General features: G+C 40.0%; 3 protein-coding genes and 1 pseudogene across 3 annotated transcripts; 1 reads left to right on the top strand and 3 right to left on the bottom strand.

Annotated features, from left to right (window-relative positions):
- The first annotated feature begins 8585 nt into the window (after window positions 1–8585).
- Window positions 8586–85528, top strand: LOC108260538 (serine/threonine-protein kinase MARK1). The gene is made up of 18 exons (XM_017460917.3): window positions 8586–8972; window positions 28537–28722; window positions 40846–40899; window positions 64027–64075; window positions 64360–64425; window positions 66215–66285; window positions 72177–72233; window positions 72403–72639; window positions 72975–73094; window positions 73191–73290; window positions 74839–74951; window positions 76266–76422; window positions 76863–77035; window positions 77766–77854; window positions 78497–78652; window positions 78844–79095; window positions 80849–80893; window positions 80974–85528. The coding sequence occupies exons 1-18, from the start codon at window positions 8922–8924 to the stop codon at window positions 81314–81316; spliced, it is 2319 nt and encodes a 772-aa protein (XP_017316406.2). The 5' UTR covers window positions 8586–8921; the 3' UTR covers window positions 81317–85528.
- An 818-nt stretch (window positions 85529–86346) lies between these two features.
- Window positions 86347–99980, bottom strand: lgi1a (leucine-rich, glioma inactivated 1a). The gene is made up of 8 exons (XM_017460928.3): window positions 98889–99980; window positions 98501–98572; window positions 94734–94805; window positions 94578–94649; window positions 91362–91433; window positions 91104–91273; window positions 90841–91005; window positions 86347–87848 (listed from the first exon to the last, which is right to left on the bottom strand). Exons 1-8 carry the CDS (start codon window positions 99077–99079, stop codon window positions 87031–87033), a joined length of 1632 nt encoding a protein of 543 aa, XP_017316417.1. The 5' UTR covers window positions 99080–99980; the 3' UTR covers window positions 86347–87030.
- Window positions 99981–106785: 6805 nt separating this feature from the next.
- Window positions 106786–108281, bottom strand: LOC108260699 (free fatty acid receptor 4-like). Its single transcript, XM_047152417.2, has 3 exons — window positions 107731–108281; window positions 107511–107642; window positions 106786–107136 (listed from the first exon to the last, which is right to left on the bottom strand). The coding sequence occupies exons 1-3, from the start codon at window positions 108265–108267 to the stop codon at window positions 106786–106788; spliced, it is 1020 nt and encodes a 339-aa protein (XP_047008373.1). The 5' UTR covers window positions 108268–108281.
- A 3606-nt stretch (window positions 108282–111887) lies between these two features.
- LOC128629395 (centrosomal protein of 55 kDa-like) lies at window positions 111888–118671 on the bottom strand (annotated as a pseudogene).
- Window positions 118672–125369: the final 6698 nt, after the last annotated feature.

Genomic DNA, 125369 nt, shown 5'->3' with positions numbered 1-125369 from the left:
TGTAGACTTCCTTTCATCCCTATCACTCGTTTGCTTGTTTAAAGAACACTATTGAAAATGTGCTCTTTTCTGAAAAGAATGATGCTAATAACTCACCTGGAAAACAGTTTGATGCAGCACTTTAGATTTTTCACTCTCCTAACCGCTAAACTCACAAGTGATTATTTACTTTAGTCATAATGTGTTTTTCAGGCACGGCTACCTGGCACTGTAATAGTAGGATCACTTTATTCTTGATTAAATACCACCCTTGTCCTCACTCTCACGTATCTTGCCTTCCAAAGATGTTCGGCATACCAGCGGGTTTTATTGACTTGTCGGAGCAAACAGAATGAGCAAGCTCTGCCTTGTAAAGCACACTTTGCCCACATTCAACAACTGCTATTAAGCAGTCTGGGTGGAGTGAGGGGTATAATGGGTCTGCTTAGTTTGTATTATCATCTGCCTTTTCTGTTCAAGTGGAAGTTAGTATGGTAGCAAAATAAGGCCTGGTATAGTTAACTCTAGAATTACTGGCACCCTTCACGAGAATGGGTCAAACGTTATTATATCATTTATTTACACTTTACTTTTTACACTCACACAGCTAACTAAATTATATATATATATATATATATATATATATATATATATATATATATATATATATATATATATATTGTGCCCTCCACTACTCCACTAATATTGGCACCCTTGATAAATATGAGCAAAGAAGGCTGTGAAAAATTCTCTTTATTGTTTAACCTTTTGTTTAAAAGAAATTCACAAAAAATACTCTGCTCTCATGGATATCAAACAATTGCAAACAAGTATAGAGATTTAACTCTAATTGTTTAATTAACCATTTAGGAATTACAGCCATTCAGTTCCTTCATTTTCACAGGCTCAAAAGTAATTGTACAGTTGACTGATAAGCAGTTTCATGTCCAGGTATGACCTGTTTTCTCCTTTTTTCATGACAAATTATGAAGGTAAAAGGTCTGGAGTTCATTCCAAGTGTTGAATTGACCTTTTGGGAGCTGTTGATGGGAACTCTCAATATGAAGTCCAAAGAGGTGTCGATACAAGTGAAGGAAGCCATCATTAAGTTGACAAAACAAAACTAAAAAAAAATCATATAACAGAACCTTTAGGAGTGGCCAAATCAACAATCCAAAACCAAGTCAAGAACACTCTTTAGGAGATAGGTGTATCAGTGTCGAAGTCTACAATCAAGAGATGCCTTCATGAATGTAAATACAGATTGCATACATCAAGATGCGAACCACTGATAACACTCTAGAACATAAAGGCCAAATAAATAAATAAATAAATAAATAAACCTAAGAAATGCCTACTGATATAAGTAGCAGGATGAATTCTGAAGCATATTGAGTTTTACCTTCTGCTCAGATTTAGTCAAATGCTGCAAAACAGACAGGACTGCACTTCACAGTACAGATAGATAATGACCCAAAACATATGACGAAAGCAATCCAATAGGTCCTTAAGGCAAAGAAACTAAATGTTGTTAAATGTCTGATGACCTCATCCAATTTGATGCTTTTCACTTACAAAAGACAAAACTGAAGGCAGAAAGACCTACCAACAAGCAGCAACTGAAGGCGTTTGCAGTAAAAGCCTGGCAAAGCATCTCAAGGGAGGAAACTCTGCATTTGATGATATCCATGGGTTCCAGATTTCATTTGCATCCAAGTCTTAAAAATAATCCTTATATTTATGATTATGTTAGTTTGTCCAATTACTTTTGAGCCTGTGAAAATGGAGGGACTCTGAAAAATGGCTGGAATTCCTAAATGGTTAAAGCAATATTTTTTGTTAAACCCCTTGAATTAAAGACACTTCTTTACACTTCAACCACATCTTCATTGCTTCATTTCAAATCCATTGTGGAGGTGTAAAGAATAATAAAAAAATTATGAAAACTGGGTCATTGTCCAAATACTTATGGACCTGAGTGTACAGATATATTAGTCTATACTAAACTGAAATTAAAATATTGTCAGTGAATTTATCACTGAAGTCAATGTGAAAGCAAAATACTGGACATCAGAACTGTGAACCAAACTGACTTCAGTGAGCTGCAGCAAAGAAACCGTTAACAGCTAGGCCCTTCCAGTGTAATAATTCTGTCATGACAGGCAAACATGAGGAAATACGGAATTATTAAACAGCATAAACTTGCCCTCCACTGCATTTTACAAGAAATGTTACATTTACATCTCATCAGGGTGGCTCCTCTCCTAAGAGAGCTGTATTAAGGATCAAGCTTGTTGTGTGCCAGGAGCAATACAGTGGGTCTGATGGTGAACAGCCAGTTAAAACAAGAGCAAACGTTCTGTAAGCAGAGTGGAAGAGCTGTAAGTTGCTGATTAAGGCTAAAATGTAATGAACTAATCGGGAGAAGCCCTAACCAAAAAGCACTACACACTACAGACAGGTTCTGGACACTACAGAGGTGCTGTTTTAAATCAAATAAACATGATTTTTGTGCTGCACAGCCATGATTTCAAGCTAGAAATACCACAAAATAGAATATTATTTTTTAGATAAAAAATATTCTATAACAATCTGAATTACACGTGGATGATATATCAGTCTGTAGCCTAGTGTCAGTGGTGTCTATTAAAATCTCATTGGATTTATGAACTTCGTGATCTTATACAGTAGAAATACATGCTCATATTATTTACAGATATTTGCATGTAATATTAACTTAAATAGTGCAAGAAAACATGGAAATAAATGCTCCATTATGCGCCTAATGCATGCTGCAATGTTTTGGTGTAGAATGAGTATAGCTTTCATGAAAATACTGTATTACATCTAATGCAATATATGAACCCAACTAAACCAACAAACATAACCATTTGCTAGCAGCTGTTTATCCCATACACAGTCCAGCGCCTTGTGCACACCAAATATACAGTGGTGCTCGAAAGTTTGTGAACCTTTTTATCCATCTTCTACCGCTTACTCCTTCTTCAGGGTTGCGGGGGAACCTGGAACCAATCCCAGGAAGCATCGGGCACAAGGCAGGGTACACCCTGGACAGGGTGCCAATCCATCGCAGGGCACAATCACATACACAATCACACACCCATTCATAAACTACGGACACTTTAGACACGCCAATCAGCCTACCATGCATGTCTTTGGACTGGGGGAGGAAACCCCCACAGCATGGGGAGAACATGCAAACTCTGCACACACACATGGCCCCGGCAGGAATCGAACCCCGGTCCCTGGAGGTGTGAGGCGAACGTGCTAACCACTAAGCCTATTATTATTATTATTATTATTATTATTATTATTATTATTATTATTATTATTATTATTATTAAGCCTACTAAAACTATTATACTTGGTCATTTATTTATTGAGAAAAATTATCCAATATTACATATCTGTGAGTGGCAAACGTATGTGAACCTCTATGATTAACAGTTCATTTGAAGGTGAAATTAGAGTCATATGATTTCAATCAATGGGATGACAATCAGGTGTGAGTGAGCGCCTTGTTTTATGTAAACAGGGATTTATCAAAGTCTGATCTTTACAACACATGTTTGTGGAAGTGTATCATGGCATGAACATAGGAGATTTCTGAGGACCTCAGAAAAAGAGTAGCTGATGCTCATCAAGCTGGAAAAAGTTACAAAACCATCTCTAAAGAGTTTGGACTCCACCAATCAGTCAGACAGATTATCTAGAAATGGAGGAAATTCAGGACCATTGTTACCCTCCCCAGGAGTGATCTAACCAAAAAAAGATCACTCCAAGAGCAAGACGTGTAATAGTCCACGAGGTCACAAAGAAACCCAGGGTAAGTTCTAAGCAACTAAAGGCCTCTCTCACATTGGTTAATGTTAACCATCAGGAGAACACTGAAGGACAATGGCACGGTTGAGAAAGCCACTGCTCTCCAAAAAGAAGATCTCTGCCTGTCTGCAGTTTGCTATAGTTTTGTGGATGGATGAGAATGAAATACAACTTTTTGATTTAAATTAAAAGCATTATGTTTGGAAAAAGTAAAACACTGCATTCCAGCATAAGAACCTTATCCCATCGGTGAAACATGGTGGTGGTAATATCCTGGTTTGGGCCTGTTTTTGGGCCAGGACGACTTGCAGTCATTGATGGAGCAATGAATTCTGAATTATATCAGCGAATTCTAAAGGAAAATGTCAGGACATCTGTTCATGAACTGAATCTCAAGAGAAAGCTGGTCATGCAGCAAGACAACGATCCTAAACACATAAGTCATTCTACCAAAGAATTGTTAAAGAAGAATAAAAGTTAATGTTTTGGAATGGCCAAATCAAAGTCCTGACCTTTGGATGGGATCCTGCCTCATAACTCATAAGTTGCTCTAGATAAAAACATCTGCCAGCTGAATAAAGGTCAATGTAAATGATTGTGAAATATTACTTGTGATCAAAACAACATTCACAATCGTAAAACACACTGCTTAATCAAACCACACTGATAGTTACACTTCAAACTTTTCGGATTCAGTATCAGCTTTGATTTGATTGGGGTCACTACAAATGATTTGACACTTCAGTTTCTTTACATATGTTCTGATGTAATCAGTGGGTTATATTTCCATTTTGTGTAATCTTTGGAATACATACTTTTCAGCTAGTATTTTGCCTCACAGTAAATAGTCCTGCTCAAGTCAGGGTTGTCACGAGTGAAAAGGGGGATACTATTAAAACACACCCCTGTATGAAGCAATACAATGTTTCATGCAGCACCATGCAAACCAAATCTGTGCTAACATTGGTATATTGTTGTGACATGCACAAAACAGGGTTCATTAAGAGATTTGCTCTGGTTTTGTGAAAATGAGTCATACAGAATGAGTATAGAAGCAGAAGATGAGTTCTGAACATGCAGAATGTTGTTTACCCCGTGCAGACTGGGTGCTATCTACCACATCAAGGAGTGATCCAAGCAGATCAGATGCAGAATTCCAGCAATGTTCATCTCTCTGCCAAGCTTCAGTGGATTATTGGGTTTGTTTGGTTTTTTTTCTTTCTTTCTTTTCAGTTTTGCCATTATCCCTCTTTACCTAGCAAACAGTTTTTCTGATTTGCAATAATAAAAGACACTAAAAACTACTAAGCAATGAAAGCCCTGAAATAAGCAATTAATTTAGTACAATTTTTTTTTTTTTTTTTTTTACATTTTTTTTAAAATAAACCCTCTCAATTGTTCTATCTCAAACCATATTTCACCATCTTCTTTCTTTTATTGTTGTAGGTCACTAAATATAATTCTCGGTCCAATAACCTAACTCTTGAAAGCTTTCTTTAACTAAAATGCGTAATTCCTGTTACCCTTCAGATTATTATCTATGGACTGCTCCGAAGAGCCTTGTTCACGCAAATAAAAACACAACACTGCCATCTGGTGGGCAAAGTTAAGTTATTTTATCATTAAAAATCTGCTTGAGGTTAATATTTAAGGGTCTAGTTCTATATTGAATTGAATATATATATATATATATATATATATATATATATATATATATATATATATATATATATATATATATAAACATTCATTAATGAAACAAAGTCATAATTTGGTGTGACAAAAAAAAAGTAGTCTCAGGTAGAATTAGTGCAGTTTTATAAGGAAATGGGCTGTAAGTTTTATTGAGTATCTTGAAGAATCAGACACGGTTCTTCTGGAGACTTTGACTGGCGCACTTACTTCTTATTTTTGCAGCAAAATCCAACAGCCTTCATTGTGGTTTTTGTCTGAAAAGTGTCTCTTACGTAATACGTTGCTTTCTTTACTGACATACAAACATTTTTCTGTAACATTTAATTTTCTGCTGGAAAACTAATGTTTGGGAATCAAATGTTTTTTTGGACTGACTTTATAATGTAGAAGTCATAAAATGAAAATCTATAACAAAGTTTGTATTAAAAAAAAATTGGGTACCTAAAACTTTTGCACAGTACTTTATATATACTCTAGAGACCGCTGTGTGAAAATCCCAGGAGATCAGCAGTTATAGAAACACACAAACCCATCTGGCATCAACAATCATGCCACTGTCAAAATCACTGAGATCACATTTTCCCACCATTCTGATGGTTGATGTGAACATAACCCGAAGCTGCTGGCCCATATCTGCAGGATTTTGCCATTTTCACTTAATTTTTATATGTTGTAATTTCACACTGAGGGTGGAAGAAGTTCTCACATGATTCATCTTTGTTAAAAATTTTTGTCACATCACAAAAACCTGCCATTTTAACAGAGGTGTTTAACAGGGGTGTGTTTTTATTTTATTATTAATTTTTTTATCCACTGACCCTCTCAACATGCACAAGGCTCTGCTTCTGACCTACTGCATAAACTCAGTCAAAGATCGAAACTTTTAATTTGACCAATAAATGCTTTGAAACCACACAATGAGTGTAAATGGCACCATGTTATCTCATAACCAGTTGTCACTGGTTGAGCTGCCTGTAGAGCTGGCTCAGCCAATGTAGTAACATGAATAAATTCAGATATTACCAAACACAAATGGAAGGACAAACCATGAGCCCCAATCCATGGTACAGTACCAACATATCCTAACCAGAAAAAATGTTAACGTGCTTCCTCTTGCGCTTAACTCAATCTAAAAATGCAGAATTTATGAACTCAGTAAGATGGTGTTTGAAAAAAAAAAAAACGGTACTGAAGTCAAAAGGAGGCAACATCTCAGTGATCTCATTGAAAGGATGTCTCATTGAAAGGAGTTGTATTATAATTATTAATATGTGTCCCTATGTTCCTACTTTACTTATTTACCACCCATGCTGCCTGGACTGTTTAATTTTGAGGCACTCCTTTGTTTGACTGTAATAGGGCACTTATCTACCTACTGTATATGTAGTTCAATAACCATTCAATGTATTTAAAATTAGAACTTATCTAGCTGAGTAGCTCATTAAGTACATTAGGAGAGTAGGAATGATCAAGATTCCAAGAGTCTACTGATGGTTGGAGTTAGAAACACTGCCATACTAGAAGAAATCCTGTTCTAGTCTACAACAAACTTGACACTGGGCAGAGTGGAAAATGAAAATTATGTACACCTCCATGACACACACTCTGAAGATCTGATATCCAACAGAACATCATTAAATGTTAAATTTCATTGCCTTAAAATGCCATAATTGTCCATGAAAATCAAAGGAATATTTAAAGTTTGCTGCAGAAATGGGCCATCTAAGTCCAAGACTTCACAGACTAGAGAACCTTAATACACAACTCACATAGTAAATTGCAAAAGGTTGAGATTGGAAACAGTAGTGGAAATCTAATTGAATTCATTTGTCAGTGATGGTCCCAACTGGGGGCACACGATGGCTTAGTGGTTAGCATGTTTGCCTCACACCTCCAGGGTTGGGGGTTTGATTCCCATCGTGGCCCTGTGTGTGCAGATTTTGCATGTTTGCATGCTCTCCCCGTGCTGTGGGGGTTTCCTCTGGGTACTCCGGTTTCCTCCCCCAGTCCAAAGACATGAATGGTAGGCTGATTGGCATGTCCAAAGTGTCCGTAGTGTATGAATGGGTGTGTGAGTGTGTATGTGATTGTGTTCCCTGCAACGGATTGGCACCCTGTCCAGGGTACCCTGTCTTCCTGGGCTAGACTCCAGGTTTCCCCATGACCCTGAAAAGGATAAAGCGGTTGAAGATGGATGGATGGTCCCAACTGGATTCAGAGTAGCCTAAATACTATGTCAATTCTTTCAATTCAATTCAGGAAACAAGCTTGAGAGGAACCCGACAAAAGTAACAAAAAATTGTGTTACTATAAAACATATAATGAAGTAAAATAACTACTTTAGTAAGAAATTGGTCATTTAACTCATTAACTCATTAACTCTTTTTTTTCCTTGCTAGATCAACTTGTTATACATGTTGCAGAACAAACCCATGGTAATTAGTTGTAATCAGTCATCTTCAACTGATCTTTTGCAGTTGCAGCTGCAAAACTTTGGAATAATTGCCTTTACATATTCGGCAGGCCCAGACACTTTCTGCTTTTCAATCTAGTCTTAAAACTCATTTTTACTCTTTGGCGTTTAACTCATTATGAGAGCTGTTTTTTTTTTTCTTTCTTTAATGATTTTGTTCTTGTTTTATGTTTTGTTGTATGTGTTTACTGTTTTATTCTGATTATGTTTGTACAGCACATTGGTAAACACTTTGTTTAAGTGCTCTATAAATAAACTTTTACTTTATATGCAGGATTATTATTATTATTATTATTGTTGTTGTTGTTGTTGTTTTATTTTATAAAACAGAATTTTTATGTAAAAAATACTAACTGTCACATGTTGATATTGTTAAGCCCTGTTTGGACTGGATTTGTTGTACATGAGGAGGTGAGGTTGTTATGGAACTATTATCTGAATTCACGTGATGCACCTGTTTTAACCTCCAACACCATGCGTTGGGAGGCGCAAGCGCGCCGAGTGGAAACAGGAGTGCCTGCAGCGATATCATACTTCCGGTAGGTGGCAGAAGTCCACATCTGAATCTCCCTATTGATAACATGGAGCCCTGAGTGAGTGTTGATGCCTTTACTTCAACACAGGGAGTCTATGTAGGGAGCACGGATACATTTGGTATACAGCTCACGCGCTCTCGCATCCATCCGGTTGGCCGCTGCACGCACATGAGCCAAGAAGACTGATGGAGTAACAGCGGAGCATCTTCATTCACACCAGCTGGTTTTCTTCATGAACACCTCCATTCTGGATATTGGACTTCCGGAAGTTGGTTTGGATGTGGCTATGGGTTTTTGTTATGGTAGCGCGCGAGCCGTGTGACAGGCCGTTAGAGATGTAGGGTCCAGCGGGGACTGAAATACGCGTTAGCTCGAGCCGGCCTCAAAACCCAAACATGTCTATCCGGATGCCTTTACCCACTGTAAACGAGCGAGAGACTGAAAATGTAAGTATTGAGGAACATATGTGAAGAAATCTTTCCTGTTTTCCGGTGTGTTTGGGATGTTTATGCGCGTTATTAGAAGATACAGTACACAGAGAGAGCCTTTGCTGTGTCACCGCTGACATGCACTTTTCCTGAACAAAACACAAACATGATGATACCCACCAGTCCTTTGTAGCATATTTGGTCTAAGTGTCATAATGTTGGCTTGACAAAGCCAACATATTGTTCTGCGTTGTTTATAAATTGTTATTCTAGTTAAACAGTTAATAAGGCATTAGTGTTATGTGATATTCGTGGTCCACCTGAGATCACACCTGAACTGCAGGTGCCACTTCATTCCTGTTCAGATGTTGTTAATGAGGTGCTTCCTTCATTGTTCTGGAATTAACGCATCTTACACTGTAAAACTTACAGCCCTTAATGAACCTGTTCAGATGACTCTCTTCTCGGATGTCCCATATCGACGTCGTTGTTCGAGAACAAACGTTGTGTGTCACTTCATTAGCTCTGGTCCTAGAGGTTCACGCTACAGGTGTCATAAAGGAAATTGTCCTATTTTTCCATTGTCCGTTGTCCTATTTTTCAGTTCACTTCCCTTTTATTTGTAGAGTTTTACAGACATCTAGATCCCTAATGAGCAACTCGGCAGCAAGGAAAAAATCCCTGAGACGACATGAGGGGGGAAGAACCTTGAGAGAACCGGACACAATAGAGAACTCTTTATCTTCTGGGTGACACCGGATTGTGGGATTATAAATCATTACTCTTCTTCTACTGCATACTATATAGTCAACAGTACTGTGGATTAAAAACAGTATTTAACAGTACTGAGGATGTTTACATTACAGTTACAGCATATGACAGACGCCCTTATCCAGAGTGACTTACATTTATCTCATTTATGCAACAGAACAGTTGAGGGCCTTACTCAAGGGCCCAGCAGTGACAGCATTGCGATTTGAACTCACAACCTTCTGATCATTAGTCCAACTTCTTATCACAGATCTACCACTGCCAATGTTTAGTATAGCTAGCAGTTCTTTGTTAAAAGTCTACAGTATCTAGGTGAAATTAGACACTGACGAAATGGTGGGACTTGGGCATGAACTGTTTTTGGGAAGTGCAATTACTGTTCCCTTAACAATGTTACTGGTTAGGAAAACCGCTAGAAAAAACAGCTTCCTACAGTAAAAAGCATTGTTCTCAGTAGTTGATCAAAACGATATAGAAATACTATCTTCTCAGATGAGCTCTTTAAAAAGTAGGCTTTCATATACCTTGAAATTCTAGGAGCACATTTAAAACAACAGCTAGATATAATGTCACCTAAACTAGTATAGCATAACATTAACCGATTTACCAATCTGGAATGAGTTTCCCCAAAGTATCAGCACGTTAAGATCATTTTAACTAGAGAGGAGCATGGTGTGATGCTTGCTCTAACATTTATCAGTCTTAATTTCAACAGTGCTTTTGGGAAATATGTCAAAATCCCAAATATCCAATACTAAGATCCAGTACAAATCAAATTAGGTACATCTCTACATCTCTGTTTTCAGTCATATTGATAAATGACAAAAAATAATAACGTGACATCTAACATATAAATAATACCAGATAGCAGATAGTTCAGGGCCAAACATGGATGAGCATAGACACACCAGAGTTACTTATGGCAAAAAAAAAAGGCACTTATGGTGTTGTGGGTCAACCTTGCGTAAGCTTCACCCTCACCAATCAAAATGCAGATTCAATTCAGTTTTATTTGTATAGCACTTTTAAAAATGGACAGTGGCACAAATGCCTGTTGTATTTATCGAACGCAATGCAAACTGTTGTCCGTGGTCATGTACACTGAGTATCTACTCGGTCGTAGAACCACAGTTACATATGGAATCATCCTTTCTACGTCCTTCATTGCAGACCACCAGGATAGTTTTCTTCTGAACTAGTGGAGGTCATATATCAAAGTCATCATAAGGGTGTGTAACACTACCCGATGGCACCCCTTTCCAGACAATAACACACAGCACACAGCACTCTGCTGTAGTACAGATACCATACTGAGAATGAAAATCACTCAAGTGTTGATAGTGCTCCATACTGAGGGTGAGAATCACTTGTGTTGATACTGCTCCCTATTGAGGATGAGAATCACTCAAATGCTCAAGTAGTAATACTGTTCTAAGCATGATTGCTTGTTAAGTATTCATCCTTTACCCAGTGGGCTAACCTGGGACCATTGTTTTGCATGAAGCGCTCAGTGGTAAAGCCCAGTCTGTCCCTGTTGTGGAGACAGTGCTGCACATGCATTTTTAGGGGAGATCCAGGAAGAGGAGATCCAGAGTCTAGCAAATATATCTTGCATTTCTAGAGCTTGTTTGCTTGACCTCAATTTTGTCAACCATTTTGTCATGGTTTGTGCTGGATAGCTATTGTTCTATTGTATCATTTTTTGCTTCTGAACAGTTGTGGTTGGTTTTATCTCATATATTACTGATAGATCTCAGTTTATCACCATTGGGAAGTTTAAACCTTCCACTGACACTGTTTCTTATGGTGTTTCCCAGGGATCAGTCCTTGGCGCCCTTCTCCTTATTTACATGTTGCCTACAATGGTCTTCATTCACAGTTACAGTTATGTTGTTGATACTCAGATTTATGTTAGCACCCAAACTACCTCCATCTTGCCACTCCCTATCCCATTATCATGTATTCGTGAACTTTCTAAAACTGAATCCCAGCAAAATTGAAGTTCTACTCATTAGCCCAAAATCCACTGTATCACACATAAATAACTTTTCACTTGACCTTAATGGGGTGACTATGAATCCTACTGTAAGACCAATGCAGAAACTCCATCTTTATTGGAATTCCTAAAATAAAAATAAAAAACCCTGCATCCACTACAATACATTCAAAACTCTGCAGCTAGAATTTTCTCTCATTTTAAAAAAAAATCCTCTCATCACCCAAGTCCTGGCAACACTGGCTACCTGTTTCACCGTGCATCCAGTTTAAAGTCCTTCAACTTACAAATAAAGGCCATACATGGCGCATCTACACTAAATCCAGTTGATTTTTTTTGGTGTGCTTTTTCAGTGAGATGTATGAGAGTGGTAATGTATAAATTAAATGTATTATTATTATTATTATTATTATTATTATTTTTAAACACCACTGTGGTGTTGTCAGTCTGCACTAGTATGTGTGACCCGCCTGGGTGTCCTGAAAATGTTGTAGCATTAGCCACAATTTCTTTAGTTTGGTTCTTTTAAACCTTTGCTGTCATTACAATTTCCCTCTTTGCAGGAAGAAAATATGCACTGGACCAGTGCCTCAAGGAGTGCGCAGATTACAACTGAAACCTGTTTTTGTAACATGCATGACAGGCACTGAGCATGCCGCCAACATAATTCACCAAATCCATTTTTAGTACTAGAGTTGCAATTAATAGAGTCCCAGCCTACATATGGGTGATCTGTGGCCACTTGTAGTTTCATGACTGCATCCATACTTCATGCTCATTGGACAGTCTCCTAACGAGTCAAGTGACCCTTTTCCTGATTAACTTTAGGTAAGTTAATCAGTTGCAAGTACTTCCACTTGCAAGATCAGGACATTTTTCTGGCTCAAAACTTGCTGTTGGGACTGTACCCTAGCATTGCAGGGGCTCTATGGCTCTTCACATACTCTTCATTCTTTGTGAAATCTGGGTGCCAAAGATAACCCAAGTGGAAAGAGATAACACTCCACTGACGTGGAAGCAGAAATTTCGCCTGTATCCCACAGCAATTGAAAGGTAGAAATGCATCTTTCAGATCTGTGGTCACAGCCAAGCCATAATCTAGAATTATGGCCCCTTTTATTTAAATTGAAATTTTCTTGAAAGGAACTTGGCCAAGTTTTTAAAATCTCTATTGCTTGTTGCTGTAATAGCAAGGTCCTGCACTTCTGCCATCAGTATAGTCAGTTGGCATGGGTCCCAGGTTAGTGGTGTTTGGTCAACAGGGAACTGTAAGTTACTACGTATTCCACATCCTGGAAGCGTGGTCATGCTCTTATCTGACAAGCAGCATACATTTTTTTGTTGTTCTAGGTTGCGTGGTGGCACCAAGGTATGTATCCAAGGTATAACTCCATCCATTCGTGCTGTGGTTTCTGAAACCGAGCTTAGTGGGAATAGTGTGTTGGATAGATATGTTTTCATACCACACTGTCTTTTTTCCCCCATTTTTCTTCCCTACTTGGTCACCTGCCAATTCTTCCACCCACTGGCCATCAGGGGTCTAACGGTACACAAAAATGACGGTTCGATATATTTTCCATACAATTGCTTCTTTATTTTCTTTTTTATTAAACAGTGGTTCAGTGAGCAAACTATGGCTCTGTCTTTAAATAAAAAACTCTTTCAATACTTCTTCAACCGGCTGCAACCTACTAATAAAAAAGTCAAATTTCCTTAAATAAAATCAAGACCATTATTCTCTCAATTAAATACAAATATAATAAAATACATATCCATTAAGATATCAACTGTATTAACTGTACTGTATTTGTATTCACATTTGCAGCTTTCAGCTTCACATGGTGATCTGGCTTTGCACTCCACTCAGTTTTTTCCTTGTACCAGTGATGTTCACATTCAGGCGATGTCGTCTCAATTGAGTGAGCAAGTTCGACAAACAGTCAGCTAGATACCCGATTGCCGGCAAATATCTTTCATCCAGTTCACCTGCCTTTCTCCGTCGTCATTGTAGTTAACTGAGAAACCATAATGTTCCCAAACTGGAGACTTTAATGATTGTGGAGGATCCTCAGGTTCTGGTTTAACTGCGTTCACCATAACTACTTGTGCATGCTTAGTTGGGTAGTTGAACCAACAACATCTGGTCTTTTGTGGAAGTTGCTGGGGGAAGCTTGGAGTTTCAAATTAAGTTTGGCGCACTCAGAAGTTCTTCTTGTTCAGTGGTTAAAACAACGCTGCAGTCGTTCAGAACACATGCGTGCCAAACCAAAAGACCTGTACCGAAAATTTTTGGTATGAATGCGTGTACCGTTACACTACGTTACCCTATCTAGCGCTCCGCTTCATACAACAGCTACCACCTGGGGAAGTTGAAGGTTAACACATTCTCCCTCCCAGACAACCAACTGCATCTTTTTCGAACTGTTTCTCTTGCTGCATCACAGGGCAGTGTAACACACTTGGTGGAAAGCTCTAACTGCCCTCCTCCAAATACCTGGGCTCACAAATGCCCACGATTGGCTAGTATAACTGTGATTGACGGAGAGAAAGTACGCCATCCCTCCCACACAGAGCGCACAGCCGTTTGTTCTTTTGGCTCTCAGTATTGTACTCACTCTCCTCATCTCCTGACAGTACTCCTTTTTAACTCAACAACAGATTTAAGAACTTTGGAGATGGCAGCCAAGAGTGCCTAATGGTTGAAAATGTCTATGACAGAAGGAGGTGATAATCTAGTGTCTCCCAGGCCTGGGTGCCAGAGACATGGCAGGATTTACATAAAAGGTTTCGTCGGTCTGTGCCACTACTGAGACCAGTGGTGTCTGTAACGGAGGAGTTGCATGCATGCCTTTTTCTCAGGTTGCAGACTCTGTGTGTTGTTGAGTGTGCATAAGGGCTCTTTAATGCAGTTATACAGTTGTGCTGTGGGATAGCACAGTCACTCTCTTGGGTGACTATACCACTAATTGGGTTAGGCATTCAGTCAGATTCAGTTTCACTAAGGCAGCTTTAGTATCACAGTGCATTTTCTGCTTCTGAGCCACACTACTGCATTACACTCTGAACATCAGACTCAAGGAATACCGAATAACTAGTGTTTGACAACCACTGAAACTTTAGGGTCTGTCTCTGTATGTGAACACACCTGTGCACTTCCTTTGCGCTGTTGCATTGCCACTAACAGCTCTTATGTTTAGCCCATGCCTGCTGCTAGGTCCTCTACTGTGGGCTTTAGCAAAGGCACTCACTTCTCCCCTTCCATGGGGCTGTTTAGCCGAGTCTTCTGCCCATTTCTCTTCCTGCCGATGCAGTATGGCGAAGGAGCTTACTTAACTTTCATCTCAAGTTCTGCAGCCATATCTGTTGCTCACTTCACACAGCATCAGAGGAAGATAATGAATAGCCAGCAATATTTCCCTGGCATTTGAGGAGGCTTGCCATCCTGCTCTGAGCCACCTCTAGAAGAGGTTGATGAAGTAACTACCGCATATTATGACGGTTACACTGCATCTGCAGTGCCCATGCTGCCATACGCTGACAAACATTAGGCCACATGTCTATTCCAGTGACACGAATAACCATGATGGTGGTAGTAATAAGTTAAAACACAAGAATAATTGTCATCCCTGGTGCATGGTGCAACAAAATTAAGCTTGTTAGCAAGACACAAGGGATTAGAGCACCATACTCAACATCTTTGAATCCACTTATTACAATACTCACATGGGGCCATTGTCACAAGGTCATTACTCTGCTTAGGTACTTGGTCAAGGAAAAAAGCAAGCAGGAATACTTGACTAGTTCTGAAGGAAACACCTTAGTGATTTGAACTAAAAGGAAGTAGAAACTATGGTAAGTGTGTTTTAGTAAAAAAAACAACAACATTATTTAGAACTGTCAAGTTTGTTTTTTGTTTGTTTGTTTGTTTGTTTCCCCCCCAAATATACGAACACAAGACCATGCTAAAAGATTAGGCAGTTGTTGTGCTATGAATATTTAATATTTGCACATACATCATAAGGACAAAGCAAGGAGCTGACATACAATTATGCATGCAAACCACACACACACACACTCATCTGGGTGTTCTTGGAGGAAACGGTAAGTTATTTTCATTTTTGGAACTGGTGTTTTATCTGTGCAGCATCAAGGGCTCACCGGAAAAATAAATCCTGCTGAGTCTGTGAAGCTTTCAACCTGTGAGGTCTCGATCAAATAGCAAAGATAAAAGTGAAGAGCCTCAGCTTTCGCTCACTTTTTTTTTGTTGGTGGTAATTCACTGTTTGTGTGTGAGCTCATTTGCCTTCATGGCACCAGTTTACTGAAATTTTGTAAAGATGGGTAGCTACAATAGAGTACAGTAGGACAGACTGAAACAGTCCATTTGTTTTCAATGCTTGCAACTTGCCTGCCTTCTTCCTGTACTAGGTGTTGATCATGATTATCTTAATCATAGTGCAGCCACTCTGTTTACTGTCATATCACAGCAAACCAGTGACTACGTTTCCCAATCCTGCACTGCGGCCTACAAACATGGCCGCCATGGACCGCAATTCACAGAACACTCGCTTTCAATCTAATCACGCACACCGGCATCCGATTCACAGCACAATCACAACCACGATTTAAAAGGACTTGCAATGCAGTCACTCTTTGCAAAGTATTAGGTGTGTTTCCGTTTGCCAAGCCGGTGTTCAGCGTGTTTTGTGTCCTTGTTTTGATCCTGTTCTCGTCCACGCTTCTCGATTCCTGTTTTGCTTGGTTTGTGCCTGTTCGCCTGTTTTTGACCATGCTGTTGTCTCATGATTTGGATTTGTCTGCCTGCCTGTCTTTAATAAAAGCTCTTACCCGCACTTGCATCCGTCCTAACTCCCATTACGTGACACTTATTCTCATTCTTTTCACTCTTTAAAAAAATATCTGATGCAGTGAGGGGAAATAAGTATTCAGACACTTTTGATTTTGTTATTTAATATACTTTTTAGTGCAAATATCACCGTCTTTTGGTTTTGTACTTATAAATGATGAACAAAAAAGTATGTATTTATAACGAAAAACCAAGATATGTTTCAGAAATAAAATTGTTAGGGACACCACAAATGATCAAAATGAGTACTTTGTTGCAAAGCTGTTATGACAATTACAACTTTGAGGCATCTGCGGTAAGAAGTAATTAGGTTTATGCAGCAATGTGGTTCAGTTTTTTTTCCCATTCCTCTTGGCAAACCATCTTCAATTCTCCAAGATTATGAGGATCCCTCTGATGGACTTGCAATTTTAAAATCCTCCATAAATATTGAATAGGTTGGCTAGGCCATGCAAGGTCCTCTTAAGGGATTTTGGCTGTATGTTTGGAGGTGTTGTCTTGTTGAAGTGACCATATTTTCTCCATAGTCAGTTTCTTGGCTGATGAGGTTAAATTCTCCTCTAAAATGTCCTGGAACTAAACTCCATTCATGATTCCTTCGACGACGCAGCCCTACATCATGATGCTTCCACCTGCGTACTTCACTGTGGGTATGGTGTTGTTGGGATCATACTAGAGGTCGACCTATTGATTGGAGTTTCCAGCATCGATAATCGATTGCCGAACTGTTGGTTATTTGCAAAAAAATCCACACTGTTTTCCCCAGTTGCGTGCATGGTGGGTGTGGCTGAGAGGGGTCCGCCGTCATTATACAGTACGAGAGCGGCCTCTAGAGGCGAAATAATCACTGTCAAATTTTGTTGTGTTATTTGAAGTGAATTGTTGAATTTTTATTTGTTATTTGGAGTGTAACTTTTTAGTTCAGTTTGGATGTATACCTTTTATTTACTTTAATATTCATTAATAGGTAATATACTAATATATTATATCTTTATTTCATAAAAAAAAATTGCAGTACATTTTCACAGTACAGTCACTACTGTTTATTTTTGTAATAAATTTCAGCAGTATTTTAGTTCAGCAGATATCGCCCAACCTAGTTATTGGTATCGGTAAAATCCATCGACCTCTAGATCATGCGTGCAATTTGTCTTTTTTCCAAACATGACAAGCTGATAATTTCCAAAGAGCTCTAAAAGTTCTATTTTTGTCTCCTCTGACCAGAGTATATTGTTCAAAAAGAGCTCTGATTTGTCTAAATGCTTTTAGTCATGACTTTCTGTGCTTCTTTTTCTGTGTGAGATGTAGGAATGGAGATGATTGGGGTACAGTTCATTGCTTATTGTTTTTTTTTATTAATTGTTGTTCCTGCTGCTTTCAGGTTGTACTGCAATCTTGTTGAGTGTCTGCTGACTTCTCTCTTACCTTCCTTATAAAAATCGAGATTTTTTTGCAGCATATATTCCTAGAACTTGATTTATTTTTATGTAACACACACAAACATATATATATATATATATATATATATATATATATATATATATATATATATATATATATATATATATATATATATATATACACACACACACACACACGCACCCTTGGTAAATATGAGCAAAGAAGTCAGTGACAAATTCTCTATGTTTAAAATAATTATAATTATTATTATTTATTATACATCTCTAACTATCTATCTATCTATCATTAGGGAAGGCTGCGAAAAATTGTCTTAATTGTTTGACCTTTTGATATTTTAGTGATAAAATTCACAAAACTAATCTTATATATATCAAACAATTGCAAACACAACACAGGTTTATCAAAAAAAATCTTTGTTAAATATAGGTGTGCAACAATTATTGGCACCGCTATGAATTCATATGAGAAAAATATATTTGAAGTATATTTAAAAAATTTTAGGACACATGGGTGACTAGGAACAGAAAATTGTTCAACTAGGACTTCCTGTTTCACAGGGGTATAAATATGATGTAACACATAGGCCAGATTCCTTTAGTCATTCATAACAATGGGTAAGAGCAAGGAATATAGCTGTAATGTTTTTGAGCTTCACAAAATGAGTAGTGGCTATAAGAAAATAACAAGCATTGAAAATGCCCATTTCCACCATCAGGGCAATAATTAAGAAGTTCCAGTCAACTGGAAATGTTATGAACCAACCTGGAATTGGACATGTGTCTATATTGTCTCAATGCACTGGGAAGAAAACAGCAGAAAAAAGAAATTCAGAAGTAAGTTGACATTTAGAGAGGCTCTGAACAGTCTCAGAACAATCTCACCTCTTTGAGCTTTACTGACTGCTTTTTGCAGTTTTCAATAATTGCAGGACATAAAGGTGTATACATACATTGCCCTGCGAAGTTAAAAAAAAATGGAAAAGAAGTAAAGATAGCTCAGGTGTGGACAATTTAAAAATCTATTAATAGACCAACTGGCAATTAATTGAGAAAAGCTGACCATGGTTCAAGTTATGAACTGTGTACTGTCTTTATTTTTTCTTGTTTAATACACTTTAGTACAGTTCAGAAAAGCTACACTACAAGCTCCAACTAATTTTCACATCTTAACCAAATTCCAAATCAAATTACAACCAATAATCAAGTAGTTCTTATAAGGACTTTGGTCTTGTTAGCAGTCAGTAACTACACATGTACAGCACTGCTGTCTCACTGCTGGAAAATATAAGATAAAGATTTTGGGCGAAACACTGAAATGTGAGTGAGAAGTGAGCAGATGGTCCTGCAAAACCTTTGCACAGCATGAACCATCTTCATTACTCCAGCAGCAGAAAACGTAAGCTGTAAAGGCACTAATGACGCAGATAGTCATATGTACAAGATTCAAAGCATCAGTGCTTAAGTATGTACGTAGCCATAACATTAAAACCACTAACAGGTGACATGAATAACATTGATTATCTCGTTACAGTGGTACCTGTCAAGGCGTGGGATATATTATGCAGCAGGTGAACGGTCAGTTCTCGAAACTGATCTGTTAGTAGCAGGAGAAATGGGCGAGCGTTAGGATCTGAGCGACTTTGATAATGGCCAAATGTGATTGCTAGACGACTGGGTCAGAACGGCAAGTCGTGTGGGGTGTTCTCATTATGCAGTGCTTAGTACCTACCAAAAGTGGTCCAAGGAAGGATAAACAGTGAACCAGTGACAGGGTCATGGGTGCTCAAAGCTAATTCATGTGTATGGGGCGCGAAGGCTAGTCCATCTGGTCCAGTCACACAGAAGAGCTACTTTAGTACAAATTGTTGAAAAAGTTGGCTATGTTCGTAAGATGTCAGGACACACAGTGCACATCAGTTGTCAGAGAGCGCCCATACTGACCCCTGTCCACATCTGAAAGCACCTACAATGGGCACGTGAGCATCAGAACTGGACCATAAAAGATTTCCTGCCAATGTCTTGGTGACAAATACCACAGCACACTTACAGAGGTCTTGTGGAGTCCATACCTCGACAATTCAGAACTGTTTTGGAGGCACAAAGGGACATACACAATATTAAGCAGTGTTTATGATCACTGTTTATCCACATCAGGATATCAGAAACAGAACATCTCTCCAACAATATATTGTTTATTCCACCACTGTCTTTTACTTATGTCTTAAGAGTCTTCCAACACTGGCATCATTTTTGCCCCTTTTAACATCTCAGTGATTTGTTGATTGTTAAATGTAAATGTTGTGCCCTGACACCAAAAAGAACACAAAATTACAGGTGGTTTTAGTTGTTTAACTGGAGCTCCTTTGGTTTTAGCAGATTGTTGTGGCTAGTCAGCTCTGCATGTCCACTCTCAAGGAAGCTATTCCACCAGGAGATCATAGACATATTCGTTCATGAGTCATCCAACTAGAAGTGCTGCTGGCTCTTCAGCACAGTAGCGACATCACTGATGAGCTCAGTGGCTCTGGGCATACAGGTGAATTTTTTTTATTTATTTATTTTTTTTTCCCCAGGGTGGATTTGTGTAGCCAAAATATGCTAATACTGCCAAAAATGAATGCAACCTAGTAGGGGCCACTTAGCATGGTGTGAATGAGATCATGCCATCTGGTCACTGTTAGCTTTCATTCGCTGTTGTGATGGTCATGGCATTTATTTATTTTCTGCACTTTCAGAGTCTTAGACCAATGCAGTGGTTAAAGACAATTGAGGCAGAAGAAAACTTGCAGATGAATGCATAGAAAGCTTGAAAAAGACATTGCTGAGAGGAAAATATGGTTTAGAAGTCAACAGAGAAGTGGGTCATGTAGAGCTTTCCTCTATGAGAGTGCATAACATCCCAATCAATAGGACATGAGAAGTAGAGCAGGACAACCATGCGGCCTGATTTTAATCAAAGTTTCACTCATTATTCTTGTCAAAATAAACCATGAAGTAAACAGAGCCAAGTGTGTGCGGATTTAAAGAATGTTAGGCTGTTTAATCAAAAAAATTTATAACTGACGGAACTTTGTCACATGTCTTTGGTAAGCAATGGCAGTAATTCGTCCGCTGGTTAATCAGCTTTCTAAAGCCCTAATTGGATTGGATAAATTTATCAGGGGGACATCGGTAATAAATTTTTACACGTCTCCTCAGTGATAAAACTCGTGAGTTTCTCATGGACTATATTTTCTACAAACCCAGATGTTTGTGTCATGTGGTCACATCTCCATTCCCAACATGACGTCCAAGCAGTTGAAGAGACTGGTGTAGAGGACACCCTGGCTCTTATTAGTTTGGGCAGAATCAAAGTTCCAGCAGCAATTAGTAAATACAATAAATTAATAATAACAAAGTATACAAAAAGCATCCTTTTTTTTTTGTTTGTTTTACAACTCACAAAATGTTTCATATCTGGGAGAGGGTCACGGATGCATGCACTACACGATTAAAGTAAGTAGGAAAGTAACAACAGTCGGGCATCTATTTTTCCCAACGCAAGGTGACACCTGCATAGAAAATCAAGGACATGTGCATCTAAATAGGGCTAAAATGATCAGACCGCTGCTTAGTTTGGCAAAAATAGGAGGTAGTTTAATTTTCTCAGAGGAGGACAGACAAAAACACCAACATGGCTGATCTGGATGGAAATAAAATAACAGAGGAGCACCTGTAAATTAAGAAATTATCCCAGGGCCCCATGTAAAGGTAATCCTGGCTGGTGAAGGAATGATGTACAGTATACCTGATATAACATTAGTGAGAACAGGTACTTACTTAACCTGTGGTATAAGAGAAATAAAACACTTCAGGTGTGCTGTTATAAGAAAATAATCAACTTCAGAATGGTAACAGTAAATTTGTTGGCTGTCAGGCAGAAAATTTCGCTGAGGTAAGGGTTTCAGTGCTGAATGCAGTCTAATTGCACCTGAAAACAGCTGCAAACAGCTTAGCTATCATTTGGCCCTGAGAGATTTAATCAAATTTTTAGTGACTCACTGGAGGACAAACTGGAATCTACAGTGCATCCGGAAAGTATTCACAGCGTTTCACTTTTTCCACACTTTGTTATGTTACAGCCTTATTCCAAAATGGATTCCTAAATTAATTATTTTCCTCAAAATTCTACAAACAATACCTCATAATGACAACGTGAAAGAAGTTTGTTTGAAATCTTTGCAAATTTATTAAAAATAAAAAACAAAAAAAGCACATGTATATAAGTATTCACACCCTTTGCCATGACACTCAAAATTGAGCTCAGGTGCATCCTGTTTCCACTGATCATCCTTGAGATGTTTCTACAACTTGATTGGAGTCCACCTGTGGTAAATTAAGTTGATTGGACATGATTTGGAAAGGCACACACCTGTCTATATAAGGTCCCACAGTTAACAATGCATGTCAGAGCACAAACCAAGCCTTGAAGTCCAAGGAATTGTCTGGAGACCTCCGAGACAGGACTGTATCAAGGCACAGATCTGGGGAAGGGTACAGAAACATTTCTGCAGCATTGAAGCTCCCAGTGAGCACAGTGGCCTCCATCATCCATAAATGGAAGAAGTTTGGAACCACCAGGACTCTTCCTAGAGCTGGCCACCCGGCCTAACTGAGCGATCGGGGGAGAAGCGCCTTAGTCAGGGAGGTGACCAAAAACCCGCTGGTCACTCTGACAGAGCTCCAGCGTGTCTCTGTGGAGAGAGGAGAACCTTCCAGAAGAACAGCCATCTCTGCAGAACTCCATCAATCAGGCCTGTATGGTACAGTGGCCAGACGGAAGCCACTCCTCAATAAAAGGCAAATGACAGCCCGCCTGGAGTTTGCCAAAAGGCACCTGAAGGACTCTCAGACCAAGAAGAAGACAAAGATTGAACTCTTTGGCCTGAATGGTAAGTGTCATGTCTGGAGGAAAACAGGCACCACTCATCACATGGCCAATACCATCCCTACAGTGAAGCATGACGGTGGCAGGATCATGCTGTGGGGATGGGTTTTTTTGGGAGACTAGTCAGGATCAAGGAAAAGATGAATGCAGCAATGTACAGAGACATCCTTGATGAAAACCTGCTCCAGAGCGCTCTGAACCTCAGACTGGGGCGAAGGTTCATCTTCCAACAGGACAACGACCCTAAGCAGACAGCCAAGATAACAAAGGAGTGGCTACAGGACAACTCTGTGAATGTCCTTGAGTGGCCCAGTCAGAGCCCAGACTTGAAACCGATTAAACATCTCTGGAGAGATCTGAAAATGGCTGTGCACCGATGCTCCCCATCCAACCTGATGGAGCTTGAGAGGTCCTGCAAAGAAGAATGGGAGAAACTGCCCAAAAATAGGTGTGCCAAGCTTGTAGCATCATACTCAAAAAGACTTGAGGCTGTAATTGGTGCCAAAGGTGCTTCAACAAAGTACTGAGCAAAGGCTGTGAATACTTATGCACATGTGCTTTTTTGTTTTTTATTTTTAATAAATTTGCAAGGATTTCAAAGAAACTTCTTTCACATTGTCATTATGGGGTATTGTTTGTAGAATTTTGAGGGAAATAATGAATTTAATCCATTTTGGAATAAGGCTGTAACATAACAAAATGTGGAAAAAGTGAAGCACTGTGAATGCTTTCTGGATGCACTATAACTCCATAACAATAAAGTGTGTTAAATACTAACGAGGTGCAATATCCCTTCTGCACTACACAGGCCTGATTCCCCTCTAACCAATCAATAATAAGCCAGGAGAGTGTGTAGAATAAAATCAACACATATTGTATACCCAGCCAGTCATCAGAACCTCAGAAAGTAATAAGAGACTGCTGGACCTACATATCAAAGCAAAACAATATTAAGAAATAAAAGGGGAAAAAAATAAAACTTATTGTTGGAATCCCAAGTGACATTAACAGCCAAAGGGAGGAATAAGAGAAGAAGGAGAAATACCATGAACTAAAAGAGTGCTGGAGAAAATGAAGGTTAACACCAAGGCACCCGGGGCTGTATCACCTGTGTAGACGTGGAAGAGAGAACGTAAAAAAAATCTGAGGAACAGTAAAAGTACTGAACCACCCCCTCAGTCTCTGAACCTGGTATGTTATACGAATGTCTGTTCTACACATAGCAAAAGCCCCAGTGTTGCATTAACAGTCTAAAGTGGTTATATCTCTCCAATTGGACAGCCCTGTTGAATTCTTGATTCTGATTGGACAGCCCTGTTGAATTCTTGATTCTGATTGGACAGAAGGTGTTGATTTATTTGCTATAATAGCATCTCTGATGGTAGTCTTGGCTGTAATTCAAATGGTTTATATTAAGGTGCACATTCCAATTCTCAGGTAATTGTATAAGGCTAATAATAAACAGATTAAAAGATATGCTGTTATTTAACAAAGGAAAACAAACATTAATATGGTGAAGCTTTCTGTAAGGAGATGTTTATTTAATATTTATGGAAGGAGTCTCCAGTGTTACTGGTTTTAGGACTATGGGGTTCTCAGTAACGTGACAGGCTAGGTGTTTTTTTTTTTCTTGTTAAGTTAAAGAGAGGCCGGTGAGAGAACGACTATTCCAAATTTTAACTGTAACTATACACGGTAAAAAACAAACAAAGATCATTCACAAATTAGAATTGCAATTGTTGGCAAATCATTGTGATACAGGAGGAATAAAATATGGTATTATAGGAAAGACATGTTAATATAGAAAAATAATCAAATTTACTGTAGCTCTTCTTTGTATCAGAACACACCACACCACCACGTTGTGAATTACTTTCCTATAACAGCACACACCCCAAGTGTTTTATTCTTTACTTATAATAAGTAGTAGCACAAATTCTTTATAAAAATCATTTTATTGATGATGTTAGTTTCTCAGTACAGTGTCTGTAATGTTTCCTCTACAATAAAACTCTCATCCAGGCAGTTAAATGAACATAATAAGGCACAAACGAGGTTTAAGCACATTTCCTTCCATGCAAACCCAGATATCTGCGTGACACCCGGTGAACACATTGTAATATATATTTGTTTATAGAAAGCAACAATTATTTTGTGGCGTAGGCAAATATAAAGCGGCAGTGTATCTAAAAAAATATATACACAGGTGCATTTAAAAAAATTTGAATATCGAATATATGAATATAAGTTCATTTTTTCCCTGTAATTCAATTCAAAAATTGGAACGTTCATATAATCTAGATTCATTACACATAAAGTGAAATATATATATTTTTTAATATCGATGATTATGGCTTACAGCTCATGGAAATCAAAAATCCAGTGTCTCAAAATATTAGAATAAAGAATTTATAATACAGAAATGTCGACCTTCTGAAAAGTATGTTAATTTATCCACTCAGTACTTGCTCTGGGCTCCTTTTTTTATGAATTACTGCATCGATGTGGCGTGGCATGGAGGCAATCAGCCTGTGGCACTGCTGCGGTGTTCTGGAAGCCCAGGTTGCTTTGATAGCGGTCTTCAGCTCGTCTGTATTGCTGGAGCTGGTGTCTCTCATAGATTCTCTATGGGGTTCTAGTCAAGCGAGTTGGCTGGCCAGTCAAGCACAGTAATACCATGGTCAGCAAACCAGTTACTAGTAGTTTTGTCACTGTGGGCAGGTGCCAAGTCCTGCTAGAAAAGGAAATCAGCATCTCCATAAAGCTTGTCAGCAGATGGAAGGATGAAGTGCTCTAAAATCTCCTGGTAGACGCTGCTGTGACTCTCGACTTGAGAAAACACAGTGGTCCAACACCAGCAGATGACATGGCACCTCAAATCATGGAAGACACAATATGTCGTTTAACTTCTTTATCTTGATTCATTTGTTGTAGTTGCCTAATTTATTGTAATATATTTATTTACTGTAATGAAAACAGCTATTACTAAGAAATGTATCTTTTAAAGATGTTTATTTTTTACAATACAGTGATACTGTCATAAACCTGTTATAACATGCCGAACTTTGCACTTCATTAATGCGCAGTGTAGCATTACAGCGTAACAGGAGTGTGTTGGCGGCCGAGTAACCCGAAACAGATTTTGTTCTCAACGCCAAAGACAGATAGTGCCAGCTGCCCAGGCATTCCTGGTGGCACCGGAGCATCTTATTCGCCTTCTATTCTTGTTCCACCACTAGTTTTCTATAGTTTTTCAGGCTTGTATGATCTAACTTTGGGGAAAAAAAATAACCCAGGAGGGGATTTGATTTAAATTGGCTCTCTATATCTGTCTAAAATAAATAAAAGTGCATCAACTTGAATGAAAACATACAGCAGGGCTACAACAGGTCCAATATATAATGCCACATAAATAACCACATATAATTCACCACATACTGTATAATTCATGAGCAGTTCAGCCTGAACATATCTAATGGCCAAAAGTATGTGGACACCTGACCATTTACACCCACATTTGCATGTTGAACATCCCGTTCCATAAAATGGGAATTAACATGGCGTTGGTCTACCCAGCTATAATAACCTCCACTCTTATAGGAAGGATTTCCACCAGATTTTAGAGCATGGTGGTGGGGATTTGCCCATTCAGCCACAATGAGTTCATGCACTGATGTCGGGCGAGAAGGCCTGGGGTGCAGTCACTGTTCCAGTTCTTCCCAAAGGTGTTTAGAGGGGTTGAGGTCAGAGCTCTGTGCAGGACACTCGAGTTCTTCTACTCCAACCTGGGCAAACAAAGATCCTATAATAACTGTGTGCCTCCAACGTTGGAACCACACATGGGTGTGATGGTCAGGTTTCTACATACTTTTGGCCATGTAGTGTATCATGGCTATTTGGTATATAATGCTATAATTAATTAATAAATCATGATTGCACGCTCCTTTAAAGGAAAATAATCAATGACAGGGTGTGGCGGGCCGTTACCACCCGGAGGTTACTGTCCTGCAGCAGCATACTGAATACCAAAGGAATTTGCCACCGATTCATATTGTGGAAATCAGCATTCTATTAATTATGTAATATCTAATGCAATTCACGTGCATTTTTTGGAGAAATGTTTTTTTTTTTTTTTAAGATAGGGTGGTCTTCTGTTACATTTTGTTTATAATATTAAACCTCTGTTCATCGCAATTTTATTAAACCTCTGTTCGTAGACTTATTTAGTTTTATACAGACATGCCCACTGTTTTGTGTTGTTTTCCGTCATCATTTTTAGTCATTAAAATTTTGTTCAAAATATTCTAAGAATCAAATTTAATCGAAATGTATTGTGTATCGTGAGTGGAATCAAATCATGACCACAGTGTATCTTTACACCCCTATATACTGTAGCATGTAATACTTTTCATCAGTTTACCGTTTCATTTAATGTTGTGGGATGTCCATAAAACATGTCCGTGAGTAATTCCCTCACTTCCTCTTGAAGTTAATAAGACAAAAAAATGCAGCTTGATCCTGAGAAAGCACAAAACAAAAAGTTCTCTATCTCTCTTTTGAAAGCATTCCATTGGCAGAAAACTTAAACCTCTATTTTTACCTCTGACTATTACAAAGTGCTGACACTGGAGACTGCTTCCAAAATGCTAAATAATTCTCTACACGTCAATACTTTTTAAAATCTGATTGTTTTTAGGTTTAGATTATGTAGCTTGTCCACCACATTGTGTAAATTGTTAATATAGAGGCACTAATGTATTAAAATGAGTGCATAAATATTAACCTGTGATTTGCAGCTAAACATACAGTCAGAGCTGCCGTTATTGAAAATGAATCCACACCTTCTGCCCAATCAGAATCGAGAGCAGTTATGAAGTAGTCACGAGGTAGTTACGCTGCCCTGCGATGCAGCGTGAGCAGCATGCTGTGCTGTTTTTATCACGCTGTATAGTACCTGATCATCACTGCAGGTGCTAACGTTGTGCAGTGGTTAGGGTTGAATCCATATTTTTGAAATTCATTTCATATTCATTGTGGTACTCAGATAAAATAGTTGGTTCCCAATCAGTCTTTAAAAATTCGGATCAGTGCACTTCTACTGTCTATACTTCCTCTATTTACTTCATTTACTGCCCAGATATGCCAGGTCTCTCTCCCTGTAGTGTTTTAAATTTGGGCAAGCCAGCACTTGAGCTCTCAGGCGGCCATTATCAGAGATTATTGGAGCCACAGAGCACTTAGTAGCCTTGGCTGCAGTGTACAGGCTCTCAGATTCAGCTTACACACTGTCTCTTTGTGATGCAGTCTAACTCATTTGCGCAGATGTATCGAATAGCACTGCATATTTCTGTCAGGATGGACAACATAAATTGTTATGAGAGTCTCTTTTTAGATTTGAATGCATTCCTAATGTACATTTCTGTCATAAAGCTTTAGTTCCAGAAGAGACATTAAGCCATACTACATGGCATAAGCAATATTATTAATTTTGAGACTTACTATGCAATTACAGTTATCCAGACTGAGAAGCTTGCACAGCACGTTAGAAGTGAGTATGTATAACGATGATGATGGTGCTAACCAAACTGCTTTCTATGCAGCACACATCCCTGGATGGCTTTTCTACCAAATTGGCGAGCCGCCAGAACCTGCCTCGCTGCAGGAACTCACTGAGCTCCAGTGTGGACGAGCATCCGCATATCGGCAACTACCGCCTACACAAGACCATCGGCAAGGGGAACTTCGCCAAGGTCAAACTGGCACGGCATGTGCTCACTGGACGAGAGGTGAGTGTCATGAGAGAGTGGTGCTTACAAGTTATGTTCATGGTGTCAAAGCATTGTCAGATTTCACAATTCATTTTGTTGTCTGTCCACCTGATTTTTGCAACACAAAAGTAAGTAGCAGCTCGTATTCCCTATTTTTGTAAATATCAGTTCCGCGCTTGCTTGTAAATGTAGTAAACTAACAGTAAGCTAGTGCTGTTATACTGTAATAATGCTATTATTAATTTTAGTAGTAGTACTAGTAGTAAAAAATGTCCATTAACTGCAATAACAGTTCCTCACAGTTCCTTTATAGGTTTTTCTGCTTTAACTCAAGTAGAAACATACATAGAAAACCTCTACTTTTATTCAGGTGCAAGATTTTTAGCGTTTTGTTATTTGCTAATTCTGAACTATAGTGTACAGTGAGGGGAAAAAAGTATTTGATCCCCTGCTGATTTTGTACGTTTGCCCACTGACAAAGAAATGATCATTCTATAATTTTAATGGTAGATTTATTTGAACAGTGAGAGACAGAATAACAAAAAAAAAAATCCAGAAAAACGCATGTCAAAAATGTCATAAATTGATTTGCATTTTAATGAGGGAAATATGTATTTGACCCCTCTGCAAAGCATGACTTAGTACTTGGTGGCAAAACCCTTGTTGGCAATCACAGAGGTCAGACGTTTCTTGTAGTTGGCCACCAGGTTTGCACACATCTCAGGAGGGATTTTGTCCCACTCCTCTTTGCAGATCTTCTCCAAGTCATTAAGGTTTCGAGGCTGACGTTTGGCAACTCAAACCTTCAGCTCCCTCCACAGATTTTCTATGGGATTAAGGTCTGGAGACTGGCTAGGCCACTCCAGGACCTTAATGTGCTTCTTCTTGAGCCACTCCTTTGTTGCCTTGGCCGTGTGTTTTGTGGCCTTTGTCATGCTGGAATACCCATCCACGACCCATTTTCAATGCCCTGGCTGAGGGAAGGAGGTTCTCGTCCAAGATTTGACGGTACATGGCCCCGTCCATGGTCCCTTTGATGCGGTGAAGTTGTCCTGTCCCCTTAGCAGAAAAACACCCCAAAGCATAATGTTTCCACCTCCATGTTTGACGGTGGGGATGGTGTTCTTGGGGTCATAGGCAGCATTCTTCCTCTTCCAAACATGGTGAGTTGAGTTGATGCCAAAGAGCTCCATTTTGGTCTCATCTGACCACAACACTTTCACCCAGTTGTCCTCTGAATCATTCAGATGTTCATTGGCAAACTTCAGACGGGCATGTATATGTGCTTTCTTGAGCAGGGGGACCTTGCAGGCACTGCAGGATTTCAGTCCTTCACGGCGTAGTGTGTTACCAATTGTTTTCTTGGTGACTATGGTCCCAGCTGCCTTGAGATCATTGACAAGATCCCCCCGAGTAGTTCTGGGCTGATTCCTCACTGTTCTCATGATCATTGCAACTCCATGAGGTGAGATCTTGCATGGAGCCCCAGGCCGAGGGAGATTGACAGTTCTTTTGTGTTTCTTCATTTGCGAATAATCGCACCAACTGTTGTGACCTTCTCACCAAGCTGCTTGGCAATGGTCTTGTAGCCCATTCCAGACTTGTGTAGGTCTACAATCTTGTCTCTGACATCCTTGCAGAGCTCTTTGGTCTTGGCCATGGTGGAGAGTTTGAAATCTGATTGATTGATTGCTTCTGTGGACAGGTGTCTTTTATACAGGTAACAAACTGAGATTAGGAGCACTCCCTTTAAGAGTGTGCGCCTAATCTCAGCTCGTTACCCGTATAAAAGACACCTGGGAGCCAGAAATCTTTCTTGATTGAGAGGGGGTCAAATACTTATTTCCCTCATTAAAATGCAAATCAATTTATAACATTTTTGACATGCATTTTTCTGGATTTTCTTGTTGTTATTCTGTCTCTCACTGTTCAAATAAATCTACCATTAAAATTATAGACTGATCATTTCTTTGTCAGTGGGCAAACGTACAAAATCAGCAGGGGATCTAATACTTTTTTCCCTCACTGTAGCTGTTTGAGTCTGCAAGCCACTATTATACAGTCCCTCCAGGATTTCGCAATTTTACGATAGCAGAATTTAACACAAAATCAAGCAAACTCCACAATATTTGGAGGAGCTTGCAAGTTTTCAAAATTACCACAGATTTTCTGCAGATTTGGGCCAAGATGCGTCATGTTACACCATCACAACATGCATTCAGCCAAAGCCCAGCCTAAAAGGTCCAAATTTACCAACAAACATCACTGCGAAAGACCATGCAAAACAATTTTGTGCAATTGCATTTTCGCCAATTCAAGTAGTTTACCACAAAAAAGCACAACAGACTCTGCAAGTTCATCACAAAATTAGAAAAATTCCCTCAACAAAATCTGGTTATATACAGACATCTCTAATGTTAGCTTGCTAGTCTCACGGTTATATCAGAGAACGAACAAACTCCTGAAATAACTTAATCCTTAATCCTAAACTGGCAAATCTCAGCAACATTTTAACTTCGTTCACATGCAGTTTAACTTACATTTATGTGTTGATATCCTCTTGTGGAGAAAGGCTTCAAGGGACTTGGTCACAATTTGTAACTGATGAAGCTCAGGGAACATGGCAGGGGACACCCTGGATAGGGTACCCATCGCAAACACAACACATGTCTTTGGACCGGGGGAGGAAACCAGAGTGCCTACAATAAACCCCTGAAACACAGGGAGAACATGAAACCAGAGGCAGAGGAGGGATTCGAACCTCCAACCCCAGAGGTGCAAGGCAAACGTGCTAACCACTAAGCCACAAGCACTGCTTCAACATATTCACTCAAGTTATGGTAGAACCGTATAAACTCTTAAATATAATAAAATTATGAAAGAAAGTGTACAAGAAAGACGTCTGTCTCTGATCACACACCTATTTTATTTACTGATTTTAAATTAAGCCCCTTTCACAAAAACGGGAAGACATTAGCTGAGGCTAATTAGTGTTAGGGTTTTATTCCTGGATTGAACTGGCTTGATAAATACAATGTTCATATACAGTGGTGCTTGAAATTTGTGAAACATTTAGAATTTTCTATATATCTGCATAAATATAACATAAACATCATCAGATTTTCATTTATTTATTGAAGAAAATGATCCAATATTACATATCTGTAAGTGGCAAAAGTATCTGAACCTTTGCTTTGAGTATCTGGTGTGAGCCCCTTGTGCAGCAGTAACTGCAAATAAAAGTTTCTGGTAATTGTTGATCAGTTCTGCACACCGGCTTGGAGGAATTTTAGCCCGTTCCTCACTACAGAACAGCTTCAACTCTGGGATGTTGGTGGGTTTCCTTACATGAACTGCTTACTTCAGGTCCCTCCACAATATTTCTATTGGATTAAGGTCAGGACTTTGAATGAATGAGTCTTTATTGGTCACATACACTACAGCTCAGTGAAATTATTTTCTTCACATACCCCAGCATGTCAGGAAGCTGGGGTCAGAGCGCAGGGTCAGCCATGATACAGTGCCCCTGGAGCAGAGAGGGTTAAGGGCCTTGCTCAAGGGCCCAAAAGTGGCAGTTTGGCAGTGCTGGGGCTTGAACCCCCAACCTTCCGATCAGTAACCCAGAGCCTTAACCACCAATCCACCACTGCTTGGTGACATAAACATCATCAGATGATTCAGATTTTACTTTTGCCACTTACATATCTGTAAGTGGCAAAAGTATCTGAACAGGACTTTGACTTAGCCATTCCAAAACATTAACTTTATTCTTATTTAACCATTCTTTGGTAGAACAACTTGTGTACTTACTTTGTTGTCTTACTGCATGACCCATTTTCTCTAACCCTAACCCTAGATTCAGTTCATGAACAGATGTCCTGACATTTTCCTTTCCTATAATTTGCTGGTATAATTCAGAATTCATTGTTCCATCAGTGATGGTGAGTTATCCTGGTCCAGATGCAGCAAAACAGGCCCAAACCATGATACTACCACCACCATGTTTCACAGATGAGATAAGGTTCTTATGCTGGAATGCAGTGTTTTCCTTTCTCCAAACATAACCCTTCTCATTTAAACCAAAAAGTTGTATTTTGGTCTCATCTATCCACAAATCATTTTTCCAATAGCCTTCTGGCTTGTCCATGTGATCTTTAGCAAACTGAAGAAGGACAGCAATGTTATTTTTTACAGAGTAGTGACTCTGTCCTTGCGACCCTGCCATGCACACCATTGTTATTCAGTGTTTTCCTGATGGTGGACTCATGAACATAACTTTAGCCAATGTGAAAGAGACCTTTAGTTGCTTAGAAGTTACCCTGGGTTCCTTTGTGACCTCACAGACTATTACACGTCTTGCCCTTGGAGTGATTTGTTACTGGTCTTGAATTTCCTCCATTTCTAGACAGTCTGTCTGACTGGATTGGTGGAGTCCAAACTCTTTAGAGATGGTTCTGTGATCTTTTCCAGCTTGATGAGCATCAACAGCTCTTTTTCTCAAAAAAAAAAAAAGGTCCTCAACCATGATACACTTCCACGAACATGTGTTGTGACGATCAGGCTCTGATAGATCCCTGATCTTTAAATAAAACAGGGCACTCACTCTCACCTGATTGTAATCCCATTGACTGAAATCTGAACCTGACTCTAATTTCACCTTCACATTAACTACTAATCCTAGAGGTTCACATGCATTTGCCACTCACAGATATGTAATATTGGATCATTTTCCTCAATAAATAAATGTCTAAGTATAATATTTTTGTTTTGTTTCTTTAATTGGGTTCTCTTTATCTGCTTTTAGTATTTGTGTGAAAATCTGATGATGTTTTAGGTCATATTTATGCAGATATATAGAAAATTCTAAAGGGTTCACAAACTTACAGTGATGGGTATTATGGCTTCTCGTTTCTGTCACGTCTGTTGAAGTTAGGTTCATTAGGAATCTAGAGCATGTCCTTGACGCTTTGTGATGTTAAGTCACCTCATGACTTACCAAGTACATCATTATAGAGAAATGTAATAATGTAGTATTTGCAAAAGGTGGTGGGAAAAAATCCAGGGAATACTTAAAAACCACACTTGTACTTGTTACTTCCCACCACTGTTGTAAACAATGGCTTTTAATGCCTTTAAGGTGTGGGAGGCCTTTTACTTACATCAGTATGCACTAGCATGAGTTTACTGAACTGTTCATGATGTTTATCTCTTTTTGACCTCTCACACGCCCCTAAGATTCATGAATGAATGGGGACGCGTAAATAAAGTGTAATGCCAGGAGCACACACTGCAGAATTTTAAGGTCCACTTATTGCTTTTCGAGGTTCTTAGTAGCTTAGTCAGTTCTAAGGGAATAAACTGACCTTGTTTATTACTGCCACAGAGTACCAACATTTCAAAATTAGAGACGCATGAAGTCTCTACTTCTAAATATTTTAAAACTGAAAGTCCACAGAGTGGAGATTATGGTTGATTAATGAGAATGTGTGTGTGTAATATATATATATATATATATATATATATATATATATATATATATATATATATATATATATATATATATATATATATGTATATATACAGTGGGGGAAAAAAGTATTTGATCCCCTGCTGATTTTGTACGTTTGCCCACTGACAAAGAAATGATCATTCTATAATTTTAATGGTAGATTTATTTGAACAGTGAGAGACAGAATAACAACAAAAAAATCCAGAAAAACGCACGTCAAAAATGTTATAAATTGATTTGCATTTTAATGAGGGAAATAAGTATTTGACCCCTCTGCAAAACATGACTTAGTACTTGGTTTAAAAACCCTTGTTGGCAATCACAGAGGTCAGACGTTTCTTGTAGTTGGCCACCAGGTTTGCACACATCTCAGGAGGGATTTTGTCCCACTCCTCTTTGCAGATCTTCTCCAAATCATTAAGGTTTCGAGGCTGACGTTTGGCAACTCGAACCTTCAGCTCTCTCCACAGATTTTCTATGGGATTTAGGTCTGGAGACTGCCTAGGTCACTCCAGGACCTTAATGTGCTTCTTCTTGAGCCACTCCTTTGTTGACTTGGCCGTGCGTTTTGGGTCATTGTCATGCTGGAATACCCATCCACGACCCATTTTCAATGCCCTGTCTGAGGGAAGGAGGTTTTCACCCAAGATTTGACGGTACATGGCCCCGTCCATCGTCCCTTTGATGCGGTGAAGTTGTCCTGTCCCCTTAGTAGAAAAAAACCCCCAAAGCATAATGTTTCCACCTCCATGTTTGACGGTGGGGATGGTGTTCCAGGGGTCATAGGCAGCATTCCTCCTCCTCCAAACACGGCGAGTTGAGTTGATGCCAAAGAGCTCCATTTTGGTCTCATCTGACCTCAACACTTTCACCCAGTTATCCGCTGAATCATTCAGATGTTCACTGGCAAACTTCAGACGGGCATGTATATGTGCTTTCTTGAGCAGCGGACCTTGCGCGCGCTGCAGGATTTCAGTCCTTCACGGCGTAGTGTGTTACCAATTGTTTTCTTGGTGACTATGGTCCCAGCTGCCTTGAGATCATTGACAAGATCCTCCCGTGTAGTTCTGGGCTGATTCCTCACTGTTCTCATGATCAATGCAACTCCACGAGGTGAGATCTTGCATGGAGCCCCAGGCCGAGGGAGATTGACCAGTTCTTTTGTGCTTCTTCCATTTGTGAATAATCGCACCAACTGTTGTCCCCTTCTCACCAAGCTGCTTGGCAATGGTCTTGTAGCCCATTCCAGACTTGTGTAGGTCTACAGTCTTGTCCCTGACATCCTTGGAGAGCTCTTTGGTCTTGGCCATGGTGGAGAGTTTGGAATCTGATTGATTGATTGCTTCTGTGGACAGGTGTCTTTTATACAGGTAACAAACTGATATTAGGAGCACTCCCTTTAAGAGTGTGCTCCTAATCTCAGCTCGTTACCTGTATAAAAGACACCTGGGAGCCAGAAATCTTTCTGATTGAGAGGGGGTCAAATACTTTTTTCCCTCATTAAAATGCAAATTAATTTATAAAATTTTTGACATGCATTTTTCTGGATTTTTTTGTTGTTATTCTGTCTCTCACTGTTCAAATAAACCTACCATTAAAATTATAGACTGATCATTTCTTTGTCAGTGGGCAAACATACAAAATCAGCAGGGGATCAAATACTTTTTTCCCCCACTGTATATATATATATATATATATATATATATATATATATATATATATATATATATATATATATATATATATATACACACACACAAACACACGCATGTGTATATATACACACACAGTACTGTGCAAGTTTTAGGCACCCTATTTTTTTTAGTATGAACTTTGTTACAGATTTTTATTTCATGACTTCTGCATTATCAGATCAGTACAAAAACACTTTAGATTTCAGAACATTAGTTTTCTAGCACAAAATGAAATGTTACAGAAAAATGTTTGTATATCATTAAAGAGAGCAGAATATTATGTACAGTAAGAGACACTTTTCAGACAAAAAAAACACAATGAAGGCTGCAAAAAAAAATTTTCATTTTGCTGCAAAAATAAGAAGCAAGTGTGATAATCAAAGTCTCCAGAAGAACCGTGTCTGGTTCTGCAAAATGCTCAATAAAGCTTACAGCTCATTTCCTTATAAAACTACACTAATTCTACCTGAGACTACTAATACATTTTTAAAACAAATGGTCATCACGCGAAATATCACCAAATACCAAATATTCGTTTATTTCTGTTTACTGCTCTTTATAGTATTTTTTTAAATGTAGAAACATTTAATTTCATTGTTTGAAGGCAATTGCTCTACAGCATTTATTTCTTTGCATGTGCTTGACTATTGCACAGTACTGTCTGTGTGTGTGTGTGTGTGTGTATATATATATATATATATATATATATATATATTTTTTTTTTTTTTAATAATGTGCAACATATTAGTTCCTGTTCCATTATTTATTGTTAAGTCATACTGCACTTTTCTCTAGAAGTATCAGCACACCCGCACCATGTGTCCCTGCCTCCATGAATAATGCACCACAACGCACATGTTGCCCTTCTGTCCAGTGAAGGTTAAATTATTTACTGCAAAACATATGAACTCAAATGGACACAGACAAACGACTGCACCAGATCAGATTGCACACTGAAACCATGAAAGCAAGCTAAACATTAATTAAAATGTGTGCATTATAAGAAAATAAAAACCCCTTATCAAAAAGGGTTTTTTTTTTTTTTGGTTTTTTTGTGGAACCCTCAGAAATGTAACTGAAGACCTAATGCCCAGTATGGAAGGATGTGTGGCATCAGGGACTCCATGAAATACAAGGAGATTTTAAATGAAAATCTGGCTGCCTCTGCCAGGAAGTTACAACTGGGTCACGGTTGGATCTTCCTGCAGGGCAGTGATCCAAATCAAGTTTTCAAATACACACAAAGATGGTTTAATGAGCTGCTTGCACTCAGGGCTATGACGCATTTCCATTTTTAAAAGGTTCATTTCTAGAGTTTATATCACTCAGTACTGTTTGTCCTTCGTAACTCTATCGAAATTAATGTTTTGCTGTAAAGTATTTAAGTCAGAATATTTTCAAAGACAAATTAAGAAATATCATGAGCATTTCTACGTACTTGTCTGCACAGCTTTAATCTTCCACTGCTTCCCAGCTCAGGGTGATCTCAGGAGACAAAAGCAAACCTATGTCCCGTCACTGTCACCATTTCCACCAATACAGAGGTCTATAGCAGGCAGTTCACACCAAATTATCTTGCATGGGAGAGACCTTTTACATGCTAATAACATCTAATATGTGTTGCTAATATTGACCTTTATAGCATGTGGGTTGTTATGGGAAAAAAAAGACAGCCTGACCTAATAAATTGTCACACATAATAATTTAAAGTGTTTACCTAGAAGCTAACGTCATGGGTGGTATCCATTTTCGACTGAATACATCCCGTTACCATTAGCACAAGCTACTTTGTCCGTGGTAAAGTTAGCTTGGGTGTTCATTTTTGTTAATAGACATGTTCTTACATTCATAGTAGTGTATTTAAGACCAGTTCTTACAGTACATATCTGATGAATGTCTTTGGAGCTCCCGACTGTAAAATACTGCAATTACCAGTGCAGTAAATGAAACTGCAATGGAGGAGCTGTGGTAAATATATAATGCGGAAGTCGTTTCGCAAGTATACCAGAACCACAGAATCAAGCTCCAGTCCTCTGATCTAAACTCCATTGAAAATTTGAACCAAAGAGGAGAGTCCACAAGAGAGGACCTCAGACCGTAAGAGGTTATATTTTGAGGTGGTCTCAGATTCCATTCTCTGTATTCTCCTATCACATCAAGTATTTTAGGAGAAAACTGTGGCATTATGGTCGAATAATTTTGGAGCTGACCGTATTATAGTCTGGGGAGGAAGCAGAGGCTTTAGGTCCAGGGCACCGATTTGTGAGCAGTGAGAGAGGTTGTGATCAAGAGCGGAGTGTGGACATTACTGTAATGAGCTCAGCTTGTTATGAACTGCAGAGAGTATGCGTGCGCCGTCTGCTCACCTACCCACCCGAGAGGAGCTGAAAATAGAAGCCACCTGCGCACATCTTGTCTCTCTCTCCTTTACTTTGTCTTTTTTTCACACACAGCCTCTCATTCTTTCTCTTTCTGTCTCTCTCTCTCTCTCTCTCTCTGACACCCACATTAGACAGAGTTGCTATTGAACAACTCATGACCAACCTGGCATCATTTCTCTATCTCCATATACCATATTGGACAAACATTCACTTGCAGTAAAACTAATGAAATTATTGACAGTAATGGACAATGCTGGAGGCGCACTGATGTCCCAGATGTGAATACTGTCTACAGTAAAGCTTGGTTCTGCAATGAGTAGCTGGAATGCACAGTATTTATCACCATATGCAAGTAGAAGGCCACATTTAAGGCCACTTCGGAGTATACAGCTAAGAGCAAAACTTCTTTTTCCCAACCTTTGTCTTATTTAAAAACATTTCAAATCATTCATTGAGTTTTCTTGATGGAATGATCTGTGATGTTCCTCGATGACAAGAGTTAAGATAATATAACACTTTAATCCCTGTTGCCCCTATACTGGTTGACTTTACTTGGACCACTTTTGGTAGTTACTAACCACTGCATACCGGGAACACCCAGCAAAAACCCATCACACCCGGTGGCTGTGGCTCAGGTGGTAGAGCGGGTTGTCCACTTACCTTAGGTTTGCAAAATGATTACACTAGTAATCACCTGTTTGCTATTTTTTAAATATTATTTTCCTCAAGTGGATCTCTAGACCGTTGCCAGGCTTGAAAACAATGTTCTGAAATGGCCAGCAAAAAATGACCTTAAACTAGATGCAGCACAGAAAGTGTTCATGGTAAATGGTCTGCACTTGTATAGCAGTTTTTTAACCTTAGTGGTTCCAAAGTGCTTTACACTTGTTCTCATTCACCCATTCACACCAATGGTAGCAGAGCTGCCATGAAAGGCGCTAACTTGCCATCGGGAGCAGCTTGGTGTTCAGTGTCTTGCCAAAGGACACTTTGGTATGTGGAGTCATGTGGGCCGGGAATCGAACCGCCAATCCTATGATAAGTGGACAACCTGCTCTACTACCTGAACCACAGCCGCCCCTAGGGTAGTTCATAGGGACGAATGCACAGAATGGTATGAAAAGTGTAACTGGGACTGATTTCTTTCTAGCCCATGATTATTTATTGTGTTTGGTATTCAGAGGAAACACATCGTGAACCCAGATTCAAAATCATGAATTCAGCTGCAGTCCCCTCCAAAACTATTGGAACGTCAAGGCCAATTCATTTGCTTTGTTTTTTACTGTACAAATTATTTGTTTTGCTTCACACTGGAATATGAAAGACGGGCTAGCTGTTGAAGTTATTCGTCCACCCCTGCATTTGACAGTGCCCTCCACTAATATTGGCATCCTTGGTAAATATGAGCAAAGAAGGCTGTGAAAAATCGTCTTTATTGTTTAACCTTTTGATCTTTTGTTAAAAAAAAATCACAAAAATACTCTGCTCTCATGGATATCAAACACTTGCAAACACAACACAGGTTTATCAAAAAAATCTGTTATAGGTGTATATATATATATATATATATATATATATATATATATATATATATATATATATATAAAACTATGATGTTTGCAATTGTTTGATATCCATGAGAGCAGAGTATTTTTGTGAATTTTTTGAACAAATGATCAAAAGTTTAAACAATAAAGACAATTTTTCACTTCATTCTTTGTTCATATTTACTGAGGATGCCAATATTAGTGGAGGGCACTGTATGCCAAATTTCCAGTATCAGTAGGATAATTTGCATTTATAAAATTCTATTATTGATTAGTAATCTCAAAATAACCAAACTATAGCAAATTTTATGAAATTTAGAGGAATTTTACTCATGATCATGATTTCTGTTATTATTTTGAAAAACTCTCCTAGTTTTAGTCACAGAGATAATAAAACATCATAATCGACTTTCTTAGATTGATAATTTCTCACTGTATCACAATAAAACACAGTATTAAAACCTGAATTAGAGAAAGAAAATGTTTGTTTTTTACAGGAGATGATATGTGCAATGGGAGTTGAGTTCATGTAGATGATATATATTAGAGGTACGAAAGAAAAGCCTCTTGCCTACTCAGCGTGGCTCAAGGTGCCTTTCCAGAACCTTCACACTAACTGTCCTTCAGTGGTGAAATTAACCTCCAACCTCAATCCGGACCACAGAATCTGTCACTATCTTCAAAAAACAGCTAAACACCCAACTCTTCTGTGAACACCTAACTAACCCCTAAAATGCCAACCCCACATTATCCCACATTAAAAAAGCTTACTCTGACACTTACACCTGGACTCTGCTCACTTTGCTTTTCTAGAACTTTTCTAGAATTAAAAGATCTTGTATGGTAGCACTATTGTATTGTTCTCTGCATGATATATCGCTTTGCTTGTATTTCCTCATTTGTAAGTCACTTTGGATAAAAGCGTCAGCTAAATGAATAAATGTAAGTGTAGGTACGTAGAGTGTGTAAAATGCCAGTACATAACTGCTATGTAACTTTTTTCCATACAGGTGGCTGTCAAAATAATAGACAAAACCCAGCTGAACCCCACTAGTCTACAAAAGGTAAGGTTTCTTAAAACAGTTCAACCAAAGATTAATGCTTCTTTCTACTCATTAGAAACATCTGCTTAGAATAATAACCATTAAAACCAGTCCTCTCTGATGCATGATCACTTCTCCATGCCCAGCATTTGAAACATCTGAAAATTTGCTTCCTGCGTGACAAAACGGTCAAAAATTCCTCTGTGCTGATTTCGAAGGCTCAGAACGGTCTCCTTGTGTCCCGTCTTTTACATATTTTTCACAGATTGATAATGATGTATTTGCTTTTGTGCATTTTATTCTGCAGTGGCAGTTAGTTTGTTCCAGTGCATCAGGAGAGATCCCTGAGTCCAATATCAGCCTCACTTACATTACTGCCACTTATGTTTCACATTTGCTTATTCATGTTATGCAAATATGGAGGTGCTTCTGTGCCTTATGCTGTTTCTGTGTAGTGACCTACTTGTGTTTTTCACAAACAGTGATTGATCGTGATAATGAGTGATTATAAACAGATAGCACATACTCAGCACGCTAGTGTCACATTTTTGCCAGGACTGATCTCTACTGAAATCCTGAACTACAATTCCCATCAAACCCGCCTTACCAACAAACCACAAGGATGATCACATGACCATGACCATCTCAAGAAGCCTATCCTTGTTCACAGTCCCCTGATTATTAAGGCACCCTGTTCACAGTCACACCCAGTCCTTTAAATAACCCAGACAAATGTTCAGTGCGAATGTTCAGTCACTCATGCTTCTGCCAGTGACGTTACAAATCTTTTCTCTCATCTTCCTCATTTAAAAAAGAAAGTACTGATTATTATCCTTGCCTAGTTTACAAGTTTCCTGATCACCAGACTTTTTATCAGACTGATTATTGTTCCTGATTGCTCTCGACCCACCTGTTAGTCTGCCCTGGTCTTTTGAATAAAACCAACATTAAAACAACTACAATTATCAATATATGACAATGCAATGTTGGTTCATACCAATTCAACACACAGTTTATATCACTGAGTCAGTTGAAGAAGAAGCCTTTGTCACATATATATTATAGCACAATGAAATTTTTTTTTCACATATCCCAGCTTGGTAGGAAGCTGGGGTCAAACATGATACAGCATCCCTGAAGTATTAAAACAGTTTTAAAAGTTACAATTAGAGAGGGGAAAGAGTGCTATAAGTTAAAAATGGAGCAAAAATTACAGAAAAATAATGTGAGACAGGTTTGGAAAGATTTAAATAGGATGTGAAAATAAAGTACGGAGGTACACTGCCTCTGGTGGTCAGACGTGGGTAGATGAACTAAACTTATTTTTTAATATATTTGATAGTGGGTCTAATGATTTCAAACATTCCTCACTAAATGGAATACTGTGGATTTCTTCATCAGATCCATCTCCAGCTCTAAATCCATCTTTTTTCCCCCCACTTGTGAGTATGTTCCTTGGTTTTCTATGTCAGTGGAGCAAGTTAGAAGTGGGTTAAAGAGAATTAAGATTAAGAAGAAACCTGCAGGTCCAGATGGTATCAGTCCTAGAGTTCTTAAAGCCTGTGCTGATCAGTGCTGTGGGGTGGTTCATTATATTTTTAATTTGAGTTTGCGCTTGGAAGGGTACCCGCCTTACAGAAGACATTGTGTGTACCAGTACCTAAGATAACAAACCCTACGGAGTTTTTGCATTACAGACCAATTACTTTAACAACGCAGTTGATGAAGGTCTTTGAGATATTGGTATTAAACCATATTGAGCAGGTGATGTATGCTGCTGTGGATAAACTACAGTTTGCCTGTAAAACTGGTGTTGGGGTTGATGATACAATTATTTATCTCTTACATCAGTAAGTCACTTCGAGACTCCAGGTAACACTGTTAGAATGATGTTCTTTGATTTCTCTAGTGCATTTATTACTATTCAGCCTACACTACTTAGAAGTAAGATAGAAAATTCTGGAGTACATCAGAGTATGGTCAACTGACTATCTCGCTAATAGACCACAGTATGTGAGGATGCATGACTGTGTGTCTCAAGTAGTGAAGTGCAGTACTGGAGTCCCTCAAGGAATGGTTTTGACTTAATTTTTGTTTACTTTTTATACATCAGACTTTCATTACAACTTTGAATCCTGTCACCTTGAGAAATTATCTGACGACTCAGCAATCAGCTGTCTAACAGACCACGATGAGGATGAATGTAGAGCTATTAAAGAGTTTTGTGGACTGGAGTGAGATAAATGGTTTTAGACTAAATGCTAGTAAGGCTAAGGAAATTGTGATTGATTTTAGTAGATATCCTCAGCAAGTTGTACCAGTAAACATAAGAGGGTCTGAAATTGGGATTGTAACAACATTTACGTATACTTCAATAACAAGCTTGATTGGTCTGACAATATGATACAAGTCTAAAAGAAGGGTCAAAGTCGTATTCATTTGTTAAGACGACTGAGATCCTTCGAGGTATGTCCAGTACTAAAGACCTTCTATGATTCTGTAGTATCATCTGTGATCTTGTATGCTGTCACATGTTTGGGAGGGGCATTGTTGGAAAAGGAGAATAACAAATGAAATAAGCTCACACAGAAGGCAAGCTCTGTTGTGGGGAGTGTGTTACCCACTATAGACGAGATTGGGCATGGTAGAATGATTGATAAATTGGTATCTATAAAGAATTATGATTGTCACCCTTTCATGAAACAGTTCGAGCATTAGTGTGTACATTTAGCTCAAGATTAATTCATCCCCGCTGTCACACAGAGTGATTTAGAAAGTCTTTTTTACCAACTGCTGTTAGACTGTACAATCAGTGCTATACAAGATGATGGATTATATTATAGGATAATTTGGTGTATATAATCATAATGCCTTGCAGAACTGATACTGTAAAATTATGGTTGTTGTTGTGAATGTCTTTATATTTATTTTATTATTGTGTATGTGCTGTTGTGACAATATTACTAAAATATAAAATAAAGTTTAATCAATCAATCAATCATGGCCGTACTCAAGGGCCTAACAATGGGAGCTTGAACCCATGACTTTTGGCTCAGTAACCCAGAGCCTTAACTGTTGAGTCACCATTGCTCGTTGTTCACCATGGTTAAGGGCTAATGCTCACCATTAGCTCTATTCAAGGATGAATATACTCTAGTAGACACTTCAGTGGTGTGAATTTTGGAGAGCGTTCTGGATGCAGTGCTCTGTTTACTCACAGTGTTTGTACTTTGTAGTGGAAATTAATTACTTACTCAGTTAGTATATTAGTTTGTAATTAATATTTGAGGTTTGGGTAATCTCTTGCGACTATGGTTTTCCGAGATGAGCTCTCCGGAGCAGCACGGAGCATCGCCATCTTCATCAGCATCCTGGCATTGCATTCATAAACCACAATTAGCGAAAAGGAAGCTCAGCACAAAGGAACCTGTTAACAAAGAATGCTGTTTATTGCCACTGAGTTCACTGTTTTCCATTTCAGAATGTTTCTTCTTTCTCATTGTGTATTTTTGTTCGTTTCTTGAAAAGTTACTTTTGGTACTTTTGGTTACTTTTGTTACTTTTGGCACAAATTTTAATTCCATACTGAGGTCCCCAACAGAACATGCCTGATCCCCAAGTCCTGCTTTCTCATCAAAATAAACATGAGAGCAGTTGGAGAGATGGGGGCAGCTGTCATTGACTGTTACTCCTTGCCAATGATACATGAAAATATTGGCACATCTGTGATAGCTTGCAGACTGAAAAAATCGCATCACTGAACCACTCAAGCATTTCCTTATGTTTCCTTGTTTAAGGTAAACACAATTTATTTGCCTTACAATTATTTTACCAAACTGTCCTGTTTATTTATTGTTTATTTTCTTTATGATTCTATGCTTTTTTCTCCTAATGCACCTGATGCAAGTTATCAGCACCTCATCTGTGCTACAGCAGAGAAAACATGAAACCACTCAAGTCAAGGAGTCTCCAGGGATTGGGCTAGAAACCATTACTCTCGCACGTGAAATCACACGTTGATATTTTGCTAATTGTGTAGTAATCTCTGTGACTATTAATCACATGTATCCCCCATCTCATTGATTCATTGCTCATGCATGTTAATAGAATACATCAGGAGTGTTTCCTTCCCCTTTCATATAATGCTGTGATCTCATAATAATAATTATCTTTTCACATGCCGTTCATCTTTTGTTAATGAATGAGTCTGTGAACATTTTCATTGAAATCGTACTTTAAATAGGAAACAGGAAGTCAGCATGGCTGTGATTGCAGGATTTCAGTGCACTGTGCACAGGTTCTTTTTAAAAGAAAAAAAAAACATTTATTTTTAGAGTAGACACACAACTACAGACCGTGGTAAGCAATATCAGGTGGCGGTTTCTCAACAGCATGGGTGAAATACAGTCTACATTGACGTTTGTGTGATGCGATTGATTTTTTTTCAGTTGTGCAGGGCCTGATATAATATCATACCTCGTTATACCTGCTAATCTCATTGAACATGTGATTCATAGCAAACTGAAGAACATCAGAATGATCTGAGCTGTCTTATCTCCACTTCTAATCTCACATATAAAGTCGCAAATCTTATGAAAGGAATGAGGTGATCTGAAAAGTCAAGGATGTTGCAAACAATTCGTAACGCTGCATAAGACTCAGAAGATATGGCAAGTCAAGGCTCATCATTCTCACTCCAGAATGCCATGTTGTCTGCATGTGAGTCATAGCTGGGCATTCAATATTGTTCTCTCATCTTCTAGGCCCACACTTGTTCATCCTTATCCTACTGTTCTCTGAGTCACGAGAGGCAAGATGAGCTCACGATTGAGTCTCTATAACCACAATAGCTGGTACAGAATTCCAGACTGCTGAATACTTGTCTAAGGCAAATGATATGCTGGTATTGTTCCCCTCCAGGACTTGTCCATCCATCCGGGGCTGGGCGATATATTGATATAATAACGATATCATGATAAATGATTACACGATAGACTTTTCTGAGATATCGTTGGTACGTTGATGTATTTTTTATGTTTTAATAATTACTAATTAAAATGGTACTGAATGGATGCTGTTGATTTTCATGTAATTAAAACAAAAATTCTTTGTCTTTGTAGGCATTAAAGAAAATTATCATTGAAGTCAGTTTAGCGTTTATATTACTACTGTTTTGTGGATAGTTTGTTAGTTAAATTACATATCATGATATGCATCGCTTATTGTAGAAATGTCCTCAAGTATCGTGAGATGATATTTTTGTCATATCACCCAGCCCTATCCATTTTCTGTACTGCTTATCTTACGCAGGGTCTCAGGGGAGCCTGGAGCCTATCCCAAGAGACTCAGGACACATGGTGGGGGACGAGGGGGGGACAATTTGAGAAATGTCTTTGGAAAGTCCCAAAGCACAGACAGAACATGCAAGCTCCATGCACATGGGGCAAATTCAGGATTTGTACCCGCAACCCCAGAGGTGCAAGGCAAATATGCTAACCACTAAGGCACCATGCCCCCCTACAGGGCTTATGATTTGGTTCACGTGCAATGAAAAGAAGAGAGAATGTGAATGAAAGAGTAACATAAGTGTACAAGTCTAATTCTTTTCCTAATAGTAAATAGCAATTTATACACCACATATAGCTGTGTCTCCTCTTCAGACTTCTCTTCAGACTTCTCCTCTTCAGCCACTTATGCCATGATAGCTAAAATGGAGACATCCAGACGGTAATTGCTCCCTTTTCCTTCTGCCCTTGACTCACTTATTGATTTTCTATAACTTAAAACCCAGCAGTCTCTCATGTGCTACATTAAGATCCCTGCATTTCCTTACCAGCTCAGTAAGCAAAATGTGCTAGCATACAACAAAATAACACAAATTACTACAAAATACTTCATAGCTTGCTTGAGTTAGCCACTTTAAAATCCCAGTGACGGTCCCTAAGCAGACATATCTAGCAAACACTCAGCTTTTCGAAAGGCTGCTGAATCATGGCTCATGGATTTACTTTGAGGTTAAAGTGGCAGTTAAATGGGGGTAGGGTTGATATTGAGCTTTCTAGATGTACAAGGGCATAAAGAAGGTGATTTTCACTTTGAGTGAGATGTGTATTGATAGGCCCATTGTGTATAGGATTGATAGTGCTAGTAGTAATATGTCTGTTGAAGAGGTGTTGTGTGGCATTTTTTAAGTGTAATCTTCACACTTTCATTATTTTAGATTATTGTGTTTGGTTGGGGGAAGGGGGTGTTGGGGGTTATGAGGGGTTTGTGGTTAGCACTTTTCCTCGCACCTCCAGGTTTGGGGGTTTGAATCCTGTCTCCACCCTGTGTGTGCGGAGTTTGCACGTTCTCCTCATGCTTTGGGATTTTCCTCCGGGTACTATAGTTTCCTCCCACAGTCCAAAAATATATGTTGTAGGCTGATTGGCATTTCCAAATTGTCCATAGTTTGTGAATGGGTGTGAGATTGTGCCCTGCCATGGGCTCCTCCCATCCCCGTCCAGGGTGTCCCTGCTTTGCGCCCAGAGTTCCCTGGAATAGGCTCTAGCATTCCCTGTGTAGGATAAACATAGGCGTAACCACGCATTCTTTGGGGGGGTTGTGTCCCCACAATGTTGAGGAAATACCAATCTGTCCCCCCCAATATACAGTACAAAATACTTTCTATATGTCCCCCTTTAAGGAACCCTGCGAACGGATTTGTCTTTTCTTCATCTATTCTATTTATTTGTCTATTCCTTTATAATATATTTCCATTTGTTAAGGAAAATAGGTGTGTGCCCCCCCAAATTGTACACTTGGTTGCTCCCATATTCAATGCAAGTTCGTTGATATATTTTAGCAACTCAGTCTGTAAGAAATGGAGACAGCAGCCAAGCATAGAAAGTGCATCAGAACATACGAGGTTTTATTCAGACAGTAAGTAACTAGATACCTAAATATTAGGTAACCTTAGCTTAGTATAGAAGGCATCATACCATGGCTTGGTTTGTTCTTAATGTCAATTAACTTTTGGTATTTGTACACTCACGAAGTAGGCTAGGCTAACGTCAGTTCCAGTTTTTGACCATTAACGTTATACTCACTTGCATATCCTCCTGCCAAGTTCGTTGTGAACCCTCACATTGTGATAGAATGTTACTGTATAAATGTGAGTGAAAGTGAGGAAAGTTGCACAGCATTTCGTTCCTTTACACTACATTTGGGCTAAGGACAACAAAGTGATTTTACAAATATAAGGCTCAGAATAATATGCTGAGATGTGCTATCTTGGCAACGGGAGATATGGAACTAACGTCTGAGTTGTGGCCATATTGTAGTTATCCATTTAGAACTAGTTATGGCAGTTTGCGATATATATTGGTTACATAATAAATGACACCAGTTACACAAACAGAATATTCAGTTTATCAAATTAAAATGATCATCTAAGTGAGTCATTGCTCTTCTGGGAAAATAATGGTACCTGGTCACAATGCAGTTGGACATCTATTGGAAGTCTATTGCGATTTTTTTTTTCATTGATAAAGGAATAATCTGTCATATGTTCAAGTACAGCATTGGTTGTTAACATATTTTGGATATGTAATTTGTACCCATTAGAAGTTATTATATTTGCTACTACTGGAAAATGCATAATTTTATTTGGCAGGTGTGATTTCTTGCATTTTAGCACCATCTAGTGGGTCTTGTTGAAATAGAAAAATATTTGAGTAAATTAACCATTTCTTATGTTGATTGCGTTTTCACTACTGTAAGAGGTGAATCTGAAGTAGCCTGCTTGCATGTGTCTGTAAAGATTCTACATCTTTGAATCACATTCTTAGAAAATTTCCTAAAATGTTTTTCCCTTTGAACACCTTTGCTTGGAAGCATCCGTGGCGAAACTGTATTTACAACATACAGTATCTCACAAAAGTGAGTACACCCCTCACATTTTTGTAAATATTTGATTATATCTTTTCATGTGACAACACTGAAGAAATGACACTTTGCTACAATGTAAAGTAGTGAGTGTACATCTTGTATAACAGTGTAAATTTGCTGTCCCCTCAAAATAACTCAACACACAGCCATCAATGTGTAAACCACTGGCAACAAAAGTGAGTACACCCCTAAGTGAAAATGTCCAAATTGGGCCCAAAGTGTGAATATTTTGTGTGGCCACCATTATTTTCCAACACTGCCTTAACCCTCTTGGGCATAGAGTTCACCAGAGCTTCACAGGTTGCCACTGGAGTACTCTTCCATTCCTCCATGACGACTTCACGGAGCTGGTGGATGTTAGAGACCTTGTGCTCCTCCACCTTCTGTTTGAGGATGCCCCACAGATGCTCAATAGTGTTTAGGCCATCACCTTCACCCTCAGTTTCTTTATCAAGGCAGTGGTTGTCTTGGAGGTGTGTTTGGGGTTGTTATCATGCTGGAATACTGCCCTGCGGCCCAGTTTCCGAAGGGAAGGGATCCTTCTCTGCTTCAGTATGTCACAGTACATGTTGGCATTCATGGTTCCCTCAATGAACTGTAGCTCCCCAGTACCGGCAGCACTCATGCAGCCCCAGACCATGACACTCCCACCACCATGTTTGACTGTAGTCAAGACACACTTGTCTTTGTACTCCTCACCTGGATGCCGCCACACACGCTTGACACCATCTGAACCAAATATGTTTATCTTGGACTCATCAGACCACAGGACATGGTTCCAGTAATCCATGTCCTTAATCTGCTTCTCTTCAGCAAACTGTTTGCAGGCTTTCTTGTGCATCATCTTTAGAAGAGGCTTCCTTCTGGGACGACAGCCATGCAGACCAATTTGATGCTGTGTGCGGCGTATGGTCTGAGCACTGACAGGCTGACCCCCACCCCTTCAACCTCTGCAGCAATGCTGGCAGCACTTATACGTCTATTTCCCAAAGACAACCTCTGGATATGACGCTGAGCACGTGCACTCAACTTCTTTGGTAGACCATGGCGAGGCCTGTTCTGAGTGGAACCTGTCCTGTTAAACCGCTGTATGGTCTTGGCCACCGTGCTGCAGCTCAGTGTCAGGGTCTTGGCAATTTTCTTATAGCCTAGGCCATGTTTATGTAGAGCAATAATTCTTTCTTTGCCATGAGGTGCCATGTTGAACTTCCAGTGACCAGTATGAGTGTGAGAGGGATGACACCAAATATAACACACCTGCTCCCCATTCACACCTGAGACCTTGTAACACTAACAAGTCACATGACAGTGGGGAGGGAAAATGTCTAATTGGGCCCAATTTGAACATTTTCACTCCGGGGTGTACTCACTTTTGTTGCCAGCGGTTTAGACATTAATGGCTGTGTGTTGAGTTATTTTCAGGGTACAGCAAATGTACACTGTTACACAAGCTGTACACTCAGTACTTTACATTATAGCAAAGTGTCATTTCTTCAGTGTTGTCACATGAAAAGATATAATCAAATATTTACAAAAATGTGAGGGGTGTACTCAGTTTTGTGAGATACTGTATATAGTGTTGAATTTGGTTTCATAGGTAGCCATCCTTTCTGAGTTTATTTAAAAGTCATGATTGTGTGTTTAAATTAAGATTTAGCATGTGTGGTTTGCCTGCACACATCTTAGCTTGCCTCTACTTGGTATAGTAGGTTTCATGGTAGGTTATGGAACAGAGAATTCATCTGCCCACAGGACGTCCACAGCACCCTAAAATTTCCCCATGCTGTGGGAGCTTCTATCACTCAGAAATCACGTGAATTCAAACGGTAACTGTAATCCTAAAACTATGTTCTAAATATGCAAATTTTCAGTATCAAACTTTGGATGTTGGGGGCTTGGACCCCCCAATGTCCATACCATGGTTATACCCTTGAGGATAAGCGATATGGAAAATGGATGGATGGGTGGATTTTACACAGGAGCTCTGCAGTTTAACATCAGATTACACTAATTAATTACACAAAGAGAGCTGTACTTTTCTCTCAGTAAACTAGGAGATGAGCCAATCATGCAGATGTTCTGAACTCTCTGACCTTAACTAACAATGCCTGGAAGAACCCCACACCACCATGTAGACAAAAAGCTTACAAACCATGTACAGGATCTCATTGTCAAAGGGTATTGAGAGGGTATCAGGAGAGGGGTACAAAATAATTTCCAAAACATTAGCTGTACCATGGAACACTGTGAAGGCCTTCATCAAAAAGTGGATAAAATGGAGCACCAGAGTGACATTACGGAGAACTGGACAGAACCCTCCAAATCTGAAAAAAGGATAAGAAGAAAACCTTTCAGGGAGGCTGCTGAAAGACCTACAGCAACATTAAAGGACCTGCAGGAATATCTGGCAAGTGCTGGTCACTCCCTGCATGTGAGAACAATCTCTCATATTCTTCACATGTGTGGGCTACGAGGTAGGATGGCCAGACAGAAGCCCTTTCTCACAAAAAAAAAAAAAAATTGATGTGGCAAAATGTGTTATGGTCTGATGAGGTAAATGTAGAACAGTTTGGGCATAATTCTAAAAGATACAGTATGTTTTGCACAAAAGCAAGACAGCAGCATTGTGCTATGGTGCTGCTTCTCTTCAGCTGGGACTGGAATCATGGATTGGGAAGGCTTTCCAGGTGTTACGAAACAGGACTTGGAGACAGGAAGTAAGCGCAGGAGAGCAGTCTTTATTGTGCCACTTTAATAAACACACGAGGAGGCAGGAAACCAGATGTAAACATAAAACTCTAACTCATGCAAAGAGCGTGAAACTTAACTCAAACAGTTCTCCTTTAACTACAAACAAGACAGGAAACAATCCTAGAACAGGAACATCTCATTTAACAAGAGCAGGAACATCTCGTTTAACTATAGCGTGGCATAAGCACTCTTATCTAGGGCATGGCATCAACATTCTTATCTATGACAGGACTTAAACTTTCTTGACTACGACAGGATACAAACACTCAACTACGACAGGGTTTAAACTAAGTAACAGGAAAACAGACAAAGCATGGCAACATCACAACCTGGCACCATTATACATTCCGTTGTCTTCTCTATTAGTTCATTCTCCTCTTTACTTTACTTGGCTTGACGTTACGTTACGTTGCTTTATGGGACGTTACGTTACTTCAACACTTTGATACTTTGTCACTTTAATGCCGTGCCATGTGTGCAGCACCGCGAGGGGTTTAAGTAAACAGTCTCTTGATTGCCGACAGCTGGCGACACTTAACCCAGCTTTAGTGTCCATGCGCACTTCAATCATGTGCACGTGCGCATTCTCAAGCTGCTCATGCATGATGTCACCACAGCGCCATCTGGTGGTACCATATCAGAACCCCACTCCAAAGGTGCCTCTCCCGGAGCGCCAAAAACCCCCTTCCCATGGGGGTCCTGGGCCCCTTTGTAATCTGTCTCTTGATGCATTGGAAAACAAGGCGGCCTCCGCCGGGCAGCAGACAGGCGGAGCACCACCCCCAGTGGGACTGAAGCACAGGGCGACGTCCCCAGCGGGACTGGAACACTGGGCGACGTCCCCAGCGGGACTGGAAGGCTGGGTGACGTCCCCAACGGGACTGGAAGGCTGATTGACTTTCTCTGCGGAGCAAGAAAACAGAGTGACATCCTCATTGCCACAGGCAAACAGAGTACTGTACTCAGTGGGGCAGGCAAACGGAATGCCATACTCAGCAGAGCAGTCAAACAGAGCAGCGTACTCAGCGGTGCAGGAAAGCAGAAAGACGTTCTTTGCGGGACAGGACAACGGGACAGCTTCCTGGGCAGAACAGGACAGCGGGATAGCTTTCTCGGCAGGGTAGGACAGCGGGACAGTTTCCTCGGCAGGACAGGACAGCAGGACAGCTTCTTGGGCAGGGCAGTGGGACAGCCTCCTCAGCAGGACAGGGCAGCGGGACAGCTTCCTCAGCAGAACAGAGCAGCGGGACAGCCTCCTCAGCAGGACAGGACAGCAGGATAGCTTCCTCAGCAGGACAGGACTGTGGAACTGCTTCCTCAGCAGGACAGGACAGTGGAACTGCTTCCTCAGCAGGACAGAGCAGCAGCGGGACAGCTTCCTCAGCAGAACAGGGCAGCGGGACAGCTTCCTCAGCAGCAGAGACCTCCCCGCGGGTCTCTAGCTGGAGCTCCGAGGTCACCAGGTTAACCTCGGGCTGGAGCTCCAGAGCTGAGACCTCCCCGTAGGTCTCAGGCTGGAGCTCTGAGGTCGCTGTGTTGACCTCAGGCGGGAGCTCCAGGGCTGAGACCTCCCCGCAGGTCTCAGGCTGGAGCTCTGAGGCCGCCGTATTGACCTCAGATGGGGGCCCAGGGGTCACCAGGTTAACCTCGGCTGGAGCTCCGAAGCTGAGACCTCCCCGTAGGTCTCGGGCTGGAGCTCTGAGGCCGCCAAGTTGACCTCAGATGGGGGCCCAGAGGTCGCCAGGTTAACCTCGGGCTGGAGCTCTGGGGCTGAGACCTCCCCGCAGGTCTCAAATTGGGGCTCTGAGATCACCTGGTTGACCTCTGACGGGATCCCCAATGCCGCCCTGTTGACCTTGGGTTGGATCTCTTCACGGGATCTCCGGTGTAGTTTTTTATGCTCCCGCCAGCTGCTCTTGAAGCATTCGTTTAAGCAGTAGAGTGCTTCCTGGAGATCCAGCTTTTTGCAGGTACGGCATTGTAGCTTGGTCTCCCTCCGGCAGCCCTCAGACATGCATCTAGACGTCCTCTCCACCACGTCGACCGGAACCTGAAGAGAAGCTGCTGCTTCTGTCAAGTCCAGCCATGCGTAATAGAGGTGGAATGGCCAGTCCTTCTTGTCCATCACTTCTAATCCCTTCTCCAGTACATCTAGGCGGTTTGATTGCCCCAGCTGTGAGAACTCCTTCAGAAAAAGTTCCGAGAACTGGGTGACGTCGTAGAGGGCACTAGACCCTGAACGGGCCAGCTGCTCTACCCAATCCTGGGCCGGGCCATAAAACCAGGATACTAGGAAGCCCAGCCACTGTTTCTTGGTAGGCTTGGGGGGGCGCCAGGCTGGTAAATTACACCTAGCTGTGGAAAAGGAAGAGCAGCGGTTGGTGTCCCCACCCAGGCGTTTCCAGCGGGAGTTCGGCGGCTGTCCTCTGTGGAAACTGCATGGACTTGTACTTGTAGCCAGTAGTCCGAGTGCCTCCCGACAGGTGCTCTCCTGCTACTTCCATGTTTAGGCACGCGGCATTCTGTTACGAAACAGGACTTGGAGACAGGAAGTAAGCGCAGGAGATCAGTTTTTATTGTGCCACTTAAATAAAAACACGAGGAGGCAGGAAACCAGATCTAAACATAAAATTCTAACTCAAGCAAAGAGCATGAAACTTAACTCAAACAGTTCTGATTTAACTATAAACAAGACAGGAAACAATCCTCTAACAATGGCAGGAACACATCTAACTAGAGCATAAACAGTTCATATAACTAGAGTATGAACACTTCATTTAACTAAAGCATGAATATCTCATTTAACCAAAGCATGAACATCTCATTTAATTAGAACAGGAACATCTCATTTAACTAAGGCAGGAACATCTCATTTAACTAAGGCAGGAACATCTCATTTAACTAAGGCAGGAACATTTCATTTAACTAAGGCAGGAACATCTCATTTAACTAAAGCAGGAACCTCTCATTTAACAAGAACAGGAACATCTCATTTAACAAGAACAGAAACATCTCATTTAACCAGAACAGGAACCTCTCATTTAACAAGAGCAGGAACATCTCATTTAACTATAGCGTGGCATAAGCACTCTTATCTAGGGCATGGCATCAACATTCTTATCTATGACAGGACTTAAACTTTCTTGACTACTACAGGATACAAATACTCAACTAGGACAGGGTTTAAACTAAGTAACAGGAAAACAGACAAAGCATGGCAACATCACAACCTGGCACCATTATACATTATAATGTATACATTATACATACGTCTTCTGTTAGTTCATTCTCCTCTTTACTTTACTTGGCTTGACGTTACGTTACGTTGCTTTATGGGACGTTACGTTACTTCAACACTTTGATACTTTGTCACTTTAATGCCGCGCCATATGCGCAACACCACAAGGGGTTTAAGTAAACAGTCTCTTGATTGCCGACAGCTGGCGACACTTAACCCAGCTTTAGTGTCCATGCGCATTTCAATCACGTGCACGTGCGTGTTCTCAAGCTGCTCATGCATGTTGTCGCCACAGCGCCATCTGCCGGCGGTACCGTAACACCAACGCTATTTGGAGCGTGACTATTGGGATATACCCATATACTCATTTAGACACAAGAGCATTAGTGAGGTCAGGCACCGATTTTGGGTGAGGAGGCCTGGTGTGCAGATGGCGTTCCAATTCATCCCAAAGGAGGTCACGCAAACATTGTCTTTATAGAGCTTGCTTTGTACACAGGGACATTGTCATGCTGGACCATTTTTGGGCCTCTTAGTTACAGTGAAGGGAAATTGTAAAACTACAAGCATTCAAGGAAATTCTAGACAATTGTTTGCTTCCAACTTTGTGGCAACAGTTTTGGGAAGAAACACATACAGTATGGACGTGATGGTCAGGTACCCACAAACCTTGGCCATATAATGTATCTGAAAGGTTGGCTAGCCCCATGGGGAAAACAATTTTTTTTTACAAAAAAAAAAGTTGCCAAAGGCTTCCTCTTTGGTTACTGAGCTTAAGGTTAGGTTTACATGTAGGTAAAGGCAGAGCATGAATTAACTTTAATAATACATTAATAGCATAAATAATTATGTCAACGTAAGGTCCTCAGAAGAATTTGTGTGTGTGTGTGTGTGTATGCACAGTCATTTGAAACCGTGGACCTACCATCTGGCCCCTCTGGGCACCATGCATAGCACCTGGCATAAGATCGTTTACCGCAGCACACTAGAGACCTGTGTTAGGGCACCAGCTGGAAAAAGCTTTCACTAACTAAAACGTCTATCTGATGAATTCAAAAAGAAATTAAGCTATGAAGTAATCGCAGGTGACTCGATGAAATAGCCTACTATGTAGTGAATTTTTAGAGTGACCCCGTAATCATCAGACATCTGAGTGTCCACAGCATATGCAGTCATCCATCATAGGCCTGTCACAGTAACTACTTTTGTTGGGCGATATATTGTTCCAGAAATAATTGTGGTAAACAATATTATTGTCATTTTAAGACATTTTATACCACTGATATAATTATAAATTTCAGTTAAATATGGATTTTAAAGATATTATTTCAGCTAGGGAAACTACTAGTGAGCACCATATTTGCAAATCAACAGTCCAGAAGACCGATCAACGTACAAATACAAACCAAACAGCTCCGTGTTATGCAAAGAACAAACCTGGCTGTCAACAAAGTGCATTTATTTTTCAATTAAAGTCCATAAAATCACAAAATTTAAATATTAATCTAGGCTCTCAGGCCAGTTCCAGTGTTAATTTTCCACCCTGTTTTCAGACATAGTTTTTGTCTTCTGACAAAAATATCCTTTAAATTTAGTCAATATTTCGTCATGCCATATTTATTCATTTTCGTCAGTTTTACTCAGATTAATATGGCATTGAATATTAATCAACGGCAAACCATATATTCACACATTTTATACATATTTATATATCAACAGAAACATGTCAAAACTGCTCTTGTTGTGAAAACCTAACAATAACATTGCAATGAGTACACTACTGTAATACAATACTGTGAATTCTTTATGCTTTAGTTATACGTTGTCCGTGTTTTAGTGTCCGTATTCACAACGTGATTTACAGTTCTAACTAGCGCCTTACTTAAGTTCAGCTTCACTTGTGCGTTCACATCATTTTGTGCAGAAACAAGTTGTAATATTAGGTTTATGTTGTGTAGATGTCTGATTAAGCTCATATGTGTATAGGATGCGTTTGGGTGAGTTAATTAACCCGCTAGTAAAGCGCTTCAGTTTACCGCTGTTCATTCACTGTTCAGCTTCTGCTCACGCAGCTTAAAATGGCTCAATCCCCGACATTACTGACTACGACTGGATTATTTGAAACACTACAACTTTTTCTTTCTAGATTTTTCTTCTTCACACAACATAGTTAGTGCATTGTTAATATCTTGCATTTCTTTTTTTTTCAAAAGTATGTTTTAATTAAAATCAGTGTTGGTACTTGGTGTACATCTTAAATTTGATGCACAGTTTTTGCATTCACATTTGCTTTTTATCTTAAATTCGATGAATATTCAAAGTTTGAGTTTTAATTTGACAGCCCTAGAGCAGGTGAGAGGACAGAAGCAGCACAAATGACTAAACTGTTGGTGACATTCATTCAAACGAACAGCAGAAATGATCGAGGTCATGTCCATATATCCGATAAGTCGCTAACGTAATTAGCATAACAGGCCTAGGCCAACGTGCAGCCTAGCAGCTGGTTTTGATCGATTTTAGATGTACCTTTGTTCAGCTGTTTTTGATACACACAGTATGCTTCCCAGCAAGGTGCACACAGAAGAATTAATAACCAGGGTTGCCAAGTTTCAGCCAATTTTCCAGCCCAATTTCATTTCAAAAACCACATAAAAACTTTAAACTAGACACAAAAAATAAGAACATTTGAAAAAGGAGACATTTTCCTTCAGGTTCGCTGTGGCGTGCACGCATTTCTGGTGCACAGACATTATCTACTTACACTTTGCCTTGGTTTGCAGAAATGTATTCGATTGAATTAAGTTCTGTCATTCTCGTACAAAAAATAGCTAATGCCTTGTTTTCCAAATGCTAAATTACTGTAACTGTCACGAATTCAAGGTGGACACCGATGCAAGTGCAGATACTAAAGTTTAATAAAGAACAAAACAAAACACATAAAGACACTATGACCTTGATGCAAAACACTAGGGTAAAAACTAAACATATACTAGATGCTTAAACACAGCAACAAAGACAGCAGCAAAGAAAGACAAACATAAGACCAGGAGTACAGTGCAAACTGTGGCTATATACACATTAGTGCTCATTAACAAGAATGAGATTCAGGTGCAGGTGGTCATGTGACTGTGATGCGGTGAGGTGCAGTGGCTGCTGGGAACTGTTGTTCAGAGTCCCTTCTCTGCTTTACATGACAGTAACCTATAGTAGGGGAAAAAGTATTTTAATGCCTCTTTTTTCTACTCCAAATTCACAAGTAAATTGTTAAAAATGTCGTTTGATGTACTGTTGCATGTATCAGCTATAAAAAGGAGGCATATCCATGTTTTCATTCCCTAGTGGTTTAGGAAATTCAGGGCCAGGCTGCCAATTTGCTGTACTCGGATTCCTCGCTGTGGCTTTAATACTGCATTGAGTAGAGAATAATGATGAAATCCTGTCATAATACACCCCAGTAGCAGGGGGTCAGACGTTACCAGAATAGGAAAATTTCTTATAGAATGATAAAATGTGTGTATTCATGTATGCGTGTATTTGTTATATATGTATTCTTTTTATGTATTTAATGATTTATTATCTATATCAATTATCTACCTCTGTTATCTCTATCTTCACAGTATCCCATGATGAATTATTTTATTATTTACATTTTGGGAAACACAGACAGGTTCTTAGTAATAAAGGTTCCAAATATGAGAAGGCACAAATCAAAACCATTCAAGTAAAAGAAAAAATAAAACTTATTAACTATTATAACCATTATAAAAGTGTAAGTAAACATTTATAGTCATCTATAAATAGGTCCATAAATAAATGTTTCAAATGGTTCTGTTTAATGCTGTCCAAGTTCAGGATGAGTTTATACTAGTGTACTGGATATTAATCTATGTCGTATGATGTAGGTGTATTTGAGCATGGATATTAATCCACGTCGTATGATGTACCTGTATTTGAGTATGGATATTAATCCACGTCGTATGATGTAGGTGTATTTGAGTATGGATATTAATCCACATCGTATGATGTAGGTGTATTTGAGTAGGAATATTAATCCACGTCGTATGATGTAGTTGTATTTGAGTATGGATATTAATCCACGTCGTATGATGTACCTGTGTTTGAGTATGGATATTAATCCATGTCAAACTGATAACCCCTGGTCTAAAAAAAATCAACCATTTGATTCTGCCCCAGAGTAAAATGTTTTAGTCTGTTGTGTTTGGACTCCTGTCTGCGACACCCTGATGTTTGTAAGAATATCATTCTAAAAATACTCTCCTGACTCCCACGGAGCTTTGCATCGCCACAAGCCTTCCTTTTTCCAATGCTTGCCTCCGACATGATGCTGCCTTTAAAACCAGACATGCACTGTGTGACATAAGGCCCTTTTAAATCACAATCAGTGTTACAAATCCAGCTAAATTGGAGCTCCACAGGCCACAGTTAGTATTGTGAGTGTATGAGAGTAGTGATGCCCCAATAATGACACATAATTAACTAACTGGCTAATTGTTTAGCTAACAGCGAAGCTATTTGTTCATCTTCATTTGACAGTAGCATCACTGCAAATTTTAATCGAGAATCCTAAATAGTTCAGCTAGTTTTTGAACTTACTAATGGACAAGCACTATTTTTTCAAATTCTTTAACATAGCAACAGATGGACCACAGTTGCATACTTACAAATGCACCTGTACAGTAAGTCAGGGATGTCCAAGCTTATCCACAAAGAGCTGGAGTGGGTGCAGGTTTTCATTCCAACCAAGCAGAAGCCACACCTGAGTTTATTGAAAGCCATGATCAACTGATTAAACAGGTGGAATCAGGTGTGGCTCCTGCTTAGTTGGGATGAAAACTTGCACCCACACCGGCCCTTAACGGATAAGATTGGACACCCCAGTGGTAGGTGAAAATAACATTGGTGACTGAGGGTATTTGGATACGGAAGGCCATATTCATGAGTTAGCTCAAAAGTGATGTCATTATTTAAGTGGGGAAAGTTCCTCATATGCAGAGTCAGATACTTACTCACTTACTCAAATTTTGTATGTAGTTCAGGCCTCAAAATTTACAGAGGAGTAGTCATCTTCCTGACCTTCTAGGACTGGACCAAAAGATTGAGTGGACTGAAGAAACAGGTTTTTTTCTTTGCTGTCAAATTTACTATAATGTGAACATAAAGTCCAGTATATTGATATTTGAATGAGAAGATGCCATTTAATAAACATATGTTTATTGCTGCATGAATAATCCTAGTTGTAAGTATCACATTAATCACTGCAACTTTTGGTTTACTTTAACAATATGGCTTTCACCCTCATTATTCAGCAGCTTGAAAATAGCACTTGATCCAGCACATCCTATTATTTAGCATTTTATTTTATTTTAGTTAAGTGTGCACTACATGATGTATCCATGTGATGCTAAATTAAGGTAATGAAGCCATAATACTGTATGTGTGCAAGATGTAGGCTTTTTGATGTTTTATAAGTGTACTTCATAGTTTTATTCATAAAAAGTTTGGTCAGTCCATCCAATCCAATCATTCTGTCATGATCATATATTGGTTTGCTTCACACTGTTTTAAAGCATGTAACTGTCTAACTCAGTGGTTTTCAAAGTGGGGGCTGCGACCCCGCTAGGGGGAGCCCGGGGGGCCCTCAACAATTTGGTGTGAAGAATAAATAAATATATATATAATATGCTTTACTCTAACATGTTATTTGTAAGAAGACATATTAAAATCACATTTACTATACCTAACTTTCTAATTGCTAAACAGACAAGACATCAACGTAATTATTAATTTAAAAAAAAAAAAAAAAAAAAAAGGGGTATATATTCAGAAGTCGCCGGTATTTTTAATGTGTTTTAAAGACATCTTGCAAAAGGGGGGCCTCGGTTAAATGTTAATGCCATTTGGGGGGCCTTGCCCTGGAAAAGTTTGGGAACCCCTGGTTTAACTAACTTATTATGTCTTATTATATTACATTATCCACCAATTTTTAGCTTTGTCAGCTGGGTTTCCTCACAACCAAAACGTGGGACTGGGCAGGGCATGGTAGCTTTTACTTAACTGTATAACCTTTCCGTGTGTTTTATCAGCATGAAAGCCTCAGGACAGAATTATTCTTTGTGAAGTTTTCTTCAATTCTTAAATGACATTTCATTAATTTGGATGAGTCGGTGCCCCTGGACAGCTGTATGTAGGTCAGTGATGCATCTTGGGCCAGTGTTTTTGTGTGTGTGTGTGTGTGTGTGTGTGTGTGTGTGTGAAAGGGAGGGAGAAAGAGAGAGAGAGAGAGAGATTTTCATGCACTCTGTAGTATATATCAGAGTTAGTGGCTTACAAACATCATGAGGCCGCAGAACATTAAGGCATTATAAACACATAGTGATGCATTCTTTACATTCAATATTGAAACCATTCATTATTTAGTGTTCTTTTTTTTTAAACAAAAATTGTCCCAATGTCATCATCTAAGCTTTTCTCCAAAGCAGATAATCTGGAAAGAATTGATGTGTGTACATTAATCACTAGAGTAGACCACATTGTGCAATGTTCCACAATAATGTGTGTCTGTAATTTTGGGATTAATAATCCCATTTTGATGATTTTTGAGTCTCCTGATTTGAAATCAGGTTTCGACTCTCCACATTGCTGCTTTACTTAACCTTGGCTTCCTTCCTCACTTTTATCTCATTTTGGGCCAAGCACTGTCAGCACATTGTCGCCTCACTGTAAGGGATGCAGGTTGATTAAACAAGCAGAAATGCATCCTGAGAGAACCAATTATGCATTTTGTAGAATTTTATATTTTGAGAGTGTTTTTTTTTTTTTTTTTTTTTTTTTGGATGATACCCTAAGAGATAGACACCGATCAGCCATAACGTTAAAACCACCTACCTAATATTTTGCAGGTACCTCTGTGCCCCCAAAACAGCTCTGCCCCTTCGAGGCATGGCCTCCACAAGACCTCTAAAGGTGTTCTGTGGTATCTGGCACCAAGACATCCTTTAAGTCCTGTAAGTTACGAGGTGGGACCTCCATGGATCAGACTTGTTTGTTCAGCACATCCCACAGATGCTCGATCGGATTGAGATCTCGGGAATAGGAGGCCAAGTCAACACCCTGAACTCTTTGTCATCATTATCTTGTTGAAAGAGCCCACTGCCATTAGGGAATACCGTTGCAGTGAAGGGGGGTACTTGGTCTGCAACAATATTTAGGTAGGTGGTGCATGTCAAAGAAACATCCACATGAAAGCCAGGACCCAAGGTTTCCCAGCAGAACATTGCCCAGAACAACATTGTCTTCTTCCCATAGTGCATCCTGGTGCCATTTGTTCCCAAGGTAAGCAAATCACACACAACTGTGATTTATCAGATCAGGCCACCTTCTTCCATTGTTCCACGGTCCAGTTCTGATGCTCATGTGTTTGGCCCTTGACAAAGTCGCTCAGAATCTTATGTTCGCCCATTCTTCCTTCAAGAACTGACTGATCACTTGCTGCCTAATATATCCCAACCCCTGACAGGTGCCATTGTAATGAGATAATCAATGTTATTCACATCACCTGTCGGTGGTTTTAATGTTATGGTTGGTTAGTGTACAGTATCCTCACCCAAATATGTCGATTAATGTGAGCTGTATGGCTGATCACCTCTTTTCTGCAAGCGCATCATTATTTTCATCCATTGCAGATGAATTGAACATGAAGTTTACCAGTTTCCTCGATCTGACAGGACTGCACGCTAAACTCATGTTGGCATAATTACAATACAGTGCCCTTCATTTAAAAAATCATATATATGTGTATATATATATATATATATGTATATATATATATGTATATATATATATATATATATATATATATATATATATATATATATATATATATATATATATATATATATAAAAAGGACAACACATGTTAATGGAGTGCATGACCAAAATGTTCAACTTTGGTCTCGTCTGACCACAACGTACAGTAGCAGGAGTTGGGTGAAGTACAGGCACTCCGTTTTGGGAGATGCTCTCAGGAAGAGCTTTTTCTTTCTTCCTGAATGATGCTTACAAACAGCGTGTTGTGAAATTTAACAACATTTAACAGTTCATTTTCTAAGCCACAAGAGTCGAACAAAACTGTCTCTAAACTCTTGTTTCCCTCCTTCACCAACATCCTCTCTGTGTGGTGGGACAGTTCCAAATTGCCAACTGTTTCACGTGGAGAAACGTTTTATTATGGCCAGAATTGTGCTTAATGGCATTTCAGCTACTTATGGATTGTTTTATATTCATTGCACGATTTGTGAAGGTCAAACACCATATGGCTTTTTGTTAAAAATTATACAGTTTTCCTCATGTTAATGGATGGATTTTACTTTTGTGCAACCACATATTTATGCCCCATGAAAATAGGATATGGTTCAGGTTTTTCAAAACCGACAGTTTGTCTGCATTAATTTTAAATATTCCGTATGGGTTGTGTCAATAATTGTGGAACATATATTTTGGGGGAAAATACTCTTATGTTAAAAAAAAAAAAAAAAGTAGGTGAAATGAGAATGATTGGTTGTTAGAACACGGATAGTTTCTCCTGTTGTTTAGGTGGAAAATGTTTATTATGATGTGTAAGGGTTTTTTTACAGTGTTGTTTTTATGATGAGTGCCAATACTTATCCAGGGGACTGTACGTAGTTTTACATTTAGTCGGTCCATCATTATATACTCAGCCCTTATTTAGATGAATTATTAATGTGAAGCAGAATTACTTTTTCAGTCCAGGTATAACATGCGGTGAGAAGCAGGACGCAAGCGCATTAACTCAGTGTGAGCTTAATTTAGGGCAAATCCAAGAGTCCTAATCCTTAGTGGGGTCAGACAACAGGAAGGCAACATCAGAAACCATAATCCATAATCAGACATCAGGAAACACAAGCGAGGATCGAAATGAGGAAATGGGGAAACTAGAACAAGGCTCAGACCTTAGCGAAACTAAATACATGACAAGACTTCACGTCGAGACTTTAATACACAAACTAATTGAGGAACTGAAAACAGTAGAGAATGATCATGACACGGTAGGAAGATAAACCAATGACAAGACGGGGAGGAGAAAAAAATGAATCAGAACAAACTGCACATGGTGATATAAACAAACGAGGGGGAATACGTGACACCAGGAATGACAGCAGTAATAATATTTCTTTTTCTTCCTCCAACAGCTCTTTAGAGAAGTCCGAATAATGAAGATCTTGAATCATCCAAATATAGGTATGTATATGTGTCATTAATATTAATAGTTTAATAAAGCATATAATACATATTTTATTACCCCAGTAATATTTGAGTGTTTTAAACATTTTACAGGCTGCAGATATTTTTGCACTTGACATGTTTTATATATAATGTATATGTGTGTATATATATATATATATGTGTGTGTGTGTGTGTGTATGTATGTGTGTGTATATATATATATATATATATATATATATATATATATATATATATATATATATATATATATATATAATTTTTTTTTTTTCCATTTTCAGTAAAGTTATTTGAAGTAATTGAGACTGAGAAGACACTTTATTTAATAATGGAATATGCCAGTGGAGGTGAGTTTTCAATTCATACTGTTTTTCATCAGTATTGCATTGCAGGAACTGTTTATATGTTTATAGAATCCATTAAAATATCTAGTATTATACACTCACCTCACCAGCTGTTTTAATTGGAACACCTGTACACCTGCTCATTTATGCATTTATTCAGTCAGCCAATCATGTGATTGCAGCACAGTGCATGCAATCCTGCTAACCAGTTCATGAGCTCCTGAGAATTTGCATGCAGGGGTCTCTTAGAGTTTATACAGAATGGTACAAAAACAACAACAAGAGAAACATCCAGTGAGCAGAAGTGTGGAAATGCCTTGTTGATGAGAGAGGTCAGAAGACAATGGCCAGACTGGCACAGTTTAACATGTTGCTGTAATTGCCCATAATTTATGTTGGTATTGCACCAGATGGACACGTAAAGCTAATTCCTGAGGAAGTGGATAAATACCACTCCGAAGGACCACAGGATGCGTGCGGCAGTGACCTTGCACATAAGTGTAGTGTATATTCTGTATAATGCAAATACAATCCAAGTTTAAGACACTTGTTATATACACTACCGGTCAAAAGTTTGGGGACACTTGACTGAAATGTTTCTAATGATCTTAAAAGCCTTTTGATCTGAAGGTGTACGATTAAATGTTTGAAATCGGTGTTGTAGCAAAAATATAATAGTGCTGATGTTTTCATTTCTCTCATTAGAAAACTAACATTTTATTTACAATTTTTTTTTAAACGGACGACTCGGAGTGAAATATTCCGAAAAGCAGCCAATAAGTGTCCACTGTAGGTGTGAACTCCTTTAATACTATTTAAAAAGCATCTCAGGGAAATTCCTCAAGAAATCGTGTGAGAAAATGCCAAGAATACATTTCTGGAAATTATAGGCAAAAGGGGCTTTGAAGATGCTCAAATACTAAATTATTTAGATTTATTTAGGTTTTTTTTTTTTATCACAACATAATTCCCATAGTTCCATTTGCGTTCTTCCAGAGTTTTGATGACTTTATTATTATTCTAAAATGTGGGGTAAAAATAATAAATAAAGAATGTGTGCAAATGGTAGTGGTACTGGTAGTGTATGTATCTTGATCATGTTTTAAAGAACAATCCACAAATAGTTTTGTGTTGTTTTCAAAATTTTTTGATTATCTTGAGGCAACGTTGAAAGTGACCGGACTGGAAATTGGGACAGGTTCCATGAGACTGACCCAATAAAATCCTGACTTTGTGCTGGCTTTCATCTGTGTTTTTTCAAGAACTGTGCTTGCTAAATGGTGAAAAAAAACAACAACACACGAAATCTAATTTGAGGAGTTGCATGTCTCATACTGTGATTTTTAATGTTATTTGAACCCAAATTCTAATGTGGCTCGAATGTGGTCTGCTCAAATCGGCTATACCTAAAAAAAATCAAACGTGTTACTTGTCTGAACATGGATTGTATCATAGCACTGCTTGTAAAGTTTGAAGGTTTCTCAGAAAGTAAGGGGGTATGATGGCTCAGAGGTTAAGGCGTTGGGTTACTGATTCAAAACCCAGCACAGCCACAGTTGTATCCTTGAGCAATATCCTTAACCATAACCTAACTGCTTTGGATCAATGCAAAGTAAAGAAGACTGTTAATTGGAGAAGATGATGCAGCGAACTTAATTGAATTGGAAAATAATGTTGCAGACTTTGTTCTCCCAAACTGGTAGGACTGTGCGCTGCTGCTGACACTAAACACACTTAATTAGTGGAGACATCATTATACTGAACCTGACAGCCCTCTGCTTCTTCATTACAGGTGAGGTGTTTGATTATTTGGTGGCTCATGGCAGGATGAAAGAGAAGGAAGCCAGGGCAAAGTTTCGTCAGGTAAACTACAACCAAGCAACCATTAATTTCACTTAACCCCATCAATCCCATGAACCCACTCTTCTCACTCATTCTCTGTCCAGCATGTGATCATGTAGTGGTCCTAGTGTGGATGTGCACTAAAGTAGTGATATAAACTAGTGATATAATTGTTATTTGTCTTTAGCCGAGCTTTATTAATACGGTGTTAGTTTCTTTTGTTGCTGTTTTGTGACAGCTGTGTATATCATGAATCAGAGGAAACTTGAGTCACCAGCGATGCTTTGCGTATTTTGGTCTGATTTGCTTCAACAAGGCTGGTGAATCAGAGGGCTGGGGGTCAAGTGTGTGTGTGTGTGTGTGTGTGTATGTGTGTGTGTCATGATTCCCCCTTGAAGCAGCGTGCTCTAAGCGCGAATGCGCGAGCACCTGCTTTTCCGTTGTTGACCGTAATGACATCTGGACACGTGGGTTTTGTTTGTTTCTGTCATGTCTCCTCCCTGTTCTGTCATTGGCTGGGATTTCACGTGGGTCTGTATTGCTCTCAGCTGCTAGCGGTTTAGACACTGATCATGTCCGCATATATACCGCGCGCCTCCCAGCACACAACGCGGAAGATTAATACCATAGAGTTAGATTAGTTCGTATCGTAGTCATAGTCACAGTCCATGTTTAGAGTTAGTTCACGCTGGATTATCCGCTTCCAGTCTCTCGTCATAGTTTGTTTCTCGTTTTGTTTATCGACCCTGTTTCCCATGACCACGACCTAGATTCCAGCCTTGCCCCGTGTATGTCTGTTTGCCAATCGCCTGACCTCTTGCATGTTTGTGGATTACGTTTTGGATCACATTTTGGATTTGTCTGCCTGCCTCTCTTTCAAATAAACAACTGTTCATCCTGCACTTGCATCCGTCCCATCTCTGCTCCGTCACGATTCGTGACAGAATCTTCCGCCTCAACATGGATGCAGCACGAGGACGAGAGAGAAGTCACGCCACAGAAACCTGGGAAGTAGTAGGACAATACCTCATCGGGGAACGCTCGGATTACTGGCCGCATTTTTCGTCTGTGCAATTTCCCCAAAGGTACGCCATTGAATTGCCACCAGAGACAGCGGGATTGGGGAGCTACCCGCTGGAGTTCCTCTTCAGCTGCCAGGAGTATTTCTGCAGCTTGGCGTTTCCCAAGCCTACTAAGAGAGAGTGGATCGGGTTCCTGGTGTCCAGGTTTTGCGGTCCGGCCCGTGACTGGGCGGAGCAGCTGGTGTGTGCTGGGTCGCCAGCCCTCCATGATGTCACTCAGTTTGCAGAGCTGTTTATGGAGGAGTTTTCACAGCCTGGACAACTTCGTGGTCTTGATTTACTGGGGTGGAGAGTCAATGGACAGCCCCAGGTGGACCCACCATTCAACCTCTATTATGAGGAGATGGACAGGGCAGTAACCAGCAATCCACTTCAGTTTCTGGCCAACGCGGGGGCGAAATCTCCGAGATGTATGACCGAGGGCTGCGGGAGAGAGACTCAGCTTCAATGTCCCACCTGCAAGAAGCTGGGCCTCCAGGAAGCTTTCTTCTGCTCTCAGGAATGCTTCAAGAGCAGCTGGCGGAGCATAAGAAACTCCACCGGAGAGCCCGTGCAGAGACCCAGCCCGGGATCGACAGGGTGACCTCGGAGCGCCCGTCGGAGGTCATAGCACCAGAGCCCCAGCCGGAGGTTAACCTGGCAACCTCAGAGCTCGAACCTGAGCCCCACGAGGTGGGCTCACCTGCCGAGCTCCAGCGAGAGGTCAGCAGGGAGGCACCAGCACCAGAGCTCAACCCTGAAGTCCAAGTCAAGCCTCCAGTCAGTGAGGTCCATGTCCAAGTCAAGCCTCCAGTCTCTGAAGTCCAAGCCAATCCTCCAGTCTCTGAAGTCCAAGTCAAGCCTCCAGTATCTGAGGTCCAAGTCAAGTCTCAAGTCCCTGAAATCCAAGTCCAAGTCAAGTCTCCAGTCTCTGACGTCCAAGCCAAGTCTCCAGTCTTTGACGTCCAAGCCAAGTCTCCAGTCTCTGACGTCCGAGCCAAGTCTCAAGTCCCTGAAATCCAAGTCCAGGTCAAGTCTCCAGTCTCTGACGTCCGAGCCAAGTCTCCAGTCTCTGATGTCCGAGCCAAGTCTCCAGTCTCTGACGTCCGAGCCAAGTCTCCAGTCTCTGACGTCCGAGCCAAGTCTCCAGTCTCTGATGTCCGAGCCAAGCCTCCAGTCTCTGACGTCCGAGTCAAGCCTCCAGTCTCTGAAGTCCGAGTCAAGTCTCAAGTTCCTGAAATCCAAGTACAGGTCAAGTCTCCAGTCTCTGACGTCCGAGCCAAGTCTCCAGTCTCTGAGGTCCGAGCCAAGTCTCCAGTCTCTGATGTCCGAGCCAAGCCTCCAGTCTCTGACGTCCGAGTCAAGCCTCCAGTCTCTGAAGTCCGAGTCAAGTCTCAAGTTCCTGAAATCCAAGTACAGGTCAAGTCTCCAGTCTCTGACGTCCGAGCCAAGTCTCCAGTCTCTGAGGTCCGAGCCAAGTCTCCAGTCTCTGATGTCCGAGCCAAGCCTCCAGTCTCTGACGTCCGAGTCAAGCCTCCAGTCTCTGAAGTCCGAGTCAAGTCTCAAGTTCCTGAAATCCAAGTACAGGTCAAGTCTCCAGTCTCTGACGTCCGAGCCAAGTCTCAAGTCCCTGAAATCCAAGTCCAGGTCAAGTCTCCAGTCTCTGAGGTCCGAGTCAAGCCTCCAGTCTCTGAGGTCCGAGTCAAGCCTCCAGTCTCTGAAGTCCGAGTCAAGCCTCCAGTCTCTGAAGTCCGAGTCAAGTCTCAAGTCCCTGAAATCCAAGTCCAGGTCAAGTCTCCAGTCTCTGACGTCCGAGCCAACTCTCAAGTCCCTGAAATCCAAGTCCAGGTCAAGTGTCCAGTCTCTGAGGTCCGAGCCAAGTCTCCAGTCTCTGAGGTCCGAGCCAAGTCTCCAGTCTCTGAGGTCCGAGCCAAGTCTCCAGTCCCTGAGGTCCAGGTCAAGTCTCCAGTCCCTGAGGTCCAGGCCAAGTCTCCAGTCCCTGAGGTCCAGGCCAAGTCTCCAGTCCCTGAGGTCCAGGCCAAGTCTCCAGTCCCTGAGGTCTAGGCCAAGTCTCCAGTCCCTGAGGTCCAGGCCAAGTCTCACGTCCCTGAGCTCACGTCCAAGCCTGCTGATCCAGTTGACCAAGCTCTGCTAATATCTAAGCCTAATGACCAAGTTCTGCTCACGCCCCAGTCTGCTGACACGCACAGCCAAGTTCTGCTCACGCCCCAGTCTGCTGACACGCACAGCCAAGCTCCGCCCATGCCCAAGGTTCACCTGGTGACCTCAGAGCCTCAGCCCCCCTGTTCAGCTGAGGTCGTCGCTCAGTCTTCCTGTTCAGCTGAGGTCGTCGCTCAGCCTTCCTACTCCATGGCAAACATCGTTTCCCCCTTCTGCTTCGAGGAGACCCACGCTCCTCTCCCTGGCCGCACGGAGACCCACGCTCCTCTCCCTGGTCGCACGGAGACCCACGCTCCTCTCCCTGGTCGCACGGAGACCCACGTTCCTCTCCCTGGCCGCACGGTGACCCACGCTCCTCTCCCTGGCCGCACGGAGACCCACGCTCCTCACCCTGGCTGCACGGAGACCCACGCTTCTCTCCCTGGCCGCACGGAGACCCACGCTCCTCTCCCTGGCCTTACAGGGGACTTCGCTCTGCCTTCCTGTTCGGCTGTGGTCATCGCCCCGCTTTCATGCTCTGCCGAGGACATCGCTCTGCCCTCATGCTACGCCGAGGTCGTCGCTCAGCCTGCCTGCACAGCCGAGGTCGTCGCTCAGCCTGCCTGCCCAGCCGAGGTCGTCGCTCAGCCTGCCTGCCCAGCCGAGGTCGTCGCTCAGCCTGCCTGCCCAGCCGAGGTCGTCGCTCAGCCTGCCTGCCCAGCCGAGGTCGTCGCTCAGCCTCCCTGTTCAGCCGAGGTCGTCGCTCAGCCTCCCTGATCAGCCGAGGACGTCGCTCAGCCTCCCTGTTCAGCCGAGGACGTCGCTCAGCCTCCCTGTTCAGCCGAGGACGTCGCTCAGCCTCCCTGTTCAGCCGAGGACGTCGCTCAGCCTCCCTGTTCAGCCGAGGACGTCGCTCAGCCTCCCTGTTCAGCCGAGGACGTCGCTCAGCCTCCCTGTTCAGCCGAGGACGTCGCTCTGCTTCCCTGTGCCGCCAAGAACACCGTGCAGTTTCCTGGCTCTGCTTGGGACATTCAGCCCAGGGGGCCGGGCCGCCAATGAAATGGGATGACTCATTTGGGGGGGGGGGGGGGTTCTGTCATGATTCCCCCTTGAAGCAGCGAGCTCTAAGCGCGAATGCGTGAGCACCTGCTTTTCTGTTGTTGACCGTAATGACATCTGCACACGTGTGTTTTGTTTGTTTCTGTCATGTCTCCTCCCTGTTCTGTCATTGGCTGGGATTTCACGTGGGTCTGTATTGCTCTCAGCTGCTAGCGGTTTAGACGCTGATCATGTCCGCATATATACCGTGCGCCTCCCAGCACAGAGTTAGTTTAGTTTGTATCGTAGTCATAGTCACAGTCCATGTTTAGAGTTAGTTCGCGCTGGATTATCCGCTTCCAGTCTCTCATCATAGTTCGTTTCTCGTTTTGTTTATCGACCCTGTTTCCCATGACCACGACCTAGATTCCAGCCTTGCCCCATGTATGTCTGTTTGCCACTCGCCTGACCTCTTGCATGTTTGTGGATTACGTTTTGGATCACATTTTGGATTTGTCTGCCTGCCTCTCTTTCAAATAAACAACTGTTCATCCTGCACTTGCATCCGTCCTATCTCTGCTCCGTCACGATTCGTGACAGAGTGCTTGCAGCCTCCCTCATTCTCATGCTGTACATCTGCAGTGCTGGTGCAGACCAGTAGCTGATCTGATCTTTTCGAAGCAGTTCACCCTGCTTTAGGTTTTGCATACTAATAAACCAATGCCTTACCTTCATCCTACACTGGCACTGCCATTTAGTGTGAAAGCATGAAGCTGCGAGAAAGGGCACAGAAAGACGTACTGAGTTTGGGGCACTAAAATTTTAAGGAACATACAATGACATCTTAGTAAATTCTATGCCAAACTTTTTTTGGTTTGTTTTGCAATTCTTAATGAAGTTGGTGTAATGCACAGAGACAATAATGCACTGCTAAGCACGACACACATTCTGTAGTATTGTAATTTCTTGTAAAAGCTGGAATTCTTGTCAAGTACATCATAAAATCAGTGTGTAAGGAATAAAACATGAGTCTACAGACTGTTATAGGATAATAAACATTGGCGGTGTTTTGTGATGTGGTATTTTATTCCTCTTACAACACAGCATTTTACCAACACCAACATTTTTTTGTATTTTTTACAGAAAGATGTCATAATTTTTATCTGTTTATACTTACTTTTAATGTTGTGGAATGTCAATGGAACAAGTTAGTTTCTGTTATCACTTATAACAGCTGTGAATAGTAGTTGCCTCATCAGCATGAATAAAAACTTGTGACTTGAATTACTGTCAGAGCTGCTGTTCAAACAAAAGTAATCACCACCTTCTGACCAATCCAAATTGAGAATTCAACAGCACTGTGGTATAACGGCTAATAACTACTGGCTGATAATGATAACCTGGAGAGTAACACACAGGTTGCATGAGAGCGAGAGTTTGTGACCGTGATAAACTAACACTTTATTTTAAGTTATCTCATACTGAACTTAGGCCCATGTACACAGATACCCTGATATGATGTCATATTGGGTTATGACAGCATGTTTCATTTTATTATTATTATTTTTTACATTTTTAAATTTTTTTCATTCAGCAACATTATACCTTGGATGTCCTTTTCGATGCTATGTGCATGTTACTGGTGTGTTTCAGATCGTATCTGCAGTGCAGTACTGCCATCAAAAGAGAATAGTCCATAGAGATCTTAAGGTAAGTATTAGTTGTAGAAAATGAGCATTTAAATGCACACTACCTGAAAGTTAAGCCACTCGTAATTAAGACAGGTCTGATGTTCTTTATTAGAATTCTACCACTACTAGTAATGCAAGAACTGCTAAGTTTGAATTCATAACTATCACCTCTTCTTTCCAAACTCAAGGCTGAAAACTTATTGCTGGACGCCGACATGAATATCAAGATTGCCGACTTCGGCTTCAGCAACGAGTTCATGGTGGGAAACAAGTTAGACACGTTCTGCGGCAGTCCTCCGTACGCTGCCCCTGAACTCTTCCAGGGCAAAAAATATGACGGCCCTGAAGTTGACGTCTGGAGTCTTGGCGTGATCCTGTACACACTCGTCAGCGGATCGTTACCTTTCGATGGCCAAAACCTTAAGGTTTCCTTTATATTTTGCTATAGCTGTATCAGAGACAGTGACATAATTACACAGCTATCATATATCATCTTGAGACCTATCTAAACAAAAGTTATCAAAGGAACTCTGATATTCAAAACCGTTGTCCCATAACAGTCTGGCAAATACGTGAAGCTATTAAATTGATTCTTGAATCCCTTTGCCTGTAGTTATTGCTCTGCTTTCCTGTGAATGCTTATACAACAATTGTAGTGCATCTGTGAATGTGAAGCTCACAGACTCTGGGTGCTTGGGTGCTTATTATTATGTGTGCATATGTTCTTTACATTATTTTGGGCTTGTCTGTTGTCTATTAGGAGCTGAGAGAGAGAGTATTGAGAGGAAAGTACCGTATCCCTTTCTACATGTCCACAGACTGTGAGAACTTGCTTAAAAGGCTATTAGTGTTGAACCCCATCAAGCGGGGCAGTTTAGAGGTAACATTCCTGTTTTTCTTTGTTCCTTTTTTAATGCATTCTCATAACTATTTGTTTACTGTTTGTTGTTGGTCTGATTTTATTTATTTATTTTAGCAAATCATGAAGGATAAATGGATGAATGTGGGCCATGACGAGGAGGAGCTGCAGCCTTATAATGAACCAGAGTATGATTTCAGTGACAGTAAAAGGATCGGTAAATGCCTCCTACAACACTCAAACACTACAGATTAATCAGCATGTCAGTACAGTGATATAGACAGATTTTTTTTTTCCTGATTACTCTGTCCCAAATTCATATGCTACTGTTAATACATGAACACAGTACTCCAGCACATTTTAGGGCTTTCCCTGTTCTAACTTCAATTGTTAAACAGCTGATTAACTGAATCAGGTTTGTTGGGAGGAAGAACACTGAAATATGTGGGACAGGGTACTCCAGGACCAGAATTTGACAGCCTGTGTATTAGATCATCTCGCAATATGTTAAGAAATATTCTATATGCTAGAATCCATTCTTAAAATTCTTCGATAGTCATGATTTTCAAGTGTTGACACCTCATAGATTCAGTGGCTAGAAAACTATTAGTTTTCAATTAAATTGCATTTTATTGAATAGGTCTTTAGACAAAGCAGATTTAAAGAAATCCAGATGTAGATTTAGATCCCTAATGAGTCTGAAGTGTCAAGGTCAGATGATCCACTGAAACAAGGTTGAGTCTGGGGCATACACTGTATCAGGGAAGTGCAAATCTCACATGGCGTATCCATGAGACCATCCACAACAACAGAAGGTGAGTTACAAGTGCAGAAGTAGTGCAGCAAGATAAATCATGCATTAGAAGTGTGTCAGTATCATGCACTAGCGTCATTCATCATCACTGCTTCAGAGTATATGTAGAGCTTGACAAAGAAAGTACCGCTACAATTATAATGGATCAGGTTTTTTTTTTTTTTTTTTTTTTTTTTTTTTTAAAAAGAAAGAAAATCTGGAAGTAGAAAAATGTTTGCAAATTTAACATTCAAATCATCAGCTAATGTAATAAAGCATTAATTATATTTACTGTGCTTCTGTCAGGGATTTATGTAGGCATAATGTAATAGAACTTATGACACGCTTATTTCTGATTCATTATTTGTGTACACGCTCCCAAACCACATATTACTGAATACTGAATTCTGTTAAACACTGTGGTTTGGAATAAACCAATCAAAAGCACAAAGGAAATAAGCTGCACATTTAAAAACAAAAAAACAAAAAACAAAACAAAACAAAAAAGCCCATTTAATAAGTGCTACTACAGTTACGCAAGAAACTCTAGGTGCATTAATATTTCTGTAGTTGCATGATTATTGAGTTCACATGGATTTCATAAAACCTCAATTATTATTGAATTACATACATATTGAATTACAGTCCTGGCATATTCTCTGATTTCAGAAGCATTTCTGTTATTTTTAGTCGTGAATGTGTATGGTGTGTTTACGCCATCTTCTGGTGATCCATGATAATCATCTGTTCACATGGTGTGAGATGAATTGTTGTGTTTCCCTGGGAATACTTCATATATGACCATAATATAGTAAATAACAATCTTGTAGACATTACGTATCTTTATTATTATAAAACTCTTTGCTTCATCATTCCCTGTATTAGTATTTTAGCTTCCTAATTGGTCCTTTCATCGTGATTTGTATAGAGATAGATGATAGTGAGCACATCTCTGCTGTCTGTATTCCTCAGAGCTGATGGTGACTATGGGATTCCCAAAGGATGAAATCACAGAGGCTCTCAAGGGAAAGAAATACGATGAAGTCATGGCTACTTATCTCTTACTGGGAAGAAAACCTCCAGAGGTTAGCACACAGAAGGGGAAGGAGCTCAGTATGTGTATTACAGCACTGATAAGAGTTTCACAGTGTCACAATAAATACAGAGGAATTATTCATTGACACAAAGGGCAAAAAAGCTGATTTCTATAATGCAGTAATAGACAATGCACACCATGAACTTTGTCCTATATTGCTAGTTTTAATAAGATCACCATTTAAGAGTATTTTCTATAACACAGCCATCATACTTACAGAAAGCTGTGATAATAGACAGGTTGTGTTTGTGCTGTCCATCATGCTCACTGCACTGATACAGTACAGTAGTGAGGTGTGCTGAAATGTGTTATTGATTTTTCCCACTAAGTTAATCCTTGGAGAGCCAAAGCTACCCTGTACAGACGCCTATGCGGCGGGGTGAAGGTTTTTAACTGAGGAGTCATCCTTTTAATGTGTAGACTGGTAGATAAATACATGGAAGAAGGGTATGGATGGATAGATGGACTGCAATTCCAAATATAAGATCGAATATAATATAATTCCAATTATCCTTCAAAATAATAGACTATCTAAAAAACAAAAATAGCATAATCTTCTACTTAAGACATCTTTGATTAATTCCAATTTTCCATTTATTTTATTGATTTATTTTTTAATCACTATAGCCTGGGTGCCGGGGTCCGAATCCCGCCTCCACCCTGGGTGTGTGGAGGTTGCATGTTCTCCCCATGCCCTAGGGGTTTCCTCTGGGTACTCCAGTTTCCTCCACCAATCCAAAGACATGCATTGTAGGCTGATGGGCATTCCCAAATTGTCCATAGTGTGTGAATGTGTGTGGGATTGTGCCCTGCAGTGGGTTGGCACCCTGTCCAGGGTGTGCCCCGCCTTGTGGCCCAAATTCAATGGGATAGGCTCCAGGCTCTCCTTGAGCCTGTGTAGGTTAAGTGGTACACTTCCCAAGACGAATTTAATTAAAAACATAGGTTTTAAATTCATTTGGCAACCCTAATTAGAACATTTATTAGCCATATGGAAAAATTTTTGCTCTATTTTGAGCAAATGTTTACCAAAGGTAATACACTGTTTAACACTATATACTATAGAATGCATGCATTGGATACATGGATCACACAGCATATAGATTTACAAGATGCTAGACTATGTGCTCTTGTAGTGAGTCATTCCGATCAGCTGACATCAGAGACATCAATATTCCAGCTTATGTCTTAGTGTCTTTTTGTCCATTTTATATTATATTTCAAAAGATAATAAACTGTAATATCTGAACATCAGCCTTTTTTTTTTTTTTTTTTTTTTTTTTTTTTTTTTTTTAATATAAAGATTGAAGGCATTGAGTCTGCGTCCATCAGCAATCTGAGTCCCAGGCCCCGCCCTACCAGTGACATCAATACCAGCACAAGCCAATCCCCTTCACACTCCAAGGTCCAGCGCAGTGTATCGGCCAATCAGAAGCAGCCGCGGCGATTTAGCGATCACGGTGAGGATGATATAACACCAATTAAAGCAAGAAAGCTCTCGCTTTCCTCTGTGTGTCAGTACAGCATGCTTAGTGCCCTGTGCTCTCTCACATGGACTGCCTAGTATCTGTACTGAATCCTACAGCATGATGAATGAATGGCTTTACCATGTTCCAGCTTGACTTTAATATATTTTAGCATTTATATCCCGTTTGATTAATTGATATTTATATATGTACTACATACAGTAGATTGTAAAATAGTAAATAACGCATTTTATTACATAAGTCTAAGTACGTTAACAAATAAATAAATAATGATGATGATTATTATTATTATTATTATTATTAGTAGTAGTAGTAGTAGTAGTAGCAGTAGTATTATTTACCACGACCTGATTTGTGTGTGTGTGTGTGTGTGTGTGTGTGTGTGTGTGTGTGTGTTGTGTGTGTACCTTCAGTGGGTCCCTCAGTCCCGCCTGTAGTGTCGTACACTAAGCGCAGCTGTCTAGAGAGCGAACAGAAGGAGGAGTGTGAGAACTCGCGCAAGCTGCTGAGCTCCAACTCAAAGGGAGATGTACCAGCATCTCCTCTGGCCGCCTTGGAGAGGAAAAAATCTGTTACTTCATCTGGAGTGAGAACTTGCACTCAATCTCTTTCCTCTGGTCTCCATACATGCATTGTACAAGTGTCAGTAGATGTCCAGTATACAGTGCACATTACTGTCCAAAAAGAAAGAGACCAAAATGGCCAGTCAGTAATTACTGTTCATTATTTGGTGGAAAACAGCAATGATGGGGAAATGTACAGAATATTTATTCATTTTCAGCCTTGCAGTAGATATTTATGCAGGTCAATATCCAGTATACAGAACAAGTTCAGTATTATAAATAAAATATTTACAGATTTTGTACTGGTTTTACTGCTGAAGACGTTAAATATATTTTCTCTTAAATACGTTTTCCCGTAATTACTGTTATTGTTCATAAATCACCAAAAAAGGTCTTCAACAGTTAAAAAAAAGTATAAAAATCTGTAAATATTTTATTTGTAACTGTAATATTGACCTGAATAAATAAGTACTGCATGGCCATTTGATTGAAATCTCCCTTTTCCTTTATTTGTATATAAATACTTGTTATTAACAGAAACAGCATTAATTGCTATAATATTAAAATGATTGTTCATGTTTATGCTAAGCACATAATTTTGCATGTTAAAATATCATAAGCAGAGATTTATCTTTATTAAACATTTTAATTAGGGCATTTTGACTCGAATGGAGCATTAAAGAAAATCGACAGTCCACTCTAGTATCTGTGCTCTCTTGCACTCACTCTCACCATTCTGACATTTTTTTGCAGACTAATGGAGGCATGGCACGCAGAAATACATACGTGTGTGAGCGCTCAGCTGACCGGTCGTCTGCCATACCCAATGGCAAGGACAGCAGGTTAGAACTCTTCACTCAATATTGCAAATTCTAGGATTTTTCGCTAAGACTGTAAAACCGACTGTATTTTTTATATGCATTTATATAGAGGGGCTGGTTTATTATGTTGTAATGTATTGTATTAAGTTAGGGATGGATTCCTTTAACAGTGTCATACTGGAAGTGTTGCTTTAAGTATAGATAATCAACAACCATGAAAGAATGAAGTGAATCAAAAATATGGGTCAGCCATGATACAGTGCCCCTGGAGCAGAGAGGGTTAAGGGCTTTGCTCAAGGGCCCAACAGTGGCAGCTTGGCAGTGCTGGGGCTTGAACCCCCAACCTTCCAATCAATAACCCAAAGCCTTAACTGCCAAGCCACCACTGCCCCATATGAAAGGAAAACACCAAATTAGTCTGTCTAAATAGGAACACAAATTACTTAAATTACTTAAGGATCCAATAACCAATAAAAGCACAACAAAAAAGATAAGAAAGCCAGTGGTAATGAAAACGGCTATATACACTGACCCAACTATAAACAATACACTGTTGTGGTGTGTAGTGTTCAATCAGTAAAGTGCATTTTAGTAGCTCAGTCTCTCTCTCTCTCTCTCTCTCTCTCTCTCTCTCTCTCTCTCTCTCACATTCTCTATCTCCAGTTTAACAGAGGTTTCGGGCAGCACTATGTCAGCCTCCGGTGCCACTTCAGCTCTGATGTCTACAAGACAGAGATACTTGAAATCTGTGTCTTCCACAGGCGCATCCTCCAAAACCACCCTGCCACCTATAGAAGACAACAGCGAATACAAGGGAAGGTGAGCAAAAAGCCGGTGAATACAGCACACTCATGCTTTGCGTTCATCCACTTTTGCCTGCAGGTGGTGCCATTTAATTTCGAGTCCATGCAAGCTACATTTTAAAGTGCTGTTTTGCACTACAGTATTGTGATAGTATGATCCACGTAGTCTACATTTGGACTTCATAAAGCATTTGTACTTTTTCTCAGTCCAAGTGCCAGGCCTCCATCTGCCTCACCCTCCGATCACAGCATCAGCACTCCAGAGCGCACTCATTTCCCCAGAGGGACATCCAGCAGGAGCACCTTCCATGGAGCGCAGCTACACGAGCGCCGCAGTGCCACCTACAATGGCCCGCCTGCCTCGCCCACCCTCTGCCATGACACAGGCGCCCTAGCACCAGCACGCCGGGGCACATCCACCGGCATAATCAGCAAACTTACCTCCAAGTTTGCCCGCAGGTAAGTGGTGCAAGCTGTGTGCCATTAATGTCATAAGCAATACTTATGATATTGCTTTTTCTCTTCATTGTTGTATTAAAATAGAATAGAATTGAATAGAGTAGTAAGACACGTCGGGGCTTGCTCTTAAAGGAAATAATCAGCTCTCAAGAATTACTGTTACCACCCCAAAGTTAAATCGTTTCCAGTAGGAAAAAATTTATAGAATGGTATACAGTAGTTGATGTTCTTTTAAGTAATAGTTATCTCAAATCATTACACATAATGAAATGATTTATTAACATCTTTGGAGACGCTACTGAAAGTAAATAGACTAAGCTTACATTGTCCAATCAAAGTACAAATTACACAAAAGGAAAAATGACAAAAACAGATGAATTTCTTGGCTCTTGGCTGGCTAACAGGCATAAACATAATTAGGTATTCTGTTTACCGCTCTTGCTATTCAAAGGAGACACGGTTTCAAGCAGGCATTACTGACTTGTTATACTCAACTTAAATAATAGGAAGAACAAATGTGTTATGTGAGTGATGTGAGTTACCTCACATCATTCTTATGCCTGCGATGAGACACACACTATAATGCTCATCCTTAATTGTTTTATTGTTCAATAGCCATCAATATAATAATAGTAATAATAATAGTAATAATAATAATAATAATAGTGATGAAGGCAGCACGGTGATCACACTTAAGTACAGCTGTACATTTGAACGAGAGTGTCATATGTTGTTATTATGGATGTAAAAAATGTACAACTTCAGACAACAAATCCTTGGGAAGTTTTCCAGCTGTATCTTGCAGAATGTCTTATTGCCTCGTGTCAGGTACGGAGGCGGATTCAATTGCAGCAAAAAGCGTTTTATTTGAGACGCAGGCAGACAAATCCAAGGTGTGAATCCACTCGGAAACAGGAAACAGGCAGAGGTCAGGTGATTTGTGAACAAAAACCATCAGGTAATCCAAAGAACAGAAATGAGGAAACAGAACAATATCGAGAACCGGGAAATCAGAACACTGAACAAAGGCTCGGTAAAGACAGACAGTTAAACACTGAACATTACCTTGCATTGAACACAGAAATGCAAGGGTTTAAATATACAAACTGATTAAAGGACGAACTGAAAACAGGTGTGAGTAATAAGGACATATGAAGGAACTAATGATGGGACATGATATGAACTAAACATGGTGGTGACAGGATATGAACCAAAATGAAAACACACGTGGCAATGTAAACGACAACACGGGAGGGAGCGCTGTGGGCTGCTTATGCGCGCTGAGCACTCCTACACTCAGCAATTGGGGCGAGGGGGAAATTCCTGACGCCTCTTTTTTTTTTTCTATTCTTCTGTTATAGAATGCTAATAAAGCCCTGTATGTTTGCACATAGTCTCTCCAAAACCATTTGAACTAAACATACCTAATCTGTCCTGTCTGTTTTTCATATTCCCCTTTTAACAGTAGCACACTCATTTCCTAAACCTGTGATATCCTGATCTTGGTGTTGCCCAGCGTGTAGCCAGCTTCATTTCAAGTAGATCTCTTCTGGATGACCCTGTCAAAATATTCTCACTTCCTGTCTCACTGACATTACCACAGTTTTTTGTTATGTGTTCTATTTGAGCACATTATGTTGCTCCTGCTTTCTGACTCGGAAAGGATCTCAGATCGTTCAGACCGTGTTGTGTATGTGTCCGTGAAGCAGAATATGGTGATAATTGTGTGTTCTGATTATTGTTGTTTTTTGAGGGTTCCAAGTGAAGGGGAGGCAAGTGGCAAGTCAGAGTCACCAAGGTGAGGTTTTTGAAGGAAAACCTTTTGTGCAGGCTTTAGAAGTGAGTATTACCTAATAAAATTCTCCACGTTGCTGACAGGAGCACTTTGGGAGAATCGAAAGACGAGACTCGCGACTCAAAGCCACGCTCACTGCGCTTCACGTGGAGCATGAAGACGACATCTTCCATGGAGCCAGGCGACATGATGCGTGAAATCCGCAAAGCGCTAGACGACAATGGCTGTGACTACGAGCAGCGCGAGCGTTTCCTGCTTTTCTGCGTGCATGGTGATGCTCGCCATGACAACTTGGTTCAGTGGGAGATGGAGGTTTGCAAGCTACCACGCCTCTCGCTCAACGGTGTGCGCTTTAAGCGCATTTCAGGCACATCCATCGCCTTCAAGAACATCGCTTGCAAAATTGCTGATGAGCTGAAGCTCTGACGCGCAGAAAGGACAGAAAGGAAACAATGGGGCTCAATGTGAGCTTGCAGCGGTAAGTTTGGTTCGCATTTGGTTAGAGCCGAGGTGCTGCCTTAACAGAATGTGCGGTGCTCATCCTGTAAGTTTTGCTTTTCCATTAACCTTCCCATCTGATGTAGGCCCCAATCGGTGATTTTATTTTGATGCTGATGGAATTATATGTGTGCTGGTCTGGGAAAACTTGTTGCTATGGCTAAATTCTGTTAGAAATCCAAAAAAAAGAAGAAAAGTGGATTTTTCTGCATACATACTATGGCATTACAACTTAGGAAACCATAAATATAAAATATTTCACCAAAACAGCATGGGAATGTTTTTATTTACTTTCTAATCCTGCCTTGGCTGTCTTACTGCAAAGATCATGTTGGGGAAAGAGCCACGGTGGTTAAAAAAAAAAAAGTCAGTCTGCCTAAAAATTTTTACAACCTTGCTAGTTAAGTATGATTTCCTCACATAGTGATTGAGCTTTGATCGAGTTGTTGGCGAGCTTTGCGCTGTAGAAAACTGGACATAAGCCTAATCAATTCAGTTTGTAGTTCTTATGCAGGCTGTCAGAATGTCTGTGACGCTTCTGCACTACAAAATCTTTAAACCACTATTGGGGTTAGGGCTGCAACTAACGATTATTTTGATAACCGATTAATCTGTTGATTATTTCTTCGATTAATCGATTGGTTGGATTAAATGGCCAGTTTTTATTTTCTGTATTTTTTCGAAAAAACATGTTATTTCACATTCTGCCCGATGTTGTCCTTTAAACATTGTGCAAATTGAAGGCTATGAAAAAAGTATTAAGTGTGTCTATGGGAGTTATGCTACACACTGTGCAAAGGATTTTTAAAAATATTCATATTATATTTTAAAAGCAAAAAAACTGATTGTCTGCAAGCTTTAAAGCAGAAGCTAACTCATAATATTAAAATTTGCTGAAAAAGAAAGAAAAACAAAAACACAAACTAAGTGTTAACTTGTAAGAGTAATTGTAACTGGTAAGACGTTGATGTTCTGCAGTAACACACACATTCACTCATCTGAACACAGTAACATGTTTCTTTATTCTGTAAATGTACGATACTTCTTAGATTTATATACTATTACATGTTCTAACCCCATTAGAGTTGTGCTTTCATAAAAACAATTACTTTTGTTCCTAAATATAGAGAAATATAGCATCAACAACATATTTGATCAAAATGAATATTTTAGTCAGATTTATTGCGGTTCTTTCCTATCACACGCTGTTTGATTGAAGTGCATGCGTGGACTCGCGCTCATTCAGTGAAGTTTAACGGAGACTCACTCGTGGTCAGGATGAGTCTTTATGTAAAATGGAAATACTGGCGTGAATTTCTAACATTTACAGATAAGGATATAAATGTAAAAATATCATTCTGCTCTGAAGAAAACACGTCTAGAACACATTAAACAGCACACACATCTGTTGCAGCATCTGACACGACAAGCCACGTTAATACACTTACGAGTTTGTTTGAAGCACTTAATATAAAACATTCTCCTGTTTTGGATGACCTGGATCGTGCACTTTCCCCCAGCAGCTCGCTCTGTGACCTCCGCTGTTTCTCAGATGTGTTTTATTCATAGAAATGCGTTTTTCACCGTTGTGAAGTGACGTCACTGACAGGGGTTATCCACAGTGATGTCACAGACCCGACTAATCCGTAATGAAATTACATGCCGATTATTTTAGTTATCGATTTTTTCGATTAGTTGTTGCAGCCCTAATTGGGGTAACACCAGTTTACAATGCTCTAGCGTGTGGTTGTGATAAACGCAAAAGAGAAGCATATTTCATTTCAGAAAACCAATTTGAGAACTATATATTTTGTAGAAAATGTCAAAATTTCACCATGTGAAGGGTTTTCCCAGGCCGCCACACATATACAGTGCCTTGCAGAAGTATTCACCCCCCTCCCCCCAAAAAAAATCTCTTCCACATTTTCACATCTCTTCAACAACCTTATATTGAAATAAACTTTCAGTAACTGGAATTTCTTTAACCAAATTATTAAACCAAAAAACACATTAGTTGGTTGCATAAGTATTCACCCAAATGGGTAGAACCAGAGCTGAAAGTCTTCTGGGATACGTCTTTATCAGCCCTGTGTATTTGGATCGAGATTTTTTTGCCCATTTTTCAAGCTCCATCCAATTGAATGAAATTCTTGATCAGATTGAGGCCTGGATTTTGGCTAGGCTATTCTAACACATTCAGGTCATTAGTGTTGAACCACTCCAGTGTATCATTGGCAGTATGCCTTGAGTTGTCCTGTTGGAAGGTGAACCTCTGCCCCAGTCCCAAGTCTCTTGCAGACTGGAACAGTTTTTTCTTCTAGCATTGCCTATTTAGCATCATCAGTCTTGCCCTCAACCCTGACCAGTTTCCCTGTCCCCGCTGATGAAAAGCATCCCCACAATATGAGTTGGGTAACGCTTTGTGCCTAGGCCAAAAAGTCCACTTTAGGTCTCATCAGACCAGAGAACCTTTTTCCACACGCTTGTGGAGCCTCAAAAATGCCTTTTGGGAAACCTGTGGCTTTTTATTCTCTTCTCAACACTTTTCCCCATTGTGGAGCCCCCGGACTATGATTGTCCTGTGAAGAGAATTACTTATGCAATCACAGCTTTTATATTTTTATTTGGAAATAATTTAGCAAACTATGTGCATTTTTTGGAAAAGATCAAATGGGTGCTCATATCTGCAAGGCACTGTATAGTGTGATCGTTGCACAGAATGTACACCAAACCCCTGAATACTATTGACCGAGTGTAACAGTGTAACGTTAAGGGAGTGGGGAATATTACATTACATGTAGGAAAACATTATGGCCAATATGGTGAAGATGATAAACACGAATAACTCTGAAGATTAAAAGTTAAAATTTGTACCCTCCTTTGTAATAGCATAACCAAAAATGCCAACATTGCTAAACATTAATGACAGTTAGTATTATGCAAGTTCTACTGTGCTACTTTGTAGCTATTAGTTTTCATCGTTATTAGACACATTTGCATTTTCATTGCAGCTACATTCCCACCTTTATCCACTTGATACTAAGAGAATAATCTGCTACATGTTCAATAGCCATTTTAAATGATTTCTGTGTTGACTGAGCTACCAAATAACCAGTATGGACTTTCAAACTGTACAGTTTAGTACATAGAGAGACACGGCTATTTATCAAAGACTGTATTACATGAATATGCATATGTCATCCTGCAGGTGTGGTATGAATATTTTGATTGCTGTACAGGATAATGTTTGTGAACATTTTTATAGTTTTAGTTGTTCCTTCATTGTTTCTTTTTTTTTAATTACATTAAGAAGCCATGGAAGAGTTTAAGGCTGATGATGCCACACACACAAAAAAAGAAACAAGGGGACTTCATAACAAGGATTTGTTGTACTAAGTATTACATCGAGTGGTCAAAGCCCTCTACTTGCACAACCTGTTGACACTGGAGAAATATTGAGAGCTGGAGAAGACATTTGAAACACATTGTGATCATACATTTTATTTTGCTCATTTGTGCTAAATATACTTAGCCTTTCTTGTATTTATTCCATTACACTATACCTGCTATGTGCTGCTTTGTATTAGAGAGGCATTTAGTGTTTGATAAAAGAATAATGAGAAAGGAATTATATTTGTTTTTATTTTGTTTTATGGCTATACATTGCCACATGCAATATAATACTTTATGCTGGATATTCAGGTTTTGTCACAGAAGAGGGAGAGAGATTTTAAAAAAGAAAGAAAAGAAATGTGTGACATTAAATAGAAAGCAAAAAACAAATTTAAGTCCCCAAGGGTTAATTTGGGTGTGGGGTGTGTGTGGGGGGGGATACTTTATAGGGGCTATAAAAATGTAGTAAATAATGCATCTAATTGATCACACATGGAACTGTGACCAGAAGAGTTGACAAGCCGTGTATGTGGGTACAATATCTGTGGCTCATTGAGGGTTTGAAATAGTCAGAAACACACAGAAAAGGTCTCTGTGCCCTTGCAGCAAAGCACAGTTTGTGCTTTGCTAAAAATCTGAAGTGTTAAAAAATACATTCTGGCATTTGTGTGTGCATGGCTCTTGTTTAGGACCATCTGATTCCATTTCACTAGTGCACAATATTAAACTTACTTGAATTAAACACAATATGAAAGTGTGTTCATGACCATTTTTACATGACTAGTTGGATAAATGCCGTGTGTATGTTGGTCACTGCTGCTGAGATCCAAATATTTAAATATTTAAGTAGGGACTCATGACTGTGTGTTTTAAAACCTGATGCTTCTTTATTTTGGGATTTAAAATAGGCACAAAGAATGGCACACATAATATATTTATCTAGTAATATATCCAAAAACATCCTTATTACAGCAAGTGTGCATGAAGGTCATTGAATGTAGCCCCCTGCTGTTTTGTGATGTAGCATTATCCCTGAAAATAAGAGATTCCTGCTGCACAACAGCAGATGCAGCCCCCTGTTGAGGCAGTTTGGCAAATGTGTTGCTCTGGGCAACATGAAATGAGCTGGAATCCTTCAGCAACACTCAGGCCAGAGCATGGAGCCTACATGAACTTGTCCTGCCTTGCTAGTGAATCATGGCAACAAAGCCAGTATTGTATGTGCCTGTTAACACATGGCTATCCAAGGAGTGGCAGCCAATGCTTCAGAGACACAATGGAAAATGTTCAAAATTTCCAAGATATTGGAGTTCAAAGCAGACCCTTGTGTAACCACAGACCCCGAAGAGATTGTAAAGCAAGGATGTGAGATACTGGGAAACTACTTATAATGTTTCAGAATAAACATGGAATACTCTGGAACCATAAAGCACAAATGGATATGGCATTACAAAACAAGACATATGTGACTACTTATCAACCCCCAATATCATGCTGGCTACCCTTGTTATTTCGTGAAGGGGAGTAAAACGAAAACACTGCAGTCAGAAAATCAACACATGTAATGTGATTTATATTTTTATTTCAATTTAAAACCATGGCTTCAGTTTTGACCTTTGGTTTCCATACAATGCAGGCATAATGAATTGAATACATTTGTGGCAAATGATTGTTGGTCCAATAGAACAATGTCATGATAGTACGGTCTATTAAAAATTTTGAATCACATAACTATTACTGGATTTAATTATTAAAACAGTGTCTTTAGTTGCGTTTACAGATCATACAAACCAACATCAATAAAAATGATTTCAAAATCCTATCAAATTCTTTTGCTGGTTTGACCCCACGTCTTACAAAAGCGTAATACATTTTCAGTTTACAAATGGAAAGCAGGGATAAAATGTAAACATTGAATTTAGCATATTGTTTCAAACATGATCATAAATAGAATAGAATAAAATATCTATTTTCAGTAGCTGTGTTTACAATAATCACCAAAATCTGTAATCTTTTAGTTAAGATAACAATACACTCAGTGAAGTGTTAGAGCATGGCTTGGCTTAACAATATGGATTTCAAGCGATGGTGGACACCTATGTAAAGGCGTTGGCATGCATGTGTGCTACCCATGTCGTCCATTCTCAAGCTGAAGTATCACTGATTTATCAGTATCTTCTCCCCATTTACCCACAAAGTGGAACGTATCACTGGTTTATCAGTAACCCGCACCCCCATTCATCATTCAATCAATCACTCAAGTCAAGGATCAAGTGTTCATATATGCGTGTTTGCCCCTTAAAACTGGATGCCAGGAGGAACTCTCGATTATCAATGGACACCAGTGAGAATGCTCGTGGGGCCTGGATGTTGAGCTCTTGGAAGTGAATGAACTGGCCTTTCTTGGCATCCCAGCGGTACACCTGAGTGAAGGAGTAATCACTGCCCAGGATGGCGTACTGCCAGTCCGCCACCGCAAACGGCTGGAAGACCATGGAACCTCGTGAGGGCACACTCTGGACCTCTTCAAACATGGCGCCGTCCCATTTCATCACCTTGGAGTCACCAATGAAGCGTGTTAGGCACACATAGAGCTCACCTTTCACTTGAAAGTGCTTCACAGCATAGACATCCTCCATTTCAGGGATGTCAGTACGCCTCTCAAACAGCTTGGAGCTCCTGTTCCACTGGTAGACGACAGGCCGTTGCGAGCTGCTGGATAAGATCAGGTGTGGCTTGCCAGAAATTTCCAGATGTTCCACGTCAGTGTCACGGTACCACGGGTGCAGCGACTGGTGTGAGTAAAAGCCGTTGCCGTTCCACTTGTACACGGTGGTAGAACCAGCTTTGGAGCTGTCAGCAATGACAAAGAAGGATTCTCCATCCAAGCGGAACACCTCCACATCATTAGGCTTGCGGATTTTTAGGATGTCAATGTCTTGGATTTTGATGAACTTGTTGGCGGAGATGTCTCGCTTGTAGATATGTGAGCCACCAAAGAGCTGAGCCACTACAACAAACAGCTGGTCATCGATCACCAGAGGTTTGCAAATAACAGTGGAGGTGCCTGTTAGAGAAATAAGTAATAATATCTAAGTGATATCTAGCCTGAGGGATTTGGATTGCAAATCCTAACTTGTTCATCATCATTTTGTGGTTAGTCAGTTCTAATTTTAAATAACTGCCCCATATATACAGTCCCCTGTACACTGAAGACTTTTGGTTTGAGATCAAAAGATGAATATGAAAAAAGATTTAAAAATTTCAGCTTTTATTTCCCGATGTTTATATTTATATGTGCTAAATGACACATTTTGTATCAGACCACCGAATTTGTAGGTGAGCAAAAATATTGGACCATGTGACTGACAGGTGTTTCTTGTTACCCTGGTGTGTCCTGTTAGACCAATGGTGTACTGAGAAACAGACACCGAATGGGTTGGCCAGGAAAAACAACAGCAGCTGATAACAGAAACATTGCGAAAGCTGTGAAGAAAAACCCAAGAACAACAGTGAGTGACATCACAAACAACCTCCACAGGGCTGGATGAAGGTATTACAATCCATCACTCAAACAAGACTTTGAAAACAGAAATATCGAGGCCATACCACAAGATGCAAACTACTCATTAGCAATAAGAATCACAAAGCCAGATTGGAATTCGCAAAGAAATACAGAGATGAGCCACAAGAGTTCTGGAACCAAGATTAATCTCTACCAAAGTGATTGGAAGGCCAAAGTGTGGAGAAAGAAAGGATCTCCTCATGATTCAAACCATACAGTGTCCTCCACCAATATTGGCACCCTTGGTAAATATGAGCAATGAAGGCTGTGAAAATATATCTATTGTTTTGATCTTTTGTTTAAAAAAATTCACAAAAATACTCTGCTCTCATGGATATCAAACAATTGCAAACAAACCACAGGTTTATCCAAAAAAAATCTTTGTTAAATATAGCTGTGCAACAATTATTGGCACCCTTTTAGTCAATGCTTTGTGCTACCGCCCTTTGCCAAGCTTGTCTTCTCCTATAATGCCTGATGAGGTTGGAGAATACATGGCAAGGAATCTGAGACCATTCCTCTATACAGAATCTCTCCAGATCCTTCAAATTTCGAGGTCCATGCTGGTGGACTCTCATCTTCAGTTCACCCCACAGGTTTTTTATGGGTTTCAAGTCAGGGGACTGGGATGACCATGGCAGGACCTTGATTTTGTGCTCAGTAAACCAATTTTTTGTTGATTTTGATGTATGTTTTGGATCATTGTCCTGCTGGAAGATCCAACCATGGCCCATTTGAAACTTTCTGGCAGAGGCAGTCAGGTTTTCATTTAATATCTGTTGATTTTTGATAGAGGCCATGATGCCATGTGTAATAACAAAATGTCCAGGTCTTTTGGCATAAAAACATTAAAGAGCAAAGAAAGGTACTTTTCCATTTGGCTACCTCTCTGTGTGCGCCAAAACCACCTCTGGTGTTTATTGACAAAAAGCGCTATATCTGACCATAGAACCCGATCCCATTTGAAGTTCCAGTAGTGTCTGGCAAACTGGAGATGCTTCAGTTTGTTTGTGGATGAGAACAGAGGATTTTTTTCTTGAAACCCTTCCAAACAACTTGTAGTGATGTAGGTGACTTCAGATTGTAGTTTTGGGGACTTTCTGACCTCAAGACACAACTAACTTCTGCAGTTCTTCAGCTGTGATCCTTGGAGATTTTTTGGCCACGCGAACCATCCTCTTCGTTGAGACAATACAGACACACGTCCAATTCCAGGTTGATTCATAACATTTCCAGTTGACTTGAACTTTTAATTCTTGCCCTGATGGTGGAAATGGGCATTTTCAATACTTTTCCTATTTTCTTATAGCCACTTCCCATTTTTGAAGCTCAACAACCTTTTGCCGCACATCACAGCTATATTCCTTGGTCTTACCCATTGTTATCAATGACTAAGGAAATTTGGCCTATATGTTACCTCATATTTATACCCCTGTAAAACAGGAAGTCATGCTTGAACAATTTCCTGTTCTTAGTCACCCAAGTGTACTAAAAAAAAATCTAAAATTTGAATGGGAATATACTTCAAATTTATTTTTCTCATATGAATTCAAAGGGGTGCCAATAATTGTTGCACGTCTACATTTAACAAAGATATAGGGTTGTTGTTGTTGTTTTTTATATACCTGTGTTGTGTTTGCAATTGTTTGATATCCATGAGAACAATTATTTTTGTGATTTTTTTTTTTAACAAAAGATCAAAAGGTTAAACAATAAAGACAATTTTTCACAGCCTTCTTTGCTCTTATTTACCAAGGGTTCCGATATTAGTGGAGGGCACGGTATATGCTCATCTGTGAAACATGGTGGTAGTGTCATGGCTTGGGTTTGCATGGCTGCCTCTGGAACAGGCTCTCACTAATCTTTATTGATGATTGTCTGCCAATTTACAGAGAAATGCATCCAAATTAATCAGGAGGAACTTCATCATGCAGCAAGACAATGATCCAAAACACACTGTTTAAACTGGCCAAGTCAATCACGAGACCTTAACCCTACCGAGCAGCATTTCACCTCCTGAAGCGGAGACTGAAGGGAAACAAACAACAAACAATTGAAAGAGGCCGCGGTAAAATCCTGGAAGATCATCACAAAATAAGGAACCAACTGTTTGGTGATGTCAGTGAATCGCTGGTTTGATGCAGTTATTGCAAGAAGGGGATGTGCAACCAAATATTAAGTGTTTACTTTCATTTACTTCATGACTTATGTGTTCCTATACTTTTGCTCACCTAATAATTGGGTGTTCTGATACCAAAAGGTTCTATGTTTTATGTTGTTTAACACGTCTAGATGTAAATACCAGGAAATAAAATCTGAAATCCTAAACTCTCTTCTCATTTCCATCTTTTGATCTCAAACCCAAATGTCATTGGTGTGCAGCACAAACATGAATGAATTAGCCTTGCTGTCCCAATACTTTTGGAGGGGACTGTACATTACATTTAATGAAATGAAATGACATGCTTGGCTAATTACAATATACAACACGTACTCGTAATATTGTCAAAATTCCGAAATTCCATTTGAACATGGTCCCATTCCATAAAGCTACATCTTCCAATGAAAGGCTGGGCAAACACCACATACTGGTCACCACCAAAAGTAAATGTCTCCACTGAAATGGACTGGAACTCGAGAGACTTCAGCAGGGAAAAATCTGCAACAAAAGCTAGATTAATATTGCAATATGAATCCCAAATCATGGGATACATAGTTCATGACTATTACGAACACCACATACAACAATAAACTGACCCGTTGTTATGCAGTCAAATGACTGCGGAGTAAGATCGTTGATTTTCTTTCCTTGATAGGCTGGAGGGCTGTTGCAGTATATCTGGTCTACGGTTGCGTTCGTGTGGTAAATCCAGTCCACCAGCCACTTCAGTTTGCAATCACAGGTGAACAGATTTCCACGCAAGTCACTGGACAGCACACAATAGTGAACAGTTTTACCATCAGCTCATCCAGTAACCAGTCCATAGTATTGCTGGATGTTAAATTAATACATACACTTTTGTCAAAGTGTCCACCCATTTAAAGAGATCTTTTGGCAGAGACTCCAGATTGTTGAAGGCAAGGCTCCTGTGGGGACATTTTAGTAAAAATCCTTTTATTCAATGAAAGCTTGTTTACACATGTTCACACACATGTTTGTCTTTAATTTGAGATTTACATTAAATGCATTTGACATATAAGTAAATCTACCTGAATGATCTTTTGGTTCACCTTGATAGTGAAAATGGCATTTAAGAGCATATAATCATAACTATATTATTACTGCACCATATCTCCCGTCACATTTTCGACATTTGTTGCACTTTTTCCAATTACATGCATTTATGTCAATTATCTAAAGGCAGCTTATCAGACCAGAGACTAGCTAACATTAGCTCAGAAAGGGAAAGGTTTTCACAGAACTAAAAACATGGTTTGTATTTTTTTTTTTTTAAGTTAATGACAGAAAGAGAATGATTAAAAATGAATAGACAGAAAAGTATGCATATATTCTCTACTTGAAGTTCAAAACTGCTATCTCAGCATCCATGGTGCTTGTCAATAGTGGTAGTGTGAACACTACGAAACAAAACATGACCATGTCATACTGTTGTCCTATTTATTGATAGAAACTAATCATTAATAGTTAAGCAATAAATGTAACTGTTGTTTTCATGCAGTCATGTTAGCTGTGTATCCAGACCTTTGTAAGCAAGGACATTTATGTAACAGTACATTACTAGGACATTTTGCTAGGACAATTGTTGATAGGACAATAGGACATGTTTTGACATCCCCACGGTTAATGCTAAAAACATTCAACAATGACGCCTTTTCTGTCCAACTGAATGAAGTCCAAAACTACCACTGAATTCTTACTGGATAATTACAACCACATGTTGAATCATTGTGCAGTTAATGAATGTGCCTCTATTGTTTCCAGACCTCTGAGCTAAACTGTCAGTTGGGACACTTTAGGTTGTGCTATAAAATGCTACAGATCAAATCAGACAGGAGGGCCAACTCTCTGTTCTCGAACAGCTGTCTGTCTCACGCTGAACTGTAAGAAGAGCATGCCATAAACCTTCAACCTTCTTTCTGAGAATTGCTACATGATACATAATCACCTCTGGTTTGCTCATTAGGGATGAATTCACACATTTACAATCTATATCCTGAATTTATATGTTTGTGTAAAGCAGCTTTGGGACAATGTCTATTGTTAAAAGCGCGATACAAATAAAACTGAATTGAATTGAATAACAGTAGGATGAGACTGATCAAAACAGGAAGGCACACTAGTACTACTAGTGGCTTAATGGTTAGCACATCTGCCTTACACCTCTGGAGTTGGGGGTTCGATTCCTGTCTCTGCTCTGTGTGAGTAGAGCTTGCATGATCTCCCTGTGCTTCAGGGGTTTCCTCCAGGTACTCTGTTTTCCTCCCCCAGACCAAAGACATGCATTGTAAGCATTTTCAGATTGTCTGTAGTGTGTGATTGTGCCTGCGATGGGTTAGCACCCCGTCCAGAGTGTCCCCCACTGTGCCCTGAGTTCCCTGGGATAGGCTCCAGGCTCCCCCATGATCCTGTGCAGGATAAGCGTTACAGAAAATCTACGGATGGATAGGTGTTGATAAATTTAATGTAGCAACACAGCTTGGAAAAGTTTTGGATCAAAGCGAGTCACAGGTTTATATTATGATTTGGTCATTCTAACACATCTATTTCTACAATAAGATTTACACAGGCACTTGTATGGTGGATGCTACTCATTAATGGATTAACCACTTCATGTAATTGCTGGCGTGGTGAAGTTTTCTGTGAGATTTTATTTATTTAGCATTTTCCAAAGGAGTCTCCAGGCTGTTCCTTACGTTTTCTGACATAGAAAAGAAGTCTTCAGGACAGTTTCTTGGTAACTTGATGTATTAAGAGAAAAATAGAGAGGCTAGTGACCGAACACTGTTTAAAGCTGCTTTAACATGATTACAGGATAATAGCAATGCCCTTATTTTGTGAACCACAACATTAAACATAACTATAAATCAATAAAAATTGTCCTTTAATTGACAAATTGCTGTGGTATAAGAGGATTAAAACCCTTCAGGATGTGCTGTTGGAAAATAATCCCCTTCAGTGTGTTAACAGCCCTCGGTATCACACCACCCTATTAGATACATAGATCAAATGGATTGGTACTGAGGAGATGAAAGTGAAGTACCTGCCTACCTGATCAGCGTGTCATGGCTATGCACTAATCGTCTTTCTATCTCAAAATATATGCTGTTTCTAGAAATCCATTAGGAAATATATATTAAAAATCAGCGAGTTACACAAATCACAGAGCATTATAACCGTAAACCTTTGCTTTTTATTTTGTATCAGACTCTACATTAGATTTGAAGAGACGTTACACTTCAGTTCTATGAATTTAGTTGCCATAAATTTCCAGTGCCATGTATTGGAAGACTGTTGATTTTAGCTGATTTGTTTGTTTTGTTTTTGTTGTTATTATTTTATCACAGAATGTTACTGTGATTATATGGAGTGATCAGGGAGCATTTTGTGATGCAACTTAGCCTTAAAGTCATGTTAAATCAGGGATTTTAAAAGACAAGTCCATTCAAGTTGAATGTGAAAATGCTACTTTGACGTGGCTTCCCAGAACTGGAGTATGATTTCACTGTCAGAATTGTAGAACATTGAAATGACTCAGATGATGATTGCTTCCTAGTGCTTTTGGGAAGCTCAGCCCAGTTTGAGCTGAATGTCCTCACCAGAGCTCCTCACCCCAAACCCAAGGGACACAAGGAACAATCTGGGATTGTTTAATTCACTGTTGAGACCCCAATCACATGAAGCTTCTCTCTTTTGCAAGTAATGTATTGAATGAGGTGTCAGCCAGGATAAAAGAGATTTTTTGAAAAGCTGTGATTCTTTTTGAGGACCGGAAAACAACCTAATCTGCTAGGGCTTTCACTTGTTGCCAGGGTGAATGAATAAAGCAGCCTTGGTGGGAGTAACGTCTTGGGAAGCATTAAAAGCCTTGTTATTGTGCCTTACGGTTGCAGTTGTGAAAATGAAAACTGATCACAGAATTCATCTCAAACCATCTCAGGAAAGAATTAAGCACTCTTGTCCGTTATTTCTGGAAATAAAACCAAAGAAACCTTCAAAGGAAAAAAAGAACTTACAGTTACTGACTACTTCATACAGATTTCAATACTCACAAGTGTATTAAGGACTTAAGACCTCGGAAGGCAAAAGGTGATATAGACTTGATTTGATTATTTTCAATAAACCTGTAAAAGAAGAAGCAAAACATAACCTCACTGGACATTTGAATACTTCCAAAGTCTTTCAAATCAAAAGCAAGCAACACTTACAGGTATTCCAAATGTGGAAGACCAAGGAAGGCGTCCTCATTTATGGACTCGAACACGTTGGCTGTGAAAAGTCTTACACAACGGAAATGACAGACACTATTAAAGATTTGACATGGCCATCTTTAGGAGCTTTAAACCTCCTGTTTGAAAGCATTCTGTATTAAACTGTAAGTTTGTGAAATCAAATCCCAGGGCTGTTACTGCAACAGAGACACAAGACCTTTAAACCACTACTGTTTAGTTTGATCTGTGTAAGTTGCTTCAGACACTGTAGAATCATTTACAAAATACATTTAATGTAAAAGTTCCTCAGGCTTTGTCATGACAAGCTACAGCAGTTAAATAGCCAGTTCAAATTTGGCTCAGACCATGCGCGTGGGTATATTATTTGTTTTGTTTTTTTGTATGTATAAATATTTTAGTGCATTAGTAATTGTCTTTCTATTCATCTAGTTACACATGGCTACATACCAACATTGGCAGTACCAATATACAGTATGTCATTTACCAAAAGACACTGTGTAAAGAGCTTAGTTTTAATAAATAAATATAATAAACCGATATGCTTAGTTAAAATTAGAGATGTACCGATACTAAATTTCTCAAACTGGTAATATATAATATAAACTTTTTTTGATTAACTTTTTTTTAACTCATATTAGCATTAACGGGATATGAAACATACTACTCTACAAATATATTTTTCTGTGCAATATATACCTTTTTTTTGTCAACTCATCTTCATTTAAGTCTTTCAGCGGTGTACTGGTGCTTTAATTCAGCGCGAGCAGCTCAAGCAGCGCAGCAAGAAAAAAATACATTTACTGAACGCCGAAACTCCCGCTTCACTGCTGCAGCGTCCAGTGTAAAATTTTAGCAGTGCAGAGCTTAGAGACTGCATTTTTGTCGTCATTGTCACCCAATTCAAAGTAATTCCACACAAGAGACATCTTCTTTACACACAGCACAAATCCCATGTGTTTTCCCACCCTCTTTTGATTGACAGGATATAATCGGCCCTGATCATCGGATCTTTTTAATCTTTCGGCCGATGGCTGATGGCATGAAAAATTGCCTTTAACCGATACCGATTATTGGCCATCGGTGCATCTTTAATTAAAATAATCCAAAACAAATTTCAGTCTGTATAAACAAGCACAGTCAGTACTGTGTTAACTGTATTTTATATAAATATACACACTTGGGGGGGGAAGGTCCATCTCAGTTTGTCTTTCTTGGGAATCCCTTATATATTCCATCATCGGAAATGGTTCCAAGTAGGAAATTAAGAAATAAGAACTGTAACCCTCCAAAGAACTCTTGAGGAATGTATTAAAGGTAAAATATATTCACCCTCAGTACACATTTACTTGTATAGAATAACATTTTGTCTATTTATTAGGACTATAACAGTTTCTATGCCAGAACTTTAGGTCCAAGTTGGCATTATTTACAGTTGCAATCAAAATTATTCAACCCCTATTGCAAATCAGGTTTATTGTTAAATTTTATAGACTTTCAGCTGTTTGCAATGAACAAATCAAACTAAAGTAATTGAAATAGTTCAACATAACGAATGCTTCAAGTGATTTCCCCAAATTCAACTGAAAATGCAACTTATAATGATTTCTCTAGTTTTAAAATTGTTCATCCCCCTGAACAGAATCCCTCACAACAGCACAAATATGCAAAACAGGTTTTGTCTCAAGCACACGTGATGGAACTAATCAAGGGGCTTCATTAGTTGCACCAGGTGTGCTTGAGCTGGAAGACATGAAATACCTGAACTGGCTAGGGGCAGAAAATGTATGAAATACCTGGACAGGGCAGAAAAAGGAAGCTATCAACGGCTGCAACCAGATTTCTGAGAAGGCAGGTTATGAAAAACCTTCGAGTGAATGCAAAAGACCTGCAGCAAGACTTGGTGGCAACAGGCACTGAGGTTTCAGTGGGCACACTGAGGCGTGTACTAAACGCAGAAGGTTTCAATGCCAGAACTCCAAGACGTACACCACTACTGACCCAAAAGCACAAGAAAAGTCGGCTCAAAATCATATAAATAAGCCATGTAAGTTTTGGGATTCTGTTCTGTGGAGTGATGGAAAAAACAACTGGAACTTTTCAGCACGATGGATCAGCGGTACGTCTGGAGGAAGAAGAATGAAGAAAAACACTCTGTCCACAGTCAAGCATGGTGGTGGCTCGGTGATGCTTTGGGGCTGCTTTGCATCCTCTGGCAGTGGAAACCCGCAGCATGTTGAAGGCAAGATGGATTCATTGAAGTATCAGGAAATCCTAGGAGAAAATGTCATGCCGTCTGTGAGGAAGCTGAAGCTTGAGCATCATTGGACCTGTCAACAGGACAGTAATCCCAAGCATACCTCAAATTCCACCAAGGCTTGGTTGCAGAAGAAGTCCTGGAAGATTCTACAGGTCCATCACAGACACCTGACTTGAACCCCATAGAAAATCTCTGGTGGGATTTGAAGAAGACAGCTGCAGCACGCAAACCTAAGAACATTACTGAACTGGAGGCCATTGCTCATGAGGAATGGGCTAAGATTCCTCGGGAATGCTGCTAGAAGCTATGCATCTCGGTTGCAGCAGGTCATAACAGCAAAATGGTGCTCTACTAACTACTAAAGATGTGTGCCATGAAGGGGTTGAATAATTTTGAAACTGGAGAAGTCATTATAAGTTGTATTTTCAGTTGAATTTGTGGAAACCACTTGAAGCATTCATTGTGTTGAACTATTTGAATTGCTTTTGTTTAATTTGTTCATTGCAAACAGCTGAAAGTCTGTAAATTTTTACAATAAACCTGATTTGCAATGGGGGTTGAATAATTTTGATTGCATCTGTATATGTGTAATTGCTTTTCAGTAATGGAGGTTTGATAAGTTATATATCCCAGCTTTTATTATACCTTGTATATTCCTGTGCAGTGTCAGGAAAAAAGAAAACAATTTTTACTAAACTGTAAATTTTCTTGTCACTGGGGTGGTACGCCCTATGGTACATCTACTGTACCTTTAGTGTGTATCTTTTACCTGGAAATGTGTACAAACTGTACTCTGAAATCTAATCCATCCATACATTATCTGTTCCACTTATCCTTCACCGGGGAGCCTGGAGCCTTTCCCAGGATACTTGGGAAACAAGGGAGGGGACACCCCAACCCATCGCAGGGCATAATGGCACACATTTACACAGTATGGCTGATTTGGAAATGCCAGTCAGCCTACAACGCATATCTTTGGACTGGGGGAAGAAACCCCCGAAGCACGGAAAGAACAGGCAAACTCCGCACACACAGAGCAAGGAATGATTCGAACTTCCAACCTCGGAGGTGAAAGGCAAATGTGCTAACCATTAAAATGTACAGTACTTTCATCTTGCCATGTAAAAGATACAATAAGGATAGTACAGGTAGGAAAGCTGTACTCTATACAACACCACCCCAGTAACAAAGAAAGATAAGGTTAAGTGATTTTAAGCCAGAAAAGTTATAATGTTGGAATTATAGAGAGGAAGGGAAAGCTTGTGAGCTTGTTTTATTTACTGTCACGTTTAGGGGTCCCTACTGCAACATGGCGACTGTTACACTAATCTGTAGGACTGTTTGGGTACAATTTACATAAGACTGAATGCACACTAAGATATTGAAATGAACATTATTTATTTTATTTTTTTTTACTTTAATTACACATTGTTATTATTATTATTATTATTATTATTATTGTTGTTGTTGTTGTTATTGATCTTACAGGAGGTGGAGTGCTGGGGTGTGAATGAAGCTCTCCTTGGGGATTTCACTGAAGCTGGACTTCACAAAGGATCTTGAAAATAATAAGAAATAAATAATTTGATTCATTAGGAAAGATGAAGGATTGCATAAGAGAGAAAAAAACATGTTAAACAACAGCCTAAAAGCGAGTGTCATTAAAAATAAGCATGAATTCTTCTTATTCTTATACATATTTAACAGATAAAGTGAGGTGGGTTATCAGGGTACAGTCAGTCTTCATGTCTTTAAGTGAAAACCAAAACGGTCCAATAAACGCGTTATTACCTGCTAGATCTCAATATTTGATGTTTCCTCAGTGAGAAGAAGAAAAAAAGCTAAAGCTAGCCATGTTCTCGTGAGGGACTTACAGTGAGATGACGTCGGGAGGGAAGCCGCGCGGAATGGAGGAGCTGCTCGAGCACAGCGCGGTGTCTTTGGTGCACGTGCAGGTCGGGGGACAGCGCGTCGACCGCCTCTTGCCTTCAGCTACCAGCGCGGAGAGCAACACGAGCGCGACCACGCAGAGCAAGCAAAAGCTTCGCGCGCTAACCACATCCATGTTAACGAGTCAGCCAGCTTCCGACCCGCGCGCACGATATCCCCGTTCATGAAACGGAAGAAAAAAAAGCCCTGCGCGCGTGTACCCCGATACGGTTGGTGATTTTTTTTCCCCCCCCCCGTGAGATTGCGGCGCGCGCTCGCTCCCTCGCCCTTCTCTCCAGTGATGCAGAACTGGGGGAAATTCCGTGTGTAAAGACAGGTGCACGCAGCCGGAGATCAAAACCGCAGAGATGAGCTCGCTCCCTCCCGCACAGCCACGCCTTGCATTTAACAACGGGTTCCCTCCCGCGTGGTGGGGGTTTGCTGCGTAACGCACAGACCTGTCCACATGATGCTCTGAGACGGTTCTCCAGAGGAATGGAGGACAGTAAGGAAAGGGACGGTCCTTACAGCACATAAAGCATTCACCGGGATTTTGTGTTGTTTTCGTTCTCAACACATTTTAGGCTGCGTGACCGGGGGACTGCAAAATGAGTCGCTGCACTGCCACCCTCTGCTCCACACTGGTGGGTGTTTCGTTCAGGTCTCTATGGAGACGGTGGTGGGCGTTGTCATGGAAAGCTCATAAACAGTGTCCAACATGTCTTTGTGGATGTAACGCTGTCTGTGCACAGTCTCACCTGGATACTCTTCCCTTCTGCTGCGGGGGAGAAAAAAAACAGTAGAAACCATCACAGAAATTCTAATGGTTTCCACAACGAATACCATTACAATCCATCAGCTAACTATTCAAACCATTACCATTATTGGTCCTTAATGGTACCCAATAGACATAACATGCCACCAATAGAAGGCAAGATGTTACCAGTGGTACCAGTAATGGTACTACAGGTAACATTACAGTTTACAATTAAACCAATACAATTCCCATTATAACCATTAAAACCATTAGAACTTCTGTTAGAATTTGTGAATCTATATCCCGGAACAAGCCCCCAGAAAACTGTTAGGATTTGAAACTAGAGAATCTCTGGGTTACGATTTTTAAGAAGAGAGAAAGTGAAAATACAAGAAAGAAGGTGTCCTCGCCTCACTACACACTTCCCACACTAAGGCCTTGGGAGTGTTTGCCGAATTACACACAGACACAAAGTTCAGTTGGCAAGATCTCTCATTTATTCCAAGTAAGGCCGAGTATATATCATGCTTGACACAGAGCAGAGACAAAGGGTTAACTATTGATTGGCTAGGTGGAAGGGCATATTAGCAAGAGACAGGAAGGTATGTAAATGGACAAATGGTGAGGAGCTTCATCCCTCCACACCTGCGTCAACAAAGAAACAGAAAAGGTGCCAACACAGGAACCAGGAAATGGAGAGGGGGGTGTTCACGAAGAGGGGAGAGTGTTAACAGTAAATTAATCAACTTCTACAAGGGTTTCTATTGTTGTTGTGTAGATTTGCAGTAATTATGAAGACTGTGATGCTGAACTGAACTTCCTTTCAAGTACTGGTAGTATACAGCTGTAGAAGTGTAATGATTTATAAGACCACTATTCAGTGTCACTCAGGAGAGGATGGGGTTCCCTTTTCAGTCTCTTTTGTTTTGTTCTTCATGTCTTCTCGTGGAGTTTTTCCTTGCCACTGTTGCTTCTGGGTTGCTCGTTACAGATCAAAATATAAATCTACATCCAGCTCCTCTGTGACTATGACTACGTTTACATGGACAGCAGTAATCTAATTACTGACCTTTCTCTGAGTAAGATAATAATTTGATTAAGGTGTTTACATGAGTCGCTTTTAGAATACTCCTGTCATGTTCCCGTTTTACATGTTTTAGAACATAATTAGATTATCAACCCGCATCATTACGTCATCGCGCCACGCCATCCAACGTCCCTCCAGAATTTCAAGTATCAACCTACAGTTCGTCTTCGTTATGGTACCGTATAGAGTTTTGGGTGTTTTTATGTTTTGTTTTGTTTTTTTTTTTTACGAACGCTTAAAGTGCAGTTAATTATTTGTCATGCTGTAAGTGCTAATAGACAACTGCATGAAGCCATGGGCTGCGTCTCAAACCGCGTACTTACCATCTATATAGTAGCCAAGATACATGTATTTTTCCCCACTACAGGCCTATAGTAAGCAAGGATGCAGTTTGGGACGCAGCCGAACTCTCTTGTTCGCCGTAAAATGTTGAGAAGTGCCGTGTGTGATCGTGTCCTGTCGCAAAATTCGGTGAAAACTCTTGTTAACTTTAAGTGAGAGAAAATAGGCTGGGTGGGGAAATGGCTGTTTATAGCTGCTATAATGTAAATGACTTGTTTTGTTGACGTTACACAACATTAAATGTAACTATGCCTTGCTTTTTTTTTAAATGTATGTGACATTCTTTAATTAATAAAGCAAAATGTGTTGACAAATTGCTTTGGTATAAGAGGAATAAAACACTTCTGTATGTACTGTTATAGGAAAATAATCAAGTTCATAGTGGTAAAGACATCCCAACACCCCCTCATTGATTACTTTCTTATAACACCATGCCTTGTCATGTTTTATTCCTTACTTATTCTTATCATGACTTCTAATTGTATGGTAAAGAATTAAGCAGAAAGCAATAATTTTGTTAAATAGGGCTTTACTGATAACATCAGGCAACATATATGTACTGTGCACCTGTAAGGGTCAGTTGTGCCTATGGTAGAACCCTTAAAGACTTTATGTAGAACCAAATATCAGTGGTTTCCTATCAGAAAGGGTTCTTTTTTAAAAACATTTTATTGAAAGCTTAAAACCCTTCCAATGAACCATTAGAGAACCCATGCAGAACCCTTTTCTAAGGAAATACTGACCAAATGGCTATGATTTTACCCTCCTATCCTCAAGAGATTGCAAATTTACAGTCCTGACAATGTCACAATCATCCAGGAGCACACAAATTCATTCATTCATCTTCAATAACTGCATTTCCACACTACACTATGTATGGCTCATGATAGATTTATTCTGATTATTTAGGTACAATATTTACTTTGATTGTGACAAGGGTTAATTAAATCTTTAAAAAGCAGATTTTTATCGGATGCATAAATATTCAGCCCCCTGGGTCAATACATTGTAGAACCACCTTTGGCTGCAATTACAGCTGCAGATATTCTGGGGTATGTCTCTATCAGCTGAAAGCTATAAACAGGGTTCGTACAGATGCTTCATAATAAAATTCCAGGACTTTCAAGGACTTTTCAAGGAGTATTTTATTTTATTTTTTCAAGGACTATACAAGACCTGTCATTCAAACATTCTTTAATTCTTCTTTTCAAATTCCAATGATAATAATAATAATAATAATAATAATAATAATAATAATGATGATGACGATGATGATGATGATGATGATGATGATGAGAAAATACAACCAATTTTTATAGCACCTTTTCCAGCCAGGCTGGACTTAATTTGCATTTCGTACGCATTGCTTCGTCTTCACCATAACGTCAATATGCCAACAACTTTCAATGGAAAATTGCTAGATGTTGCTATATGATGTCATGCACTAATTAACATTTCATTGCATCATCGCATCATATTTCATTCTGCCTAGGGTCAGCCCTTTACATTTGTTTGCTTCTTTCCTACTCTTTGTGCTCACATAATGTAATTTAAACCAGCTGAATTCCCAGTAAAGCTGTTCTCATTTACATATTTTCCTGTTTCTATTGTCAGATGATGGAACAAGTATGAAATAGTGACTGAAACGCGACGCATTAAGATTGTACATTTTAACCAGCAGTCACTTCCAAGCTGCTGCTCTGTACTGCTAAAATCCTGATTTTATAACCGCGACATCATCTGACAAAATCATCATACACATTAAAGACAACTGTAATATGAAACTGTAGTTTTTCAAGCTACAAGCTACTCATAGTTTGAAGTAGGTAAGCTACAGTCAAGCTACCCTTTTAAAAACATAGTTAGCTACACTACAAGTTAATAACAATAAGTAACTAACTACATTCAAGCTACTTAAATGGGCAAAATTTTTAATATGTCATGATTGTAAATCAGCTTATGAATAACTCTATAATTTTGCATAAAAATTAAACACAATTTAATCATTCAAAACAATTACGAATTTATAATGTGCACATCAAGCTACTAATCAATTTCAAATGACAATTGCGTTCATCTCAATGTGCATCTTGAAATTTGTGCTTGAACTCTTGTATTATAATCAAAGAATTGGACGAAATATCTTAATCTTTGGTTTGCAAAGATTACATATAAAGGTGTAAGATTTATTATTTGATTCCTTAAGGCACATGAACTTCGACAAAACAGGCCACGGGTAACTGGTTTATCGGAATCAGTCGCCATCTCCCGCTCTATCATGGATAATTAGCATGAATAATCTATACTTCTGATTAAATGAATCATGGAAATAATAAATAATAATTAAGATAGGGACTTTTGGAGGCTGCAGTTGGGAGTCATATATTGAGTGAAAGATTTGTAATCATGTTCTATTGAAAATAAACACTAAAATTTTTAACAATTTCATATTTATTGATTTTTAATAATTCAAGCACTTTTAAGCACCACTAGATTAAAAAACACCTATTTTCAAGCTTTTCCTGTACTAAAATTTCAAAAAGCCAAATTCAAGCACTTCAAGCACCTTGTACAAGCCCATAAGATCTTTATTTCCATTTAGAGCCCAAGCACAACCCTCTCAATTTAGAGCCATAAGTAGACAAATTAAATTGTTTCCATGTGTAACATTAAGATAATTATTTAGTAAAATGAAAGGTTATGTTATCTGCAAAACTTCTGTCTTTATATTTTGTTTACATTCCTGTGCTTTCTGTCAGAATTATCTGATGTATGCTGATTTATATACAATGCTATCTTGTGGCCTGCTAATTTGCCTACTAGCTAGCAGACTATTATATAACTATAGTGAAACATTATGACACATGTATGCATTATTATGTTGTGTTTTGTGTTGATGAGAAAATAAATAATTGAATAAATTTTGAGAGTGGAGCTGTAGCATAGCAAAATAAGAAAATATATGAGGGGGTTATTACTTTTTAAATGCACAATAAGTGGTGTATTACCAATTCATCCCACGTGAGTGGGAACGTCAGGTGGGCTAACACTGAACAATCCTTCACCCTGAACCGAGCAACACAAGAGTTTAAATACACAAACTAATCAAGGGGAAAACTGAAAACAGGTGAGAGTAATTAAGACACATGATGGAGACAACACATGACAAGACATGGGAGGAGACAGGACATAAACCAAAACAAAATACGTGTTAACATAAACAACACAGAAGAATGCGTGGGTATGCGTAGTGCTGTGTGCTGTTATACGCACTGTGAGCCTCTGCATGCAGCGCCCAGTGCAGGGGGGGAGTACATGACAGGGAACCTCTAGCCTTTGAGCTCATACAAACATTAAATACATGTTTGTCATATGTTTAAAAAACAAAACAAAAAAACAATCAAAAAACATTCTAATTCTTATTCAAATAAACAATATCAGATTTGCAAACTTAATGCTTGCCAGATTTAAACTGAACTACTTGAAACAGGGAAGCATAATGATTTTGTATAATAATTTTACTTTATATATAATTTTTTAAACATAAAAATAAATTTCATTGTAGAGGAGATCAATGAACATGATAATGATCTTGAAAATGTAATGATGATAATGTAGTCTGAAAATATAATACCTAATAGACTATCTTACAAAAACAAAAAGACAAACAACTAAGGTCAAGACATACCATTTATTTCTAGAGTTTGCTTTTATGAACATCTGGATCATCCATATACAAAGGGAATGCAATCTCAAATAAGTAGATTTTTCATCATCAGTAGAGAATCAAACTTGGAACTTCTTCAAAGGTCAAAAATAAATAAATAAAAAAACTGTCTCATTTCTTAGGGATCTGAGGACAGCTAATCTTCTCTATGTTTGTCAATATCAGCACACCCATATGTGATTGTTGAACATCCCATTCCAGACCGCTTTTTCTGTTATAGAAGATTTTGGAGCGTGGATGTGAGGATTTGTGCTCATTCAGCCACAAGAGCATTAATGAGGTCAGGTACTGATGTTGGGTGAGAAGGCCTGGTTCGCAGTCAGCATCCCAGTTGATCCCAAAAGTGATCAATTGGATTGAGGTCAGGGTTCTGTGCAGGCCACTCATGTTCTTCTACACCAGCCTTGGCAAACCATTTCTTCATGGCCCCTGTTTTGTGGACAGGGGTCTTGTCATGCTGGAACATGTATGAACCCCTTAGTTCTAGTCCAGGTAAACTATAATGCTACAACATCCACCTATGTGTTTCCAACTTTGTGGCAACCGTTTGGGGAAGACCCACATGTGGGTGTGATGGTCCACAAGGTGTCCACAAACTTTTGGCCATATAGTGTATATGATGCTTTCCTAGACTGACATGACTATGCAGAGCACATCACTCAATCTCTAAAGTAAATGGAAACTGCACTGCTATTACACTGTAAAACATGGTAGCCCCATTAAATTATATGAACTTATTTCTTCTCTTTAACTCCAGTTGTCATGATAGGTTTTAGATATTGACATATCTTTAGACATATAGCATTGACTAAGTTTACAAGTTTTCACAAACTAAACTTAAAGTAATTCATTGTCTTGACTTGGAAAATGTAACTTTTTGAGTTGAAACAAAGGTTATCTGCAAGTTGAGTTTATTCACACTTTTAAGGCAGCAGGTGAACTTCCGTTTCTAGGTTTAACCACCGGAAATGTTTTACAGTGTACCTATTACAGGAAAACCTAATGAGGTAACGTACTGAATAAGGAAATTACAAGCAAGTAGATTAATGGATTCAATATCAGGACCAAAAGCATCTCTGAGATATTCAAAACCCGAAAATCCATACTTGTCATATTAATCTTGGCAAATCATTCAGAGCTAATGATGTTTACTATACCAATTGGTATTAATCACAGAAAACAAACAGTGCTGCTCACAGTGTACAAGATTCTTTTTTCCCCCTAACATGTCAGCATAATAAATTGGCTCCTCAATTTATTAGGCTTCTTAAAGTCAAATGTTTTTAGAATAGCAGTTGGCTTCTGAAGCACATGTTTCTAGACACACACAGAGGGTTCTTATGAGATGCTCATTGAATACAATCTACTACAACGTTTCTTTTTCTGTAATATCATGTGACAAATTAAAGCAAACCTTGTAATCACTGTTTATCGTGCACTACATCTGATAACTATCTTTATAATGTTTTTAATAAGACTAAAAGGTGGCACTAAGTAAATTCACAACTATAGCACGCTACCAACATTTACATAGGCTTATTGTTTTCTTTTATTGCTTGATATACTGAATATAATGAAAAGGAGCTATGTAAACATTGTCAAAATGAAACTAGCTGTGTAAACATTTTTTTTATGGTTTGGTGAGGTGCTTGGTTCTTGCAGTATGGTTCTTGCTGATGTAAGTATATATATATATATATATATATATATATATATATATATATATATATATATATATATATATATATATATATATATATATATATATATGCAAATAATTAGAAAAATAATTATGTCACTGAGATTTAATCAAAATATCCTAAGAATAAAAATAAAAGGGCATTGTAAAACATATAATACAACCAGTACTAGGCAAATGACTAGATAAAGATAAAATATAACAGGAATTAGAGAAGTAGTGTTAATTCATTACTGAGTAACAGCTCTTTGACCTGTTGTGACTGCTGTTGCACAGCAAAGCCTTTGCCATTTATGCCTCAGCTGGCAAAGGCTGTAGAGAACAGGGTTAAGGGCTGAGTTAGCCAGGGTAAAGGTCAGCACCCACACAAACATGGAGGAGGTTATGGGAAAATGGACTTGGAAGTTGTGTATACGAATGAGAAAGGTGAAGATAAAGATGGGACTCCACATGATGAAGAAGGAAATCATGAGAATAAGGAGTGTACGGAAAAGTTTGAAGTCCTGTTTAGACACTGCACTTGACTGTGCTTGTCTTTGTGAAGTGGTCATGTGAAGTCTCCTTTTGCAACGCTGCTTGATCTGTGTTCAGCAATGAGAAACAATGAATCAGTGTCATGTATTATTATTATTATTATTATTATTATTATTATATGAAACACTGTTTCTCAATTTCAAGATTTGCAACCCAGTGTTCTGTGCAATTTTGAGTTTTCACTGTTCTATCACACCTTCTCATGACACCATCTGTTCCCACTTTAGATAAGAAAAATAATTAATTGCTAAGAGAATAGACCAGGATGTCTTTTTTTGCTGCCCTCTGCAATGATCATATAAACTCTCTAATGAAAAATAATACTAATAGTCAACAGCTGACTGCAATTTCTCGCTCTCAATATTTGCCAAATGTTTCAATTAGATAGAAGAAGTGGAAACCATGAATGCATATCTTTTACCTGTAAGATTTTGGTGTAACTGATTACAATGCTAAAACCCGGTACCAGGAAGCCAAATGCAAAGAAAATAACATACCACACAACCTCGCCCATTAAATGTGGCCATATCAGAGCACATATATGCATTTCTCCCTGTGAACAAAGACATAAAGCTGTAATGCACACTCAAACCTTGGTAGATCAATATGAAAAACAAACAAACATAGGGAACCATCGTAACCTCTTGAGAGGAGCTGACTGGTATCACCCTGGAGAATAGAGAGAGGGGTAACATTGCAACAGCACAGAAGAACCAGATAAGAAGCAGCACTCCAAGTGTCCATCTTGGATTTAGGCTGGGTGTAGTCTCCATCTTCAAGATTGCAAGCAGTCTCTCGATACTGATGGCGGCCAGCGTGGTGATGGTAACAGTGCCACTCATGCTGATAAAGTACATGATCAAATGGCAGGCAGCAGAGCCCAGTTTCCATGCCTTGGTCCACCTCACGGTAATGACAAAAGGGACAGTGCTGACAAACAAAAGGTCCGCGAGAAAAAGGTTCAAGGTCAAGATGGTGTTGTTAGCTCGCCGCCTCTTTTGGATGACCAGTATAAGTGCACCAAGGTTACCAACCACTGAGACTAAAAAGAGGATCAGTAGAACCATGGTCTCAATTACTGGTACAAACCAGTATGAATGTTGGAGCTCAGAGAAGTAGGAGAAATAGGAGAAGTTCTGCACAAGGAGATGGGATGTAGGTTCAATCAAGAGTAACATCTTCCCTCACTGAGACACGGACTGTGACGCTAGAACTGGGATCTTTTGTGGAGTTAAACTCCTTGCGTCATCCCTTTTAGTATAACCCTGCCTACCATAATTATGACTTCCTTTTTCCTGCAGCTGTTTGCTAAATCCATATAAAACTGTACTGCCCTGAACCCTATAAACTAATTCTTGATATAAAAAGGTACGTACAGCTCTATTTTGGGGGACTTTTCAGGGGGTTGGTGCAATCCAAGCTCTCTGTTGATTTTCTAATATGTCATTAGTGCTCGCTAGCTGGCTTGACTATGTGATTACTACATTACTCCAACTTCAAATAAAAATTTTATTGTTCTCATGCACAACCATACACAGTACAGCATGCAGTGAAATAGTTTTTTTTTTTTGACTGTCCGTGACATAAAAATGTAATATACATAAACCACCTTTAATCTTATGTGGCATCAAAGCCATGAAAACCTCCTTGACAACAGAGGTGTTTAAAAAGCGATTACAATAACACTTGCCCTGTTGGGTAAATACAGTATTGTTCCTGTCTTCTCATTCATTTTATTCTACTTGCACAATATTTGCACAAAGTCCATTTAGTAATCAATATATTTTCGTTACCAGGAACTTTATAACTGTTTTGTCAGCTGTAGATGATTTGACACATTTCTTTCTATGAGCGTTGAGAATATCCAAGGTAAAACAGCACAGATATGTGGAAAATCAGTGAGACAAGCTGTTATGCTTTTTGAAATGTATCCTGGGTGTGGAGCTCCTTGTATTGACTGCATATTTAAATACATGTCTTTTTCCAACAATCAATAAAACTCACTTCACTTTTTTTGTGGTCATGAAAATGCTTCAGGGCCCGGTTTCAACTAAGCCCTTAAGAAAACCCTAAATTATAAGGTTAAGCATTCCCTTAGTCAAACATGGGTTGCAAGAAAAACCCTAAGGGTCCACTTAGGTTACTTTAAGGCCATCATTAACTATTTCCCCTTAATTGCTTAAGTGTTCCCTTAAGTTCCGTTATGTGTTGCTACAAAGTCCTTAGTAACCATTTCACCCTAAAAAAAAAAAAAAAATGAAGGGACCAAAACAGGTCCCTTAAATCATATGCTGAACTCAAACGCAATCATTGATTTTGTGTTAACTGAAGAGGAGGAAGTAACGAGGTACATTTTTAGTGATCAAAAAATAGTTCATATAATATAATGTCTTACCCAAGCTCAATGTCTTTTTGCATCAGAGCAAATAAGAGACTGCATTACAAAACAAAATACATTTTACAAAGTGCAAGCTAAAATATTAAGTCAAAACATTATTAGTGTTCATCAACGTTATTTTACCTGCTTCCCGAGCTGCTTTGAGGAACATCAGCAATACCAACTAAAGTAGGAGAATCCTTCCCTATAATGTCTTGGACCAGTTTCGCTGTCACGGACAGGTCTTGTGGCGGTGGCCCTCCTCCTTTACACAAGGAAATATTTGCTAAACTCTATCATACCATGCGTGCTATTCTTTTTGATACAAAAAGTAAGGTTGATGTAAAACACTTTAGCTTCAATGCCACTAACTCACCAGTTTTTCCTGATTCCTTTTTATAGTTATTTATTTCTTTTCTGGAACACACAAATACATTTTCATACTTTTAATTTCTTCTTCTATTGTGTGCTTGATGGCAAGATTTCTTGAATTAATTTTTTCTGTTATCTCATGCCAGGCTTTAGTCTTGTGCGCATGAGTGACATATGGGTTAAAGCGGCTTTGGAGGGAGTTTTTTCTTTTCCCATATTCTTCTAAAAGAATGGCTTTTTTCATCTTCAGTCCAGTTTGGTTTACGTTTCTTGGTTTCAGTACTGTTACTATTTTCCATAACTGAAATATTGTAGTACAGTTGGTATAAGATAAGTTAAACTTGTTTTATGATCCATTATGTTCTGTTTATTGTGGGAGATTTCGTAAGCATAGCAACCATTTCCCTATTACTGTGCTTTGCCAGAAACTATCGCAAAATGCTAAGTATAAACACTTTGGTAAGGATGACATTTAAAACGTTTGTTGCAACTCTCTTAAAGAAAGTAAAAGGGATTTGCTTCCCCTGAGGGGTACTCTTAAGTCAAACCACTTAAGGGTTTTCATGCAACCGGGCCCAAGTACTTAAGTTTTCATAATGATGAAATGATGTTCAATTCAATTCAATTCAATTTTATTTGTATAGCGCTTTTTACAATAGACATTGTCTCAAAGCAGCTTTACAGAAATATCAACATGGTATACAGATATTATCATTATCATTATTATCATTGTCATTACAGATGTTGCCCTCTAAACAATTCACTTCACTGGTTCTAGGTTCCAGACCAGCAGCATCTTGATGCTGGGACAGAACAATTTTGCTGACAATTTTGGGGCAACAGTTCTACTGGAGTTTGGGGTTAGGCATTGGCTCCAAAACCAGTACTGGCACCTCATTCATGGAAAAATGCTATAAGGTAAAGTAGGAATTTGAATCTCATCTGACATCCACAATCATCTCCAATTTTCATCGTATTGTTGAGAATGTGCAAGGGATCCATCCTGGTGTCCGTAATGGTTTTTTAGAAGGTAAGCACACATAACTTGTGATCAGGGCCGGAGTGGGACTCATTTTAAGCCCTGGAGTTTTATGCCTTAGACCGGCCCACTTTAGTTCACGACTGTCTATATTAAAATAATGTAATTAAAACCTCAGTATATAAGTCTGCAATAGTGCACTGTTCTCTACAGCCTTGTAATTCATTGTGTTTTTCAAAAATATCATCATTTCCAATTCAGTGCCTTAGTGTTGCTTCACAGTGAAGATTTATTTAACAACACAATGTAATGTTTAACAGTATCAGAATCTATTTTCTGTAATAAATAAATAAATAAATAAATAAATAAATAAATAGTGTTAATAAATAGCTAGACCTTGAAATGAAAAAAATCACATAAATACAAATATAAAATAAAATAAATTAAATAATAAAATAATAATAAAATAAAATGTATTGCACTGTCTAATGACACCATCATCTATTTTTCCTTTGCATAAGTTAAGGAAACTGCTGCTTTACAACTTCAAGACAAATATAAGAACATTATTTAAAGGGTAAATCTCCAACACATCACAATGTCCTTTTCTGCAATATCTGAATATATATTCTGTGCAAAATTGTTCACACATATCCAATCCTTAAACACAAATAAAGAATAAAACAAGTATTGCACTATTCTCTGCAAGAATTCTTTTCACAGTATAATTTTGTAATGACGGCTTCATCTCTTTTTCCTCTGCAGAAGTGTAGCTTCAAGGAAACACGGCCAACCCTAAAACATTAATAAACGCCTGAGCAATGCACTGGTCTCTGCAACTTTGTTTATCACAGTGTCATTGTCCAAAGACATGAGAATTTCAATCCTTTGGTGAATGTGTTTAAAGTCTTTCATGCCTCCCTTTATGAAAGGGCCATGAAAGGCCAACCTAGGATTTGTGATTAGTGAATATCTACTATATATCAAAATCTAGACTTTTTCTAATGCACATTTAGTTGTTTTCAAAATGAAAATGGTGTGAAGTTTAATTTGGTAACATTAAATTAACATTAATGTGTACCAAAGCACTTGTCATTATGTACCAGAAGCTCTCTATGGTGACTGGTTAGATACTGAGCTCTACAATTGGGATGCTCCAGAAAACTCTCATCCAGGAGATTGTGAGCCATTGGGGGTGATGAAAAGGACTTTACTTGGGAACTCTCTCCAGTACAGTGTAGGCTTTTGACACAGATGATGATGTCTCTCTCTGTGCTTTCTGCAGTCCACAATGTACAGCATGATTCAACAATTCATACTTAATATGCCTTCATCTGTGTGGTGGATGTACTGTGACTTGTGAGTCATGGACTTAGTCCATGGCCTTACTCAGCATCTTCAAAACTCTGTGAAGTTGTAATTGGTGATGGTGATTACGCATATCATCTTCAAGGTCCTTGGCAGACAGTTGAATCTGATGGTGGACAACTAAACAATTACTGTCAATCCTGACCAGGATAAAGCATTGAATGAATGAATGAATGAATGAATGAATGAATGAATGAGTAGAATGGGGAAAAACATTAATTATAACACAATATAATAAAATATACATACACACACACACACACACACACACATATATATATATATATATATATATATATATATATATATATATATATATATATATATATATATATATATAATATGCTAATTCAATTCCCACAAACTATTGTACTAATAAAAGACAATTAACATTTTGTAGTAGCAAGACCCAACATTGGTGGTGGATATAACCCTTAATATTTGTGCATCTAGTTGATGGAGGAGTCAGATGGAGTGCCATGGATTCAGCAACAGCTACTGGCAGCTGAGCCTGAATTGTAAATTTGGTTACATATATTTTCCATATGTCAACAGGTAATTAGAAGGTCAACTGACCACTATCTACTGAGAAGACAGCCAAGTCAGCTAACATAAACTACATAACAAAATCTTTCAACTCATCAGACACATCAGTAGCTTGCGGAGTTTACCTTCTGTTCTTGTTTCGATAGTCTGTGATCTGTTGCAGACATTTACACATAGTAATGTTGCTCCAGTTGAAGTCTGTATTGTCTCATGGCCTTGTTGGTTCTATGTAGGTTATAACTGACTGTTTTGTTGCGTTGCCTGGGAGAAGTCCAGTGAAGTGCACTCACAGCATGGATTAAACCTCACAGTATATGGAAGTAAGTACGATGTTAGCATCAAAATCATGTCTAATGGACAATTCTGCCTTCAGGATTTGGATCTGTGCTATATCTGCTACTTAAAGAAGCAATCTTTTTTTTGCCGACGTTCCCTTAGGATAGGCTCCAGGCTTCCTGCAAACCTGTGTAGGATAAGCGTACAGAAAGTGGATGGTTGCATGTTGAACCCACCCCCTTAACCATCAGAGACTTAAACTTGAAAAAAAGACCAATTTTGTCTAGTGCTCCTTTAAGATGTTTAACCATGCAGTACCATAAAGTAGAGACTATAAACTTGTTAGCATTATAGCTACCCGGATGCAAACTTTAGACTCTAAAATTATCTTGGTTGAATGACTACAGTGTAATAAGAATTTTGGGCTAAAGTACTTCCTTAAGTAAAATTACTTTAATCCTGCTGACACTGATAGTGATTAATTAATGATTGAGAATACTATAAATTACAGGCTTCTCTCTGTACCTGTTACTATCATCTGACTCTGGTCCTCATGCTGATTCAGTGGGGATTTCTGAAGAACATTCACCTTGAAGAAGGAAACATTAGCACAAGTCAAAACTTTAAATAAGAGTAACTATATACTGTATATATTAATGAATGCAGTAACCAGTATAACCAAAGGATCAACCATGTGACCTAGGGTCTGTGGAGCTCAAGGTCAGCTTGAACTCCACACCTGGCCAGTTCCACCGTAAGTACTACAGATTTATTACTGGGGATGAGGATAATGTTTGAATGAATCCATATATACTTCCAGGTCACTGCCAAATAGAATATGTCAGATCAGTGGCAAGCATCAAAATATGTCTGCAGGCATGAATCAATCCTTGTCATGGGATGAGCATATTTGCATACTAAAAGTCATTAATTGTTGTCCATATTTATCACTCAAAATACACATGCAGGTAGGATTTGGTGTTATAATTCAAAGACATTGCTAAAAACATTCCCCTATCAAAAACTTTATTATGCTTTATTAGAGTATTACATTTGACTAAAATAAAGTTCACTACAAACTGTTAAACCTTTTGTTGAAGCTCTGCCGACTTCAGCCTCTCCTGCTCTAGTTCTTTCCTGATCTGTTGGTGTTCGGTCAGCAGCTGCTGCCCCTTCAGTTGTTCTCTCTAGAGCTCGCCTACAAGCTTCTCTGAGCATTGCTGTATCTCCACATCTCGCTCTTCCACAAAAAAAGAATACCATTAACTATGACTCCATTTATCATAAATCAGATTGGAAAACTCTGGGACTTCCTTCATTTGTCTATATTCAGTAAGCATTTTATCCTGGTCAGGGTCATAGCAGATCTGGAGCCTGTGGTTCAGGAACACTGGGTGCAAGGTGGGGAAATTTAGAGTAACCAGTCCACCCAATGGTTTATTCCTGGGAGCTGGGAAGAAACCGGAGAACCTGGAGGAAATGTACACGACATTGGACGATAACCTGAACTAAGGATCGACTGGGTCCCATGGAGCTGTGAGGTGGCACCACTACTCGCTGTGCAACCATGCCACTCCTGACTAAGGTAGATAATTAGATTTGGTGTATTAGAGTTGTAACAATATTTTATCGCATTTTCCATCAGCTAGGACATTAATGTTGCTATTTTAAAATCAAGTAGCTTGAAAGTAGTTAAACTATCAACTAAATAGCAGAGTGGCATTGATAAATGGTGCAATGTTTCATTTATGGAACATAATATATTGTTACGTTACAATATTTAAAAAAAATAATTTTTGTAATATAAACACTTTTCATAACACTTCTCATAAAGAGTAGGGGTTTAACCCCGGTGTCCTGGCGAAATTCCCCCATTGGCTCTTATCTATCATGGCCCCCTAATAATCTCCATCCCTGAAATAGCTACATCACTCTCTCCTCTCCACTAATATCTGGTGTGTGGTTGGCATTCTGGCGCACTATGGCTGCCGTTGCATCATCCAGGTGGATGCTACACGCTGGTGGTATTTGAGGAGATTTCCCGAATATAATGTAAAAAGTGCTTTCAGTGCCTAAAAAAGCGCTAAAAAAACTGTAACTGACTAACTTTCTATATCCAAATGAATCAGGGCACAGCTTTGAGGGAAAGTGTGAAAAACCAACATGAAGGGCAGAGTAAGTGAAAATAAGAAGCTCAATGACATGCAAATGTGAGGGCTGTTCTGTATTTGTTGCTGGTTGATTAGAAGTCCAGGCTTTTAAGGAGTCAGTAAAATGGTATGTATTTATTTGGGAATTTTTATAGCTGCAAACTGAACATTACTCTGGACCGTCTCTATTTAAACCAAAGATTGCGGCATCTTTTTTTATCACTCTGGTATTATTTGAGCACATACACATATATAGGAGAACAAAAATATTACAAATCACACATTAACTGGGGTTCTATGACTGCAAAAGTGCTCATGATCACAACTTCTCTTTTTGTCATAGGGTTTTTTGGCCTGATGTGGCTCCTGCTCAAGCTAGTACATTTCTGCCAGCACCGTCTTCACATAAGCCTCTCTCTGCTGGTCATACACAAGCCACTGCTGATTCTTCTCTAAGGCCTTTTCAACAGCAAACATAAAGAAGAAGGTAACAAAAACTTTCTCTTTAAGAACAAAGATGTCTCAAGATCATGTTCCACAAGATCATTTCTATCACACTGTAACAGGATGTTGCGATTGTGCAAGAGATGAAATTGGTGAGAAAGCACCTTGGGAGCATGAAATCGCACTCACATCTTTCAGCTGCTCCTGAATCAATGAGTTTCTGGTGGCAGCATGGCCATCTGCAGTGCCATTCTGTCCACAAATAAAAGACAGTCTAATCAAATGAATCAGTTTCTTCTTTAATCCTAATAATGTTTTTAGACTTTTTATTTACAACAACAACAACAACAACAAAAAAAACCCACACTAGCCATTAAATATTGTACAGCTGTGGCCAGAAGTTTACATACACCTCGGCTAAAGACATTCAAGCTCAATTTTTCAAAGCTCCACACATTTAATGTTGCAATATTGTATATAGTAATATACACTATATGGCCAAAGTTTTGTGGACACCTGACTATCACAGCCATATGTAAGCCTTCCCCAAACTGTTTCCATCACTTTGGTAGAGATTAATCTTGATCCAGGACTTTTGTGGCTCATCTCTATATTTCTTTGCATATTCCAATATGGCTTTCTGATTCTTAATGCTGATGCGTGGTTTACATCTTGTGCTATGGCCTCTATATTTCTGCCCTCTTCTTCGAATGGTGGATTGTGATACCTTCATCCCTACCCTGTAGAGGTTGTTGGTGATGTGACTGACTGTTGTTTTTGTGTTTTTCTTCACAGCTCTCACAATGATTCTGTCATCAAATGTTGTTGTTTTCCTTGGCCGACCCATTCAGTGTCTGTTGCTCAGTACACCAGAGGTCCGTTTCTTTTTTAGGACATTCCAAAGTGCTGTATTGGCTATGCTCAATGCTTATGCAATGGCTCTGATTGAGTTTCCCTCTTTTCTCTTCCCCAGGGCTCAAAGTAAGAGTACACATATAGAGCTACTTTAGATGATTTAAACAGTAATGTTTCAGCAAAATACCAGTGTATACAATACAATACTTTTATAAACGTTATTGTCAACCAAGGTTGAAATTTCTCTTTGACCACACCAGCAATCATTTTCACACCTGTTTATACCAATAAAAAAAATCGAAATAAACTCTAATATATTATATCAAATATATCATATTTTCTTTATGTGTACAAATGCTGCCATCTTGCGTGCAAGCTGTGGATTGTGTTTGGAAACACAAAAGTGTTTGTTGAAGACACTATTCAGATGCAGGATGCAGTTGCAGCTGCCAGATTGTTCTTCACCATCTCTGTCTCCTGTTTGAGGGACTGAAATGACTCTCACTCATTTTAGCATCTGCTCTCTGCTGGTTGAGTTGGGCATGAAGGCTTGTCACAACCTCAGACCTGTCTGACCGAAGCAGCTGCCAAAGGGATGTGATTTCCTGATTTATTGCCAAGATCTGCTGTAAATTTTTCTCCCTCAGTGTCCCCAGGGCAAGGATTCTCTTCAATGTTAAAAGACCGTGGGGGAAAAAGATACCTTAGGAAGGATTATTGTGGAAAAATATAATACTTATACTGAGATCCTGCAGAGTAGTTTGTATAAATTAGGGAAATGAGAGGAAGCTGGAGAGTCTGGAGGAAATCCTCATGAACATGAACCACACAAGAACCACAGTTCATCAACAAAACGGGGAACCTGGAGCTGTGAGGAGGCAATTTACAAAGGTTTTGGAAACACTGTTTTTCTTCATACTCTGGTGTGTATGTTGATCACCCATAATGTGCAAAGTAATTTTTTTTTTCTATGGCAATAAAAATATATAAAGTCCCCATGAAATCAAAATGGATGTTTTTGGCTTTTAGTATGAAGGTATTAGCCTTAAGGTTATCTATAAGATAGTGTGTGCCAAAACAATGACAACATTTTCATTTAGAGGATATATGCATTCAAATTTTATAGTAGAGCTGCAAAAACTAAGCAATAAAATTGATAATAATTGATTATGAAAATCGTTTTCAACAAATCTCGTTATTAATAAATGGTAAATGACTAGCATTTGGTAATGGTAAACACTAGCATTTCTTTACTAACCGAAAGTATAAGCCGCTTCCTAATCGATGGCACATGACGTCAAACGCACATAATGCGACGCTGCCAAACTTTAGCAGAATACCCAGAGTCAACTAAAACAAATTTCTTAATTTTAGTGTTTATGTCAGTGTTTTATGCCCAACATTTTTCCGTGACAGCGGAAAAAAGTGTACAATCTCCAAGTCCTCTAAGTCAGGGGGGCATTTTACATTAAATGCCACAAAGAAGATTGTAACTTGTAAACTTTACAAAGCAGAGCATGTGCAACACAGAGCACAAACTTTTATATCCAGAATGCTCCACTGTGTGAAAGAGGTTGTGGAAATTGATGCGAATTGCTTAAAAGGTTTAGTTTAATTAAGCTTATTGCTATTATATTCTCTATTTGCACACTTGCAGTGTAACTCCTGTCATTTATTATAATGGGAGCGATCTGTAAGTGATCTATTAGTAACGAGGCCACGTTGCTCCTCACTTGCAAAGTAGACACAGTGATAAACTGTGGGAGCACAAGTAAGATCTGTAATGTGCAACTAGATAGGTAAAGTTCATCACGACAAACTTTGATGCTGGCTTGAGAAAGCAAGACATCAGCTAGATAGCGTCCCAATAATCTTGGAGCTTAAAATGGTAAACATAAGTAAAACAATAGGACTAAATGCAGTGATGATTAATTTAGGGCTGTAGTTTAATTATCATTGCTATATTGTGCATCCATAATATACACATATATATACACACATTATATATATATATTGTGGCGACAGGCCGGTAGCCGGCACACAGGAAACAAAGATTACATATTGGTACATATTGATCACATAACGAGTACATATTGGTAATCGTGGTCTATGCCACCAGATACCCCGAGGCGGTACCACTGCGTAAAGCCACCTCCCGGAACATCGCCAAAGAGCTGGTACTCCTGTTCAGCTGTGTGGGGATCCCAAAAGACATCCTAACTGACCAAGGTACCCCATTTGTGTCAAAGCTTATGTTTGATCTGTGTCGGCTGTTGCAGGTGAAACACCTAAAGGCATCGGTCTACCACTCACAAACGGATGGGCTGGTCGAACGGTTCAACTGGACCTTAAAGCAGATATTGCGCCGGGTGGTAGACGAGGAAGGGAGGAACTGGGACCTCCTCCTGCCATACGTCCTCTTCGCCGTCCGAGACTGCCCCCAGGCATCCACGGGCTTCACACCCTTCGAGCTCCTCTTCGGACGGCGGCCGTGTGGACTGCTGGACGTGGCACAGGAAGCCTGGGAAGAACAGCCTTCCATGTTCCGCTCAGTCATCGAGTATGTACAGTAGACGCAGGAGAAGATTGACCGAGTGGCCCCGATCGTCCAGGAACATAGGAGAGCTGCCCAGGAGGAACAGAAACGAGCAACTGCGCGAGTTCCAACCTGGTGATCAGGTACTCCTGCTAGTGCCACCAGCTCCTGCAAATTCCTAGCTCAGTGGCAGGGCCCATATGCAGTCCTCGAGAGGAGAGGTCCCATGAACTATCACCTGCAGCAGCCTGGTAAGTGAGCAGACACACAAACGTACCAGATAAACCTGCTGAAAAGGTGGATAGAGCCAGAACCGGTACTGTCTGCTTTTGCGGCCCTAGACACAGACCATGACCAGGGCACCTTAGTCCAACTGGGCGAAGAACTCACCCCCGCCTAGAAGCAGGAGCTGACAGAGTTAGTGGGGCAATTTACCAATGTTTTTTCTACCTCCCCAGGCATGACGCGGCTGGTACAGCATGAAATCAAGACCCAGCCAGGAGTGGTGGTGCGGCAGCGGCCTTATCGGGTCCCAGAGGCCCGCTGTAGGGCTATCGAGGAGGAGGTCAGCCGGATGCTGCGGGACAACATCACAGAGGAGTCTAATAGCCCCTGGTCCAGCCCTATCACCTCTGTAATGACTTTCGGAAGCTAAACCAGGTCTTGGAGTTTGACAGCTATCCCCTCCCCGGGGTGGAATGATTGGGGAAGGCTCGTTTCATCTCCACCCTGGACTTAACAAAGGGGTACTGGCAAGTGGCGCTGGCCCCAGAGGCAAGACCGAAGACAGCCTTCAGCACAGCGAACGGCCACTAGCAATACCGGGTCCTCCCCTTTGGGCTACATGGATCTCCCGCGACGTTCCAGAAGCTGAAGGAAGCCCTCACCAGTGCCCCCATACTACGTAACCTGGACTTCACCCTCCCGTTCACCATGCACACAGATGCGTCAGAAACTGGGCTGGGCGCGGTCCTCTCACAGACCTTCGACGGGGAGGAGCACCCAGTCCTCTACATTAGCCGAAAGTTGTCCCCAGGGGAAAGGAATTATGTGTCCGTGGAGAGGGAGGCCCTAGCAATAAAGTGGGCCATCGAGGAAGTACGGAACTACCTGGCTGAGCAACTTCGTCCTGGTGACAGACCACGCCCCACTCCAGTGGATGGCCAAGGCCAAGGACACTAACACCTGGGTGACTCGGTAGTTCCTCTCCCTACAAGATTTCTCATTCCAGGTCCAGCACCGGGCAGGATCCCAACATGGAAATGCAGATGGCCTCTCAAGACGGGACGCCCTGTGGGCCTAACACGCAGCGGCAGTAGGCTCGGAGCTGGGGGGGGGGTACTCTGGCGACAGGCCGGTAGCCGGCGCACAGGAAACAAAGATCGCTCCTCCTGCGACTGCCGCAGTGGCACAGAACAGACAGTTCCGCTTCAGTGCCACCAAATGTTTTGGACAGCCAGAGAGCACGTGGCGGCGGTGCGGGGCCGCCGACACACCCACGGCTCCTGAATGGTGCACCGTGTGGAAGAATTCCACCATCCATGGCTCCACCCCGCCCCCTTGGCTGTAACCGCCGACGGCTGAGACCCTCATCGCCCGATCTACACTGAGATAACACTGAAATAGCCTCCTGTGTGTGTCTGTGCTCCGCCCACCTCTGGCTATATATGTATATATATATATATATATATATATATATATATATATATATATATATATATATATATACTATATATATATATATATATATATATATATATATACAGTATATATATATATATATATATATAGTTGGGGAAATAAGTATTGGATGCGTCAACGTTTGTATCAGTAAATATATTTCCAATGAGGCTATTCACATGAAATTTTCAGCAGACATCAGTATTAACTCAAGAAATCCAGAAAAATAAAGAATTCACAACATTAACGTCCATAAATAAAGTTATGTGTGGAATGACACAGGAAAAAAGTATTGTACACGCTAAGAAAAAGCAGTTCTCCATGCCAAGGTAAGGCAAGGAACCAGCTGAAATCCGTAAACCCTAACCCTAACCCTGAGTAATTATACCCCCTATCTGTGCAAATTAATATCAGCTGGTTAGTAAATTGAAGATCTGGTCTGGTCAGAAGAGAACAAAATTTTACTTTTTGGCTGTCATACTACACAGTGTGTTTGGAGAAGAAATGGAACTGCAGATCTCCCTTAAAACACTATACCAACAGTGAAGACTGGAGGTGGAAGCATCATGGTGTGGGGCTGTTTTTCATAACATGGTACTGGCAGACTTCATATAATTGAAGGAGCGATGAATGGAGCCTTTTACCAGGAGGTTCTTGAGAAGAATCTGCTGCCATCGTCATGGGAAAATCAACCTTCAAAAACTTCAGAGACAGAGAGTTTAGTAGATGTCAAAAAGTAAATGAACTTTATTGAAAACCAATAAATTGTAACAGTCTTCAGAAAGTCCAACTTATGCAAACACTCACAGCCCTTTGAATACCTTTCTCCACAGCGTAGTCATTGTAGGCGGAGTTTTGCCTTTCCTCATTAAAACAGATCTTCTCTGCCACAATTAAATACTCATGTCTATGTGTTATCTTAAATTTGTGGAGCATGCACAGTTAGTTATGTTTTTCTTGAAAAGGTTTCATGAGGACATGGTTTCTTCTTTTTAAAAAAGGTTTCACTCAGACTGAGCCCTGACCTTGAATCCACACTCCCTTTTAGGCCTCCTTCTAAGTCATTAATTGGTATCTGGCCTCAAAGTTATCTGCTTCTGTGGAGGAAGATGCAGGCTGGTACAGAAAGAACAATTATTGTACAGTAAGACACAGAGTTCATCCAACTCAATACACACTCAGAATATAACGATCAAACATTGTTCTATGGATTTAGATTATGCTTCTAACTCTTGATTATACATATAGATTCTGCTTTTTAACCAATATTGATGATTCGATTATGCTTAGGTAATAATTCTAAATGTTGGTAATACATATTGAATACACTTCATTAACACATCCAAATGTTAGTTACACATATTGAATACACTTCATTAACATATCCAAATGTTAGTTACACATACTGATTATGATTCATAAATATTTTCAATTCCATCCACCAGGATGATGAAGATGAGACGTGATTGGACCTTCCAGCAGAACAACCATCCAAAGCATAAAGCAAAGGAAACTCTCAGTTGGTTTCAGAGAAAAAAAATCAAGGCATTAGAATGGCCCAATCACCTGACTTGAATCCATTTGAAAAAGATGTTAAATTCTTTATATTTCCGGGTTTCTTGAGTTAATACTGATGTCTGGTGAAAATTTAATGTAAGTAGCCTCAGTGAAAATATAGTTACTGAAAAAAATGTTGACGCATCAAATACTTATTTTCCCCACTGTATATGCAGTTGTGCTCAAAAGTTTACATACCCCTTGCAGAATCTGCAAAATCTTAATAATAATAATAAGGCAAGATAATAGCTGATTTTTTTTTTTTAATTACCCAGTTCAAAACTTTACACACCCTTGATTCTTAATACTGTGTGTCATTACCTGGATGATCCAAAGACTTGACTTATATAACAAGGAACAAATTAAATAGCCTACTGTCTGTTATTTGACACATTTTAAAAACATTTCACTATGGATTTAGGGCTGTGAATTGATTAAAAACATTTAACTAATTAATTAGTTAATTACCTGACATTAAAATTTGTAATCATACATCAATATATTGACACACTGAATTCCCAGTTTATGTAGAATCAACAAAAGGAAGTGAATTTTAATTGTTTAATGACTTTTTTTTATCCTTTTTATAATGCATCCAGCAACAAACTGTAACACAGCAGCTCGCCGCAAGCCTCCAAGCCGCAACCCAGGAGCTCGTTGCCCTGAGAACCGAGACTCCCGCCTCCTCCACGCCCCTCCCTGATCCGGGACGCGAGATCCGCCTCCTGCTTCCTCCTCTCTCCCCCGAGGAAGATCTCGAGGCCTACTTCGAGACCTTTGAGAGTATTGCCCGCTAAAAAGATTGGGACCAGGAAGACTGGCCCCGCGCCCTCGGCCTACTGATCACAGGAGAGGCGTGCACCGCCTACTATGCCCTCGCGCCGGAGGAAGCTGGTGACTATGGGGAGATGAAAAAGGGAGTCCTGGCGTGGTGTGGGCGAACCCCCCACCAGGCCGCGACGGAATTCCATCGCTGGGCTTATTGGCCGCGGGCCAGACCACGCGGACAGCTGAACGCCCTCGTCCATATAGCCAAAAGGTGGCTCCAGCCGGATGTGCATACCGCTGCGGAGGTGGCGGAAAAGGTGGCCACGCACCGCTTCCTGAAGGCGTTACCACGCAAGGAGCGCCAGGCCATACGGGTGCATGCGCTGGCAACGCACCAGGAGCTCCTAACTGCCCTGGAGTGTACAGTGGCCACCCTGGAGATTGGCCAAGATGAACGGCGGACCCACAACACGCCCCTCGGGGGCATGGGCCCCTGGTCCGACCGCCAACACCATCCCGGCACCTGGAGGACCCGCAGGAGTTCATCCGTCCATGTGACCCAAGTGGACGTACCCATGCCCACGGAGCTGGAGCTGGAACCCGCCAAGCCAATCCAGAAGCCGTGGTTGGCAGGGTGCGCCCTCCATTTACCGCACCCGCCAAATGCCCCCACCCTGACAGTGTGGGTCAAGGGGAACCCTATCACCACCCTGCTGGACACCGGGAGCATGGTGACCCTCGCCCGACCGACAATCCTGCCCAAAGGACTTCTCCAGAGCGGGGTTCTCACCATAACCTGCATTCATGGGGACAGTTCCTGCAGCCGAGGTCCAGATCCGGGGTAAAGCTGGGGTCTGGCCCCTTCAGCTGGGCATGATCCCTGATCTCCCGGTGCCCCTGCGTCTTGGAAGGGACTGGCCAGGATTCCCGATGGGCCCAGCTCTAGAGTCTGGCAAGATGCAGCAACACACGAAGAGGAGCCAAGCCCGGCAGGCCTACTTGGCATGGGACGACGGAGATGCCACCAAGGAAGGTAAGCCTCGAACACATGCTAACCCTGTGTCTTCTGTCTTTCACCAGGTGAGAATTTTGGACAGGAGCAGAAGGAAGACGACTGCCTGAAGCACTGCTGGGCCCAGGTGCGAGTGATAGAGGGAGCCGACCAGGACCCTAACCTGAGACTCCTTGCCTCTTACTTCCTCGTCCTGGGTGGCCTCCTCTACCAACAGGCCTGCCGCCGTGGGGAGCAGGTGGATCTCCTGGTGATGCCCAAGTCCAAGACCCAAACTTTAATGCACCTGACCCACACCCATCCCCTTGGCGGCCACTTGGGGGCACGAAACACCTTGGAGAAACTGAGGGATCGCTTTGTTGGGCCCGGAATGGACGTGGAGGTCCGGGGCTTCTGCCAGCAATGCTCTCAGTGCCAGCGTACCGCCCCACGGAGGCCCCCGCCAGCGCCCCTTATCCCTCTGCCCATTATCGGCGTCCCCTTCAAGCGGGTCGGCATGGATCTCGTGAGGACCCTTCCCAAGTCCGCCCGGGGCCACGAGTACATCCTGGTCATTCTGGACTACGCCACACAGTACCCCGAGGCAGTGCTGCTGCGCAAAGCCATCTCACGCAACATCGCCAGGGAGTTGGTAGTCCTGTTCAGTCGAGTGGGGATCCCGAAAGACGGGCTGACCGACCAAGGTACGCCTTTTGTATCCAAGCTAAAGTCTGATCTGTGTTGACTGTTACAGGTGAAACACCTTAAGACGTCTGTCTACCACCTGCAAACTGATGGGCTGGTCGAGCGATTCAACCAGACGCTCAAACAGATGTTACATCGGGTGGTAGATGAGGAAGGAAGGAATTGGTACCTCCTCCTTCCCTACGTGCTCTTCACCGTCCGGGAGTGCCCCCAGGCATCCACGGGCTTCACCCCCTTTGAGCTACTCTTTGGACGGCGTTCTCGGGGACTGCTGGATGTGGCCCGCGTAGCATGGGAGGAGCAACCGTCCCCATTCCGCTCGGTCATCGACTACGTGCAGGAAATGAAAGAGAAGATTGACCGGGTAACCCCGATAGTCCAGGAGCACATGCGGGCCGCTCAGGAAGAACAAAGAAGGGTGTACAACTGTCCTGCGCAGCCCCGGGATTCCCAACCGGGGGATCGGGTTCTCCTACTAGTGCCCAGTAGCTCCTGTAAGTTCCTGGCCCGGTGGAAAGGCCTGTACACAGTCCTCGAGTGCAGAGGCCCCGTCAATTACCGCCTGCAGCAGCCCAGTAAACGAGTAGAAGAGAAACCTACCATGTGAACCTGCTGAAGAAGTGGGTAGAACCGGCACCGGTAGTGTCGGCGTATGCGGCCCTGGACACAGATCACG

The sequence above is a fragment of the Ictalurus punctatus genome, chromosome 29 (assembly GCF_001660625.3).
Source record: "Ictalurus punctatus breed USDA103 chromosome 29, Coco_2.0, whole genome shotgun sequence".
Lineage (NCBI taxonomy): Eukaryota > Metazoa > Chordata > Actinopteri > Siluriformes > Ictaluridae > Ictalurus > Ictalurus punctatus.
The sequence above is the reverse complement of the archived record's forward strand: the minus strand, read 5'-3'. Positions and strand labels throughout refer to the sequence as shown.

Coding starts and splice junctions, on each gene's coding strand:
- LOC108260538 (XM_017460917.3), top strand. CDS start 8,922: ATGTCTATCCGGATGCCTTTACCCACTGTAAACGAGCGAGAGACTGAA. Junction 72,640..72,974: donor TCGATGGCCAAAACCTTAAG/GTTTCCTTTATA, acceptor GTTGTCTATTAG/GAGCTGAGAGAGAGAGTATT. Junction 78,653..78,843: donor AACAGCGAATACAAGGGAAG/GTGAGCAAAAAG, acceptor ACTTTTTCTCAG/TCCAAGTGCCAGGCCTCCAT.
- lgi1a (XM_017460928.3), bottom strand. CDS start 99,079: ATGGATGTGGTTAGCGCGCGAAGCTTTTGCTTGCTCTGCGTGGTCGCG. Junction 91,274..91,361: donor GTGGACACTTTGACAAAAGT/GTATGTATTAAT, acceptor TGTGCTGTCCAG/TGACTTGCGTGGAAATCTGT. Junction 91,006..91,103: donor ATTTGACTGCATAACAACGG/GTCAGTTTATTG, acceptor CTTTTGTTGCAG/ATTTTTCCCTGCTGAAGTCT.
- LOC108260699 (XM_047152417.2), bottom strand. CDS start 108,267: ATGTTACTCTTGATTGAACCTACATCCCATCTCCTTGTGCAGAACTTC. Junction 107,643..107,730: donor CAGTCAGCTCCTCTCAAGAG/GTTACGATGGTT, acceptor CTTTGTTCACAG/GGAGAAATGCATATATGTGC. Junction 107,137..107,510: donor GTTACACCAAAATCTTACAG/GTAAAAGATATG, acceptor TGCTGAACACAG/ATCAAGCAGCGTTGCAAAAG.